Source organism: Coregonus clupeaformis, unplaced genomic scaffold, assembly GCF_020615455.1.
Source record: "Coregonus clupeaformis isolate EN_2021a unplaced genomic scaffold, ASM2061545v1 scaf0028, whole genome shotgun sequence".
In the NCBI taxonomy this organism is placed as follows: Eukaryota; Metazoa; Chordata; class Actinopteri; order Salmoniformes; family Salmonidae; genus Coregonus; species Coregonus clupeaformis.
In genome coordinates, this window is record NW_025533483.1 from 414 (window position 1) to 130,963 (window position 130,550).

A 130,550-nucleotide genomic window follows, 5' to 3' on the forward strand; every position below is an offset into this window, starting at 1 on the left:
TTATGGTGGAAAATAAGTATTTGGTCACCTACAAACAAGCAAGATTTCTGGCTCTCACAGACCTGTAACTTCTTCTTTAAGAGGCTCCTCTGTCTCCACTCGTTACCTGTATTAATGGCACCCTGTTTGAACTTGTTATCAGTATAAAAGACACCTGTCCACAACCTCAAACAATCACCTCCAAACTCCACTATGGCCAAGACCAAAGAGCTGTCAAAGGGACACCAGAAACAAAATTGTAGACCTGCACCAGGCTGGGAAGACTGAATCTGCAATAGGTAAGCAGCTTGGTTTGAAGAAATCAACTGTGGGAGCAATTATTAGGAAATGGAAGACATAGGCAAGACCACTGATAATCTCCCTCGATCTGGGGCTCCACGGAAGATCTCACCCTGTGGGGTCAAAATGATCACAAGAACAGTGAGCAAAAATCCCAGAACCACTACGGGGACCTAGTGACATGACCTGCAGAGAGCTGGGACCAGAAGTAACAAAGCCTACCATCAGTAACACCACGCTGCCAGGGACTCAAATCCTGCAGTACAGACGTGTCACCCTGCTTAAGCCAGTACATGTCCAGGCCCGTCTGAAGTTTGCTAGAGTGCATTGGATGATCAGAAGAGGATTGGGAGAATGTCAGATGAAACCAAAATATAACTTTTTGGTAAAAACTCAACCTTCGCGTGTTTGGAGGACAAAGAATGCTGAATTGCATCCAAAGAACACCATACCTACTATGAAGCATGGGGTGGAAACATCATGCTTTGGGGCTGTTTTTCTGCAAAGGACCAGGATGACTGATCCGTGTAGGAAAGAATGAATGGACCATGTATCATGAGATTTTGAGTGAAAACCTCCTTCCATCAGCGAGGGCATTGAAGATGAAACGTGGCTGGGTCTTTCAGCATGACAATGATCCCAAACACACCGCCCGGGCAACGAAGGAGTGGCTTGTAAGAAAGCATTTCCAAGGTCCTGGAGTGGCCTAGCCAGTCTCCAGATCTCAATCCCATAGAAAATCTTTGGGGGAGTTGAAAGTCAGTATTGCCCAGCTACAGCCCCAAAACATCACTGCTCTAGAGGAGATCTGCATGGAGGAATGGGCCAAAAAATACTAGCAACAGTGTGTGAAAACCTTGTGAAGACTTACAGAAAACGTTTGACCTGTGCCATTGCCAACAAAGGGTATATAACAAAGTATTAAGAAACTTTTGTTTTGACCAAATACTTATTTTCCACCATAATTTGCAAATAAATTCATTAAAATCCTACAATGTGATTTTCTGGATTTTTTTTTCCTCATTTTCTCTGTCATAGTTGACGTGTACCTATGATGAAAATTACAGGCCTCTCTCATATTTTTAAGTGGGAGAACTTGCACAATTGGTGGCTGACTAAATACTTTTTTTCCCCACTGTAGTTCTTACAGTTTTATGCTGTGAAGCAGAGATGTAGTTCTTACAGTTTTATGCTGTGAAGCAGAGATGTAGTTCTTACAGTTTTATGCTGTGAAGCAGAGATGTAGTTCTTACAGTTTTATGCTGTGAAGCAGAGATGTAGTTCTTACAGTTTTATGCTGTGAAGCAGAGATGTAGTTCTTACAGTTTTATGCTGTGAAGCAGAGATGTAGTTCTTACAGTTTTATGCTGTGAAGCAGAGATGTAGTTCTTACAGTTTTATGCTGTGAAGCAGAGATGTAGTTCTTACAGTTTTATGCTGTGAAGCAGAGATGTAGTTCTTACAGTTTTATGCTGTGAAGCAGAGATGTAGTTCTTACAGTTTTATGCTGTGAAGCAGAGATGTAGTTCTTACAGTTTTATGCTGTGAAGCAGAGATGTAGTTCTTACAGTTTTATGCTGTGAAGCAGAGATGTAGTTCTTACAGTTTTATGCTGTGAAGTAGAGATGTAGTTCTTACAGTTTTATGCTGTGAAGCAGAGATGTAGTTCTTACAGTTTTATGCTGTGAAGCAGAGATGTAGTTCTTACAGTTTTATGCTGTGAAGCAGAGATGTAGTTCTTACAGTTTTATGCTGTGAAGCAGAGATGTAGTTCTTACAGTTTTATGCTGTGAAGCAGAGATGTGGTTCTTACAGTTTTATGCTGTGAAGCAGAGATGTAGTTCTTACAGTTTTATGCTGTGAAGCAGAGATGTAGTTCTTACAGTTTTATGCTGTGAAGCAGAGATGTAGTTCTTACAGTTTTATGCTGTGAAGCAGAGATGTAGTTCTTACAGTTTTATGCTGTGAAGCAGAGATGTAGTTCTTACAGTTTTATGCTGTGAAGCAGAGATGTAGTTCTTACAGTTTTATGCTGTGAAGCAGAGATGTAGTTCTTACAGTTTTATGCTGTGAAGCAGAGATGTAGTTCTTACAGTTTTATGCTGTGAAGCAGAGATGTAGTTCTTACAGTTTTATGCTGTGAAGCAGAGATGTAGTTCTTACAGTTTTATGCTGTCGAAGCAGAGATGTAGTTCTTACAGTTTTATGCTGTGAAGCAGAGATGTAGTTCTTACAGTTTTATGCTGTGAAGCAGAGATGTAGTTCTTACAGTTTTATGCTGTGAAGCAGAGATGTAGTTCTTACAGTTTTATGCTGTGAAGCAGAGATGTAGTTCTTACAGTGTTATGCTGTGAAGCAGAGATGTAGTTCTTACAGTGTTATGCTGTGAAGCAGAGATGTAGTTCTTACAGTGTTATGCTGTGAAGCAGAGATGTAGTTCTTACAGTGTTATGCTGTGAAGCAGAGATGTAGTTCTTACAGTTTTATGCTGTGAAGCAGAGATGTAGTTCTTACAGTTTTATGCTGTGAAGCAGATGTAGGTCTTACAGTTTTATGCTGTGAAGCAGAGATGTAGTTCTTACAGTGTTATGCTGTGAAGCAGAGATGTAGTTCTTACAGTGTTATGCTGTGAAGCAGAGATGTAGTTCTTACAGTGTTATGCTGTGAAGCAGAGATGTAGTTCTTACAGTTTTATGCTGTGAAGCAGAGATGTAGTTCTTACAGTTTTATGCTGTGAAGCAGAGATGTAGTTCTTACAGTTTTATGCTGTGAAGCAGAGATGTAGTTCTTACAGTTTTATGCTGTGAAGCAGAGATGTTGTGTAGTTCTCTGCTGCGGCCCAGAGCTGCTGTCCTGTTCCCTCTCGCTGTCCGCAGCAGCTCCATGGACAGACTGTCCCCTGTCACCAGCCATGACTTGATCTCAAACTGGAGGGAAGGGGTACACAGGTCAGAGGTTACAGAGAGGTCACAGAGGTCAGGAGATGGGATGCACCGAAAAACTCAAGTTACCGTAAAACAAGTAATAGACCGGATGTTTATTTGCTTAAATCACTCAATACAACAGGCGCATAATAGAGCCAGGCTTCTATTAGAGACAGGCTTCTATTAGAGCCAGGCTTCTATTAGAGCCAGGCTTCTATTTGAGCCAGGAGTATATTTCCTTAACGCATACAGCTTTTGCTCATTTTCATAATTACAGTGGCTTGCGAAAGTATTCACCCCCCTTGGCATTTTTCCTATTTTGTTGCCTTACAACCTGGAATTAAAATGGATTATTTGGGGGTTTGTATCATTTGATTTACACAACTTCGAAGATGCAAAATATTTTTTCTTGTGAAACAAACAAGAAAAAAAAACTGAAAACTTGAGCGTGCATAACTATTCACCCCCCAAAGTCAATACTTTGTAGTGCCACCTTTTGCAGCAATTACAGCTGCAAGTCTCTTGGGGTATGTCTCTATAAGCTTGGCACATCTAGCCACTGGGATTTTTGCCTTTTCTAACACTCGAGTGTTGCTTTAGCAGTATGCTTAGGGTCATTGTCCTGCTGGAAGGTGAACCTCATTCCCAGTCTCAAATCTCTGGAAGACTGAAACAGGTTTCCCTCAAGAATGTCCCTGTATTTAGCGCCATCCATCATTCCTTCAATTCTGACCAGTTTCCCAGTCCCTGCCGATGAAAAACATCCCCACAGCATGATGCTGCCACCACCATGCTTCACTGTAGGGATGGTGTTCTCGGGGTGATGAGAAATGCCACTAGAGGGCGATTCTGAAGATTTCTAGGTTTCTGTACTCCCAAAGTTGTTGACTGTTTTTGTGCTAGCCAGTTAGATAGCAGTTCTCAGCTGTTAGCAGCCAATGGCTAACGATTTCTTACTGGCAATAAAAATGGATGACTGCCATCATTTTTTCGAGACATTAAGGAATTATTTAAATCAATAAACCTCAAATGGTAACCTCGTAAACAATTCATTTAGACCTGGCATTTATTTGAAACAGACGTTTATTTTCTGAAATGTGTGCCGTTGTCCGGCTATTAACACTAAAACCGCTGGGCCTTTAAGGACCCCCATTCATACTAATGAGCAGTCATTTTGACTGCAACATTCGAACAGTGTAATTAATACATTTCATAAAAGCTATTGCAAAAATAATCATTTGGTTGTGCTTATGAAGGTCTAAGGTAACAAAACAAGTGTTTATTTCAAATAACACAATAACATTTATTAGTTTATGTTACTGTAGGCTACATACAATTACATTAAAAAAAATAAAAAAATTCAAGTGTTCAATCAATATTATTTGTTCCATTGTTATAACTATGAAACAGAAAGCATATATTGGAACACAGTGACAGCTTCTTTTACAATGAAAAAACAAACAAATAATACCCCAAAATACCCCAACCACCACAGTGCTAACTGTGCCACTAGAGATCCTGGTTCGAATCCAGACTCTGTCGTAGCCGGCCGCGACCGGGAGACCCATGGGGCGGGGCGCACAATTGGCCCAGCGTCGTCCAGGGTAGGGGAGGGAATGGCCGGCAGGGATGTAGCTCAGTTGGTAGAGCATGGCGTTTGCAACGCCAGGGTTGTGGGTTCGATTCCCACGGGGGGCCAGTATGAAAAATAAAAAAATTATGTATGCACTCTAACTAAGTCGCTCTGGATAAGAGCGTCTGCTAAATGACTAAAATGTAAATGTAAAAGACGCATTGGTCAGCAAATGATGAAAACATCAGTAGCCTAAACATCAGTAGCCTAAACATCAGTAGCCTAAACATCAGTAGCCTAAACATCAGTAGCCTACACATCAGTAGCCTAAACATCAGTAGCCTAAACATCAGTAGCCTACACATCAGTAGCCTAAACATCAGTAGCCTACACATCAGTAGCCTAAACATCAGTAGCCTAAACATCAGTAGCCTAAACATCAGTAGCCTAAACATCATTCTAAGCGCCAAGTGTACTTGTGAATAGTGAAAAAAATCTGCACAAAACCAATGATGGTATTACAATGAATAGAAGGGTCGCTATGACAGCAGTCAAAACTAGTCCGTTATTTATAGGTCGGATACCATGGCAAATTTGTCTGTTTCTTTGTCATCAAAAAAGAGTTAACACATGATCTCTCTGAAGTGGTGATCCCGTGACATGGTTTCTCCAAAGAAAGGGAACCCATACGTCTGATCAGATGCTCTCAATATACATGCTCTTTCCACCGAATGCTCCACGGACATACAGGATTGAAATGAACGCTTCCAGCTCAGATCCCAGGCAGTGGCTCCTTCCTCCCTGTGAGTCTCGGCCATAGTACAGTCCCTGATCCCAGGCAGTGACTCCTTCCTCCCTGTGAGTCTCGGCCATAGTACAGTCCCTGATCCCAGGCAGTGACTCCTTCCTCCCTGTGAGTCTCGGCCATAGTACAGTCCCTGATCCCAGGCAGTGCCTCCTTCCTCCCTGTGAGTCTCGGCCATAGTACAGTCCCTGATCCCAGGCAGTGACTCCTTCCTCCCTGTGAGTCTCGGCCATAGTACAGTCCCTGATCCCAGGCAGTGACTCCTTCCTCCCTGTGAGTCTCGGCCATAGTACAGTCCCTGATCCCAGGCAGTGGCTCTTTCCTCCCTGTGAGTCTCGGCCATAGTACAGTCCCTGATCCCAGGCAGTGACTCCTTCCTCCCTGTGAGTCTCGGCCACAGTACAGTCCCTGATCCCAGGCAGTGACTCCTTCCTCCCTGTGAGTCTCGGCCATAGTACAGTCCCTGATCCCAGGCAGTGACTCCTTCCTCCCTGTGAGTCTCAGCCATAGTACAGTCCCTGATCCCAGGCAGTGACTCCTTCCTCCCTGTGAGTCTCGGCCACAGTACAGTCCCTGATCCCAGGCAGTGTCTCCTTGTGCACCTTAGCCACAGTCCCTGAATGCTGTAGAATGTCCATGTCACATAAACAAATGAAAGCTGGGGAGTGCATTGCTGACGTTTATTGCTTGAGATGTAGGGCCTGCTCTCTCAGTGATGACATTTTGTGCTGATAATCGGCCCGTAGCTGATGATGTCACCGGCTTGTTCTCTCTAAACGGTGCCTCTCTCCTGTCTCACTGTTTCATTTGGTAGTGGCGGGGGCACCTGCTCAGTGCGCACCGTTCTGGATTTTTTTGCGCTTATGCTTCGGAGGTATCGGTTCAGGCTGAGGCTCAGAATCAGAATCATCATCAGAGATGTCATCATTCATTTCTTCCATCTGAGTCGTTTCCATTCAGATCTTGTAGCAGCGCTAACGTAGCATGTGCATTCATTCGTCTTGGTCTTCTTGCCATTGTAAATAACCCACGCTCTCACTGTGTACTTCAAGTAGGCCAGAGTAGACTGACGAGACTGCTTTGATTTGGTGGACTGATAGGGTACATACCATTTAGAGATTATAATTAGAATGGAACCATACAATAGAATGGCCTTGATCATCATTCACGGTTGGTGATTACATAATGATGTATTGTTCACTTCCCCCTCACTCATCAACTCACCCATTCTCCCCCTTTCTCCCCCATCATACTTTATTTATTTCATCTGTTGTTATACGTGTGAAATTAGTTTCGGTATAGTTTAGGTTCAGTTGAGGCAATTATCGGGATGATTATCAACTGGGCACGGCACATTCCACTGTCGGGAGAAGGAGGGGCAAAAAATGACATGCCCTCCTAAAACTGGTTCTAACTCCAGTTCTGTTTGTCATTTTAAGATTCGAACAACGACGGTGTGTTATATGGAACTATTTAGGAAAAGTCAAGGACGGAGCGGGGCATGAGTATTTAACAAAAACATTAGGAGCAGTCAAAATGAGTGCTTTAGCGGTTCTAATGTTAAAAGAGACAGGCGGCTATTTGGAGACTGCCTTTAATTGAAGTTGTACGGTAAAGCATGTGGATCTCAAGTCATAATAGAGTGAATGTGAATGAATAATAGAGTTCTCACCTCTAAGGGGTCAGTGTGTGTCTCACCTCTAAGGGGTCAGTGTGTGTCTCACCTCTAAGGGGTCAGTGTGTGTCTCACCTCTATGGGGTCAGTGTGTGTCTCACCTCTATGGGGTCAGTGTGTCTCCCCTCTAATGGGGTCAGTGTGTGTCTCTAAGGGGTCAGTGTGTGTCTCACCTCTATGGGGTCAGTGTGTGTCTCACCTCTAAGGGGTCAGTGTGTGTCTCACCTCTAAGGGGTCAGTGTGTGTCTCACCTCTAAGGGGTCAGTGTGTGTCTCACCTCTAAGGGGTCAGTGTGTGTCTCACCTCTAAGGGGTCAGTGTGTGTCTCACCTCTAAGGGGTCAGTGTGTGTCTCACCTCTAAGGGGTCAGTGTGTGTCTCTAAGGGGTCAGTGTGTGTCTCTAAGGGGTCAGTGTGTGTCTCACCTCTAAGGGGTCAGTGTGTGTCTCACCTCTAAGGGGTCAGTGTGTGTCTCTAAGGGGTCAGTGTGTGTCTCACCTCTAAGGGGTCAGTGTGTGTCTCTAAGGGGTCAGTGTGTGTCTCACCTCTAAGGGGTCAGTGTGTGTCTCTAAGGGGTCAGTGTGTGTCTCACCTCTAAGGGGTCAGTGTGTGTCTCACCTCTAAGGGGTCAGTGTGTGTCTCACCTCTAAGGGGTCAGTGTGTGTCTCACCTCTAAGGGGTCAGTGTGTCTCACCTCTATAGGGGTCAGTGTGTGTCTCACCTCTATGGGGTCAGTGTGTGTCTCACCTCTAAGGGGTCAGTGTGTGTCTCACCTCTATGGGGTCAGTGTGTGTCTCACCTCTATGGGGTCAGTGTGTGTCTCACCTCTATGGGGTCAGTGTGTGTCTCACCTCTAAGGGGTCAGTGTGTGTCTCACCTCTAAGGGGTCAGTGTGTGTCTCACCTCTATGGGGTCAGTGTGTGTCTCACCTCTATGGGGTCAGTGTGTGTCTCACCTCTAAGGGGTCAGTGTGTGTCTCACCTCTATGGGGTCAGTGTGTGTCTCACCCTAAGGGGTCAGTGTGTGTCTCACCTCTATGGGGTCAGTGTGTGTCTCACCTCTATGGGGTCAGTGTGTGTCTCACCTCTATGGGGTCAGTGTGTGTCTCACCTCTATGGGGTTGCTGTTGAACACTATGAAAGCGATGCTGCTGATGTCTGTTGAACTGCAGACCCCAAAGTCCAAGAGGTGCTCCTTTAGACTGGGGGACAGGACCAGGGGCTGGACAGAACAGAGGACAAACTGACTGTTATTAACAGGGGCTGGACAGAACAGGGGACAAACTGACTGTTATTAACAGGGGCTGGACAGAACAGGGGACAAACTGACTGTTATTAACAGGGGCTGGGCAGAACAGGGGACAAACTGACTGTTATTAACAGGGGCTGGACAGAACAGGGGACAAACTGACTGTTATTAACAGGGGCTGGACAGAACAGAGGGCAAACTGACTGTTATTAACAGGGGCTGGACAGAACAGGGGACAAACTGACTGTTATTAACAGGGGCTGGACAGAACAGAGGGCAAACTGACTGTTATTAACAGGGGCTGGGCAGAACAGAGGGCATGTTAGAAAAACAATGAGTGTGAGAAACTCAATTGCATTTACTTAATTCCTCACATCCTCTCTGCTCTCCTCCTTCTCAAAACCCAGGTCTGACCTTCTCATCCAATGGGTTGTGAGGAGAGAGGACCAGAGGAATCAAGGAAATGCAACTGAGATCCTCCCAGAGACAAGAGTCTAGTAAGATTGTGCAAGGAGGATGTATTTATATGAGCCAAAGGAGTAGCCTGCATGCTTGTCCAAGGTACATCCAGGAAACCTAGCAGTACATTTTAGCAGCATGTTTCAGTGAAGCCATAAACACCATGTAACCCCTAACTCTCCCAATGAGTATGTGTGTGTGTAGGTGAATGTGTGTGTATGTACAGTGAGGGGGAAAAAAGTATTTGATCCCCTGCTGATTTTGTACGTTTGCCCACTGACAAAGACATGATCAGTCTATAATTTTAATGGTAGGTTTATTTGAACAGTGTGAGACAGAATAACAACAAAAAAATCCAGAAAAACGTATTTCAAAAAATGTTATAAATTGATTTACATTTTAATGAGGGAAATAAGTATTTGACCCCTCTGCAAAACATGACTTAGTACTTGGTGGCAAAACCCTTGTTGGCAATCACAGAGGTCAGACGTTTCTTGTAGTTGGCCACCAGGTTTGCACACATCTCAGGAGGGATTTTGTCCCACTCCTCTTTGCAGATCTTCTCCAAGTCATTAAGGTTTCGAGCCTGACGTTTGGCAACTCGAACCTTCAGCTCCCTCCACATATTTTCTCTGGGATTAAGGTCTGGAGACTGGCTAGGCCACTCCAGGACCTTAATGTGCTTCTTCTTGAGTCACTCCTTTGTTGCCTTGGCCGTGTGTTTTGGGTCATTGTCATGCTGGAATACCCATCCACGACCCATTTTCAATGCCCTGGCTGAGGGAAGGAGGTTCTCACCCAAGATTTGACGGTACATGGCCCCGTCCATCGTCCCTTTGATGCGGTGAACTTGTCCTGTCCCCTTAGCAGAAAAACACCCCCAAAGCATAATGTTTCACCTCCATGTTTGACGGTGGGGATGGTGTTCTTGGGGTCATAGGCAGCATTCCTCCTCCTCCAAACACGGCAGAAGTTGAGTTGATGCCAAAGAGCTCGATTTTGGTATGATCTGACCACAACACTTTCACCCAGTTCTCCTCTGAATCATTCAAATGTTCATTGGCAAACTTCAGACGGGCCTGTATATGCTTTCTTGAGCAGGGGGGACCTTGCGGGCGCTGCAGGATTTCAGTCCTTCACGGCGTAGTGTGTTACCAATTGTTTTCTTGGTGACTATGGTCCCAGCTGCCTTGAGATCATTGACAAGATCCTCCCGTGTAGTTCTGGGCTGATTCCTCACCGTTCTCATGATCATTGCAACTCCACGAGGTGAGATCTTGCATGTAGCCCCCAGGCCGCGGAGATTGACAGTTCTTTTGTGTTTCTTCCATTTGCGAATAATCGCACCAACTGTTGTCACCTTCTCACCAAGCTGCTTGGCGATGGTCTTGTAGCCCATTCCAGCCTTGTGTAGGTCTACAATCTTGTCCCTGACATCCTTGGAGAGCTCTTTGGTCTTGGCCATGGTGGAGAGTTTGGAATCTGATTGATTGATTGCTTCTGTGGACAGGTGTCTTTTATACAGGTAACAAGCTGAGATTAGGAGCACTCCCTTTAAGAGTGTGCTCCTAATCTCAGCTTGTTACCTATATAGAAGACACCTGGGAGCCAGAAATCTTCCTGATTGAGAAGGGGTCAAATACTTATTTCCCTCATTAAAATGCAAATCAATTTCTAAAAATTTTTACATGCGCTTTTCTGGATTTTTTTGTTGTTATTCTGTCTCTCACTGTTCAAATAAACCTACAATTAAAATTATAGACTGATCATTTCTTTGTCAGTGGGCAAACGTACAAAATCAGCAGGGGATCAAATACTTTTTTCCCTCACTGTATGTGTGTGTAGGTGTGTGTATGTGTGTGTAGGTGAATGTGTGTTTCTGTATGTGTGTGTAGGTGTGTGTAAGTGTGTGTAAGTGTGTGTAAGTGTGTGTAAGTGTGTGTATGTGTGTGTAAGTGTGTGTATGTGTGTGTAGGTTTTTATATGTGTGTGTAGGTGTGTAGGTGTTTGTAGGTGTGTGTAGGTGTGTGTAGGTGTGTAGGTGTGTGTGTAGGTGTGTGTGTAGGTGTGTGTGTAGGTGTGTGTGTAGGTGTGTGGGTGTGTAGGTGTGTGTAGGTGTGTGTATGTGTGTGTAGGTGTGTGTAGGTGTGTGTGTAGGTGTGTAGGTGTGTGTGTAGGTGGGTAGGTGTGTGTGTGTGTGTGTGTAGGTGTGTGTATGTGTGTGCAGGTGTGTGTGTACCTCTAGGTAGCCTGTGTAGGCCCTGATGGGCAGGTGGAACTTGGATGCGTTGGTGATGAGGAGGATGTTGCTGTCGATGTGGATGGCAGGACGAACGGGGCGGAACAGGAGAGAGAAGACGTAGCGAGACTCGTGAGGAGGGATTAGAACGGGGGCGCTGAGGTTCTGAACCTGACAGAGATGGGAAAACAGCAGGCTTAGAACGGGGGCGCTGAGGTTCTGAACCTGACAGAGATGGGAAAACAGCAGGCTTAGAACGGGGGCGCTGAGGTTCTGAACCTGACAGAGATGGGAAAACAGCAGGCTTAGAACGGGGGCGCTGAGGTTCTGAACCTGACAGAGATGGGAAAACAGCAGGCTCTTCACAGCAGGCCACACCGTAGCAAAATGTTTTACAACAGAAAAGGAACATATTTTCAGGTAGGACCTCCCTGTTTCATTCTGGTTTGAAACATTTCTCAGAATTCACAAAAACATCTCAGAATACGAGTGCTAGATAGGATCAGTTTAGCCTTTTAGATCAGAATTAATACGATTCCATAGACAAGGGGGGGGGGCCTGATCCTAGATCAGCCCTGCCCCCTGAACTCACGCTGAACATGGTCTTGGCCTCATCTGGCAGGGTGACGTTGTGTATGCGGACAGCAAAGCTGAAGGTGTTGGTTAGGAAGATGGGTCTGTTCACAGGGACCTCTGGGCTGTCTCTGATGTGGAACAACGTGGCTGTGTGGTCAAAGGCCAGATAGCTGGAGGGCCAGGTGAAAAGGGACAAGTAGAGAGATCACATCAGACCCGATGGGACGAACATACAGGGCCAGTTTAGTCTGACCCCAGTACAAAACTAATCCTGGACTAAAAAGCATCCCCATTGAAAGTCCAGGGCATAATCTGGGTCCACTGTGTATTTAAATTAAACTGGATTCTACAGGAACATAATTGAACTATGAACTAACCAAGACCTGTTAAATCATGAATGAACCAACACACATGCATCCTACCATCTAAGACATCATGAATGTTTCAAATCCTGAAACTGTAAAAAACAAAATGAGCAAATACACTCTTACCCTTGTAGCACATCTGCTTGGTACGGGACTTCAAGCTTAGGGGAGTTTCTCTCTTTAACCTTCACTGTTATTTTACCAGAAAACTGAACTGGTCTTTGTGCTTTTGATGCTGTTAACAAAAAACATTGGGAAAATAAAATAACATATTCAATCCATAGATAAGAGAATGTCACAAGAACAGGTCATATTAAATATATTTTAAAGCAGTGGTATTCAAAGTCGAGGTCGTGGGGGAACTGCAGTGGGGTTGCCAAAATGTTAAAAACAATATATACTGAACAAAAATAAACACAACATGCAACAATTTCAAAGATTTTACTGAGTTACAGTTCATATGAGGAAATCCGCCAATTGAAATAAATTCATTGGGCCCTAATCTATGGATTTCACATGACTGGGAATACAGATATGCATCTGTTGGTCACAGATACCTTAAAAAAAAAAAGTATGGGCGTGGATCAGAAAACCAGTCAGTTTTGGTGGACGACCATTTGCCTCATGCAGCGCGACACATCTCCTTCACATAGAGTTGATCAGGCTGTTGATTGTGGCCGGATGTTGTCCCACTCCTCTTCAATGGCTGTGCGAAGTTGCTGGATATTGGCGGGAACTGGAACACGCTGTCGTACACGTTGATCCAGAGCATCCCAAACATGCTCAATGGGTGACATGTCTGGTGAGTATGCAGGCCATGGAAGAACAGGGACATTTTCAGCTTCCAGGAATTGTGTACAGATCCTTGCGACATGAGGCCGTGCATTATCATGCTGAAACATGAGGTGATGGCGGCGGATGAATGGCACGACAATGGGCCTCAGGATCTCGTCACGGTATTTCTGTGCATTCAAATTGCCATCGATAAAATGCAATTGTGTTCATACCATAACCCCACCGCCACCATGGGGCACTCTGTTCACAACATTGACATCAGCAAACCACTCGCCCACACAACGCCATACACGTGGTCTGCGGTTGTGAGGCCGGTTGGACGTACTGCCAAATTCTCTAAAATGACGCGTATGGTAGAGAAATGAACATTCAATTCTCTGGCAACAGCTCTGGTGGACATTCCTGCAGTCAGCAAGTCAATTGCACGCTCCCTCAAAACTTGAGACATCTGTAGTATTGTGTTGTGTGACAAAAATGCACATTTTAGAGTGGCCTTTTATTGTCCCCAGCACAAGGTGCACCTGTGTAATGATCATGCTGTTTAATCAGCTTCTTGATATGCCACACCTGTCAGGTGGATGGATTATCTTGGCAAAGGAGAAATGCTCACTAACAGGGATGTAAACAAATTTGTGCACAATATTTTAGAGAAATAAGCTTTTTGTACGTACAGGATCTTTTATTTCAGCTCATGAAACATGCGACCAACACTTTACATGTGGCGTTTATATTTTTGTTCAGTATAGCTTTAAAAGCAGCATCATTTTCTTTACACCCCATGGCAAAATGTGCAGAATTGCACAAAATTAACTGCAGCCCCTCTTGAGTTTTTTTGCCCCCCCCCCTATCAATGTAGCCCATCCCTGGTCTCTGGCATGGAAAGAGCAAGTGTTCCTAATGCTTTCTACACTCAGTAAACCCGCTGAGAAAAAATGTGAATACCACTGATTTAAAAGCATGGTATTTATAAATAGCTTTTCCAAATAGCTTTTCTTCTTTTCTAAGACACCAACTGAAAGGTTAAATATCTAAAAATGTAATGTTATTTCTATTCATTGAGTTTTATAAGGTTAGCAATAAAATGTAATGGTTTTGGTTTCCATGGTTAATATGTCAGGTTTCTCAATTCAGTGATTTAACGTTTCAAAATATCACATCACTTACCATCAAAACGAATACTTGCAACTTTGGTAAAACTACTCTCTCCTGCTTTTAGCGTGATCGCTTTGAAATGTATCGCAACCGCTTCGTTTGATGGCGTCGTCCGTATACTCTGTAAAGCAAAGAATACAGCATTAACTGTCCGTCAGAACAGGGGTCAACAGGGGTCAACAGAAGACAAGAGGAGGAAGTACCAAGCTACTTACTGTGATTGCAACATCTTTTGTTCCCGAATTTAGAAGATGTAAATTCAATTGTTTCGGGCGATCTTGTGACCGTAGCGTACCAAAGTCTAGCATCTCTGTGGAGGAGTATATCCCAGGGGATAGAGGGAAGAGACCATACAGACAGACAGTATCAGCCTCATGTGGACCAGTCAACAGACCGAGACTAAACCATTAGTTAAATGATGGTTCATTAAAAGATCCTTTAAAAAGTTATTTAAGCCTCGTCCCTAACCAGACAACCGAAATAGGAGCTTAAACTGACATAGCTCAATTAATTATGTTCTTACAAATTCAAATTGGTCCTTGTAGCCAGATAGACCTGTGGCAATTTAATGCCAACCCCGCCTTAGCTATCAAGAACACAGGTTATACCGGTCCTATGTTCCAATGTTGAGGTCACATGAGCACAAGGTTACAGGTGACAGACATGTCTTATAATGAATGAATGAATGAATGAATAATACCTGAGGTGACCTCCACCTCCACTGGCAGTATGATAAACTGGTCTCCGTTGGGAGCGTTGGTTTTGATCCTGATGAAGGCTGTGTGGTTGTCTGCATCTCTCGATGAGAAGCTAGCCCTCATCACCCCCTTCGTCTCAAACGGGGGGATCTCCTACAAGATCAATAAAACAAGGACACAGTCAGGATGCATCCCAAATGGCTATTACGTTTAATAGTGCACTACTTTTGACCACAATCTCTAGTGCACTATAAAGGGAATAGTGTTCCATTTGGGAAACTGCATCCGAGTGAGTGACCCTAGAGCAGGAACAGGTGGAGATCACTGACAGGGTTCTGACTAGAGGGAGTACAGCTACGACCGGAAGTGACTTTTTAAAAAGGACATTCTACTCCAAAAGGAAGATAAATAAATTGATGTTGACCACATCCAAAATAGAATTTCCACTTCCAGAAATGAGCCCAATAACATTTTGGTAAATCCTTTTTTAAATTATAGCCTATGCATGGGTTCTGACTAGAGGGAGTACAGCTACGACCGGAAGTGGCAGGTTAGGATAATTAATGTGGCAGGTTAGGAAAGTGGTTCCCAAACTGTGGGGCGAGGGGTCGGCAGGGTACGGCACGGGGTCCCCCGCCCCAAAAAATAAAATAAAATGTCTGTTAAATTTAAATTACATTTGTATAAACTATTAAATAACTTTCACATAATTTCTAAGATATGGTAATCCTCGGGTGAGGAAAATTATTTAAAAAATTTAAACGTTTGTTTTCACGTAGTATACACACTCGGAATCACTCGGCATATTACACTGAACAAAAATATAAACGTAACATCCAAATATTTCAACGATTTTACTGAGTTACAGTTCATAAGGAAATCAGTAAACTGAAATAAATTCATTAGACCCTAATCTATGGATTTCACATGTCTGGGAATACAGATATGCATCTGTTGGTCACAGATACCTTAAGAAAAGGTAGGGCGTGGATCAGAAAACCAATCAGTATCTGGTGTGACCACCATTTGCCTGTCACGCGACATCTCCTTCACATAGAGTTGATCAGGCTGTTGATTGTGGCCTGTGGAATGTTGTCCCACTCCTCTTCAATGACTGTGTGAAGTTGAACTGGAACACGCTGTCGTACACGTCGATCCAGAGCATCCCAAACATGCACAAATTATGACATGTCTGGTGAGTACACAGGCCATGGAAGAACTGGGACGTTTTCAGCTTCCCGGGAATTGTGTCCAGATCCTTGCGTCATGGGGGTGTTATGATGTCAGGGCATAGAATCGTGAGGACCGAGATTACGAGATAAGTGGTTTGGGGCCATGAAGTCTACATTCCTTATGTCAAAGGAGATTAGTGGGATTAGTTTCATGTTTCTGTCTCCATATCAAATCGAATGTAAAATAGTTGTCTCCTCATCTTGGCCATTTTATAATGCCAAGTCCAATGGGTTGTGACTAGAGGGAGCACAGCTACGACCGGAAGTGACTTTTCATAGCAGATTAGACATGGTTTCCCAAACTCGGTCCTGGGGCCCCCCGCCCCTAGGTGCATGTTTTGGTTTTTGCCGTAGCTCTACACAGCTGATTGAAATCATCAAAGCTTGATGAGTTGGTTATTTGAATCAGCTGTGTAGTGCTTGGGCAAAAAACTAAATGTGCACCCAGGGAGGGGGGGAGGGGGGGAGGACTGAGTTTGGGAAACTCTGGGTTAGCATTTTAGCTAAACCTTAGGCTTTTTTCTAACCACATCCTCTCCCATCCATTTACAGCATTTACCTCAATCAGACAACAAATGTGCAGAAAGTAGCCCAGGGAGGGATGGGGCATCTTCTTGTGCTCAAATTTGTATAACGGCTGTCAGTCAAAACCAACACAGAGCTGTGTACCGGAGAACCTGAGCTCTGATGTCATGTATAGCATGTCACTGTCCAGCCACTGGGTTGACAGGGAATGACAGGGGCTGTGAGTGGAAAGGGTTTATGAGAAGTTACGGCCAGATATCCCCTCCCCTTCTGAAAATCAAAAGATGCTAACACCTGTGAAATCGTGACTTGTCCAAATAACCAGTGAGGAAAAACCCGAGCTAATGCTGCTGATGTCACGCTTCCCTTTGACAGATCTGCAGTCCCTTTCCGCCGTTGTATCATGACAGATCTGCAGTCCCTTTCCGCCGTTGTATCATGACAGATCTGCAGTCCCTTTCTGTGTCTGTGTCTGTCCACCAGAGATCACATTATAACTAACCAGAATCCAGAATACACTAAGTGACCTAAACTATTTCAAACCCTAACAATCAATGACTCAAGTCTCAAACCTAATCAACTGGACACATTGATTAGATAAACTGTTAAGGGAAGGTTTCCCCCGACGTGTTCAATTACCACTGAAAGGGTTTCTTTGTCCGGGCTTAATCTGTGTCTGGGAAACTGGCCCGTAGTGGTTTGTGGATGTTATGTGCACATTGATAGATTGTTAGTGGATGGTGGTTCATGATACCCTAACTAAGACAGCTTGCTGTCAAAACGTTGGTAAATTAATTATTGCCTCGGAGCAACTTTAGTGTAGCTTATCCTTTTACATTTACGTCATTTAGCAGACGCTCTTATCCAGAGCCACTTACAAATTGGTACATTCACCTTATGATAGCCAGTGGGACAACCACTTTACAATATTATTATTTTTGGGGGGTGGGGTAGAAGGATTACTTTATCCTATCTCAGGTATTCCTTAAAGTGGATGGTGGTTACCATAGAGACGCATAATAGACATGTTTACCTGCAGTGGTTCACCGTGAGGGTTGTGGATGTTAATGAGTGGAGAGAAGCTGCCGTTAACAGGGACTCTGGCCCCGATGAAGGGCCGTAGTCTGGAGGGGATGGGGTTGGGGATGCCCACCCCAAACACCTGAAAACACAAGAGGACAGACCACAAGGTTATCAATCAATCAACCTACTGTTTACATCTTTCGCTTTTCATTTTAAGGAATAGCCCATTAACTGGATATTGTGTTTATGGTGGCGTCCCAAAAGGCACCCTATTCCCTACATAGTGCACTACTTTAGACCAGAGCCCTATGGAACCTAGTCAAAGGGTAGTGCACTATATAGGGAATAGGGTGCCGTTTGGAACACGCATCTACAGTACCTGGTATGTAAACACTCCATGATGCGACGTATTAATAAATAAAGTATTTTCTATGTTCCCTACTCCCCTGGCGAGAAACATGACGTCAAATGACGTGTTCCCCCCTGGTGGGATTATCTGGAACAGAAAGAGAAAAATCATCAGTTAGCTACATTATCAGAGGAGGCTGATCACATTGGATGGAACATTATCAGGTGGTCACATTGGATGGAACATTATCAGGTGGTCACATTGGATGGAACATTATCAGGTGGTCACATTGGATGGAACATTATCAGGTGGTCACATTGGATGGAACATTATCAGGTGGTCACATTGGATGGAACATTATCAGCTGGTCACATTGGATGGAACATTATCAGCTGGTCACATTGGATGGAACATTATCAGGTGGTCACATTGGATGGAACATTATCAGCTGGTCACATTGGATGGAACATTATCAGCTGGTCACATTGGATGGAACATTATCAGGTGGTCACATTGGATGGAACATAATCAGGTGGTCACATTGGATGGAACATAATCAGGTGGTCACATTGGATGGAACATAATCAGGTGGTCACATTGGATGGAACATTATCAGGTGGTCACATTGGATGGAACATTATCAGGTGGTCACATTGGATGGAACATTATCAGGTGGTCACATTGGATGGAACATAATCAGGTGGTTACATCATCAGAGGATACATTCTATGGTTCTATCCCAAATGGCACCCTTTTCCCTTTATAGTGCACTACCTTTGACCAGGGCCCATACATTTACATTTACATTTTTGTCATTTAGCAGACGCTCTTATCCAGAGCGACTTACAAATTGGTGCATTCACCTTATAGCCAGTGGGATAACCACTTTACAATGTTTGTTAGTTTTTTTTTTTTTTTTGGGGGGGTGGGGTAGAAGGATTACTTTATACTATCCCAGGTATTCCTTAAAGAGGTGGGGTTTCATAGATAGGGCTCTGGACCCATAGATAGGGCTCTGGACCCATAGATAGGGCTCTGGACCCATAATAGGGCTCTGGACCCATAGATAGGGCTCTGGACCCATAGATAGGGCTCTGGACCCATAGATAGGGCTCTGGACCCATAGGGCTCTGAACCCATAGATAGGGCTCTGGACCCATAAGGCTATAGACCCATAGATAGGGCTCTGGACCCATAAAGCTCTGGACCCATAAGGCTCTGGACCCATAGGGCTCTGGACCCATAGATAGGGCTCTGGACCCATAAGGCTCTGGACCCATAAGGCTCTGGACCCATAGGGCTCTGGACCCATAGATAGGGCTCTGAACCCATAGATGGGGCTCTGGACCCATAAGGCTCTGGACCCATAAGGCTCTGGACCCATAGATAGGGCTCTGGACCCATAGATAGGGCTCTGGACCCATAGATAGGGCTCTGGACCCATAGATAGGGCTCTGGACCCATAGATAGGGCTCTGGACCCATAGATAGGGCTCTGGACCCATAAAGCTCTGGAACCATAGGGCTCTGGACAAAGGTAGCGTACTATTAGGGAATAGGGTGCCATTTTGGACGTAGTCATTACCATTTGGTTACATTATCCAATGAAACATTAGCAGTTGGCTAAGCTTGAACAAATGTAAAACAATGCCATTGTGCAACATTTAGCTACTGTCCAGTCTCCAACAACACATTTGACCTAGGATGACCAAGTACAGAACAGTAACTGAGCAGGACCTTTGTCTATAGGAATAGGGTAGTGACTCAGACTGGGTTAGTGTAAAGCTGTTTTACACAGCATGTTACTCAAGGCTTCTTCCTCTGGCTTCATTTCTGCCTATACACCACAGTACCACCAGGACCCTGTTCTTCACCACGGTGTGATCACTGTGGTGAAGACACACAAATCATGTCATTTTATTTAACCTTTATTTAACCAGGGGACGCTGGGAACAATAAAACAACACGATCAGTCTCAATACAACACTATAAAATGCACAATTAAACATTACAAATCAAATTCAAACGCGACATTTAAAATACCAAAATCAAAACAAGTGCAGTTCTCCTTCACCACATTCCATAGTCCCCGAACTGCCATCTGCCTGATACAAATGAAACTGGGATTCATCCGTGAAGAGCACACTTCGCCATCTTGCCAGTGGCCAAGTCGGTTACGACGCCGAACTGAAGTCAGGTCAAGACCCTGGTGAGGACGACGAGCACGCAGATGAGCTTCCCTGAGACGGTTTGTGCAGAAATTCTTTGGTTGTGCAAACCCACAGTTTCATCAGCTGTCAGGGCGGCTGGTCTCAGATGATCCCGCAGGTGAAGAAGCAGGATGTGGAGGTCCTGAGCTGGCGTGGTTACACGTGGTCTGTGGTTGTGAGGCCGGTTGGACATACTGCCAAATTCTCTAAAACAATATTGGAGGCTTATGGTAAAAAAACTTACAAATTCTCTGGCAACCGCTCTGGTGGACATTCCTGCAGTCAGCATGCCAATTAAACGCTCCCTCAAAACTTGAGACATCTACGGCATTGTGTTGTGTGACAAAACTGCACATTTTAGAGTGGCCTTTTATTGTCCCCAGCACAAGGTGCACCTGTGTAATGATCATGCTGTTTAATCAGCTTCTTGATATGCCACACCTGTCAGGTGGATGGATTATCTTGGCAAAGGAGAAATGGTCACTAACAGGGATGTAAACAAATTTGTGCACAGAATCTGAGATAAATAAGCTTTTTTGTGTGTATGGAACATTTCTGGGACCTTTTATTTCAGCTCATGAAACATGGAACTCTTTACATGTTGCGTTTATATTTTTGTTTGGTATAAAAGCAATCTTCCCAGACTCTGTGGAGACCTGAAGAACCAACCAGTCTTGAGAGCGAGTCTTGTGGTGGCTGGATTTCCCATTGAGTGAAGTGAGTTAGTATGGGAGTTTCTGGAGAACTGCTTTATATACAAATAGCAGCCACCGTTGGACCCTTCTGGTAGTCAGAGGCTCTCAGCCAACAGAACTATATCAACGGAAATTATGTGTACAGAAATTGTCTCCAGTGATAAAATGCAGGGCTGAGTGACTGAATGTAAAGGTTGCTGCTTGCATGTAGATTATATCACCATAGTCAAGTACTGGGAGGAGCGATGCCAGAACAATACTACTCCTGTTTTCAAAAGTAAGGTAGGATTTATTTCTCCATAAAAAAAAAAAACGATCTTAATTCTCAGCCTCTTTGTTAGTTTTTCAATGTGTATTTTAAAAAGACAGCTTATCATCAATCCAAATACCTAAATACTTATGAGGGACTAGCTCAATTTGGGCTCACTTCATGGTGCAGATACGCAGGTCTTTTGGGTCAATTCTACGACACCTGGGGAACACAGACATGGTTTTTATCAACATTTAGCACTCATTTATGATCGGTGAGTGATTCTTGAATTGAATCAAAGCCAAGCTGAAGGTCGTTAATGGAATAAATATCCACCCCAGTTCTTATTAGCCAGGGACAAACCAACATTATTAATGTAAACAGTGAACAGTTAAGGGCCTAGTATTGAGACTTGTGACACTCCTTTGGTTATGTTTAGAAAATCAGACTGAACTCCATCAGCAGATATTCGCTGACTTCTATCGTATCATTTATTTCCATGACAGAATTAAAAAGTCATTTTGGACTGACCAGTGTAGATGGTTACATATCACGGAATGTTGATTTGCAATCTTTTGGACGTCAGAGCAACCTTGAAGGAATCTTATTTGAGTCAGAAAAGGATGTTCATATGACAGGGAAGACATACAAAACCTTACAGAGAGCCGATCCAACTGACAACCTCTTAGAAAAAAAATATAAACTATTGGAACCGAGACTTAAAAATAACTGGTGTTGGCACAAGATGGGAGGAATGTTGGAGCAAAACTGACGAAATTACAGTTAACGAAAATGAATGCTTAATCCGGTATAAACTAATGTATAGGAAGTATTATACAAGACCCTAACCCTAACCCAAAATTCACACATTTTACAGCACAACGGCAGAGTCATGTCTCAAGTGTAAAACGAACAATGACTTAATAATCCATGCTTTCTGGGAAGGCTGTAAAGTCCAGAGGCTGTGGGCGGAGCTAAAAGGTTTGCTGTCAGAAGTATTACAATGTAAATGTACTTTTAATCCGTCTGTCTGCATATTTCAAGATATGGCATATGGGGGTGTAGTGAGATACCCGATTGATTGGACGATCGCTTCTCATCTCTCAAATTGAACAAAACGTATACTAAAAACGTGGAAATCAATCAATCCTCCATCTTTAACACAATGGAAAAATTATATGATTTATTATTTAAAATATTGAAAGTGCATGGGCTAAGGAGAGAAACAAAATGGTGCAGTTTGAGGCCATGTGGCGGAGAGTGATGCGGGCGCTGGAGATGGGGGAGCTAGTGGGTCTGGGCAGGGGGATGTAGTTGATGGAGATGGGGGAGCTAGTGGGTCTGGGCAGGGTGATGTAGTTGATCTGGAGATGGGGGGAGCTAGTGGGTCTGGGCAGGGTGATGTAGTTGATCTAGAGATGGGGGAGCTAGTGGGTCTGGGCAGGGTGATGTAGTTGATGGAGATGGGGGGAGCTAGTGGGTCTGGGCAGGGTGATGTAGTTGATGGAGATGGGGGAGCTAGTGGGTCTGGGCAGGGTGATGTAGTTGATGGAGATGGGGAGCTAGTGGGTCTGGGCAGGGTGATGTAGTTGATGGAGATGGGGGAGCTAGTGGGTCTGGGCAGGGTGATGTAGTTGATGGAGATGGGGGAGCTAGTGGGTCTGGGCAGGGTGATGTAGTTGATCTAGAGATGGGGGGAGCTAGTGGGTCTGGGCAGGGTGATGTAGTTGATGGAGATGGGGGAGCTAGTGGGTCTGGGCAGGGTGATGTAGTTGATGGAGATGGGGGAGCTAGTGGGTCTGGGCAGGGTGATGTAGTTGATCTAGAGATGGGGGGAGCTAGTGGGTCTGGGCAGGGTGATGTAGTTGATGGAGATGGGGGGAGCTAGTGGGTCTGGGCAGGGTGATGTAGTTGATGGAGATGGGGGGAGCTAGTGGGTCTGGGCAGGGTGATGTAGTTGATGGAGATGGGGGAGCTAGTGGGTCTGGGCAGGGTGATGTAGTTGATCTAGAGATGGGGGGAGCTAGTGGGTCTGGGCAGGGTGATGTAGTTGATCTAGAGATGGGGGGAGCTAGTGGGTCTGGGCAGGGTGATGTAGTTGATCTAGAGATGGGGGGAGCTAGTGGGTCTGGGCAGGGGGATGTAGTTGATGGAGATGGGGGAGCTAGTGGGTCTGGGCAGGGTGATGTAGTTGATGGAGATGGGGGAGCTAGTGGGTCTGGGCAGGGTGATGTAGTTGATGGAGATGGGGGAGCTAGTGGGTCTGGGCAGGGTGATGTAGTTGATGGAGATGGGGAGCTAGTGGGTCTGGGCAGGGTGATGTAGTTGATGGAGATGGGGGAGCTAGTGGGTCTGGGCAGGGTGATGTAGTTGATCTGGAGATGGGGAGCTAGTGGGTCTGGGCAGGGTGATGTAGTTGATCTGGAGATGGGGAGCTAGTGGGTCTGGGCAGGGTGATGTAGTTGATCTGGAGATGGGGGAGCTAGTGGGTCTGGGCAGGGGGATGTAGTTGATGGAGATGGGGGAGCTAGTGGGTCTGGGCAGGGTGATGTAGTTGATGGAGATGGGGGAGCTAGTGGGTCTGGGCAGGGTGATGTAGTTGATCTGGAGACGGGGGAGCTAGTGGGTCTGGGCAGGGTGATGTAGTTGATAGAGATGGGGATCTAGTGGGTCTGGGCAGGGGGATGTAGTTGATGGAGATGGGGGAGCTAGTGGGTCTGGGCAGGGTGATGTAGTTGATCTGGAGACGGGGGAGCTAGTGGGTCTGGGCAGGGGGATGTAGTTGATGGAGATGGGGGAGCTAGTGGGTCTGGGCAGGGTGATGTAGTTGATGGAGATGGGGGGAGCTGGTGGGTCTGGGCAGGGTGATGTAGTTGATGGAGATGGGGAGCTAGTGGGTCTGGGCAGGGTGATGTAGTTGATCTGGAGACGGGGGAGCTAGTGGGTCTGGGCAGGGTGATGTAGTTGATCTGGAGATGGGGGAGCTAGTGGGTCTGGGCAGGGTGATGTAGTTGATGGAGATGGGGGAGCTAGTGGGTCTGGGCAGGGTGATGTAGTTGATGGAGACGGGGGAGCTAGTGGGTCTGGGCAGGGTGATGTAGTTGATCTGGAGATGGGGGGAGCTAGTGGGTCTGGGCAGGGTGATGTAGTTGATGGAGATGGGGGGAGCTAGTGGGTCTGGGCAGGGGGATGTAGTTGATCTGGAGATGGGGGGAGCTAGTGGGTCTGGGCAGGGTGATGTAGTTGATGGAGATGGGGGAGCTAGTGGGTCTGGGCAGGGGATGTAGTTGATGGAGATGGGGAGCTAGTGGGTCTGGGCAGGGTGATGTAGTTGATGGAGATGGGGGAGCTAGTGGGTCTGGGCAGGGTGATGTAGTTGATCTAGAGATGGGGGAACTAGTGGGTCTGGGCAGGGGGATGTAGTTGATGGAGATGGGGAGCTAGTGGGTCTGGGCAGGGTGATGTAGTTGATCTAGAGATGGGGGGAACTAGTGGGTCTGGGCAGGGGGATGTAGTTGATGGAGACGGGGGAGCTAGTGGGTCTGGGCAGAGTGATGTAGTTGATGGAGATGGGGGAGCTAGTGGGTCTGGGCAGGGTGATGTAGTTGATGGAGACGGGGGAGCTAGTGGGTCTGGGCAGGGTGATGTAGTTGATCTAGAGATGGGGGAGCTAGTGGGTCTGGGCAGGGTGATGTAGTTGATGGAGATGGGGGAGCTAGTGGGTCTGGGCAGGGTGATGTAGTTGATGGAGATGGGGAGCTAGTGGGTCTGGGCAGGGTGATGTAGTTGATATTTGTATAATGTTGTCATTTGTATGTGTATGTTTTGTATTTTTTATAAAAGACCAAATAAAATATTAAATACAAAAAATGTAAATTAGACTGAATTCCATTAGCAGATATACACCGACTTCTGTTGTGCAGGTAATTTTTTTACCAGCCGCAGGCCGCTTTGGTCTAGACCGATTTTGAATAATATCAAAGAGAACGGATAGATCTAAAATATGTGTCAAGGGCTCCACAATCAGAGGTGCAGCAAGCCGTAGGAGACACCCTTCTTTGGCCTGTCACATGTCAAAGTAAAAGCTGGTTATAAGCAGCACAACCTGTTACTACTCACCCCGAGCGAGACCAGATGTGTCAAGTCTCTCACAAGAGCAAGCTCAGCAGTTCTACGCTTCGATTTTAAGCGTTTTTTACAGGAAGTCTGACATCACCATTTGTCTCCATGGCCACAGGCTCAGTGTCCTCACATTACACACAATTTGTCAATATTATATTTATCATGTGATTCTTATAGGCCTAATAACTTACCCTATTCTGGAAAAAGGATGCATGGAAATGTGCTGTTGTCGCTGATATTGAAACAAAACTAATTTCTTCTGAGCTGGGATTATTCAAGTAAACATTTTCCATTTTTGGCATCCCAACAGGCCTAGAGAAAAAGCGGAAAGAACAAATGTGTAAGGAAGGACAAATAACATGATAAAATCTTCATGACTCATCAATAAAGTTTTATATACAGTACCAGTCAAAAGTTTGGACACAACTACTCATTCAAGGGTTTTTCTTTATTTTTACATTGTAGAATAATAGTGAAGACATCAAAACTATAAAATAACAATTATGGAATCATGTAGTAACCAAAAAAGTGTTAAACAAATCAAAATATATATGTTATATTTGAGATTCTTCAAATAGCCACCCTTTGCCTTGATGATAGCTTTGCACACTCTTGGCATTCTCTCAACCAGCTTCATGAGGTAGTCACCTGGAATGCATTTCAATTAACAGGTGTACCTTCTTAAAAGTTAATGCGTTTGAGCCAATCAGTTGTGTTGTGACAAGGTAGGGTTGGTATACAGAAGATAGCCCTATTTGGTAAAAGACCAAGTCCATATTATGGCAAGAACAGCTCAAATAAGCAAAGAGAAACGACAGTCCATCATTACTTTAAGACATGAAGGTCAGTCAATACGGAACATTTCAAGAACTTTTGAAGTTTCTTCAAGTGCAGTCGCAAAAACCATCAAGCGCTATGATGAAACTGGCTCTCATGAGGACCGCCACAGGAATGGAAGACCCAGAGTTACCTCCGCTGCAGAGGATAAGTTCATTAGAGTTACCAGCCTCAGAAATTGCAGCCCAAATAAATGTTCACAGAGCTCAAGTCACAGACACATCAACATCAACTGTTCAGAGGGGACTGTGTGAATCAGGCCTTCATGGTCGAATTGCTGCAAAGAAACCACTACTAAAGGACATCAATAATAAGAAGAGACCTGCTTGGGCCAAGAAACACAAGCAATGGACATTAGACCAGTGTAAATGTGTCTTTGGTCTTGAGTCCAATTTGGAGATTTTGGTTCCAACCGCCGTGTCTTTGTGAGACACGGTGTGGGTGAACAGATGATCTCCGCATGTGTATTTCCCACCGTAAAGCATGGAGGAGGAGGTGTTATGGTGTGGGGGTGCTTTGCTGGTGATACTGTCTGTGATTTATTTAGAATTCAAGGCACACTTAACCAGCATGGCTACCACAGCATTCTGCAGCGATACGCCATCCCATCTGGTTTGGGCTTAGTGGGACTATCATTTTGTTTTTCAACAGGACAATGACCCAACACACCTCCAGGCTGTGTAAGGGCTATTTTACCAAGAAGGAGAGTGATGGAGTGCTGCATCAGATGACCTGGCCTCCACAATCCCCCGACCTCAACCAAATTGAGATGGTTTGGGATGAGTCGGACGGCAGAGTGAAGGAAAAGCAGCCAACATGTGCTCAGCATATATGGGAACTCCTTCAAGACTATTGGAAAGCATTCCAGGTGAAGCTGTAGGTCTCCATTATCATCAATACAACAGCTTACTGACATAATGGAGAATACCAACGGCATACTGACATAACTGAGAATACCAACGGCATACTGACATAACTGAGAATACCAACGGCATACTGACATAACTGAGAATATCAACGGCATACTGACATAACTGAGAATATCAATGGCATACTGACATAACTGAGAATATCAACGGCATACTGACATAACTGAGAATACCAACAGCATACTGACATAATGGAGAATACCAACGGCATACTGACATAATGGAGAATACCAACGGCATACTGACATAATGGAGAATACCAACGGCATACTGACATAATGGAGAATACCAACGGCATACTGACATAATGGAGAATACCAACGGCCTGGGGGTGTGTCCCCCTTCCTTTCTTTGTGACAGTGATTCATTATATGACAGGTTTCCCTGTCCTCCTCTGTAATGACAAGGTAAGTAAGGTATGTTTTGAGGAGGGTAGTAAGGCATGTTTTGAGGAGGTTAGTAAGGCATGTTTTGAGGAGGTTAGTAAGGCATGTTTTGAGGAGGTTATTAAGGCATGTTTTGAGGAGGGTAGTAAGGCATGTTTTGAGGAGGGTAGTAAGGCATGTTTTGAGGAGGTTAGTAAGGCATGTTTTGAGGAGGGTAGTAAGGCATGTTTTGAGGAGATTATTAAGGCATGTTTTGAGGAGATTATTAAGGCATGTTTTGATGAGGTTAGTAAGGCATGTTTTGATGAGGTTAGTAAGGTATGTTTTGAGGAGGTTAGTAAGGCATGTTTTGAGGACGTTATTAAGGCATGTTTTAAGGAGATTATTAAGGTATGTTTTGATGAGGTTAGTAAGGCATGTTTTGAGGAGGTTAGTAAGGCATGTTTTGAGGAGGTTAGTAAGGTATGTTTTGAGGAGGTTAGTAAGGCATGTTTTGAGGAGATTATTAAGGCATGTTTTGAGGAGGGTAGTAAGGCATGGTTTGAGGAGGTTATTAAGGCATGTTTTGAGGAGGTTAGTAAGGTATGTTTTGAGGAGGTTAGTAAGGCATGTTTTGAGGAGATTATTAAGGCATGTTTTGAGGAGGGTAGTAAGGCATGGTTTGAGGAGGGTAGTAAGGCATGGTTTGAGGAGGTTATTAAGGCATGTTTTGAGGAGGTTAGTAAGGTATGTTTTGAGGAGGTTATTAAGGCATGTTTTGAGGACGTTATTAAGGCATGTTTTGAGGAGGTTAGTAAGGTATGTTTTGAGGAGGTTAGTAAGGCATGTTTTGAGGACGTTATTAAGGCATGTTTTGAGGAGGGTAGTAAGGCATGTTTTGAGGAGATTATTAAGGCATGTTTTGAGGAGGGTAGTAAGGCATGGTTTGAGGAGGTTATTAAGGCATGTTTTGAGGACGTTATTAAGGCATGTTTTGAGGACGTTATTAAGGCATGTTTTAAGGAGATTATTAAGGTATGTTTTGATGAGGTTAGTAAGGTATGTTTTGAGGAGGGTAGTAAGGCATGTTTTGAGGAGGTTAGTAAGGCATGTTTTGAGGAGGTTAGTAAGGCATGTTTTGAGGAGGTTATTAAGGCATGTTTTGAGGAGGGTAGTAAGGCATGTTTTGAGGAGGGTAGTAAGGCATGTTTTGAGGAGGGTAGTAAGGCATGTTTTGAGGAGATTATTAAGGCATGTTTTGAGGAGATTATTAAGGCATGTTTTGATGAGGTTAGTAAGGCATGTTTTGATGAGGTTAGTAAGGTATGTTTTGAGGAGGTTAGTAAGGCATGTTTTGAGGACGTTATTAAGGCATTTTTTAAGGAGATTATTAAGGTATGTTTTGATGAGGTTAGTAAGGCATGTTTTGAGGAGGTTAGTAAGGCATGTTTTGAGGAGGTTAGTAAGGTATGTTTTGAGGAGGTTAGTAAGGCATGTTTTGAGGAGATTATTAAGGCATGTTTTGAGGAGGGTAGTAAGGCATGGTTTGAGGAGGTTATTAAGGCATGTTTTGAGGAGGTTAGTAAGGTATGTTTGAGGAGGTTAGTAAGGCATGTTTTGAGGAGATTATTAAGGCATGTTTTGAGGAGGGTAGTAAGGCATGGTTTGAGGAGGGTAGTAAGGCATGGTTTGAGGAGGTTATTAAGGCATGTTTTGAGGAGGTTAGTAAGGTATGTTTTGAGGAGGTTATTAAGGCATGTTTTGAGGACGTTATTAAGGCATGTTTTGAGGAGGTTAGTAAGGTATGTTTTGAGGAGGTTAGTAAGGCATGTTTTGAGGACGTTATTAAGGCATGTTTTGAGGAGGGTAGTAAGGCATGTTTTGAGGAGATTATTAAGGCATGTTTTGAGGAGGGTAGTAAGGCATGGTTTGAGGAGGTTATTAAGGCATGTTTTGAGGAGGTTAGTAAGGTATGTTTTGAGGAGGGTAGTAAGGCATGTTTTGAGGAGGTTATTAAGGCATGTTTTGAGGAGGTTAGTAAGGTATGTTTTGAGGAGGTTATTAAGGCATGTTTTGAGGACGTTATTAAGGCATGTTTTGAGGAGGTTAGTAAGGTATGTTTTGAGGAGGGTAGTAAGGCATGGTTTGAGGAGGTTATTAAGGCATGTTTTGAGGAGGTTAGTAAGGCATGTTTTGAGGAGGTTATTAAGGCATGTTTTGAGGAGGTTAGTAAGGCATGTTTTGAGGAGGTTATTAAGGCATGTTTTGAGGAGGTTAGTAAGGCATGTTTTGATGAGGTTATTAAGGCATGTTTTGAGGAGGTTAGTAAGGCATGTTTTGAGGAGGTTAGTAAGGCATGTTTTGATGAGGTTATTAAGGCATGGTTTGAGGAGGTTATTAAGGCATGTTTTGAGGAGGTTAGTAAGGCATGTTTTGAGGAGGTTATTAAGGCATGTTTTGAGGAGGTTAGTAAGGCATGTTTTGATGAGGTTAGTAAGGCATGTTTTGAGGAGGTTAGTAAGGCATGTTTTGATGAGGTTATTAAGGCATGTTTTGAGGAGGTTAGTAAGGCATGTTTTGAGGAGATTATTAAGGCATGTTTTGATGAGGTTATTAAGGCATGTTTTGAGGAGGTTATTAAGGCATGTTTTGAGGAGGTTAGTAAGGCATGTTTTGAGGAGGTTATTAAGGCATGTTTTGAGGAGGTTAGTAAGGCATGTTTTGAGGAGGTTATTAAGGCATGTTTTGAGGAGGTTATTAAGGCATGTTTTGAGGAGGTTAGTAAGGTATGTTTTGAGGAGGTTATTAAGGCATGTTTTGAGGAGGTTATTAAGGCATGTTTTGAGGAGGGTAGTAAGGCATGTTTTGAGGAGGGTAGTAAGGCATGTTTTGAGGAGATTAGTAAGGCATGTTTTGAGGAGATTATTAAGGCATGTTTTGAGGAGGGTAGTAAGGCATGTTTTGAGGAGATTATTAAGGCATGTTTTGAGGAGGGTAGTAAGGCATGTTTTGAGGAGGTTAGTAAGGCATGTTTTGAGGAGGTTAGTAAGGCATGTTTTGAGGAGGGTAGTAAGGCATGTTTTGAGGAGATTATTAAGGCATGTTTTGAGGAGGTTAGTAAGGTATGTTTTGAGGAGGTTAGTAAGGCATGTTTTGAGGACGTTATTAAGGCATGTTTTGAGGAGGGTAGTAAGGCATGTTTTGAGGAGATTATTAAGGCATTTTTTGAGGAGGGTAGTAAGGCATGGTTTGAGGAGGTTATTAAGGCATGTTTTGAGGAGGGTAGTAATGCATGTTTTGAGGAGATTATTAAGGCATGTTTTGAGGAGGGTAGTAAGGCATGTTTTAAGGAGATTATTAAGGTATGTTTGAGGAGGTTAGTAAGGCATGTTTTGAGGAGGTTAGTAAGGCATGTTTTGAGGAGGTTAGTAAGGCATGTTTTGAGGAGATTATTAAGGCATGTTTTGAGGAGGGTAGTAAGGCATGGTTTGAGGAAGTTATTAAGGCATGTTTTGAGGAGATTAGTAAGGTATGTTTTGAGGAGGTTAGTAAGGCATGTTTTGAGGAGATTATTAAGGCATGTTTTGAGGAGGATAGTAAGGCATGTTTTGAGGAGATTATTAAGGCATGTTTTGAGGAGGGTAGTAAGGCATGTTTTGAGGAGATTATTAAGGCATGTTTTGAGGAGGGTAGTAAGGTATGTTTTGAGGAGGTTAGTAAGGCATGTTTTGAGGACGTTATTAAGGTATGTTTTGAGGAGGTTAGTAAGGCATGTTTTGAGGAGGTTAGTAAGGTATGTTTTGAGGAGGTTAGTAAGGCATGTTTTGAGGACGTTATTAAGGCATGTTTTGAGGAGGGTAGTAAGGCATGTTTTGAGGAGATTATTAAGGCATGTTTTGAGGAGGGTAGTAAGGCATTTTTTGAGGAGGGTAGTAAGGCATGGTTTGAGGAGGTTATTAAGGCATGTTTTGAGGAGGGTAGTAAGGCATGTTTTGAGGAGATTATTAAGGCATGTTTTGAGGAGGGTAGTAAGGCATGTTTTAAGGAGATTATTAAGGTATGTTTTGAGGAGGGTAGTAAGGCATGGTTTGAGGAAGTTATTAAGGCATGTTTTGAGGAGATTATTAAGGCATGTTTTGAGGAGGTTAGTAAGGCATGTTTTGAGGAGGGTAGTAAGGTATGTTTTGAGGAGGTTATTAAGGCATGTTTTGAGGAGGTTAGTAAGGCATGTTTTGAGGAGGGTAGTAAGGCATGGTTTGAGGAAGTTATTAAGGCATGTTTTGAGGAGATTAGTAAGGTATGTTTTGAGGAGGTTATTAAGGCATGTTTTGAGGAGGGTAGTAAGGCATGTTTTGAGGAGATTATTAAGGCATGTTTTGAGGAGGATAGTAAGGCATGTTTTGAGGAGATTATTAAGGCATGTTTTGAGGAGGGTAGTAAGGCATGTTTTGAGGAGATTATTAAGGCATGTTTTGAGGAGGGTAGTAAGGTATGTTTTGAGGAGGTTAGTAAGGCATGTTTTGAGGACGTTATTAAGGCATGTTTTGAGGAGGGTAGTAAGGTATGTTTTGAGGAGGTTAGTAAGGCATGTTTTGAGGACGTTATTAAGGTATGTTTTGAGGAGGTTAGTAAGGCATGTTTTGAGGAGGTTAGTAAGGCATGTTTTGAGGAGATTATTAAGGCATGTTTTGAGGAGGGTAGTAAGGCATGTTTTGAGGAGGGTAGTAAGGTATGTTTTGATGAGTTTAGTAAGGCATGTTTTGAGGAGGTTAGTAAGGCATGTTTTGAGGAGGGTAGTATGGCATGTTTGATGAGGTTAGTAAGGCATGTTTTGAGGAGGGTAGTAAGGCATGTTTTGAGGAGGGTAGTAAGGCATGTTTTGAGGAGGGTAGTAAGGCATGTTTTGATGAGGTTAGTAAGGTATGTTTGATGAGGTTAGTAAGGTATGTTTGATGAGGTTAGTAAGGCATGTTTTGAGGAGGGTAGGACAACATAACATGAGATCAGTGAGTCTACTTCCATTGTCAGTGTGGATCTAATAAATCTGACCACACCAATGTTACCACTGTCTGTATATCTGACTGGTAATCCGTCAGTCTAACGCATTAATATGGATCCCAAACATAGCTGTAGAAGGCTGTTCCCTGTTCAACAGAGACTAGGTTTTAGTCCTATTGTTTGGCTTCAATCACAGACTCAGTTATTATGAAACTGTGAAGACTAGCTAAATAGAGAGAAAAACACCAACACTACTAGTGGAGGGAGGGAGGGAGGGAGGACAAGGGAACACACTACTAGTGAAGGGAGGGAGGGAGGGAGGGAGGGAGGGAGGGAGGGAGGGAGGGAGGGAGGGGGAACACACTACTAGTGGAGGGAGGGAGGGAACACACTACTAGTGGAGGGAGGGAGGGAGGGTGAGGGAACACACTACTAGTGGAGGGAGGGAGGAGGTTGAGGGAACACACTACCAGTGGAGGGAGGGAGGGAGGGTGAGGGAACACACTACTAGTGGAGGGAGGGAGGGAGGGAGGGAGGGAGGGAGGGAGGGAGGGAGGGAGGGAGGGAGGGAGGGAGGGAGGGAGGGAGAGGAGGGAGTAGGGAGGGAGGGAGGGAGGGAGGGTGAGGGAACACACTACTAGTGGAGGGAGGGAGGGAGGGAGGGTGAGGGAACACACTACTAGTGGAGGGAGGGAGGGAGGGTGAGGGAAACTATAGGGAGGGAGGGAGGGAGGGAGGGAGGGAGGGAGGGAGGAGGGAGGGAGGGAGGGAGGGAGGGAGGGAGGGAGGGAGGGGATGAAAGAAGGGAAGGTGGACTAGTCAGGTACTTACTGTTCATGGAAGTCCAGCATTGGAGGCTGGAAGAGTATAGGTTTGCAGTTCTCTGGATGTGGGGATGCACTGGAGGAGACAGGAAGAGGACAGTGAGACAGGAAGAGGACAGTACCAGGTAGAGAGTTGGGGCTCCATGTTGATCTGGATCTGCAATTTAACGTACACTACAGTGGCGTCCAGGTTAAATTAATGTGCAATGCATCTCAAACTAAACAGTACACACACACACACACACACACACACACACACAGACATCATGTCCTGTTTCTCCCAAAGACAAACATCTTTGTTTCTACCGGTTGTGGATCCTTGTGTCCACATAGAAACGCACTGCACAGATGCATAGAGTTTGTTGTCACACAGACTGGCAGAGAGAAGCCCTGATTGGTTGAGAGAGTAGGCACGCAGGTTCACAGGTGTGTGGAGCTCCAGGCAGAGAGGGGAGGAAGCCACCAAGCAAGCCTGAGAACAGGTCTGTGGAGCTCCAGGCAGAGAGGGGAGGAAGCCACCAAGCAAGCCTGAGAACAGGTCTGTGGAGCTCCAGGCAGAGAGGGGAGGAAGCCACCAAGCAAGCCTGAGAACAGGTGTGTGGAGCTCCAGGCAGAGAGGGGAGGAAGCCACCAAGCAAGCCTGAGAACAGGTGTATGGAGCTCCAGGCAGAGAGGGGAGGAAGCCACCAAGCAAGCCTGAGAACAGGTGTGATCCAGTAGGCAGGAGGGTCAGGGCATCCTCTTCCTCACTGAATCCTCCCTGCAGGTAGAATCATACAGCTCTGTTGTGGGCCATTACTGGATGGACATCACATGCAAATCAAACTTGTAGACAGGATTTAGATCTCATACCCATTCCCTCCCAGCTGTAGACAGGATTTAGATCTCATACCCATTCCCTCCCAGCTGTAGACAGATTTAGTTACCATTCCTCCCAGCTGTAGACAGGATTTAGATCTCATACCCATTCCCTCCCAGCTGTAGACAGGATTTAGATCTCATACCCATTCCCTCCCAGCTGTAGACAGGATTTAGATCTCATACCCATTCCCTCCCAGCTGTAGACAGGATTTAGATCTCATACCCATTCCCTCCCAGCTGTAGACAGGGGTTGTCAGAGCAGCTTACCGATCACTGCACCTGTACACAGCCATCTGAAATTAGCCCACCCAACTACCTCATCCCCATATTGTTATTTATTTTGCTCATTTGCACCCCAGTATCTCTATTTGCACATCATCTTTTGCACATCTATCATTCCAGTGTTAATACAAAATGTTAACTATTTTGCACTATAGCCTATTTATTGCCTTACCTCAATAACTTACTACATTGGCACACACTGTATATATATTTTCTGTTGTATTTTTGACTTTATGTTTTGTTTTACCCCATATGTAACTCTGTGTTGTTGTTTTTATCACACTGCTTTGCTTTATCTTGGCCAGGTCGCAGTTGTAAATGAGAACTTGTTCTCAACTGGCTTCCTGGTTAAATAAAGGTGAAATAAAAAATTAATAAAAATAGATCTCATATCCATTCCCTCCCAGCTGTACAGGGCTGATAGAGAGCATACAAAGACCGCTCCCACCATGGCAGCTGGGCTCAACATCAGTTAGCTTCTTAGTTCTCTAACCCGTCTGCTGCACCGTCCCGTCCCGTCTCTACATGGCATCCCCGGAGGTGGGAAGTAACGAATTACAAATACTATCATTACTGTAATTGAGTAGCTTTTCAGAGTACTTGTACTTTTGAGAGTATTTTTCAAAGTCAGTTATTTTACTTGTACTTATGTTTTGAATGAAGTATTGTACTTCGTTACCTTTTTAAAAACCATCTGTTACAGATTCACATTTTGTAAGCTATCCATAATGGTAGATCATGTTGACACAGAAAGGTCGCGGGAGGAGCCCCTCGCAGCCACAACAAAAGAGTTGTTTAGTCAGAGTGACCAATCAAGTCAGATTTCACGCATCAAAACAGATATTTTACATTTACGTCATTTAGCAGACGCTCTTATCCAGAGCCACTTACAGTTAGTGAATACATATATATATATATATTATTATTTTTTATACTGGCCCCCTGTGGGAAACGAACCCACAACCCTGGCGTTGCAAACGCCATGCTCTATCAATTGAGCTACATCCCTGCCGGCCATTCCCTCCCCTACCCTGGACGACGCTGGGCCAATTGTGCGCCGCCCATGAGTCTCCCGGTCGCGGCCGGCTGCGAAAGAGCCTGGATTCGAACCAGGATCTCTAGTGGCACAGTTAGCACTGCGATGCAGTGCCTTAGACCACTGCGCCACTCAGGAGTACAGACCAATCAAATCAAGCTGTGCGGACATACTGAATGATGAACAGGCCAAAAGAAAATAGCTAGTTCAAGACGTGGTGAAAAACAATGGAGATGGAGGAGAGTCAGGAGAAAACCCAGACACAGAATCTTCTGAAGAAGATGAGGAGAATGCATTTCAGTGACCAGTTCTTCTTCAAGCACAGGAGAGGCGATAGTGTAATCAATGCAATGCAAGCTTTGCTTACCCATGATAGCAGAAGGTGGCTGCCTACAAAAACTCTGCCTTGAACTTGAGGAAACATGTAGAGATAAGATAACTAGCTATGAATGATAAAACATTTCGCTATGGATGGCTTTGGCAGCTAGTAGGCTAACTTGCGCACGTTAGCCTACTTGTCTAGCATGCTAATGTTAGTGAGCTATCCTAGCAGCTAAGTTAGCTAGCTAGCTACATGGCTAACCACCACCCGATGATGATAGCCGTTATTTTTTATTTAACTAGGCAAGTCAGTTAAGAATCGTATTTACAATGACGGCCTACCAAAAGGCAAAAGGCCTCCTGCGGGGAACAGGGGGCTGGGATAAAAAATAAATTTAAAAAAATATAGGACAAAATACACATCACGATGAGAGCGACACCACACCACAACACTACATAAAGAGAGACCTAAGACAACAACATAGCATGGTAGCGCCATAGAGCTCGCCAGCTTGTACCCTTACAAAAATGTACCATTGTAGTACAATGAAAAAAATACCAGGGTAATATCATGTTTTTTTTTTTATTTGCACCAGTACCATGGTATTTTCCTGCCATGGTAGTGACCAAAAAAACATTATATTTGTTTCATTGTACTAGCTACCATGGTACAAAAATGAACCATGGTAGTACAAATGAAACAAATACCATGGTTTTGTACTAGCAGCCATGTAGTGAAACATGAAAGCATGGTACAATGTATGTTACGGTGTTTGGGTGCTATGCTGGTAACACTATCTGTGATTTATTTAGATTTCAAGGCACACTTAACCAGCATGGCTACCACAGCATTCTGCAGCGATACGCCATCCCATCTGGTTTGGGCTTAGTGGGACTATCATTTGTTTTTCAACAGGACAATGACCCAACACACCTCCAGGCTGTGTAAGGGCTATTTTACCAAGAAGGAGAGTGATGGAGTGCTGCATCAGATGACCTGGCCTCCACAATCCCCGACCTCAACCCAATTGAGATGGTTTGGGATGAGTCGGACCGCAGAGTGAAGGAAAAGCAGCCAACAAGTGCTCAGCATATGTGGGAACTCCTTCAAGACTGTTGGAAAAGCATTCCAGGTGAAGCTGGTTGAGAGAATGCCAAGAGTGTGCAAAGCTGTCATCAAGGCAATGGGTGGCTATAAAACACATTTTGATTTGTTGAACACTTTTTTGGTTACTACATGATTCCATATGTGTTATTTCATAGTTTTGGATGAGTAAGTGTGTCCAAACTTTTGACTGGTACTGTGTGTACAGTTGAAGTCGGAAGTTTACATACACCTTAGCCAAATACATTTAAACTCAGTTTTTCACAATTCCTGACATTTAATCCTAGTAAAAATTATCTGTTTTAGGTCAGTTAGGATGACGCAGATGCTAAGCTACATGTTCCGGGATTCTTCAGATAGCATTGAGGAGTACACCACATCAGTCACTGGCTTCATCAAAAAGTGCATCGATGACGTCATCCCCACAGTGACCGTACGTACATACCCCAACCAGAAGCCATGGATTACAGGCAACATCTGCACTGAGCTAAAGGGTAGAGCTGCCGCTTTCAAGGAGCGTCACTCTAACCCGGACGCTTATAAGAAATCCTGCTATGCCCTCCGACGAACCATCAAACAGGCAAAGAGTCAATACAGACCTAAGATTGAATCGTACTACACCGGCTCTGACGCTCGTCGGATGTGGCAGGGCTTGAAAACTATTACAGACTACAAAGGGAAGCACAGCCGCGAGCTGCCCAGTGACACAATACTTCCAGACGAGCTAAACCACTTCTACACTCGCTTCGAGGCAAGCAACACTGAAACATGCATGAGAGCACCAGCTGTTCCGGATGACTATGTGATCACGCTCTCCGTAGCCAATGTGAGTAAGACTTTTAAGCAGGTCAACATTCACAAGGCTGCAGTGCCAGACGGATTACCAGGACGTGTACTCCGAGCATATGCTAACCAACTGGCAAGTGTCTTCACTGACATTTTCAACATGTCCCTGACTGAGTCTGTAATACCAACATGTTTCAAGCAGACCACCATAGTCCCCGTGCCCAAGGACACTAAGATAACCTGCCTAAATGACTACCGACCCGTAACACTCACGTCTGTAGCCATGAAGTGCTTTGAAAGGCTGGTCATGGCTCACATCAACACCATTATCCCAGAAACCCTTGACCCATTCCAATTTGCATACCGCCCCAACAGATCCACAGATGATACAATCTCTATTGCACTCCACACTGCCCTTTCCCACCTGGACAAGAGGAACACCTAAGTGAGAATGCTATTCATTGACTACAGCTCAGCATTCAACACCATAGTCCCCTCAAAGCTCATCACTAAGCTAAGGACCCTGGGACTGAACACCTCCCTCTGCAACTGGATCCTGGACTTCCTGACGGGCCGCCCCCAGGTGGTAAGGGTAGGTAACAACACATCTGCCACACTGATCCTCAACACGGGGGCCCCTCAGGGGTGCGTGCTCAGTCCCCTCCTGTACCCCTTGTTCACCCATGACTGCATGGCCAGGCACGACTCCAACACCATCATTAAGTTTGCCGATGAGACAACAGTGGTAGGCCTGATCACCGACAACGATGAGACAGCCTATAGGGAGGAGGTCAGAGACCTGGCCGTGTGGTGCCAGGATAACAACCTCTCCCTCAACGTGACCAAGACAAAGGAGTTGATTGTGGACTACAGGAAAAAAAAAGAGGACTGAGCACGCCTCCATTCTCATCGACGGGGCTGTAGTGGAACAGGTTGAGAGCTTAAAGTTCCTTGAACTATCATGGTCCGAACACACCAAGACAGTCGTGAAGAGGGCACGAGAAAGCCTATTCCCCCTCAGGAGACTGAAAAGATTTGGCATGGGTCCTCAGATCCTCAAAGAATTCTACAGCTGCACCATCGAAAGCATCCTGACTGGTTGCATCACTGCCTGGTATGGCATCTGCTCGGCCTCCGACCGCAAGGCACTACAGAGGGTAGTGCGTACGGCCCAGTACATCACTGGGGCAAAGCTTCCTGCCATCCAGGACCTCTATACCAGGCGGTGTCAGAGGAAGGCCCTCAAAATTGTCAAAGACTCCAGCCACCCTAGTCATAGACTGTTCTCTCTGCTACCGCACGGCAAGCGGTACCGGAGTGCCAAGTCTAGGTCCAAAAGACTTCTCAACAGCTTCTACCCCCAAGCCATAAGACTCCTAAACAGCTAATCATGGCTACCCGGACTATTTGCACTGCCCCCCCACCCCCACCCCATCTTTTTACGCTGCTGCTACTCTGTTAATTATTTATGCATAGTCACTTTAACTCTACCCACATGTACATATTACTTCAACTACCTCAACTAGCCGGTGCCCCCGCACATTGACTCTGCACCGGTACCCCCCTGTATATATAGCCTCCCTACTGTTATTTTATTTTACTTCTGCTCTTTTTTTTCTCAACACTTTTTTGTTGTTGTTTTATTTTACTTTTTAATTAAAAAATAAATGCATTGTTGGTTAAGGGCTGTCAGTAAGCATTTCACTGTAATGTCTGCACCTGTTGTATTCAGCACATACAGAGGGACAGAGATGACTCAAGGAGCAAACAGAGTAAACTATAAAAACTGACATGATACGCGGCGGAGTTGCGCATTACATTTAACAAACCAAACATTAAAATACTGTTATAGAAGGTAAAGTAAAAACTCAAACCGCCCTTATGAAAAAAGATTGCAGATAGAGTGCAGTATAACTGATGCTGCAAATACTGTATCCAAAATACCACAAGCGACTGCAGTTACTGCAGTTTCAAAACTGCAATCTTTCTTTTGTGAAGGCGGTCCATGCATCAGGTAATCTATCTAATTGCAGATCCACAAGTCCAGTAACAAGCACGGTAACAAGCCAGGTCATTTATCTAAATGGCAGATTCACGTCCCACAACAAGCATCGCATGGCCTTTCTAATGTGAAACACATGCTGGGATCTGTCTCTGTAGTCCAACTGGATAATTGGGGGCAGCACATTGGATTGAAGAGAGACAAAAAATAGACAACTTACCTTTTTCTGTTAAATAAACTAAGATCAATGTCAGACTCTGTCTGCAAAGAGAAGAAAACAATCACGATATGTTTTAGTAAAGCTTCTGAAAGGCAACACAAGTTTATGTTCAAAATACAAAACTTGTTAAAATCAGGAGAATGTAGTATGATATGTGTGAGGGTGTGAAACAGTACTGTATGTGAGTGACTGGATATAGACTGTATGAACCTAAAAATATCTTTACAGTCTTTACATTAGCAGTATTCCCACTGGCAGGGCATCTCTCTGAGTCAGTGGAAGTGAGTGTCCTTCTGTATGAATGAGTGGGAGTGTTTGTGATGCTGCCAAGTGAGCTAAATCCAGTGTAGGCCAGTTGTACTCCCGAGTGGCGCAGTGGTCTAAGGCACTGCATCGCAGTGCTAGCTGTGTCACTAGAGATCCTGGTTCGAATCCAGGCTCTGTCGTAGCCGGCCGCGACCGGGAGACCCATGGGGCGGCACACAATTGGCCCAGCGTCGTCCAGGGTAGGGGAGGGAATGGCCGGCTGGGATGTAGCTCAGTTGGTAGAGCATGGCATTTGCAACGCCAGGGTTGTGGGTTCAATTCCCACGGGGGGCTAGTATAAAAAATAAAAATAATGTATGCACTCACTAACTGTAAGTCGCTCTGGATAAGAGCGTCTGCTAAATGACTAAAATGTTAATGTTAAATCTACTATCTAGCGGTGCTTCTTTCTGCTGGTCTGTTAAGCCATGCCTGCGTCCCAAAAGGCACCCTATTCCCTATGTAGTGCCCAGAGGGCTCTGGTCCAAAGTAATGCTCTAGAACGGCCCCCTATAGCTGATATACAGACTGTAAAGGTTCTGGTCCAAAGTAATGCTCTCGAACAGCACCCTATAGCTGATATACAGACTGTAAAGGCTCTGGTCCAAAGTAATGCTCTAGAACAGCACCCTATAGCTGATATACAGACTAAAGGTTCTGGTCCAAAGTAATGCTCTAGAACAGCACCCTATAGCTGATATACAGACTGTAAAGGTTCTGGTCCAAAGTAATGCTCTAGAACAGCACCCTATAACTGATACACAGACAGTAAAGGTTCTGGTCCAAAGTAATGCTCTAGAACGGCACCCTATAGCTGATATACAGACTGTAAAGGTTCTGGTCCAAAGTAATGCTCTAGAACGGCACCCTATAGCTGATATACAGACTGTAAAGGTTCTGGTCCAAAGTAATGCTCTAGAACAGCACCCTATAGCCGATATACAGACTGTAAAGGTTCTGGTCCAAAGTAATGCTCTAGAATAGGGTAGCCTGACTACTCACACTAAATAGTTCTGCTGCTCTGTGGTTCTGCTCTACATACTTCAGTCTGAGACTGCCATCATTGAAGTCGTTGGTGGTGACGAGTACAAAACAAAGTCATCGGCGATTGGATCGTCTCTGACCTATCAGAGTATCAAAGCCAATGACACATTTTCAAAACCACCTCTTTACCACCTGCTCTACCCAAACCATCGGTTTCTGGACCAGTCAGACCAGTCCTGAACGTGTTGGCATTCGGTGAAGGATACTCAGATCCAGACTCCTTGAGGAGAAGGAACGAATGCGGGCGTGGCCTAGCGTTTGGCAGGAGCAAGGAGTCTGGGTAGCCAGGTAAAGAACAGGGTGGTATTTGGTTCTGTCATTTTACACCACTAGTATAGGAGAGTCCTACTACACAATAACAGACAGCTTTACTGAGCCGGAACAAACACAGAGGAACCTCCAGTCATAAAAGTAACAAGTGTTTCAACAAAAAGGTTAACTGGCTGCTTAAAGAGATGAACTGTGGCTTACCTGTAAGAGGCTTCCTCCTTCTCCAAAGTGTAGCACCTCGAGGATCGTGTCTGACCGTATGAACGCTGTGAAGACAGAGACAGGAGTTACATGCCAGTTCAAGGGTCATTTGGACAATAACTAGTAGCTCCCTGGAAGCAACCTGGTCTCAAAGCATTTCGTATTATTCTGTATGTAAATCCGGGACAGTCCATTTAGTATGATATGTTACGTTTCGTATGTATTAAAATTGTGGATGTCCATCACCCATTTCGTATTACATTATGGATTTGCAAAACGTATGATAAAAGGGTTAAGGTTAGGGAAAGGGTTAAGGTCAGGGGAAGGGGAAGGGTTAGCTAAAAGGGTTAAGGTTAGGGGAAGGGTTAGCTGAAAGGGTTAAGGTTAGGGGAAGGGTTGGCTAAAAGGGTTAAGGTTAGGGGAAGGGTTAGCTAAAAGGGTTACGGTTAGGGGAAGGGTTAGCTAAAAGGGTTAAGGTTAGGGGAAGGGTTAGCTAAAAGGGTTAAGGTTAGGGGAAGGGTTAGCTAAAAGGGTTAAGGTTAGGGGAAGGGTTGGCTAAAAGGGTTAAGGTTAGGGGAAGGGTTAGCTAAAAGGGTTAAGGTTAGGGGAAGGGTTAGCTAAAAGGGTTAAGGTTAGGGGAAGGGTTAGCTAAAAGGGTTAAGGTTAGGGAAAGGGTTAAGGTTAGGGGAAGGGTTAGCTAAAAGGGTTAAGGTTAGGGGAAGGGTTAGCTAAAAGGGTTAAGGTTAGGGGAAGGGTTGGCTAAAAGGGTTAAGGTTAGGGGAAGGGTTAGCTAAAAGGGTTAAGGTTAGGGGAAGGGTTAGCTGAAAGGGTTAAGGTTAGGAGAAGGGTTAAGGTTAGGGGAAGGGTTAGCTAAAAGGGTTAAGGTTAGGGGAAGGGTTAAGGTTAGGGGAAGGGTTAGCTAAAATGGTTAGGGGAAGGGTTAGCTAAAAGGGTTAAGGTTAGGGGAAGGGTTAAGGTTAGGGGAAGGGTTAGCTAAAAGGGTTAAGGTTAGGGGAAGGGTTAGCTAAAAGGGTTAGGGGAAGGGTTAGCTAAAAGGGTTAAGGTTAGGGGAAGGGTTAAGGTTAGGGGAAGGGTTAGCTAAAAGGGTTAAGGTTAGGGGAAGGGTTAGCTAAAAGGGTTAAGGTTAGGGGAAGGGTTGGCTAAAAGGGTTAAGGTTAGGGGAAGGGTTAGCTAAAGGGGTTAAGGTTAGGGGAAGGGTTAGCTGAAAGGGTTAAGGTTAGGGGAAGGGTTAAGGTTAGGGGAAGGGTTAGCTAAAAGGGTTAAGGTTAGGGGAAGGGTTAGCTAAAAGGGTTAAGGTTAGGGGAAGGGTTAGCTAAAAGGGTTAGGGGAAGGGTTAGCTAAAAGGGTTAAGGTTAGGGGAAGGGTTAAGGTTAGGGGAAGGGTTAGCTAAAAGGGTTAAGGTTAGGGGAAGGGGCTAAAAGGGTTGGAGGTTAGCTAAAAGGGTTAAGGTTGGGGAAGGGTTGGCTAAAAGGGTTAAGGTTAGGGGAAGGGTTAGCTAAAAGGGTTAAGGTTAGGGGAAGGGTTAGCTAAAAGGGTTAAGGTTAGGGGAAGGGTTAGCTAAAAGGGTTAAGGTTAGGGGAAGGGTTAGCTAAAAGGGTTAAGGTTAGGGGAAGGGTTAGCTAAAAGGGTTAGGGGAAGTGGAAGGGTTGGCTAACATGCTAAGTAGTTGCAAAGTGGGCAAAAAAATTGTAAGTAGTTGAAAAGTTGCTAATTAACTAAAATGCTAAAGTTGTCCGTGATGAGATTCGAACTCGCAACGTTTGGGTTGCTAGAGTCTTAAGTCTTATGTAACCAGACCAAATGTAACATATCATACTGTTTGGACCCATTTACCTTTACTATGTTACGTCTGGTCTATGAGACCAGGCTGCTGGATGTGGATCCGAATCAGACATGCAGGCGGTGTCCCAAATGGCACCCTGTTCCCTTTATGGTACACTACTTTAGACCAGGGGACCAGAGCCTCTGTTCCCTTTATGGTACACTACTTTAGACCAGGAGACCAGAGCCTCTGTTCCCCTTTATGGTACACAACTTTAGACCAGGGGACCAGAGCCTCTGTTCCCTTTATGGTACACTACTTTAGACCAGGGGACCAGAGCCTCTGTTCCCTTTTATGGTACACTACTTTAGACCAGGGGACCAGAGCCTCTGTTCCCTTTATGGTACACTACTTTAGACCAGGGGACCAGAGCCTCTGTTCCCTTTATGGTACACTACTTTAGACCAGGGGACCAGAGCCTCTGTTCCCTTTATGGTACACTACTTTAGACCAGGGGACCAGAGCCTCTGTTCCCTTTATGGTACACTACTTTAGACCAGGGGACCAGAGCCTCTGTTCCCTTTATGGTCCACTACTTTAGACCAGGGGACCAGAGCCTCTGTTCCCTTTATGGTCCACTACTTTAGACCAGGGGACCAGAGCCTCTGTTCCCTTTATGGTACACTACTTTAGACCAGGGGACCAGAGCCTCTGTTCCCTTTATGGTCCACTACTTTAGACCAGGGGACCAGAGCCTCTGTTCCCTTTATGGTACACTACTTTAGACCAGGGGACCAGAGCCTCTGTTCCCTTTATGGTACACTACTTTAGACCAGGGGACCAGAGTCTCTGTTCCCTTTATGGTACACTACTTTAGACCAGGGGACCAGAGCCTCTGTTCCCTTTATGGTGCACTACTTTAGACCAGGGGACCAGAGTCTCTGTTCCCTTTATGGTACACTACTTTAGACCAGGGGACCAGAGCCTCTGTTCCCTTTATGGTACACTACTTTAGACCAGGGGACCAGAGCCTCTGTTCCCTTTATGGTACACTACTTTAGACCAGGGGACCAGAGCCTCTGTTCCCTTTATGGTACACTACTTTAGACCAGGGGACCAGAGCCTCTGTTCCCTTTTATGGTACACTACTTTAGACCAGGGGACCAGAGCCTCTGTTCCCTTTTATGGTACACTACTTTAGACCAGGGGACCAGAGCCTCTGTTCCCTTTATGGTACACTACTTTAGACCAGGGGACCAGAGCCTCTGTTCCCTTTATGGTACACTACTTTAGACCAGGGGACCAGAGCCTCTGTTCCCTTTATGGTACACTACTTTAGACCAGGGGACCAGAGCCTCTGTTCCCTTTATGGTACACTACTTTAGACCAGGGGACCAGAGCCTCTGTTCCCTTTATGGTACACTACTTTAGACCAGGGGCCCAGAGCCTCTGTTCCCCTTTATGGTACACTACTTTAGACCAGGGGACCAGAGCCTCTGTTCCCTTTATGGTCCACTACTTTAGACCAGGGGACCAGAGTCTCTGTTCCCTTTATGGTACACTACTTTAGACCAGGGGACCAGAGCCTCTGTTCCCTTTATGGTACACTACTTTAGACCAGGGGACCAGAGTCTCTGTTCCCTTTATGGTACACTACTTTAGACCAGGGGACCAGAGCCTCTGTTCCCTTTTGTAAATTACTTTAGACCAGGGGACCAGAGCCTCTGTTCCCTTTATGGTACTACTTTAGACCAGGGGACCAGAGCCTCTGTTCCCTTTATGGTACACTACTTTAGACCAGGGGACCAGAGCCTCTGTTCCCTTTTATGGTACACTACTTTAGACCAGGGGACCAGAGCCTCTGTTCCCTTTTATGGTACACTACTTTAGACCAGGGGACCAGAGCCTCTGTTCCCTTTATGGTACACTACTTTAGACCAGGGGACCAGAGCCTCTGTTCCCTTTATGGTACACTACTTTAGACCAGGGGACCAGAGCCTCTGTTCCCTTTATGGTACACTACTTTAGACCAGGGGACCAGAGCCTCTGGGCCCTTTATGGTACACTACTTTAGACCAGGGGACCAGAGCCTATGGGCCCTAGTCAAAAGTAGTGTACCATTAGGGATTAAATAGGGTGCCACTGCCAACTGGGAGGCACTAGCCTGAGTTCCAGGGTAAATTGGACAGTAATTAGTAGCTCCTTGGAATTGGATCCGATTCAGAAATTCAGACATGATTAACCCCCACAGTCCCAAAGAGCGATAAGGAGAGAATGATGAAAGCCTATTGACGGATCCTTTCCTCTTCACATCAACATAACCTGCTCATAATTACAGACCGACATTCAGCATGGTTTGCATGTCATCATTCAGCATGGTTTGCATGTCATCATTCAGCATGGTTTGCATGTCATCATTCAGCATGGTTTGCATGTCATCATTCAGCATGGTTTGCATGTCATCATTCAGCATGGTTTGCATGTCATCATTCAGCATGGTTTGCATGTCATCATTCAGCATGGTTTGCATGTCATCATTCAGCATGGTTTGCATGTCATCATTCAGCATGGTTTGCATGTCATCATTCAGCATGGTTTGCATGTCATCATTCAGCATGGTTTGCATGTCATCATTCAGCATGGTTTGCATGTCATCATTCAGCATGGTTTGCATGTCATCATTCAGCATGGTTTGCATGTCATCATTCAGCATGGTTTGCATGTCATCATTCAGCATGGTTTGCATGTCATCATTCAGCATGGTTTGCATGTCATCATTCAGCATGGTTTGCATGTCATCATTCAGCATGGTTTGCATGTCATCATTCAGCATGGTTTGCATGTCATCATTCAGCATGGTTTGCATGTCATCATTCAGCATGGTTTGCATGTCATCATTCAGCATGGTTTGCATGTCATCATTCAGCATGGTTTGCATGTCATCATTCAGCATGGTTTGCATGTCATCATTCAGCATGGTTTGCATGTCATCATTCAGCATGGTTTGCATGTCATCATTCAGCATGGTTTGCATGTCATCATTCAGCATGGTTTGCATGTCATCATGGGTAAAGTATGCCTCCCTGATGAAGGCCAAGAGCCAAACCATGGTTTTACTTTTAACAATAAAGCTTTTTAATGAACTTCCACTGTACTCTTGACTTCAGTTTGCTCCTCTATTCAGGAAGCGCCAGTGTTTCCAGCCCTACTATTATTAATGTCCCTTGGTTGAAGGGAGAGGTAGCGCCAGTGTTTCCAGCCCTACTATTATTAATGTCCCTTGGTTGAAGGGAGAGGAAGCGCCAGTGTTTCCAGCCCTACTATTATTAATGTCCCTTGGTTGAAGGGAGAGGTAGCGCCAGTGTTTCCAGCCCTACTATTATTAATGTCCCTTGGTTGAAGGGAGAGGAAGCGCCAGTGTTTCCAGCCCTACTATTATTAATGTCCCTTGGTTGAAGGGAGAGGAAGCGCCAGTGTTTCCAGCCCTACTATTATTAATGTCCCTTGGTTGAAGGGAGAGGAAGCGCCAGTGTTTCCAGCCCTACTATTATTAATGTCCCTTGGTTGAAGGGAGAGGTAGCGCCAGTGTTTCCAGCCCTACTATTATTAATGTCCCTTGGTTGAAGGGAGAGGAAGCGGCAGTGTTTCCAGCCCTACTATTATTAATGTCCCTTGGTTGAAGGGAGAGGTAAGCGGCAGTGTTTCCAGCCCTACTATTATTAATGTCCCTTGGTTGAAGGGAGAGGAAGCGGCAGTGTTTCCAGCCCTACTATTATTAATGTCCCTTGGTTGAAGGGAGAGGTAGCGGCAGTGTTTCCAGCCCTACTATTATTAATGTCCCTTGGTTGAAGGGAGAGGTAGCGCCAGTGTTTCCAGCCCTACTATTATTAATGTCCCTTGGTTGAAGGGAGAGGAAGCGCCAGTGTTTCCAGCCCTACTATTATTAATGTCCCTTGGTTGAAGGGAGAGGTAGCGCGCAGTGTTTCCAGCCCTACTATTATTAATGTCCCTTGGTTGAAGGGAGAGGTAGCGCCAGTGTTTCCAGCCCTACTATTATTAATGTCCCTTGGTTGAAGGGAGAGGAAGCGGCAGTGTTTCCAGCCCTACTATTATTAATGTCCCTTGGTTGAAGGGAGAGGAAGCGCCAGTGTTTCCAGCCCTACTATTATTAATGTCCCTTGGTTGAAGGGAGAGGAAGCGCCAGTGTTTCCAGCCCTACTATTATTAATGTCCCTTGGTTGAAGGGGAGAGGTAGCGCCAGTGTTTCCAGCCCTACTATTATTAATGTCCCTTGGTTGAAGGGGAGAGGAAGCGGCAGTGTTTCCAGCCCTACTATTATTAATGTCCCTTGGTTGAAGGGAGAGGTAGCGCCAGTGTTTCCAGCCCTACTATTATTAATGTCCCTTGGTTGAAGGGAGAGGAAGCGCCAGTGTTTCCAGCCCTACTATTATTAATGTCCCTTGGTTGAAGGGAGAGGAAGCGCCAGTGTTTCCAGCCCTACTATTATTAATGTCCCTTGGTTGAAGGGAGAGGTAGCGCCAGTGTTTCCAGCCCTACTATTATTAATGTCCCTTGGTTGAAGGGAGAGGAAGCGCCAGTGTTTCCAGCCCTACTATTATTAATGTCCCTTGGTTGAAGGGAGAGGTAGCGCCAGTGTTTCCAGCCCTACTATTATTAATGTCCCTTGGTTGAAGGGAGAGGTAGCGCCAGTGTTTCCAGCCCTACTATTATTAATGTCCCTTGGTTGAAGGGAGAGGTAGCGGCAGTGTTTCCAGCCCTACTATTATTAATGTCCCTTGGTTGAAGGGAGAGGTAGCGCCAGTGTTTCCAGCCCTACTATTATTAATGTCCCTTGGTTGAAGGGAGAGGAAGCGCCAGTGTTTCCAGCCCTACTATTATTAATGTCCCTTGGTTGAAGGGAGAGGTAGCGGCAGTGTTTCCAGCCCTACTATTATTAATGTCCCTTGGTTGAAGGGAGAGGAAGCGCCAGTGTTTCCAGCCCTACTATTATTAATGTCCCTTGGTTGAAGGGAGAGGTAGCGGCAGTGTTTCCAGCCCTACTATTATTAATGTCCCTTGGTTGAAGGGAGAGGTAGCGGCCAGTGTTTCCAGCCCTACTATTATTAATGTCCCTTGGTTGAAGGGAGAGGAAGCGCCAGTGTTTCCAGCCCTACTATTATTAATGTCCCTTGGTTGAAGGGAGAGGAAGCGCCAGTGTTTCCAGCCCTACTATTATTAATGTCCCTTGGTTGAAGGGAGAGGTAGCGCCAGTGTTTCCAGCCCTACTATTATTAATGTCCCTTGGTTGAAGGGAGAGGTAGCGGCAGTGTTTCCAGCCCTACTATTATTAATGTCCCTTGGTTGAAGGGAGAGGTAGCGGCAGTGTTTCCAGCCCTACTATTATTAATGTCCCTTGGTTGAAGGGAGAGGTAGCGCCAGTGTTTCCAGCCCTACTATTATTAATGTCCCTTGGTTGAAGGGAGAGGTAGCGGCAGTGTTTCCAGCCCTACTATTATTAATGTCCCTTGGTTGAAGGGAGAGGTAGCGGCAGTGTTTCCAGCCCTACTATTATTAATGTCCCTTGGTTGAAGGGAGAGGTAGCGGCAGTGTTTCCAGCCCTACTATTATTAATGTCCCTTGGTTGAAGGGAGAGGAAGCGCCAGTGTTTCCAGCCCTACTATTATTAATGTCCCTTGGTTGAAGGGAGAGGAAGCGCCAGTGTTTCCAGCCCTACTATTATTAATGTCCCTTGGTTGAAGGGAGAGGAAGCGCCAGTGTTTCCAGCCCTACTATTATTAATGTCCCTTGGTTGAAGGGAGAGGTAGCGCCAGTGTTTCCAGCCCTACTATTATTAATGTCCCTTGGTTGAAGGGAGAGGAAGCGCCAGTGTTTCCAGCCCTACTATTATTAATGTCCCTTGGTTGAAGGGAGAGGTAGCGGCAGTGTTTCCAGCCCTACTATTATTAATGTCCCTTGGTTGAAGGGAGAGGTAGCGGCAGTGTTTCCAGCCCTACTATTATTAATGTCCCTTGGTTGAAGGGAGAGGTAGCGCCAGTGTTTCCAGCCCTACTATTATTAATGTCCCTTGGTTGAAGGGAGAGGTAGCGCCAGTGTTTCCAGCCCTACTATTATTAATGTCCCTTGGTTGAAGGGAGAGGAAGCGCCAGTGTTTCCAGCCCTACTATTATTAATGTCCCTTGGTTGAAGGGAGAGGAAGCGCCAGTGTTTCCAGCCCTACTATTATTAATGTCCCTTGGTTGAAGGGGAGAGGAAGCGGCAGTGTTTCCAGCCCTACTATTATTAATGTCCCTTGGTTGAAGGGAGAGGAAGCGCCAGTGTTTCCAGCCCTACTATTATTAATGTCCCTTGGTTGAAGGGAGAGGAAGCGCCAGTGTTTCCAGCCCTACTATTATTAATGTCCCTTGGTTGAAGGGAGAGGTAAGCGGCAGTGTTTCCAGCCCTACTATTATTAATGTCCCTTGGTTGAAGGGAGAGGAAGCGCCAGTGTTTCCAGCCCTACTATTATTAATGTCCCTTGGTTGAAGGGAGAGGAAGCGCCAGTGTTTCCAGCCCTACTATTATTAATGTCCCTTGGTTGAAGGGAGAGGAAGCGCCAGTGTTTCCAGCCCTACTATTATTAATGTCCCTTGGTTGAAGGGAGAGGTAGCGGCAGTGTTTCCAGCCCTACTATTATTAATGTCCCTTGGTTGAAGGGAGAGGAAGCGCCAGTGTTTCCAGCCCTACTATTATTAATGTCCCTTGGTTGAAGGGGAGAGGAAGCGGCAGTGTTTCCAGCCCTACTATTATTAATGTCCCTTGGTTGAAGGGAGAGGTAGCGGCAGTGTTTCCAGCCCTACTATTATTAATGTCCCTTGGTTGAAGGGAGAGGAAGCGCCAGTGTTTCCAGCCCTACTATTATTAATGTCCCTTGGTTGAAGGGAGAGGTAGCGGCAGTGTTTCCAGCCCTACTATTATTAATGTCCCTTGGTTGAAGGGAGAGGTAGCGGCAGTGTTTCAGCCCTACTATTATTAATGTCCCTTGGTTGAAGGGAGAGGAAGCGCCAGTGTTTCCAGCCCTACTATTATTAATGTCCCTTGGTTGAAGGGAGAGGTAGCGGCAGTGTTTCCAGCCCTACTATTATTAATGTCCCTTGGTTGAAGGGAGAGGAAGCGCCAGTGTTTCCAGCCCTACTATTATTAATGTCCCTTGGTTGAAGGGAGAGGAAGCGGCAGTGTTTCCAGCCCTACTATTATTAATGTCCCTTGGTTGAAGGGAGAGGAAGCGGCAGTGTTTCCAGCCCTACTATTATTAATGTCCCTTGGTTGAAGGGAGAGGAAGCGGCAGTGTTTCCAGCCCTACTATTATTAATGTCCCTTGGTTGAAGGGAGAGGAAGCGCCAGTGTTTCCAGCCCTACTATTATTAATGTCCCTTGGTTGAAGGGAGAGGTAGCGGCAGTGTTTCCAGCCCTACTATTATTAATGTCCCTTGGTTGAAGGGAGAGGAAGCGCCAGTGTTTCCAGCCCTACTATTATTAATGTCCCTTGGTTGAAGGGAGAGGAAGCGCCAGTGTTTCCAGCCCTACTATTATTAATGTCCCTTGGTTGAAGGGAGAGGAAGCGGCAGTGTTTCCAGCCCTACTATTATTAATGTCCCTTGGTTGAAGGGAGAGGTAGCGCCAGTGTTTCCAGCCCTACTATTATTAATGTCCCTTGGTTGAAGGGAGAGGTAGCGCCAGTGTTTCCAGCCCTACTATTATTAATGTCCCTTGGTTGAAGGGAGAGGAAGCGCCAGTGTTTCCAGCCCTACTATTATTAATGTCCCTTGGTTGAAGGGGAGAGGTAGCGGCAGTGTTTCCAGCCCTACTATTATTAATGTCCCTTGGTTGAAGGGAGAGGAAGCGCCAGTGTTTCCAGCCCTACTATTATTAATGTCCCTTGGTTGAAGGGAGAGGAAGCGGCAGTGTTTCCAGCCCTACTATTATTAATGTCCCTTGGTTGAAGGGAGAGGAAGCGCCAGTGTCTCCAGCCCTACTATTATTAATGTCCCTTGGTTGAAGGGGAGAGGAAGCGCCAGTGTTTCCAGCCCTACTATTATTAATGTCCCTTGGTTGAAGGGAGAGGTAGCGGCAGTGTTTCCAGCCCTACTATTATTAATGTCCCTTGGTTGAAGGGAGAGGTAGCGCCAGTGTTTCCAGCCCTACTATTATTAATGTCCCTTGGTTGAAGGGAGAGGTAGCGGCAGTGTTTCCAGCCCTACTATTATTAATGTCCCTTGGTTGAAGGGAGAGGTAGCGGCAGTGTTTCCAGCCCTACTATTATTAATGTCCCTTGGTTGAAGGGAGAGGAAGCGCCAGTGTTTCCAGCCCTACTATTATTAATGTCCCTTGGTTGAAGGGAGAGGTAGCGCCAGTGTTTCCAGCCCTACTATTATTAATGTCCCTTGGTTGAAGGGAGAGGTAGCGCCAGTGTTTCCAGCCCTACTATTATTAATGTCCCTTGGTTGAAGGGGAGAGGTAGCGGCAGTGTTTCCAGCCCTACTATTATTAATGTCCCTTGGTTGAAGGGAGAGGAAGCGCCAGTGTTTCCAGCCCTACTATTATTAATGTCCCTTGGTTGAAGGGGAGAGGTAGCGGCAGTGTTTCCAGCCCTACTATTATTAATGTCCCTTGGTTGAAGGGAGAGGAAGCGCCAGTGTTTCCAGCCCTACTATTATTAATGTCCCTTGGTTGAAGGGAGAGGTAGCGCCAGTGTTTCCAGCCCTACTATTATTAATGTCCCTTGGTTGAAGGGAGAGGTAGCGCCAGTGTTTCCAGCCCTACTATTATTAATGTCCCTTGGTTGAAGGGAGAGGTAGCGCCAGTGTTTCCAGCCCTACTATTATTAATGTCCCTTGGTTGAAGGGAGAGGTAGCGCCAGTGTTCCCAGCCCTTTGCACAGTAGGCCTCTAGGTTGAAATAGATAGGCCTAGTTTAGAGACTGGGGGGATCTGAGGGTCATTCCATATCCAACATGCACTACTAAAGGCCATGCAGCACAGTTCTCAAAGTTGTGGTTGTTGTTGTAGATAAAACACAACTGACTTCATAAATCAGGAGACAAATAGCAACTTATTCTCAATCACAATTCCCCCTTCACAGAGGAGGGACCCTGTTAAATTCATAGCCATGATGATCTGTGGCTTCCTTGATAGATGTGAAAGTTTTTCCCTAACCTAGACAGCTAAGCTGATGTGTCAGTGTCTTATGGTAGGTGTGGTCTCTTTAGAGAAAGCTCATGGATGAAGCCTAGGTCTGGTGATGACAAGCGGATTTTAGATCGGATACACTGTATACAGTGAGGGGAAAAAAGTATTTGATCCCCTGCTGATTATGTACGTTTGCCCACTGACAAAGAAATGATCAGTCTATAATTTTAATGGTAGGTTTATTTGAACAGTGAGAGACAGAATAACAACAACAAAATCCAGAAAAACACATGTTATAAATTGATTTGCATTTTAATGAGGGAAATAAGTATTTGACCCCCTCTCAATCAGAAAGATTTCTGGCTCCCAGGTGTCTTTTATACAAGTAACGAGCTGAGATTAGGAGCACACTCTTAAAGGGAATGCTCCTAATCTCAGCTTGTTACCTGTATAAAAGACACCTGTCCACAGAAGCAATCAATCAATCAGATTCCAAACTCTCCACCATGGCCAAGACCAAAGAGCTCTCCAAGGATGTCAGGGACAAGATTGTAGACCTACACAAGGCTGGAATGGGCTACAAGACCATCGCCAAGCAGCTTGGTGAGAAGGTGACAAAAGTTGGTGCGATTATTCGCAAATGGAAGAAACACAAAAGAACTGTCAATTTCCCTCGGCCTGGGGCTCCATGCAAGATCTCACCTCGTGGAGTTGCAATGATCATGAGAACGGTGAGGAATCAGCCCAGAACTACACGGGAGGATCTTGTCAATGATCTCAAGGCAGCTGGGACCATAGTCACCCAGAATACAATTGGTAACACACTACGCTGTGAAGGACTGAAATCCTGCAGCATCCGCAAGGTCCCCCTGCTCAAGAAAGCACATATACAGGGCCGTCTGAAGTTTGCCAACGAACATCTGAATGATTCAGAGGAGAACTGGGTGAAAGTGTTGTGGTCAGATGAGACCAAAACCGAGCTCTTTGGCATCAACTCAACTCGCCGTGTTTGGAGGAGGAGGAATGATGCCTATGACCCCAAGAACACCATCCCCACCGTCAAACATGGAGGTGGAAACATGCCTTGGGGGTGTTTTTCTGCTAAGGGGACAGGACAAGTTCACCGCATCAAAGGGACGATGGACGGGGCCATGTACCGTCAAATCTTGGGTGAGAACCTCCTTCCCTCAGCCAGGGCATTGAAAATGGGTTGTGGATGGGTATTCCAGCATGACAATGACCCAAAACACACGGCCAAGGCAACAAAGGAGTGGCTCAAGAAGAAGCACATTAAGGTCCTGGAGTGGCCTATCTGTGGAGGGAGCTGAAGGTTCGAGTTGCCAAACGTCAGCCTCGAAACCTTAATGACTTGGAGAAGATCTGCAAAGAGGAGTGGGACAAAATCCCTCCTGAGATGTGTGCAAACCTGGTGGCCAACTACAAGAAACGTTTGACTTCTGTGATTGCCAACAAGGGTTTTGCCACCAAGTACTAAGTCATGTTTTGCAGAGGGGTCAAATACTTATTTCCCTCATTAAAAGGCAAATCAATTTATAACATTTTTGACATGCGTTTTCTGGATTTTGTTGTTGTTATTCTGTCTCTCACTGTTCAAATAAACCTACCATTAAAATTATAGACTGATCATGTCTTTGTCAGTGGGCAAACGTACAAAATCAGCAGGGGATCAAATACTTTTTTCCCTCAATGTAACTACAGTGCGATATGAACACAACAAGACAAAGAGACAGTCTCTCAGACCTAGTCTAGCTAATGGTTTGCATTATCCAAATCAAGAACAGAAACGGTGCAGCATTCACAGTGACGTCAGAGACCTCTCAGAAGGCACAACAACAAATCATCAGGTCTGTGTCTGGGAAGGAACATATGATCTACAGGCCAGGACATTATGTCCTGTTCTGTTATAGTGTGCAGATTGCAGAGGGACAACCCAGGCTACTATGACCAGGCATCTCAGACAGGGCTATGACAGCCTACTTATTGATACTCACGAGTTATTAACCACATATTAGGCCTACATTGACAATAGTGTAAAGGCTATTCCTATTAAAATGACAACTCAATGACAAATTCAACAATGAGGAAATGAATTGTCACACCACTCCTTACATGAATCCAGTTAGGGCTGAGAGGCACTGCCCTCTGCAGCTTCTTCTAGGTGCTTCCCTAACCCAACATGACTCACTGATGGTGTAATCTAGAGAGGATTATGACACACAAAGTAACAGTGATGAGTGCAAGGATCACGCCCCTTAACCAGTGGCATGATACACCTGTGTGGATCACACCATACTGTGAATCACGCCATACGCCTAAACAGATTTACAAAGCCTTACTTTTAAATGAATGGAGACTAACTGGTATTCAGTAGATACAATACTTTCTCTCTTCCCATTAGAGGCATCATGTCCATTACATTTAGTTGTTGTTTATATGTAATACAACTAGCCACCTACCAATTTTATTAAAGTTAACTTTAACTAGCCCAGATAGGTTCCCAATCTCCCAACCTCATAACAAGCTACGAAGAAGCCATTTCTGGCTATCAATGAGCACGGTTACATACACACAATAACGCGATTATTGTGGATAGTCATGTTAATATAATAGTTTGTTTAAAAACGTTTACATGCTTTACAAGAATAATTATTTCCCTAATAATCCTGTTTACATGGACACATCTGAAATCAGGCTACCGATGGGACTTTTGATAAATGCAGAAAATCGCCAATGAAAATAAACTTTGTACTGTACTTTGATTCAACTCATGTATTATATTGAATGTAGGCTACCTATTCTGTGTGTGTGTTCGTGTGTTTAAAATAGCCTTGGCTGAAAGGGTAGACTACCGTCAGTGTAGGCCTACTGGTGGGTAAACCCACCTTTTTCAGAAAAATGAATTAAAAGTATAATGGAGCGTTAGAGAGTGATCAGAGTTTACCACAACACACTGGCTAACGGTAGACCGGTTTGAAGTTCATGGTAATACACACTGTTGCCTAGTGGAGTAAATTGACCGTGTGTGTTTTCGGGTGACCATCCCGTTTTTCCCAGGACACTTTCAGCCCCATTTCAGGTGTCTTGACTTTTCAGGCTACAAAAAGGTGAATTTGTCATCAAGACATTAATTAATGTAGGTCTAATCAACGGCAATCGTTTTGGTGTTTTGTAACGGATGCCTATTTCCATTACATGCAGTTTTGATGCTGGAATTATTTTTGGAGTGGACGAACATGCACAGGTAGCCTACTTTTTAAAAGTTTTTTATTTGGACAATCAGATGAAAATATCATGACTGGTTGTGCTCATGCCACATTAAAAAAAGATAATACATTTTTACTGTTTAAATTACTATTACAATCTTGTGCACTCAATACAGAGACCCCTCCCCTCTCTTCGGAGGTCGTGGTGTAAATCGCACTCTGTTGTGGTTAAATATACGGGCTGGACATGCAGATAAATGTAAATCAGATCAATGTAAGTCAGATAAATGAAAAGCCGGTTTTTGCTGGGATCTCAGGACTGATATGGTTAAACGTTTCAACGTGTCGTTGTAGCTTGCTTGCTAGCGTTTGAGAACTGAGTTAGCTCAAGGTTAGCTGCTAGCTAGTTAAGTAGCCAGAAGATAACTTCTAGAATATTGATATGACACGTTGTTTCCAATGTGTGGTCATTCTCTACAAAAACTTTTTTTTTTTTTTTGTCATTTAGCAGACGCTCTTATCCAGAGCGACTTACAGTTAGTGAGTGCATACATTATTTTTTGTATTTTTCATACTGGCCCCCCGTGGGAATCAAACCCACAACCCTGGCGTTGCAAACACCATGCTCTATCAACTGAGCTACATCCCTAACTAACTAGCTTGATAATTTGTTTGACTTGATAACTTGAGTTTGATGTCAGCTAAGGAGAAATATCTACTGTAGCTACGTTAACTAGCTAGCTAACAATCGTCGTTAAGCTATAGCATTATACTAGAAAATTGTCTGTTCATTGTCACCCAACTGGCAATATTGCTATTTGAAAATATACATTTGTTAGCAGTGGCGGCTCCTGAAAAAATTCTCAGGAGGGGCAATTTTTCTGATGATTTAGGTGACCTACACACATTTAAAAAAAGATATGTCCAGCAACAACATGAAGACAGGGGCAGCATATAAGTCAATACCAGAAGCATTTATTGACTGATCTCAAAAGTGTTGGCTTACCAGGGTTGGTGGAGCCCTCAGTTTCATCTTTGCCTCGCAAAGCTAACTCAAACACTCCGCAAAACTTCACACACTGGATTAGCCGGCTGAGGATGTGGCGGTTCTTGCTAATGTCGTAGTAAATATATTTGTTATAGTGAATATGGAATATGATATGTTGAGTAAAATGTTGTGCTAAGATCTATTTAGGTCAGGAGCTGGTTATAAGTTATGTTCCTATCCAATAACAATGGACAAAAGGGTCCTATCTTGTCAGCCTTGTCAGCAGGTGGCCAAGGACAACACCCACGCCATAGGCCTCTCAGTTCTTCCAACTCACGAGTTCTTGCTCTGAGGACACACACACACACAAACACACACACACACACATCATCACTGTTAAACACACACACACACACACATCATCACTGTTAAACACACACACACACACACACACACACACACACAAAAATCCCCTCTCTTAGGCTGAACATTTGAAGACAGAGAACCCGACTCAGAGCCAATGCAACAGTGACAGTAGCCTGGAGGTGACCTCGCCCAACTCATCAGGACCAATCAGAAGATCAGAACTACTAGATTGAACCTACTTCATTTATTGCATAAAATGTCTGCACACAATGTTTCGGGGCTCTCTTCAGATAATAATAATAATAATAATAATAATAATATGCCATTTAGCAGACGCTTTTATCCAAAGCGACTTACAGTCATGCGTGCATACATTTTTGTGTATGGGTGGTCCCGGGGATCGAACCCACTACCTTGGCGTTACAAGCACCATGCTCTACCAGCTGAGCTACAGAAAGTGGATACTCATGGATGCGCATTGCAATTGTAAAATGTCAACACAATTGGAGACACCACGTCATTTTGGAGACATGTTATTGACAGTAAACTATTGTAGATGCGACTGCTAACTAAATAAAACATTTTAGCTGGCTAGCTAATCATCTTAGCTAAATGTGGGGCAAACAATTCAGTTATTTACCGTTAATTTGAGGGATTGGGGTGAAAGAAATCGAGTTACATAGTGATACTTTTACGATATACTGTATTGACAATATCGCAATATTTTAGCGCCTAGTTGGCTGTACCTGCACCAAAACACCATTATTGTTCCTTCATAGCTTGTTCTCAATCTTTTCACATTGGGAGCCAATTTGTTTTCAGCACTTTTATTTCCATGACTGATCAAAACTCGTTCTCATGGCTTTCTGATCCCTCTGCAACAGACATATGGTGCGCAATAAAAATCACAGTATCGAATCGCAATACGTATAGAATCATGAGACTCGCAATGCTGATGCATATATCTTATCGTGAGGTTCCTGGCAATTCCCAGCCCAAGTTCATTTGCCACAACAAATCTCTTCGCTAGCAAACGCAATGTGTCTCCAGCAATGTTTACTTTTTTTGACGTTCTATGGCATCTCCACTTTCCAAGCATATATGACCACATGTAATATTTTGGTAAGTGATGCAAATAGTGAACTATGTAGAGCCAGGATGTAAAATATATGTAGCTGCAGCAATTTCTCTTATCTGATATGGTAAGTAATGGGGCTTGATTTATAGCTCCTAAGAGTTTGACGAACGGGTCCGTGAACTGCGATTGCAGATATCTTTACCTCTGAATAAACTGCCTTATATTATACAATTATCCACCTTGTCCAAAAGTCTCTACTTTTTCTCCGTTTCTCCAGTAAACTTGTTTTATCAACAATAGTAAGGTTCAATGACACAGAAAGCAGTTCAATGTCGGGGTACAGAGTCGCTCTCTTACCAGGATCGCGGTCCGCTCTGACCAGGGTGAAGGTGGCCGGCTCCACCTCTCTGCCAGCAGCGTTTTCATTATTTAGTCCGTTCAGTAGCGGGTATGTCACGATCAACAAGATCAGTCCAAAACCGAAGATCAGTCCAAAGCAGAATGTTTGCAGAATGTTTGTAAACTAAGTCTACAAATTAAAAACATAAAATAACGCCACACTGCAGGTCGCAACATAGACGCTGATAGCCGCCATTGTCTTGAAGTTCGTTCAACGTTACGTCACGTATGACGAAAGCGCGTAAGTGCAAGCCCACAGACACCCATAGAGAATGTATTGAAAGCTTTGAAATGTGAAAAAAATAGATTTTACATGACAGGCTATGAGAGACTTCTGGGCGATTTTCAACCTGACTGAAATCGCCCAAAAAACGGCGGGGCCATTTGAAGCACGACTTTAGCCTGATTTGACATTTAGTGGCTGGCAGATCAGACGTGAACACTGATAACTGCTGTTGCCGTGATATAATTTTTTTATAAATTTATAAAAAAAAAATATATTTTTTTTTATTTTTTATTTTTTATAATTGATTAGAAAAAAAATCCCTTCCTTTTCCCGTTTGGCAGTGCGTCGCCCATATCGCCCTATTGAACAAGCCGTCCCTGTTTGTTAGCCACCTAGCTAGTTAAATTGGGTAACTTCTCAAGTTATCTGGCATCACGTCCGAACAGGGTGTCCTTTCTGACATTACCGGCTGGCTAAATTACGTGAAGCCAAGACCAGGGTCTAATTTGACTTGTTCAGTCGTCGGTCATCTCTAACGTTAACTAGCTAACCGTTTACATAGTTAGTGAAGTTATCAAGCTAGCGTAGTTAGTTAGCTACTGTGTAGCTTACCTAACTAGCTGTGTCTAACCCATAACGTTAGAGGTAGCAAAACAGAACTGAGTCCATAATATTAGCTAACTAGAAAGATGGCTTTAACTAAGTAAGCAAGCTTGTAAGACAGCAAATGTTTGTTTTCTGTGTTGGGTTGGCAAGTTCACTGTAGCCAACTAGCTACTGTAGTTAGCAACTACCCATAAAGCAATAAACCACCAGAAACGATGGAAATAATTTATCGGACCACCGCCAACTAGCTAACCAAATAAGTTGGCTAGCTAGCGACACAGAAGTAAATAGTAGCTCCCTTGCTCGCAGCCAAGCAAGAGTGAAATCCATACGATATTTTTTCACGCCAGGAATAAAAATGTTTGTTCACCTTGTTTGTTCGCTTGCGCCGTGTGTATGAAAGTAATAAATAAAACCCGCAGGAATCCTACTGATGACAAGTTTGTTTTTGTTGATGAGTGAAGAAAACTCTGTGGTCTTTCCCGGCTCGCCATGCTGCTGTGTGTCTCGGTGTCAATGTGAAGGAGATGGAGATATACACCCCGCTATAGGACACGGAAACATCTCTCTACTAGCTAGACAAAGCCCCTGCTGGAAATCTGTCAGAGTGCAGTGCATATAATAATTATAATACTTTCTTTAACTTCTATAGCGCTTTTCATAATCTACATCTCAAAATGCTTCATAAGCAAAGAACAAACAAACCAAATATAGCTGCAAGCAGCAATGAATGGGGTTCACAGGATGATAACAATAACACAAGATCAGCTGGATAACAAAGCAAGCACTCTATCTTGTAGGAACTGTCTTCCTTTATGTGTAATCATGAGTCTGAATACAAAATCTGGAGTGAATCTGACGTATGGTTCATGAGGAAAATATGATTTTGAGCGTAAGCGTTACATATGCAAATAATTTGTTTCAATAGTTTCCTTGTTTTTTGGAGATATCAATACCAAATTCATTGAAGTTCATCTTAGGCACGTCCATGATAGCGATGACAAGTTTCAAATTGAAAGGCCACTGTGGAGTGGATTTACAGTGGTTCAAATACACACGTAAAATCAGATTTTTTATTTGTCAATAACTTAGCCATCTTTTGACCAATCTCTCAGCTTTTCTCAAACTAAGTAAGATATGTACCGTGGACCGACATTCCATTAGTGTCATTTGGTTTTATGGTTCATGAGAAGAAGATTTTTTGTATTTTTAGCATATTAGCACATGTGCTAATATGCATCTACTGGTATAGTGTGGCCATCTTTGAATGCATCAACGTTATTTTCTCAAACTCTTTAGGGACTATAGGGATTGTGATGAGTCCAAAGACCAAATATGGAGTGAATCTGACTTTTAGTCCATGAGAAGACTTTTTTATGATTATTTTAAGCATTAGCGTTACGTAGTCAAAAAAGTGAATTGTTAATAGTTTATTAAGATATCAGTGCCAAACTTAACATGGTTCATCAGTTTCAAGTTGATGTACCATAGGTCTGTCATGGGTGTTATTTGGACTTGTGTTTTTTGGTTGTTTTTTTTTGGTTCATGACATGGTTCATGACAGGAAGGTTTTCGAAAATTCCCAAGATGGCGAAAATCTATCCTGATGGACGTTATGGGTCCTTGAGGCAAATGTGTTCAACATGAGGAAAGTGAACTACATACAAAGTTTAAAGTCTCTAGTCTAGGTTAAATGGGGCGGCAGATATGAGGGTTTAAGTGAGACTGCTTATAACAGCACCACCTATAGGCCAATCGATGCCATTCTTTTTGACCAAGTTACTCATGGCCTCTAGTTTGTGTGCCAAATAAGAAAATAAGTTACCAATCTATGCTGGAGTTGTTTGACCGTGTCAAGAAAAAAAAAGAAAAAAAGAATACAAGCAATATATTATGACAGGTCAGGCGAACCAATAGAGGCCAAGTCGTTGAATGTTGCATCCTCTGCAGATGGACTGGGTCAGTAAATTTCTTGAGCGGAAGGAGCTGGTCAGAGGATGGTAAATGATGGTGAGAGAGTCTGCTGATGATCTTGTAGAGGGCAAAGCTGGAAACCAGCCTGAGTCATATAACCACTGGACCTCTCCTCTTCCACTCTGAAGCACCCACTTGGCCAGCTAGCTAGCCAAGCCTAAAAGAGTTGACCTGTCAGTCAATCTGCAAATCCGTGGCTCAAAACCACCAGATATATGCAATAAAATCTCAATGTTATCAAAACCAAAAATGTTGGTTCCAAAAACAATGGAAAAACACTTTAAAATAACTAAATAAGCACACATTTACTGGAGCACTCTTTCTAGGCTGCTACCAGGGCACCATAGCAACCGGTTCTGGGATAACTATACTTTATTATGCTTAGGGTGTGTTCGTAAATTCAATCTGGAGTGCCAGAGTGCGCTCTGGGCGTTCGTAAACTCAGAGCGTTGTCAGATTGTCCGTTCGTAAATTCAGACCGTTTCGCTCTCGGAGCGTTCAGAGCGCACACTGGACGCACTGGCGGAGGAGTAGGGTTGATCCGAGCGTCCTGTCCTAACAGCAGTCAAGCACCCAAGCTAACTGGCTAACGTTGGCTAGCTACTTCCAGACACAAATGAGAGAACATCTCACTCTGACCATTTTACTCGCCCTAGCAGAGCTGGTTAGGCTGTTTTCATGTTATCCAGAGCGTTGGTGACTGCAACTGTGCTGCTGGCAACAATTTAATAACGGTTTTTTTTGCCGACGTTTACTGACACCGGCCATATTCAAGGGGTGTTGAGCGTTTGTAAATTCATCAGTTATTCTGTGCTCTGGCACACTCAGACGAGAGTGCTCTGAAATCGGAGGAGATAGCCAGGATGAATTTACGACCGTGCCCTTAATTGTGGAAAGTAACTATTTTTCCGGTGGAACAAAGTTACTTTCGAGGTGGTGACTACAACTATTGGAATATAGGTCCCAGAAAATGACAACTTTTAAAAACTATTTGAATACAGATCTCAGAAAGTATCTACCTGTGTAAACTATTTGAATACAGACTTGAGGAAGTGACTATTTTTCTGAATGTATTGGATTGGCTGCCTTCAACTAATGGCAGGGCTGTATCTGGAACTGCATGTTGAATATAGAAATAGAATGACTAGAGCATACACAATCTCATACACTATTCCATATTGGATCTACACAATACATTTCTATCAAAACACTTTGTAAATGTCCAGTCTCCTTAACATCTATTGCCCCAGGTGTACATAATCAAGTCAAACCAATTAACCAATGATATTTTGTACAGCACAGGAGGCTGGTGGCACTTTAATTGGGGAGGACGGGCTCGTGGTAATGGGGAGGACGGGCTCGTGGTAATGGGGAGGACGGGCTCGTGGTAATGGGGAGGACGGGCTCGTGGTAATGGGGAGGACGGGCTCGTGGTAATGGGGAGGACGGGCTCGTGGTAATGGGGAGGACGGGCTTGTGGTAATGGGGAGGACGGGCTCGTGGTAATAGCTGGAGAAAAATAGGTGGAACGGTACCAAATGCATCAAACACATGGTTTCCATGGTTTCCATGTGTTACATGCCATTCCATTCACTCCGTTCCAGCCATTATTATGAGCCGTCCTCCCCTCAGCAGCCCTCCACTGCTGTGCAGATTAATATAAATAAGTTGTGATGCTCAACTACTGTATGACTCTTCTAACGTGCCTCTGAAAAGGTCGAAAGCTGCAATTCATTTTATGAAACCTGATAATACTGCGTAGAGTAATTCAAAGCCATTTGCCAACAGCAAGTTGGATGCTTAGCAAAAACAACTTCGAACCCATCTGAGGTACACGTTCTTGTTTCAAACACACACTATACCCTATTTAAAGGGATAGTGTACTCAGAATACACACTAACTTGATTTTCAACCTGCCTCGGCTGTAGCTGATTCAAGGAGGCAGTTTTGGGATATTTATACTGAACAAAAATATAAATGCAACATGCAACAATTTAAAAGATTTTACTGTGTTACAGTTCATATAAGAACATCAGAAATAAATTCATTAAGCCCTAACCTATGGATTTCGAGGTACGTGGACTGGTTTAATGTTTGGTGTTCAAGGTACTTGGACTGGTTTAATGTTTGCGGTACCTGGACTGGTTAAATGTTTGCGGTACCTGGACTGGTTTAATGTTTGGCGTTCGAGGTACCTGGACTGGTTTAATGGTTGGTGTTTGATTTACCTGGACTGGTTTAATGTTTGCGGTACCTGGACTGGTTTAATGTTTGGCGTTCGAGGTACCTGGAATGGTTTAATGGTTGGTGTTTGAGGTACCTGGACTGGTTTGGTGTTTGATGTACCTGGACTGGTTTAATGCTTGGTGTTTGCGGTACCTGGACTGGTTTAATCAAATCAAATGTTATTTGCCACATGTGCCAAATACAACAGGTGTAGACCTTACAGTGAAATGCTTACTTACAAGCCCTTAACCAACAATGCAGTTTTTAAGAAAGAAAAAAAAAAAGCGTTAAGTAAAAAAAAACATAAAAATAATTAAAGAGCAGCAGCAAAATAAAATAACAGTAGGGAGGCTATATACAGGGGGTACCGGTACCGAGTCAATGTGCAGGGGCACCGGTTAGTCCAGGTAATTGAGGTAATATGTACATATGGGTAGAGTTAAAGTGACTATGCATAGATAATAAACAGAGTAGCAGCAGCGTAAAAATAGTGGGTTGGGGGGGGTGGTTAGAAGCTGTTAAGAAGCCTTTTGGATCTAGACTTGGCGCTCCGGCACCGCTTTCCATGCAGTAGCAGAGAGAACAGTCTATGACTAGGGTGGCTGGAGTCTTTGACAATTTTTAGGACTTTCCTCTGACACCGCCTGGTATAGAGGTCCTGGATGGCAGGAAGCTTTGCCCCAGTGATGTACTGGGCCGTACGCACTACCCTCTGTAGTGCCTTGCGGTCGAGGCCGCAGCAGTTGCCATACCAGGTGGTGATGCAACCAGTTAGGATGCTTTCTCGATGGCGCAGCTGTATAACTTTTTTGAGGATCTGAGGACCCATGCCAAATCTTTTTCAGTCTCCTGAGGGGAATAGGCTTTGTCGTGCCTCTCTTCACGACTGTCTTGGTGTGTTTGGACCATGATAGTTTGTTGGCGATGTGGACACCAAGGAACTTGAAGCTCTCTCAACCTGTTCCACTACAGCCCCGTCGATGAGAATGGGGCGGTGCTCAGTCCTCTTTTTTTTTCCTATAGTCCACAATCATCTCCTTTGTCTTGATCACGTTGAGGGAGAGGTTGTTGTCCTGTCACCACACGGCCAGGTCTCGGACCTCCTCCATAGGCTGTCTCATCGTTGTCGGTGATCAGGCTATCACTGTTGTGTCGTCTGCAAAATTAATGATGGTGTTGAGTCGTGCTTCTGGCCACGCAGTCATGGGTGAACAGGGGCAGGAGGGGACTGAGCACGACCTGAGAGGCCCCCGTGTTGAGATCAGCGTGGCAGATGTGTTGTTACCTACCGCTTACCACCTGGGGGCGGCCGTCAGGAAGTCCAGGATCCAGTTGCAGAGGGAGGTGTTTAGTCCCAGGGTGCTTAGCTTAGTGATGAGCTTTGAGGGCACTATGGTGTTGAACGCTGAGCTGTAGCCAATGAATAGCATTTTCACGTAGGCGTTCCTCTTGTCCAGGTGGGAAAGGGCAGTGTGGAATGCAATAGAGATTTAAGTACCTGGACTGGTTTAATGGTTGGTGTTTGGAGGTACGTGGACTGGTTTAATGCTTGGTGTTTGAGGTACGTGGACTGGTTTAATGTTTGTATCTTGTAACAAGGATCACTGGATCCCATTTTGCCTGTATTTCTGCTCCAGGTTCTCTGGTCCATGACTCTCACAACAGTAAAACCTGGACTCTTTCAGTCCTTAATCTATTACTGCTTTTGACACTAAGCAAGTTGCCGTGCAGTTCCTCCAACTTCCTCTAGGGAGCAGTGATGTAAAGCATTATTTTCTCAGTCACCATCAACTGTACAAACAGTATAGGACATACTACCTGTAGATTTTAATTTCATTACATTTTTGTGTGATTAATAATAGTTTTTATCCATGTGATGACATTTAAATATGAACTTGATTCTGTAGAATATAATCACAGGAATGAACCTCCCTCTACTTCCTCTGAATATTGCATTTTGCAGAGATGGTCAGAGTTTCATTTACTGTAGGAAAACGCTATGCTGGTTTGTTGAGGTGTAATTCATAGTATGCACTGAGCTATTCAATTGCCAGCTGTTCCCACTTCATCATTCTTCTTCCTTTGTCATACAGCTCATTTCTGAAAGGGTAAGAGCAGCTGCAATATTGCTTTTCCACTTTGAATGGGTCGATTTCCACCTCCCCGTGGAAATCGAATAAGTATAATTTTAAATAAAAAGCCAATTAAAATCTGTCAGTTTCAGCTAGAGATACAGTGGCTGTTTTTTTTTTTCATGGGCTGCATCTCAATCCACCACATCCACTGATGTGGCGGCAGGTAGCTTAGTGGTTAAGAGCGTTGTGCCAGTAACCGAAAGGTCGCTGGTTCTAATCCCAGAGCCGACTAGGTGAAAAATCTGTCGATGTGCCCTTGAGCAAGGCACTTAACCCTAATTGCTCCTGTAAGTCGCTCTGGATAAGAGCGTCTGCTAAATGACTAAAATGTAAAATGTCGGCCATCTGCTGTGGACGGTGGCAGAGCTACAGCGGTGTTTGTCAGGCCAGGAGAACATGGTGTCCTCATGGGACAACACATCCAGTCACTACAAAGATACAGAGTGGTACTCAGTAATATGTTTGTTTGTAAGTGGTTTCCTTCCTCTCCTAACTCAGTTGACGGAGAGGAAGGAAACCACTCAGGGATTTCACCACGAGGCCAATGGTGACTTTAAAACAGTTACACAGTTTAATGGCTGTGATAGGAGGAAACTGAGGATGGATCAACAACATTGTAGTTACCCCACAATACTAACCTAATTGACAGAGTGAAAAGAAGGAAGCCTGTACAGAATACAAATATTCCAAAACATGCATCCTGTTTGCAACAAGGCACTAAAGTAATACTGCAAAAAATGTGGCAAAGCAAATATGAAGAGTGGTACTCAGTAATATGTTTGGGGCAAATCCAATACAACACAACACTTTGTATGTCCTGAATACAAAGTGTTGTGTTGTATTGGATTTGCCCCAAACATATTACTGAGTACCACTCTTCATATTTTCAAGCATAGTGGTGGCTGCATAATGTTATGGGTATACTTGTAATCGTTAAGGACTGGGGAGTCTTTCAGGATAAATAAGAAACGGAATGGAGCCAAGCTCAGGCAAAAACCTGCTTCAGTCTGCTCTTCACCAGATACTGGAAGATGAATTCACCTTTCAGCAGGACAATAACCTAAAACACAAGGCCAAATCTGCATTGGAGTTGCTTCCCAAGAAGACAGTGAATGTTCCTGAGTGGCCGAGTTACAGTTTTGACTTAAATCTACTTGAAAATCTATGGCAAGACCTGAAAAAGGTTGTCTAGAAATGATCAACAACCACTTTGACAGAGCTTGAAGAATTTTGAAAAGAATAATGGGCAAATGTTGCAGAATCCAGGTGTGGAAAGCTCTTAGAGACTCACCCAGAAAGACTCACAGCTGTAATCACTGCCAAAGCTACTTCTACAAAGTATTGACTTAGGGGTGTGAATACTTATATAAATGAGATATTTCTGTATTTGATTTTCAATACATTTGCTACAATTTCTAAAAACATGTTTTCTCACTTTGTCATTATGGGGTATTGTGTGTAGATGGGTGAGAACAAAAATATATTTAATCGATTTTGAATTCAGGCTGTAACAAAATGTTGTTGCCACTGCTTAAAAAAACACAAGTATTGTTAATGATGTAATTGTTGTCTTTAGTGTTAATAAGCCCATGGATGTAAAACCAAAAACAGGACCTACAGGGAACCCCTGTGTAGTTACTCTTTAATTCAAGTGCTCACCTAGCAAGAGGCTGTTGTTTAGCAGAGTTTTGTTGGTAGAGTTTGCAAAACAAATACCCACTGGATTGATGAAAGTAATCATGATATCATTCTGTCAGGTAAACACATGCAGGTGTCAGGCCAGGTCCAAGAGCCTCAGGCCACACCTGTTTGACCTCTCTGTGATACTGAGTCAATTCAGGTACCATTAAATGTCCTGCGTTTTCTTTTTATTTTTTTAAACACTATTTATTTAAATCTATAATAATTCAGGTAAAGAGCCCCACAGTCAGGCAGACAAATTTGAATGTTCTATCATAAAGTGAGAGCAATTAGTTTCACTGGCTGATATGGCTTCTACTTTTAAATACTGTAAGAGTAAATTAATAGATGACATTCACTGCTATAAACCTGTCTTCAATATAATCGCATAATTTACACAGACCCACCGCGGACCTTCGTGTGAAAAGGTGTTCCATGGTCTATTTTGTCAACGAGCACAATGTATCCCAAAGACTTGTGGTAACCAGATTATCCCAATAATGTAGGTAGTAAACGATGCCCCTTCTGGTCCGTTCTATTGAGAACTGTCTGGGACTCGTTGTTTTTGTGTTTACTACTCAAAAATATTTTACTTTTTAAGTCAAAGACTAAATTAACTGCAATACATTGGTCTCAAATATATTAGCATGACTAGGCTACACAGAACCATGGCGGACCCACTGTAAAATGCTAGGATTTTAATGGTATTAAAACGTTCCCCAGTCCAACATGCCTAGCTCTGCCGAGCTCCTCTCTCTGAAAGAAGCGCTCGTAACTCGATCCGGTGGAAAACGACGATATCTCATCACACCTGTGCTAATGGCAAACACTGTTAAGAAACAGTCCAATAGGATGGCTGTAGGAGCTCTTAAGCCATTATTATTAACGATATGGTCTAAACGACATTTTTACATTTTAGTCATTTAGCAGACGCTCTTATCCAGAGCGACTTACAGTTAGTGAGTGCATACATTTTTCCATACTGGCCCCCCGTGGGAATCGAACCCACAACCCTGGCGTTGCAAACGCCATGCTCTACCAACTGAGCTACAGGGGACTTAAATGACCTTAAACATATTGTACCCTCAATTTTGTATTAAGCAAGTAGGTGTTCTATGTTATGTACAAAAAACAAGAGGGTATGCACAAGGAATGCAGTCTATAATCTAGATCTTCACATTAACCATGAAGTCCTCCCTGGGAGATCAATCCCCCAAAAAAAAATAGTAGGGGAACAGCTTCCTATTTATATTTAGTCTCTATATGGATGCAATGTGCTGTATATTCCCACTAGGAAGCAGCAGGGACGTCACCAGGACCTGGCTTTCGGGGTTAGCCCCGAATGATTTTGGGTCAACCCCGAATATTTTGCGCTGCTGCAATGGTGTAAAAAAATGTAGACACCTGAATGCGCAGTTTAGTTCATAGAGCTGTGGTTATGTGAAACTCCCGAAGTCATCCAACCATTGTAATCAGGGGTGTAGTGCTGCGATGCTCCACCACTTCTCAGAATGGTGCTGTTTCGCAAGATCACTTAATGATTCATTAGTATTCTACATAACAAACCGAACACAATGGATGTGTCATAATACCCATAAAACCTAGCGGTAAAACCCGGTAATGGTTCCAATAGTTTTCACCATTCATTTTTGCATCTGGGATTTTAGAACTAAATGATATACTAAATATAAGGTCTGTGTTTCATGTAGACTTACCCTGGCATGCCATCTTTATAACCGTCTAATTCTCTCTCGGGCAAGGTGAGTTTTATCAATATATTTGCCTCAATTTACTCTAAAAAAAATCGAAATACTAATTAGCGACAGAGAAGACTTCAGCAAGACTACAAGTTCCTGCAGGAAGTTACTGCACATCATCTCTAGCCGACACTTTCAGCTACCGTTCACCAGCGCCACCAGAGACTGTCAAATCCATGTGCTGTATTGAAATGAATTGAATAAAGTGTTGAACTTCTTCTGTCCCCTTTCTCTGTCTTAGCTAGCCACTGACTACACTTTAGCTAGCTAGTTAACAGAGCAGTAGATCGAAATCATTGTTTTACTTAGCCTAAATAATAGTTTGTACAGAATGTCGACTTTGATGTCTATTTCAGACCTTATGGCATTGGTCATGTGGAGACGTGCAGCTATAGTGAGAGGCAATTTACTGGTTTTGTTCAGGGCCAGAATGAGGGATAAAGTTTATCCTGTGTCGGTGAGTGTAGCTATTACATTTGAGCATCTTAGCAATACAATGTGTTCTACTCAGCTGTCAACATTCTACAAGGAAAGAGACGCTTAATCAATTCTATAATCATTAACCAGATTACCCCGGATACCAGACTTAGATGAGTGATAACTCAGTTCTAGAATGTTGTCATTGATGAGAATGAATCTGAAAATCTATTGACATTCAGAATTGACTTTGTGCAGACATCCAGCCTGTATTGTAGTTGACCAGAGACAAATCTTCAAAGGCACAGTATTTATTTATTCTGCGTGGTACATGCATTCACACAATCTTGATTTATAGGATCCTTCCCACTATATAATTTGATATGTCAAGTGATAAAATCCAAAGTTATCATTTTAAAAAAAGTTATGGAAAAACGGTACTACAGTTTATTAAATATTCTACAGCTGTAACGTCATCAATCAAATCAAACTTTATAGAGCACATTTCTTACAACAAATGCATTTCAAAGTCATGCATTGAAAGTGTTGATGATCACAAGTTTACTGGAGAACTGAGACCAAGTAGAGACTTTGGACAGGGTGGATATGGTATAATAAAGGCAGTTTATTCAGAGGTAAAGATATCTGGAATCGCGTGCACGGACTCGTTCGTCAAACTCTTAGGGAGCTATCTGAAGAGAGCCCCGAAACATTGTGTGCAGACATTTTATGCAATAAATGAAGTAGGTTGAATCTAGTAGTTCTGATCTTCTGATTGGTCCTGATGAGTTGGGCGAGGTCCCCTCCAGGCTAGTGTCACTGTTGCATTGGCTCTGAGTCGGGTTCTCTGTCTTCAAATGTTCAGCCTAAAGGAGGGGATTTTGTGTGTGTGTGTGTGTGTGTGTGTTTAACAGTGATGATGTGTGTGTGTGTGTGTGTGTGTTATCAGTGATGATGTGTGTGTGTGTGTGTGTGTGTGTGTGTTTAACAGTGATGATGTGTGTGTGTGTGTGTGTGTGTGTGTGTGATCAGTGATGATGTGTGTGTGTGTGTGTGTGTCCTCAGAGCAAGAACTCGTGAGTTGGAAGAACTGAGAGGCCTATGGCGTGGGTGTTGTCCTTGGCCACCTGCTGACAAGGCTGACAAGATAGGACCCTTTTGTCCATTGTTATTGGATAGGAACAGAACTTATAACCAGCTCCTGACCTAAATAGATCTTAGCACAACATTTTACTCAACATATCATATTCCATATTGACTATAACAAATATATTTACTACGATCAAATCCCCTCTTCACGTCTCCCCAGAGACGTGACCAAGTAACAGTAAAGAAGGAAAACTTGAGACGTGACACAAGCTAACAGTGTAATTGGCAAAATAGGGAAAACTTTATCAGAAGATAAAGTTTTGATTCCCCCCTCTTCACGTCTCACAAGAGACGTGACCAGTGGCGGCTGGCCGATAGAGGGCGCTAGGGCGCCGCCTTAAATAAAATTATTATTTTTTAAAAAATAAAAAAAATAATAATAATAATAAAAACATCAGTATGTCAATATTTGTGTGTTTGAAATATGGAATGCACATAGTAATATGTGTAAGATATGATAGAAAATCATATTCGCAACCTTCTCCTCTGCCTGTCAAACGCCGTCAGCTCTGGGCGATACAGAAAGTGCCCCGAGGAGGCGGGTCTACGAGCAGTTAAGCCAATTGTAATTTAAGATATGAATGTATGACATAAAATGTAGCTAATCAGCGATTTTAATTGAATCCAAGGAGGGCGATTATTTTATCGCCAAGTCAGCCCTGATAAAATAAGGACCGGCTCCAGTGGGTCATTTTTACTAGAGCGACAATGGCGAACGCAAACGTTATCTCCAAGACCCAACCCTAACTCGGTGAAATCTCTCCTCCAAGATCCGTTTGAGAGGAGAACTTTGTCAGAGAAAGTGGGTGAAAGAGCTGGGCCCAGATCAACCTGACCTCTCAATCAGAGCAGCAGGCTAGCGAGAAAGGGAAGCAGTATATGCGAGTTCTCCCGTAGCTGGTACACCAGGAAGGCTTGGCTAGCTGGGTGCACTGATGCTAATGCTTTATTTTGCTTTCCGTGCTTGCTTTTTAAAACGACGGGGTCAGATTCAGCATGGACAGGACCGAGTGAGGGAAGAAGACTGTCAGAGAAGGTAAAGAAACATGAGAACACCAGGGACACATGGACAACTCTGTAAAGCTAGCTGTATTAGGAAGGGTGAACATTGCTACGCAGCTGGATGACGGCCACAGGATTGCGGTGAGGAAACACAATGAGGAGGTGGATAAAAACAGGCACATTCTATCCAAAATTACCGATTGTGTGAAGTTCTGTGGGCTTTTGAGTTGGCGCTATGTGGGCACGAGGAGACGACTCTCGAAACCCCGCATTTTCCGGGGCTTAGTGGATTTTGTTGCCTCCCTCGACAGTGTGCTGGAGGAGCACCTGAAGACAGCTACCGTTACACAACACTGTGTACGAGTACAGGGATGACCTCCTAACGTGTTTCCAGACCATCAGAGACTCTGGGAACTTTGATGCCCCGACTGTCAGAAGAGGCGGGGGGCTTTTGAGGATGCTCAAGACGAGGCTTTCGTTTTTTCCTGGCACTGTTCCACAAGATCATGCCAAATGTGGTACATGCTTTTCAGCCAGCTGCAGAAGAGGAACATCGACCCTGTCTTCATTAAAGCACTTGTCCAGAGGTTCACAGAAAGCATGCTAACAATCAGGTAAATAACTATATTTACTATTGGCCGATAAAGATGCTGTTAGAAAGATGAATAGTTCACTTACAACAGTTTAAAAGCCTAAATGTGTCTGGGTCATCAAAGTGAGTGATTATCATAGAGCCGTCACAATTATATTTGTTTTAGTATTTTAAAAGGAAAGAGAAGACATTTACATTACATTTTAGTCATTTAGCAGACGCTCTTATCCAGAGCGATTACAGTTAAGAGTGCATACATTTTTTCATACTGGCCCCCGTGGGAAACGAACCCACAACCCTGGCGTTGCAAGCGCCATGCTCTACCAACTGAGCTACACGGGACCACATTAGTTTTGGCAAGATCTGAAAAAAGAAGTTGGTGGAGTGCAACCTCAAACATTGAAGAATTACAGCAGTTTGCTGCTGAAGAATGGGCCAAATTGCCAGCAGAAAAGGTGCAGAAGCTCATTGATGTCTACAATAGGCATATGTTGGCAGCTATCTTGGCCAAAAGCTGTTGCAACCAAGTACTAGCTCCAGGGTGCCAATAATTTAGTCCATGACATTTGTCTATATTTTCTAAATTACAATTGTAAACTTAAGTTTACAGAAATATAATTAAAGGTGTGGAGACCCATTTTTTCCTCTCATATTTCAACTGATTTTAGAAGAAATAGGGAATTATTTAAGAAAAAGCCCAAGGGTGCCAATATATTTGGACACAACTGTATGCCTTCAGTCTAATTGGAATGTATGGCAGTAGAGTTGTTTGTATTTCTCCCTAACCAAAATGGCTGATTAGGATACCATTCAGGATTTTTTTTTCACCTGTGTTACACACGACAATCACGCCCAAATGAGCATTGCATTTGTGTGCTCCTTCAGTGTGAATGCGTAAATTTGATATGGGTCACATGTAAAACTGATACATAATTGATAGATTTACGGTATGTTGCCTATATATTACTATATACCGGTATTGATGCACAGACCAGTTTGGGTTTTTACTTTACCTTCTATAACGGTATTTCAATGTTTGGTTTGTTAAATGTGGTAATGCCACTCCGCATGTGTAACGTCCGTTTTCTAGTTTACTTCGTAATTTGGGTCGCTCTCCTCTCTCTCACCAAGTACCACCCCGTCACTCAAGGAGCGCAGTTGTTGTTACTCGACCACGAGAACAAGTGTTTGTCCAAAAAGACACAATCAGACGTTGATAATAATGCAGGAAAGTACTACACAGTTTGTAATAATTATTCAGGTGTCCACCAGGTCAATTTCTAGAAGAGGCCAGTTGTTATTGAAGATTAACTTTATTGCTAATGCACAGCAGAACAAAATTATGTTGCATCCCTCTCACAAATGTAATAGAAAAAGGCTTTAAAACGTAATAACATCAGTTAATTGTGTACATCACAGGTTAAAAGCAGTTACTAGACATAGTTTTGTGTATATACACACTATCTGTCTGTCTGTCTGTCTGTCATATATATATATATATATATATATATATATATATATAAGTCACTGGTTGTGTGTTGAGGGGGAATTACAGTGAGCTAAAAGTCTGATTGCAAGTTATCAAATTAAACTTTATTTTTGGACCCAGGGCCTCACTTCCTCTTGTGTGGGGACAGCGCATCTGACGAAAGAGCAACCAGCCCATCGAAGCGAATGGAGGATGCTGGGACCAGGAGAACAACAGAGGTTGGCTATAGAGGTAAGTTGTGATGTAATTGTCAGTGTTTCCCCATAGAACTTTTTTCAGGCCTGGTAGTATGTAGCCAAATGAACAATCAGCACCTTGGTAATCATATACTTGAGTTGGACATAGGCATACGTGTCAGTCAGGATCACTTGCATCAAAATAGCTTAATTGCAAATTAAAGCTGATGATGTATCTTTTACAGGTATGTGATACCATCCTGAGTATGCCAAAGAGAGGTTCTCCTTCACCCAGCACCTCATCAGCGCAACACTATTGCACGGAGAGTTTTCCCACAACACAGTGTGAAGTTCCCGATACAGCGCTTGAAACAACCGTGGAGGCGACCCATGTTGAACAAGGCCAAGCTCAAAACCGAACTGTCCCTCATCTATGAGAACAGTGAGTTCAAGGCTTGTAGTGGTGCAGTGCCCTGTACCAGTTCTTCATGGAGAACAACCTTCAGAGCACTTTCACAGAGACTGCCAGCCTCCTCAAGATCCTCATCACCACACCCATGACAACTGCTGAGTCAGAAAGGTGCTTCTCTACACTGAAAAGGATCAAGACCTTCCTGAGAAACAGCATGACACAGGATCGCCTGAACGCTCTGGCCATGCTCTCCATGGAGAAGAAACTTGTCAGGGACATTCCCTGACTTTAATCAAAGGGTCATTGAGAGGTTTGCCACTCAGGAAGGACAGACGGGCAAAATTCCTGCACAAATAAGATGACAGATACACACACAGAGCAGCTCTGGCCGCATGTTTCTTTGTATATAGTTGACCTTAGCATAAAAAATCCAGTTATATATGGTACTCTAGAAAGTCTTAATAGTGTCTTTGCTAATATTACTGTAATATGTTGTTTTGTATCAATTAATTGTTGCAGTTCTGGAGCACATTAACAATTAGTCACATTTAGTATGATCATAAAATACTGTATGCTATTCTTCCAGTCAAAGGTTTGAGTTCATCCACTTGATATCCATTTCTATATTATACATCCTTTTATACAGTGTAAGATTTCCTATAAACTTTATAATAATTTCATGTTATTGTCCACTTTCCACTCTGTTCTTGACAGCATGCCTGTTGGTTGCCTGTTTACTACCAATGGTAAAAAGTTCACTTTAAATGCAAATGAAAGGCTTGGGTTTGTGTAATATGTTTTTTGTGTAAGAATGCCTCAACTTTTTAATATTGGCATTAAATAATTACTGAATGTTTCACTGAGCACTGCTGTCCGCAGTTTGTGTTAAAATATATCGCGATGGTTACAGGAAAAAAAAGTATGGCACAGCCCCACCGAGAATATTTTTCACCAGCCGCCACTGGACGTGACACAAGCTAATAGTGCAATTGGCAAAATAGGGAAAACTTTATCAGAAGATAAAGTTTTGATTCCCTCTCTTCACGTCTTACAAGAGACGTGACACAAGCTAATAGTGCAATTTGCAAAATAGGGAAAACTTTATCAGAAGATAAAGTTTTACATTCCCCCCTCTTCACGTCTCACAAGAGACGTGACAAAAGCTTAAATGCTATTCATCATCCAGATATCCTTGGTCAGCATCGCCAATAGCAAGCAAAGGAAACATCTGACCGTTATCTGCAGGATTTGGATCAATAGCGGTGGTTATAATCCTGGTTGTCAGCGTCCCGTATGCATGGAATGCAACAGCATCCACAAAGCACTAGAATTGCAGCAAAAACAGAGATGGATACAAGTATAGAAGAAACAAGCGTTTATATTTACCAAACGCATCCATCCAAGAGTCCCACATTGAAGTATCCACCCCTGAGTGGCTCTTCATTTTGCCATTAAGAGTTCGTAACCCTTCCAGGGCGACAGTCAAGCTGCCATCTGTGGCTGTATTGTTGGGAATAAAGGTACAACATTGTTCACCAAACATAGCACATACTCTCCTTTTTCAGCCAGGAGCATGTCGACAGCAATACGATTTTGGAAAGCCATGAGAGAGGTCGCAGCCAACTGGCCATGCACCGCCTCAAAACCTTGTTGTGTCCAATTGCCTAATTTTTTGAACATTAAAATGGACATAATTGATTCTGTCAACATTTTTATTAATCGTGCACCACCAGCAAAATGAAGATTCAAAACCTGCGGCTACTTGGTCAATCAATTTATACTCATCTGGTACCCCCTAGGGACCCCAATTGCATCAATGTAGGTTGGGTCCCCAGGAGTAGGGCCCACAGCGCGCCTGGTCCTGGTAGGAATTAAGTTAGACACATGGGTCACCAGCTCCTGAACGCCTGTTGGATACACAGAAATTGGTAGCAAAAGAGAGACTAGTGCACAGGTGCCTGTGGCATTTCCAGGCAGTCCATCAAACAGACGAACGCCTCCACACCACCACCAGACATCAGCCCTGGAAACAGGTTTAAACTCAGCATTAGGCGTATAGGTAAACCGACACCATCCAACAGGTACCATACCCAACAATGGTAGACCTTTCGTGAGATTAACACAGGTAAAGTTAGCTCTAGCCACCTGATAGGAAAAAATTGGTTTCTTAGTTACTTTAGTAACCAAGGGATGAACTACGTCCCATAGTGTACAATTGGCGGAAGGGTTGTCATGTTTCATGACAGACAGGAAGCATTCTGGCGTAATGGCGGCAGGGATAATGCGAAGCAATGGCCGTGCCCCCATACAAACCACACAACTCTGATGAGTCACCCTTGCCGCTTCCTCAGTCAACAAGAGCCAATTGTTAGAAAGGCCGGAGACACCTGTAGCAGTCAGGATTGCATCATCCAAAGTAGGTGGAGTGGTAACCATGGTAATTGGTCCCCATCTACCTCTACCTGTGGGTTTCACAATGTTTTTTCTATCGTCCTTAATTGTAGAAGTGGAAGGGTCGGGTGTTGATACAAAACAAACAATCAAGTTCCATTTAAAATAGTAAATATAAAGTGGAGCCCTATATGGACTATATGGACCGGTGTCCATATATGGAGCCAATATGAAATATTGGCAGCCCTCCCCTCTGGCCTGGTGGGATAATTAACTTCAGGCCATTTTGTTCTTTGGCCAATGTAAGTCCATTTCGCCATAATAAGACGTTCCGTCCTGTTGAATAACTTGACCAATCAGGACCCGTCTCGGCGACTAGGTTTTTCCAGGACCATTTATCCAAACCCCCCAATGTCATGTACCAATGATATTGGACTTGCCATAACTTCCTGTTTTCATTCTGCCCAGTACTTTCCAACATTCCCCAAGGGACGGTGACAGTGGTGGTAGTATTTATAGGGATACATAGGGTGGTACTTCTAATTTGGTTGGTAGTACAGTTTTGGTCGCTATTTAAAACATGTCGTTTTCGTAAGGTATGGGTGTTTGTTCTGACGATGGCGTGAGATGTGATATTATTAGGACTAGTGATATTAGTAGGTGGATGTGCTAGTTGCTGTTTTAGCCATGTGAAAGTTCCCATGGAAACTCCAGTGACTATAATGAAAATAACAAACAAGGGACCAGAGATACCCAGTCTCTCCCAGGGAGGTCTATGTCTCCTCCCAGGGCGAAGCCCTCCAGTCTCTGTTAATGAGAGTCTCCTCCACATTCTCACAGACTAGGAGCCTCTGTATTTGGTGCCGAATTTAGGGCGCTCAAGTCAGCCCTGACCTCAGTCAAAGTTCTGGAAGGAGTTGGTGCTGGTGTGCAATGTAAGGTGGTGCCAAGGTGCGCCCAATTTGCCCTTGACCTGGACTGAGTGTGAAGTAACCTCCTTCACTTCGTACGGTCCAGTCCACCTGGGTTCTTGCCACTTTCTCTTGTGGACCTTAACCCTCACCCAGTCACCAACCTTTACCTTCAGCGGCGCCGGATCTCCCGTCAGCCCCCCTCTTGGACCTTGTGAATCTGTTTGGAGAGAGCTGCAGAGAGTTCCGTTAGTTTTCTCACATAATCAGACATTACAATTTGTTGTACATCAAGGGGCGGGCATATGACCTCCCTCCCTTGGTGGACCAGGCATGACTCTACCAGTCATAATCTCATGTGAGAGAGATGGGTGCCTGCTCCTGGAGAGGCTCTCATGGCCATCAACGCCAGGGGCAGAGCTTCAACCCACGTCAACTTTGAACCTGCACATACCTTGGCTATCTTAGCCTTCAAAGTTTGATTGGCACGTTCCACGAGGCCCTGAGATTGCGGCCGGTACACAGACCCAAACTTGTGCACAATGCCGAACCTCTCCTCCACCTGTCTCAGGTGTTGGTTACTGAAATGGGACCCGTTGTCGGATCGGATTTGTCTTGGAACCCCATACCTTGGTATGAGTTCAGTCTGCAGCCACTTAATGACCGACCTGGCATCCTCACGTGCTGTTGGCATTGCCTCAACCCATTTGGAGAATCGATCTACCATTACCAATAAGTACCTTTTCCCATTAGTTACATTATCAGCCCCCATGTCAGTGTAATCTATGCTAATGTCCTGAAAACATGCATTAGGTACTGGGTATGAACCCATGGGTGTTTGGAAAGGTTTCTTTGGGTTGTGGCTGCCACAAATGCTGCACTCATCACAAAACAAGTCTGTCATGTCCTTAATGTGTGGGTGCCACCAAATATGGGAAACTTTCTGTAAAGTTTTGAGTTTCCCCTTCATGGGTGGGGCCCATGAGCCTCACGTATCAGCTCGGGACAGAGATTAGCTGGGGCCACCAACCTGCCGTCATGGCATCTCCAAAGTTCATCAGGTCCTTTGGTGGCTCCCTTCTGTCCCCATACCGAGTGCTCATACGGGCCCGCTGTGAATTGTAGTTCCTTTATGTGTTGGTCTGTGAGTTCTGTTCTAGCTGGTTGAGTCTGCAGCACCATCTGTCTTGGAGTGTAGCCCCCAGCTTTCTTGGCTGCTTTGTCAGCTGCGTCATTTCCCTCGCTGACTTTGTTCTTGAGTTGCTGATGTCCTTTGCACTTAATGATGGCCACCTGCTCAGGTAGTGAGACTGCTTTTATCAGTCTCTCCATTTGTGCCTTGTGTTTGATCGGAAGGTTTCCTGTTGTGGTGAAGTTACGTCTGACCCATTGTGGTCCATCTGTATGGACTGCTCCATGAGCATATGCTGAGTCAGTGTAGATGTTCACAGTCTTTCCTTCAGCCTTTTCCAGGGCTTGAGTCAAACCAATGATCTCGGCTAGTTGGGCTGAGGCAGGTTGTGGGATGATGTCTGATTCCAGGGTCACGTGTGACCCGTCTGGAAGCTGCTGTACCACTGCATATGCTGCTATGTTCCCTTCTTCTCCTCTAGGTGTCCTCCTTGCACCACGAACACAGGCGCTTGTACCACTGCAGGACTTAGGAATGGGTTATAAGGGTTAGTTGGAGGAGTGGGTGTGTATGCGGGTGGTGTGCTCTTCACTTCCTGTGGCAGGGTCGGATACAGTGGTGTTGAGGGCGCTGGTGTGTCACTCATGGACTGTGTCCCCACTATGGGTGTTGTCTCAGTTGTGGGTTCAATCACCACACCCATCATGTCTGGTTTCTTGTATGGGTGTGCTCGTCGTGTTTCCTCAATTGCCCACGTACCTATCCTTAGCTCAGCCTCTGCTCTCTCTCTGTGTTTAGTTCCTTCCTTCTTAAATAAGTGAGACTTATTCCTTTCCACTTCACTTTCTGTTCCTTCCTTCACTGCCTCCTCTAGCTCTTTCTCCATAGAGGTGAGTTGCCCTTTTGACGGGGCACCCCCGCTAAAGTAACCTGCCTGTGTCCATTTCAGCTTAACTCCCTCCCATACTTTCTTTATTGTTTTATACTGTTCCTCACTCCCTGCCCAGTCCTGTATTTTTTGATCTAGGTATACATTGAATTTGAGTTCTGGGATAGTAGTGACGGCCATGGCTATTTCAGTATATATATATATATATATATGTATATAGAATTTCGGGTAAGGTCCGACTATCTTGGTGTACTTAGCCCGTCACTGGCCGAGGCCAGCAATGTATTCTTGGCGCCAACACCGACTTATCTCAGGTGCCCCACCCTCGTACACAAAGAATTATTTTGCAAAAGTTATTATTGTTTTTCAGTTATTCGAGTTATTATATATTTTCCCAAAAGGTATCAGAATCGCCCTTTTGGAACAATATATTAACAAACTCGAGCGCTCCTAAAATAATTATCAATTTAATTTTAGAATTTAGGGAAATACCAACACCACAAGAGGGAAAAAGTACAAGTCAGCTTTCAGCGTAGCGGCTGCACAACAGGCCGAATAGGACTCGGTGGTCCTCTTAAAAGTTATCAACTAGTTAGTCTCATGAAACGGCCAATCTTACACAACATTCAGGTTAACATTTCAACATTTACATTTTGCATTACATATCAACATCAACACATGAATTCAGTTTCAGTTCTTCACAGTACATCTAGTTGAGTGCCAAGTCAACCATTGCCCGACTATCTGAACTTGTATTTTTATTTTATTTTATTGATTCTCCTCAACCAAGACTCCCAGTCGTTTTAACCATTCAACTGGCGTCTAGTCGGGAGAACCTTTTCTGGACTTGGATTCTCACGGAATTAACTCAACCCGACTATCTGAATCTTTTTATCAAGCCACCAGATCCTTCTCTTGTGGATCAAATAAAAGGGTCCATCTCTTGTGAACCAAAACCTCTGTAAATAGACTCTCACTAGAGAGTCACAATTCAACAGAAAATAAAAGTCGGTCCTTCTCTTGTGAACCACTGTAACTAGACTCCTCTCTAGAGAGTCACATTTCAACAGTAAAAAATAAAAGGGTCCTTCTCTTGTGAACCACAACCTCTGTAACTAGACTCCTCACCTAGAGAGTCACAATTCAACAGTAAAAATAAAAGGGTCCTTCTCTTGTGAACCACAACCTCTGTAACTAGACTCCTCACCTAGAGAGTCACAATTCAACAGAAAATAAAAGTCGGTCCTTCTCTTGTGAACCACTGTAACTAGACTCCTCTCTAGAGAGTCACATTTCAACAGTAAAAACCTTAAGATTTCAGTTATCTTTACATATGTGCCTTTTGAGTCATAATAGATATGTTATAAATTTAACAGTAATCCATACTCACGCTCAGTACTACTGATCTTAATTTTGGTTTATCCTATAATACAATATGCAGATTTTGTTTTAACAGGTTCTGCTTACCTTTGTATTGTCGGCCGTTTAGATCAGTTTCCTGAGGCGAGCTGGATTCCCGGCTGCTCCTGCGGACAGGTCACCCGTCCTTTCTGATCCGTCTCTTACTTGTCTCCTTTCTCTATCAACTTTCTATGGACCGAATTTCAGAGTTAGAAAACCATCCTCTGCTACCAATTTTGTTGATGATCACAAGTTTACTGGAGAACTGAGACCAAGTAGAGACTTTGGACAGGGTGGATATGGTATAATAAAGGCAGTTTATTCAGAGGTAAAGATATCTGGAATCGCGTGCACGGACTCGTTCGTCAAACTCTTAGGGAGCTATCTGAAGAGAGCCCCGAAACATTGTGTGCAGACATTTTATGCAATAAATGAAGTAGGTTGAATCTAGTAGTTCTGATCTTCTGATTGGTCCTGATGAGTTGGGCGAGGTCCCCTCCAGGCTAGTGTCACTGTTGCATTGGCTCTGAGTCGGGTTCTCTGTCTTCAAATGTTCAGCCTAAAGGAGGGGATTTTGTGTGTGTGTGTGTGTGTGTGTTTAACAGTGATGATGTGTGTGTGTGTGTGTGTGTGTGTTATCAGTGATGATGTGTGTGTGTGTGTGTGTGTGTGTGTGTGTGTGTCCTCAGAGCAAGAACTCGTGAGTTGGAAGAACTGAGAGGCCTATGGCGTGGATGTTGTCCTTGGCCACCTGCTGACAAGGCTGACAAGATAGGACCCTTTTGTCCATTGTTATTGGATAGGAACAGAACTTATAACCAGCTCCTGACCTAAATAGATCTTAGCACAACATTTTACTCAACGTATCATATTCCATATTGACTATAACAAATATATTTACTACGACAAATGGCATGTGGCACTTAACATCCTTCCTCTTGACAGGTCTCTGACCAGGGGATTCTCTCTACCACACGCGAATGCCCCCGTGGAGCTCTTAAGTCTAGCCGGCTGCATTGGCTATTTTTGCGGTCCACAATATCGGCCGTACGGATGTGGAATGCGAGTGGAGGAAGCCAGCCGTGCCCAACCAGGTGCAGTCAGTGGAGGACCTGTACTCGGACGAAGACTACAACCCTCTGTCCCGAGAGCCCACAGAGGATCTTCAGTGGCTAAGGAACATTTCTACCGTTTCCATTTAGCTAATTTTACTGTTATACCAGGTCATTTACACATGTAACAGCACTGCCATAATAATATAATATGCCATTTTAGCAGACGCTTTTATCCAAAGCGACTTACAGTCATGTGTGCATACATTTTTACGTATGGGTGGTCCCCGGGGATCGAACCCACTACCCTGGCGTTACAAGCGCCGTGCTCTACCAATTGAGCTACAGAGGACCACATCATGTCACTCTTCCTCAAATGATCAATTAGCCAAGTTAATGTGTAGATGCATCTGCACAGTATGTTTGTTAGCCAACTAGCCAGACAGTTTAAGTGGAATGATTAACTGACAATATTTAAATTAACTGCCATCAAAGCAAAGCAACATCTAAGCAAAAGGCTACCTGTCATCCCGGCATCATCCCTCCTGCCGGGAACTTCAACGTTACCATTGATCTCCAAATAAGAAGTAAGTAGAGTTGGATGGGTCACACCCTACGGAAATCATATGGACTGCATAACTAGAGAGAGAGAGAGTCCGTCTAAGGATGGGCGAGACATCACCTCCAGCAGATCTCCTTGCAGAGGGTGGAGTTGATCATGCACTGGTGAGCCTCATGTCTAAAACATGGTGAAAAGGGCACAAAAAGTCAACATTTCAATGCATCTACAAATGCAATGTTTTACAGTATTGTATCATATTTGATGAGTTACTGACCTGTCCGTCCACAGACTCGATCTGCTGTAGTCTCCACAACTGGACCACGCTGGCACAGGATGTCCATGCACCGGATGGTCTGAGGGATGCATTCATGTTGGACTGGAAAACAGAGACATGTGGTCAGTGGTGGGTCTTTTTCAATGCTGTATCAACATCTTTATCTGGACAGAAAACAGAGACATGTGGTGGGTCTTTTACAATGCTGTATCAACATATAACTAATAGTGTGCTGAAAATCTGTTGTGAATTTGTTTACTGTGAAATAGCAGTGTATCTGGTCAAGTACATTTTTTCCCAAAAGTTTACTAAGGGTTGGTAACAGGCTGATTGGTCGGCTATTTGAGCCAGTAAAGGGGGCTTTACTATTCTTAGGTAGGGGAATGACTTTTGCTTCCCTCCAGGCCTGAGGGGGCACACTTTCCTGTAGGCTTAGATTGAAGATATGGGAAATAGGAGTGGCAATATCGACCGGTATCATCCTCAGTAATATTCCATCCAATTTGTCAGACCCCGGTGGCTTGTCATTGTTGATGGACAACAATCATTTTTTGACCTCTTCCACACTCACATTATGTGGTCAGTTATGCATGGATGTGTATGTTCAGAATTTGTTTTTGGCATGTCATGCCTACGTTTGCTAACATTGCCAATGAAAAAATAATTGAAGTAGTTGGCAATATCAGTGGGTTTTGTGATGAATGAGTACAGTATGTCCAGTATGAAAAATGTATGCACTCACTAACTGCAAGTCGCTCTGGATAAGAGCGTCTGCTAAATGACTTAAATGTAAATGTACAGTTTCTTCTTGTTTTTGTTAAGTTTAGTCATATGATTTCTCAATTTTCAGTGTTTGCCAATCGGCTGTGCAGTCAAGACTTATTTGCCATTCCTTTTGCCTCATCCCTCTCAACCATACACTTTTCAATTCCTCATCAATCCACTGGGATTTAACAGCTTTTACAGTCATTTTCTTAAAGGGTGCATGATTACTACTAACTGGAATAAATGTGTAATGTGCAGCGTCTGGTTGCTCCTCAGTACACACCACAGACCAGCAAATATTCTTTACATCAACAACATAGGAATCACTACAAAACGTATTGTATGACCTCTTTTACACTATATTAGGCCCAGCCTTTGGAACTCTGGTTTTCCTAGATATGGCTACTATATTGTGATCACTACATCCGATGGATCTGGATACTGCTTTAAAGCAGATTTCTGCAGCATTAGTAAAGATATGATCAATACATGTGGATGATTTCATTCCTGTGCTGTTTGTAAATACCCTGGTAGGTTGACTGATAACCTGAACCAGGTTGCAGGCACAGGTTACAGTTTGAAGGTTTTTCTTGAGTGGGCAGCTTGATGAAAGCCAGTCAATATTTAGGTCACCCAGAAAATATACCGCTCTGTTGATCACATACATTATTAAGCATTTCACACGTTATCAAGATACTGACTGTTAGCACTTGGTGGTCTATAGTAGCTTCCCACCAGAATGGGCTTTAGGTGAGGCAGATGAACCTGTAGCCATATTACTTCTACAGTATTTAACATGAGATCCTCTCTAAGCTTTACAGGAATATGACTGAACATACACGTCAACAACTCTACCATTGGCATTTCTGTCTTTTCTGTAAATGTTATAACCATGTATTGCTACCACTATATCATCAAAGGTATTATTAAGTTAGTTTCAGAGATGGTCAGAATATGAATGTCATCTGTTACTAGCAAATTATCGATTTCATGAACCTTGTTTCTTAAGCTACATATGTTAATGTGGCCTATTTTTTAGCAATTTTCTGGGATGCTTGATTGCTTTTATTGCTTTACTGGGAGGCTTATCAGAAGTAGACATGACAGGGATATTTATGTTTGAGCTGATAGTGCAGGGTGAGCTGCACACAGTGGACGTCTTACTAGGGAAAACCGCCTTAGTGCTAACAGTATAACTCAGGTTCATAGGTGCATGATTACTGCATACAATAGCTGTAGGAGTCAATATGGGGAGATAACCAGGTCTAATCTACTAGAGAGTACCAGAGCCTGACCTGTATGGGTAGAACCTCCCTGGCCAGCAAGGGAAGAGAGATCTGGGCTGCATTCCAATCACAATTACCACTTTCCCTTCCTTCCTTCACTTGGCGTCGGACCTCCAGTGATGTATTTATGATGTTTCCCTAAGGGAGCTTTTCCCGAACGAGGACACAAGAGGAGGGAAGAGGTCACAAGTAAAGTGGATTGGGCTAGAGAGGAGTGCAGATTGGGCTAAAGAGGAGTGCAGATTGGGCTAGAGAGGAGTGCAGACTCCGGTGTGTTTTTTTTGTGGTTTCCTTTGTACCGTGCTCAGACCTCCCGTCCTGGTCCAGTGCCATACCGTCCTGTGCCATACCTTCCAGTGCCATACCTTCCAGTGCCATACCTTCCAGTGCCATACCGTCCAGTGCCATACCTTCCAGTGCCATACCGTCCTGTGCCATACCGTCCTGTGCCATACCTTCCAGTGCCATACCGTCCTGTGCCATACCGTCCTGTGCCATACCTTCCTGTGCCATACCGTCCTGTGCCATACCGTCCTGTGCCATACCGTCCTGTGCCATACCGTCCTGTGCCATACCGTCCTGTGCCATACCTTCCAGTGCCATACCGTCCAGTGCCATACCTTCCAGTGCCATACCGTCCAGTGCCATACCTTCCAGTGCCATACCGTCCAGTGCCATACCTTCCAGTGCCATACCGTCCTGTGCCATACCTTCCAGTGCCATACCTTCCAGTGCCATACCGTCCTGTGCCATACCTTCCAGTGCCATACCTTCCAGTGCCATACCGTCCAGTGCCATATCTTCCAGTGCCATACCTTCCAGTGCCATACCGTCCTGTGCCATACCTTCCGGTGCCATACCGTCCTGTGCCATACCTTCCTGTGCCATACCTTCCTGTGCCATACCTTCCTGTGCCATACCGTCCTGTGCCATACCTTTCAGTGCCATACTGTCCTGTGCCATACCTTCCAGTGCCATACCGTCCTGTGCCATACCTTCCAGTGCCATACCGTCCTGTGCCATACCTTCCAGTGCCATACCGTCCAGTGCCATACCTTCCAGTGCCATACCGTCCTATGCCATACCGTCCAGTGCCATACCTTCCAGTGCCATACCTTCCAGTGCCATACCGTCCTGTGCCATACCTTCCAGTGCCATACCGCCCTGTGCCATACCTATTTAGCCTGACTTCAGATTAACATTTAATTGCTGCCTGATGCTTATCTTATCCCCCCAGATAAGGGAAGCAATGCATTCTGGGATTAAGTGTCACCACTCTCTCTGAACATAGGGACAAGGAGATGTGAGAAAAAAAGACCAGTCTACTGACAGATGGTTAAAAGACAAGTCTACTGACAGATGGTTAAAAGACAAGTCTACTGACAGATGGTCAGGGGTTAAAAGATAAGTCTACTGACAGATGGTCAGGGGTTAAAAGACCAGTCTACTGACAGATGGTCAGGGGTTAAAAGACAAGTCTACTGACAGATGGTCAGGGGTTAAAAGACAAGTCTACTGACAGATGGTCAGGGGTTAAAAGACAAGTCTACTGACAGATGGTTAAAAGACAAGTCTACTGACAGATGGTCAGGGGTTAAAAGACAAGTCTACTGACAGATGGTCAGGGGTTAAAAGATAAGTCTACTGACAGATGGTCAGGGGTTAAAAGACCAGTCTACTGACAGATGGTTAAAAGACAAGTCTACTGACAGATGGTTAAAAGACAAGTCTACTGACAGATGGTTAAAAGACAAGTCTACTGACAGATGGTCAGGGGTTAAAAGACAAGTCTACTGACAGATGGTCAGGGGTTAAAAGACAAGTCTACTGACAGATGGTCAGGGGTTAAAAGACAAGTCTACTGACAGATGGTCAGGGGTTAAAAGACAAGTCTACTGACAGATGGTCAGGGGTTAAAAGACAAGTCTACTGACAGTTGGTCAGGGGTTAAGGGGCTTAACAGCTTTGGGGTAGAATATATATTCAATTCAGAATATTGAGAGAACCAAAGTTGATGTAAATATACTTAATGCTGTGATGCCCTGTTTTTGCTTCAAATGAGAACCTTAATTAATGTCATGTTATTGCTTACTAAGTAATGTACATGTATTAGCAGTATGATTGAGACTAGGAAGTGTAATGACCTAACAGGGTGGAATCCCTGTCCTTTATTTTTTTTTTTATTTAACCTTTATTTAACCAGGTAAGCCAGTTGAGAACAGGTTCTCATTTACAACTGCGACCTGGCCAAGATAAAGCAAAGCAGTACGATAAAAACAACAGAGTTACATATGGGGTAAAACAAAACATAAAGTCAAAAATACAACAGAAAATATATATACAGTGTGTGCACATGTAGCAAGTTATGGAGGTAAGGCAATAAATAGGCTATAGTGCAAAATAATTACAATAGTATTAACACTGGAATGCTAGATGTGCAAGAGATTATGTGCAAATAGAGATACTGGGGTGCAAAAGAGCAAAATAAATAACAAATATAAAAAATAAATATAACGTTCTCCACACTTCGACGTCTTCTACAACCAGGCAACCCCCTCTACACTCACTACAGTAGACCTGTTGAAACCACTCCGTCTGGAAACCCAGGGCTCTATTCTGGTCTAGCTTTATTTCTGTCTCTGTTTGCTCTTCTGTTAAGTCTACGCATGACAGACAGCTATGATAGCCTACCTGAGGTTACTCATAGAGATAAAGGACTCACTTGGCCCAAAACCTGTTATAGCATGGGCAGGGCTAATCGTGATTGAGGGCTTTCACCATTTCTAAGTAGTCAACTGGGTGGGACTTGCTATAGGTTAGGAAAGGACACAGAGATCCTATAAAATTAGTAATATATTCTAATAGTCATAATATGTAAATCTATGTCGAAGGGTCACAGAAGCGGTCATTTTGAAGATAGGAGAAGAGCTCTCTAGTCCATCTCTATCATTTTACATTTACATTGTAGTCATTTAGCAGATGCTCTTATCCAGAGCAACTTACAGTTAGTGAATGGATACATGGAATTTTATTTATTTATTTATTTTTCATACTGGCCCCCTGCGTGAAACGAACCCACATCCCTGCTGGCCAAACCCTCCCCTACCTTGGACGACGCTGGACCAATTGTGCGCCGCCCCATGGGTCTCCCGGTCGCGACAGAGCCTGGACTCGAACCAGGATCTCTAGTGGCACCGCGCCACTCGGGAGTCTCTCTGAGGTTAGCTCCATAAAGGGTATGCTCCTCTAAGGGCCTGTGTCCAAGCAGCAGCATTAGGAGGCTCGGATGGTGCTCAGGTCTAATCTGGGATTAACGGGGTCGCTCTATCTACAGATTGCCTCGGGATTTCTCAGGTTTCTCTCAGCTGACTGCAGGTGCTGGGCTTATGTCAGGTCAGGTGTCAGGGCCGTGTGTCCTGTGTCCTAATCACCTGGCTCATCAAATATCAGGCTGCCAAATATCAGGCTGCCAAATATCAGGCTGCCAAATATCAGGCTGCCAAATATCAGGCTGCCAACCCAGAATTCAGAATCAAACAATGACTGTGAGATTAAAGTGCAGACTGTCAGTTTTAATTTGAGGGTATTTTAATCCATATCGACCTATTTAGAATTTACAGCACTTTTTGTACATAGTGCCCCCATTTTAGGGAACCAAAAGTATTGGGACAAATTCACATATACAGTGCATTCGGAAAGTATTCAGACCCCTTGACTTTTTCCACATTTTTCCCTTTACTCAGTACTTTGTTGAAGCACCTTTGGCAGCGATTACAGCCTCGAGACTTCTTGGGTATGACGCTACAAGCTTGGCACATCTGTATTTGGGGATTATCTCCCATTCTTCTCTGCAGATCCTCTCAAGCTCTGTCAGGTTGGATGGGGAGCGTCGCTGCACAGCTATTTTCAGGTCTCTCCAGAGATGTTAGATTGCGTTCAAGTCCAGGCTCTGGATGGGCAACTAAAGGACATTCAGAGACTTGTCCCGAAGCCACTCCTGCATTGTCTTGGCTGTGTGCTCAGGGTCGTTGTCCTGTTGGAAGATGAACCTTCGCCCCAGTCTGAGGTCCTGAGTGCTCTGGAGGAGGTTTTCATCAAAGATCTCTCTGTACTTTGCTCCGTTCATTTTTCCCTCGATCCTGACTAGTCTCCCTGTCCCTGCCGCTGAAAAACATCCCCACAGCATGATGCTATCACCACCATGCTTCACTGTAGGGATGGTGCCAGGTTTCCTCCAGACAAGACGCTTGGGATTCAGGCCAAAGAGTTCGATCTTGGTTTCATCAGACCAGAGAATCTTGTTTCTCATGGTCTGAGAGTCTTTAGGTGCCTTTTGGCAAACTCCAAGTGGGCTGTCATGTGCCTTTTACTGAGGAGTGGCTTCCGTCTGGCCACTCTACCATAAAGGCCTGATTGGTGGAGTGCTGCAGAGATGGTTGTCCTTCTGGAAGGTTCTCCCATCGCCACAGAGGAACTCTGGAGCTCTGTCAGAGTGACCATCGGGTTCTTGGTCACCGCCCTGACCAAAAGCCCTTCTCCCCCGATTGCTCAGTTTGGCAAAGAGTTGCAAAGAAAAAGCCATATCTCAGACTGGCCAATAAAAATTTAAGATTAAGATGGGCAGTCTGAGATATGGCTTTTTCTTTGCAATTCTGCCTAGAAGGTCAGCATCCCGGAGTCGCCTCTTCACTGTTGACGTTGAGACTGGTGTTTTGCGGGTACTATTTAATGAAGCTGCCAGTTGAGGACCTGTGAGGCGTCTGTTTCTCAAACTAGACACTCTAATGTATTTGTCCTCTTGCTCAGTTGTGCACCGGGGCCTCCCACTCCTCTTTCTGTTCTGGTTAGAGCCAGTTTGCGCTGTTCTGTGAAGGGAGTAGTACACAGCGTTGTATGAGATCATCAGTTTCTTGGCAATTTCTCGCATGGAATAGCCTTAGTTTCTCAGAACAAGAATAGACTGACGAGTTTCAGAACCCACAATTGCTGATGCTCCAGATACTCAACTAGTCTCAAGAAGGCCAGTTTTATTGCTTCTTTAATCAGCACAACAGTTTTCAGCTGTGCTAACATAATTAAAAAAGGGTTTTCTAATGATCAATTAGCCTTTTTAAAATGATACATTTGGATTAGCAAACACAACGTGCCATTGGAACACAGGACTGATGGTTGCCGATAATGGGCCTCTGTATGCCTATGTAGACAAAATCAGCCGTTTCCAGCTACAATGGCCATTTCCAACATTAACAATGTCTACACTGTATTTCTGATCAATTTGATGTTATTTTAATGGACAAAAAAATTGCTTTTCTTTCGAAAACAAGGAAATGTCTAAGTGACCCCAAACTTTTGAACAGTAGTGTGTGTGTGTTTCTCTGGTTTTACTATTTATAGGTATGTGTTTGGGTGAAATTACATTTTTTTGGTTTATTCTATAAACTACTGACAACATTTCTCCCAAATTCAAAATAAAATATTGTCATTTAGGGCATTTATTTGCAGAAAATGACAACTGGTCAAAATAACAAAAAAGATGCAGTGTTGTCAGTCCTCGAATAATGCAAAGAAAATAAGTTCATGGTCATTTTTAAACAACACAATACTAATGTTTTAACTTAGGAAGAGTTCAGAAATCTATTTTGGTGGAATAACCCTGATTTTCAATCACAGCTTTCATGCGTCTTGGCATGCTCTCCACCAGTCTTTCACATTGATGTTGGGTGACTTTATGCCACTCCTGGCGCAAAAATTCAAGCAGCTCAGCTTTGTTTGATGGCTTGTGACCATCCATCTTCCTCTTAATCACATTCCAGAAGTTTTCAATGGGGTTCAGGTCTGGAGATTGGGCTGGCAATGACAGGGTCTTGATCTGGTGGTCCTCCATCCACACCTTGATTGACCTGGCTGTGTGGCATGGCGCATTGTCCTGCTGGAAAAACCAATCCTCAGAGTTGGGGAACAATGTCAGAGCAAAAGGAAGCAAGTTTTCTTCCAGGACAACCTTGTACGTGGCTTGATTCATGCGTCCTTCACAAAGACAAATCTGCCCGATTCCAGCCTTGCTGAAGCACCCCCAGATCATCACCGATCCTCCACCAAATTTCACAGTGGGTGCGAGACACTGTGGCTTGTAGGCCTCTCCAGGTCTCTGTCTAACCATTAGACGACCAGGTGTTGGGCAAAGCTGAAAATTGGACTCATCAGAGAAGATGACCTTACTCCAGTCCTCTACGGTCCAATCCTTATGGTCTTTTGCAAACCTCAGCCTGGCTTTTCTTTGCTTCTCATTGATGAAGGGCTTTTTTTCTAGCTTTGCAAGACTCTTAGCCCTGCCCCTAGGAGCCTGTTTCGAACCGTCCTCGCCGTGCATTTCACCCCAGTTGCCGTTTGCCATTCTTTTTGTAGGTCACTTGATGTCATCCTACGGTTGTTGAGTGACATTTGAATGAGTTGGAGGTCATCCCGGTCAGTAGAGAGTCGTTTTCACCCTCTGCCGGTCTGTAGCTTTGTTGTCTCCAATGTCTGCTGCTTGACCTTGTTCTTATGAACCACCGTCTTTGAAATTTTAAGGATGGAAGCAACACTGTATCCCTCTGCCAGTAAAGCCAGAATTGAACCCTTCTTTTCCTCACTCAAAACTTTCCTTTTCAACTCATTTGGCATGGTCAATAGTTATTTTTTTATTATTACTTTTGAGGTAATTATGTCATGGATTTAGAAGCTTCTGATAGGCTAATTGACATCATTTGAGTCAATTGGAGATGTGGATGTATTTCAAGGCCTACCTTCAAACTCAGTGCCTCATTGCTTGACACCATGGGAAAATCAAAATAAATCAGCCAAGACCTCAGAAACAAAAATGTAGACCTCCACAAGTCTAGTTCATCCTTGGGAGCAATTTACAAACGCCTGAAGGTACCACGTTCATCTGTACAAACAATAGTACGCAAGTATAAACACCATGGGACCACGCAGCCGTCATACCGCTCAGGAAGGAGACGCGTTCTGTCTCCTAGAGATGAATGTACTTTGGTGCGAAAAGTGCAAATGAATCCCAGAACAACAGCAAAGGACCTTGTGAAGATGCTGGAGGAAACAGGTACAAAAGTATCTATATCCACAGTAAAACGAGTCCTATATCGACATAACCTGAAAGGCCGCTCAGCAAGGAAGAAGCCACTGCTCCAAAACCGCCATAAAAAAGCCAGACTGTACATGGGGATAAAGATCATACTTTTTTGAGAAATGTCCTCTGGTCTGATGAAACAAAAATAGAACTGTTTGGCCATAATGACCATCGTTATGTTTGGAGGAAAAAGGGGATGCTTGCAAGCCGAAGAACACCATCCCAACCGTGAAGCACGGGGGTGGCAGCATCATGCTGTGGGGGTGCTTTGCTGCAGGAGGGACTGGTGCACTTCACAAAATAGATGGCATCATGAGGAAGGAAAATTATGTGGATATATTGAACCAACATCTCAAGACATCAGTCAGGAAGTTAAAGCTTGGTCGCAAATGGGTCTTCCAAATGGACAATGACCCCAAGCATACTTCCAAAGTTGTGGCAAAATGGCTTAAGGACAACAAAGTCAAGGTATTGGAGTGGCCATCACAAAGCCCTGACCTCAATCCTATAGAACATTTGTGGGCAGAACTGAAAAAGCGTGTGCGAGCAAGGAGGCCTACAAACCTGACTCAGTTACACCAGCTCTGTCAGGAGGAATGGGCCTAAATTCACCCAACGTATTGTGGGAAGCTTATGGAAGGCTACCCGAAACGTTTGACCCAAGTTAAACAATTTAAAAGGCAATGCTACCAAATACTAATTGAGTGTATGTAAACTTCTGACCCACTGGGAATGTGATGAAATAAATAAAAGCTGAAATAAATCATTCTCTCTACTATTATTCTGACATTTCACATTCTTAAAATAAAGTTGTGATCCTAACTGACCTAAGACAGGGAATTTTGGAAGACATCACAGTACAGTTCAAATATATATGGCAAATAGAAATCCTATATGGATGGTGTTAAAAGATAGATGGGAGGTGTTGAATGGAATTGAAGGATGGGACTAATAACAACTAACAACAAACAATAACAAGATAACTAATAATGTAGGCACGCTGTGTCCATAATAAGTGTATAGGTTGTAGGTTGGGAGCTTTTGTGAAGGAGCACAGTTAGAAAGATATGGCATATAGAAGCAAACCAGATGGACATCTTGAAAATGATCGGAGATGTTGAGAGTAGAAGAAGTTCAGGAGAAAGAACAAACAAAATGTAATTACTGTAAAATTGACTGTGTCCATAAAATGTAGATAGTGGGTATGGGCTGGAAGTAGAGGCCTAGGCGTTGTTGTTCACTAGTTTACTCCAAGTGGGGAAAGGGTGGCGGGGTTGGAAAGTAATAAAGGGGAATATATATATATATTTTTTTTTTAAAGGGTATGTATGTGTATATGTATGTGTATATATATGTATGTATGTATGTATGTATGTATGTATGTGTATGTGTGTATATATATATATATAACATGGGGGATTGGAAGTGATTCAGACAATTACATTGATGGAAGTTACAATCTATCTGCAATATTAAGCTGATCTACCCCAAACCCCACCCCCAAAAAAGACAGGGAATTTTTACTAGGATTAAATGTCAGGAATTGTGAAAAACTGAGTTTAAATGTATTTGGCTAAGGTGTATGTAAACTTCCGACTTCAACTGTATATTTAAAAACTGACATATTTCAAGAGATTGAAAGCCATTCCAACTGTGCTGTTAGTCTGTCATGTTCAGATGTCCTGTCTGTTCTCTCTGATGTTGTGTTGATGTCTACCTCTGGTACACTGCTACCTGTAGAGGGCCATAGGCCACACCTCCTGGCTTCTGTCTGGCGTAACCTGGTAACCATAGGCCACACCTCCTGGCTTCTGTCTGGCGTAACCTGGTAACCATAGGCCACACCTCCTGGCTTCTGTCTGGCGTAACCTGGTAACCATAGGCCACACCTCCTGGCTTCTGTCTGGCGTAACCTGGTAACCATAGGCCACACCTCCTGGCTTCTGTCTGGCGTAACCTGGTAACCATAGGCCACACCTCCTGGCTTCTGTCTGGCGTAACCTGGTAACCATAGGCCACACCTCCTGGCTTCTGTCTGGCGTAACCTGGTAACCATAGGCCACACCTCCTGGCTTCTGTCTGGCGTAACCTGGTAACCATAGGCCACACCTCCTGGCTTCTGTCTGGCGTAACCTGGTAACCATAGGCCACACCTCCTGGCTTCTGTCTGGCGTAACCTGGTAACCATAGGCCACACCTCCTGGCTTCTGTCTGGCGTAACCTGGTAACCATAGGCCACACCTCCTGGCTTCTGTCTGGCGTAACCTGGCAACCATAGGCCACACCTCCTGGCTTCTGTCTGGCGTAACCTGGTAACCATAGGCCACACCTCCTGGCTTCTGTCTGGCGTAACCTGGTAACCATAGGCCACACCTCCTGGCTTCTGTCTGGCGTAACCTGGTAACCATAGGCCACACCTCCTGGCTTCTGTCTGGCGTAACCTGGTAACCATAGGCCACACCTCCTGGCTTCTGTCTGGCGTAACCTGGTAACCATAGGCCACACCTCCTGGCTTCTGTCTGGCGTAACCTGGTAACCATAGGCCACACCTCCTGGCTTCTGTCTGGCGTAACCTGGTAACCATAGGCCACACCTCCTGGCTTCTGTCTGGCGTAACCTGGTAACCATAGGCCACACCTCCTGGCTTCTGTCTGGCGTAACCTGGTAACCATAGGCCACACCTCCTGGCTTCTGTCTGGCGTAACCTGGTAACCATAGGCCACACCTCCTGGCTTCTGTCTGGCGTAACCTGGTAACCATAGGCCACACCTCCTGGCTTCTGTCTGGCGTAACCTGGTAACCATAGGCCACACCTCCTGGCTTCTGTCTGGCGTAACCTGGTAACCATAGGCCACACCTCCTGGCTTCTGTCTGGCGTAACCTGGTAACCATAGGCCACACCTCCTGGCTTCTGTCTGGCGTAACCTGGTAACCATAGGCCACACCTCCTGGCTTCTGTCTGGCGTAACCTGGTAACCATAGGCCACACCTCCTGGCTTCTGTCTGGCGTAACCTGGTAACCATAGGCCACACCTCCTGGCTTCTGTCTGGCGTAACCTGGTAACCATAGGCCACACCTCCTGGCTTCTGTCTGGCGTAACCTGGTAACCATAGGCCACACCTCCTGGCTTCTGTCTGGCGTAACCTGGCAACCATAGGCCACACCTCCTGGCTTCTGTCTGGCGTAACCTGGTAACCATAGGCCACACCTCCTGGCTTCTGTCTGGCGTAACCTGGTAACCATAGGCCACACCTCCTGGCTTCTGTATGGCGTAACCTGGTAACCATAGGCCACACCTCCTGGCTTCTGTCTGGCGTAACCTGGTAACCATAGGCCACACCTCCTGGCTTCTGTATGGCGTAACCTGGTAACCATAGGCCACACCTCCTGGCTTCTGTCTGGCGTAACCTGGTAACCATAGGCCACACCTCCTGGCTTCTGTCTGGCGTAACCCGGTAACCATAGGCCACACCTCCTGGCTTCTGTCTGGCGTAACCTGGTAACCATAGGCCACACCTCCTGGCTTCTGTCTGGCGTAACCTGGTAATCATAGGCCACACCTCCTGGCTTCTGTCTGGCGTAACCTGGTAAACATAGGCCACACCTCCTGGCTTCTGTCTGGCGTAACCTGGTAACCATAGGCCACACCTCCTGGCTTCTGTCTGGCGTAACCTGGTAACCATAGGCCACACCTCCTGGCTTCTGTCTGGCGTAACCTGGTAACCATAGGCCACACCTCCTGGCTTCTGTCTGGCGTAACCTGGTAACCATAGGCCACACCTCCTGGCTTCTGTCTGGTGTAACCTGGTAACCATAGGCCACACCTCCTGGCTTCTGTCTGGTGTAACCTGGTAACCATAGGCCACACCTCCTGGCTTCTGTCTGGCGTAACCTGGTAACCATAGGCCACACCTCCTGGCTTCTGTCTGGTGTAACCTGGTAACCATAGGCCACACCTCCTGGCTTCTGTCTGGTGTAACCTGGTAACCATAGGCCACAGCTGCTGTACATGTGACTTCTCAAGGATGATCAATGGAAACATAATGCACCTGAGCTCAATTTCGAGTCTCATAGCAAAGGGCCTGAATAATTTCTGTTTTTTATTTTTAATACATTTGCACAAATGTCTAAAAACCTTTTTTCGCTTTGTGATTATGGGGTATTGTGTGTGTGTGTGTGTGTGTGTGTGGATTGATGAGGGGAAAAAAGGCTGGAACGTAACAAATTGTGGAAAAAGTGAAGGGGTCTGAATACTTTCCGAATGCACTGTATGTACACCATCAAAATTGTAATTGTACCCATGTACAATTTGTTTTCCCTTGATATACATTGAGGGAAAAAAGTATTTGATCCCCTGCTGATTTTGTACGTTTGCCCACTGACAAAGACATGATCAGTCTATAATTTTAATGGTAGGTTTATTTGAACAGTGAGAGACAGAATAACAACAACAAAATCCAGAAAAACGCATGTCAAAAATGTTATAAATTGATTTGCATTTTAATGAGGGAAATAAGTATTTGACCCCCTCTCAATCAGAAAGATTTCTGGCTCCCAGGTGTCTTTTATACAGGTAACGAGCTGAGATTAGGAGCACACTCTTAAAGGGAGTGTCAGTTTGTTACCTGTATAAAAGACACCTGTCCACAGAAGCAATCAATCAATCAGATTCCAAACTCTCCACCATGGCCAAGACCAAAGAGCTCTCCAAGGATGTCAGGGACAAGATTGTAGACCTACACAACGCTTTAGGCACAATAATGCTCAGTATGAAATTATGTAATGATTTGGAAATTTAAAATAAGTATTCTGTTGATCTGGGTGCATTGTTTTTGTTGACTATTACTACTGATTACACAAGAGGAAAATAAAATCTGAATAACCCCCCCCTTTTTTTTTTATGACCTTAAAACTACACATTAATAGCGGAGCATCCATAGATATAGAGATCCTAATTAAATGACGTTCACGTCCCCGTTCTAGAAGATGCCAGATCTTTGCCTGTTCTGTGTTTTTATTGGAGCACCAAGAGGCTCCGCCCCCCTAAGCAGAAAGCCCGCTCTTTGATCTCCTATTAGCGCGCGCTGTCCATGGCGCTGAATTACCACAGAAAGGCTTCACGAAAAGTCACTCACTAAATTCTCGACTATTTGGATTACAATTTGGGATTATGATTTTTTTTTCCTCCCGGAAGAAAAACTAACGACCAAAACGACGTAGGATTACAATTTATTTCTGAAAAATGGAATTATCCAATATCAATTTGAGAGGAATTATGTGCAACACAGCGTGAGGAGAGGACTAGGCTACATTCAGGTGAGCTACTGTAGAAGACGACACAGGATAGTCCAGATGCTGTTGAACGTTTTAACTGTATACTTATTAGTGTTTTGATAAATTACTACCAGGTTATTGTATAAAGAGAGGCACCACATCATAGGCTACATGTTTTGTCAGTGTAGGTTAAACAAACAATGTTAATTGGCTATCATAGAGCGACTTTATGGACTATAATTATATTACAGGCTATTTGAAGATGCTGAAATGTTTAAGACCGATAGGATTGCTATATTTGTATGTATGCCATAACTTACCTAACTGAGATCTGCTTGAGCAGAGGTTAAAGCCATGGCATTATCTGTCACTAATCTGTAGGTACACGTGTCAACAGCAGTGGTCTTCACACCACAGATCAGATCACTCCATCAGTAAATAAATAAACATCAGAGTTGAGGTCAATTATATTTCAATTCCAGTCAATTCAGGAAGTACACAGAAATTCCAATTGTCTCCAATGGTTTTCAATGAGGAAAATGTGGAGTTGGAAATGGGTTTACTCTCTGAATTGAAATTGGATTGACCCCAACCCTGATAAACATGTAAAGACAGTGTCACTTGAGGTCAACAGAAATGTTGAACTCAATAAATGAATTATGACCTACCAATACTATAGCCTATATACATACATAACAATGTAGGCCTAGATGGTTTTTGTCATAGCATTGATTTTCTGACTTTTTTTACTTTGACTTTAAAACAGGAAATTATTTTGGTGATGTTTACATTCACAAGTTGAATGACTTCTTTTAAAGCAGTTTTGAAATAAGAAAGACAATCAAAAAGTAAGCTTTCTTAGTCACTGTATAGTTTATAGTAAATAAATAAACATGGGATCAAATATTAGCCACTTGAGGTCAAAACCAACCTATTCATAACCATGCTATTATTTCTGGAATAGCATAGGCTACCATTGATTGCTCTCAATAAGTGGGAATATTTTCAATTTTACACCGCTTTGATTTGAATGAACAGTTGATAACTTTCTGGAGATTTACTTGAAAGTAGGACATTATTTATGTGAAATTTAAATTCACAGGGAAATAAACACAATGGTCTCTTCTTTTACGTGTTTTACTATCCATACCACAAGTCAGTGGTTTCTGACTCTCTATCCACACCACTGGTCAGTGGTCGTTGACTCTCTATTCACACCACAGGTCAGTGGTCTCTGACTCTCTATTCACACCACAGGTCAGTGGTCTCTGACTCTCTATCCACACCACAGGTCAGTGGTCTCTGACTCTCTATCCACACCACAGGTCAGTGGTCTCTGACTCTCTATCCACACCACAGGTCAGTGGTCTCTGACTCTCTATCCACACCACAGGTCAGTGGTCTCTGACTCTCTATCCACACCACAGGTCAGTGGTCTCTGACTCTCTATCCACACCACAGGTCAGTGGTCTCTGACTCTCTATCCACACCACAGGTCAGTGGTCTCTGACTCTCTATCCACACCACAGGTCAGTGGTCTCTGACTCTCTATCCACACCACAGGTCATAAAATAAAATTGATTATACTTTCAGCATTAAACCACTATCCCTTATAAAATTAACAGTTTATCACTTTCTATTCAGGGACTTGGATATTGACAAGTTGACTGATTAATGTAAATCAGTGTTCAAGTATTGTTCCCTTTTCTTTTAATTTTATTTTACTTTATAAGACCTGTCACTTTATTTTATTCCAAGGTTCTCCATTTAATTACCTGTGATCCAAGGTTCTCCATTTAATTACCTGTGATCCATGGTTCTCCATTCAATTACCTTTTGATCCATGGTTCTCCATTCAGTTACCTTTGATCCATGGTTCTCCATTCAGTAACCTTTGAGCCATGGTTTTCCATTCAGTTACCTTTGAGCCATGGTTCTCCATTCAATTACCTTTGATTCATGGTTCTCCATTCAGTTACCTTAATGCTTTTAATAAGAGCAGAATTATGCAGTTATGCAGTTCAATGACGGTATCATGAAACCATAAGTGTGGTGTATTGTCAATATTTAACGACACCAGTAGCACCAGTCGGAATGTCCTGTATTTAGATCAGGCTGGGCAAGCTCAGTCAGTGGCATTTTGGATACATTACAAAGTGTCCTTGGCAAGGATAGACTAAGTACACTAATCTCTTCCCAGAAGCCAATGGCTAATGAACCGTCCCTCAATCTCCATTGACAAAAATGTCTTAAAATATCTTATTCACCCACACTACATGTCTTTTAGGGTGCTTCTGTAAAATGTCTAGATTATAATACCTACTTATTCACCCACACTACATGTCCTTTAAAATGAGGTCCCTCACATAGACTATACCAGAATGGTTCTATTGTTATGGACATGACCTGTAGACCTGATGAAACACAGGGCAGAGCCACAGGGCAGAGCCACAGGGCAGAGCCACAGGGCCTAGCCACAGGGCCTAGCCACAGGACAGAGCCACAGGGCCTAGCCACAGGGCAGAGCCACAGGGCAGAGCCACAGGGCCTAGCCACAGGGCCTAGCCACAGGGCAGAGCCACAGGGCCTAGCCACAGGGCCTAGCCACAGGGCAGAGCCACAGGGCCTAGCCACAGGGCCTAGCCACAGGGCCTAGCCACAGGGCAGAGCCACAGGGCAGAGCCACAGGGCCTAGCCACAGGGCCTAGCCACAGGGCAGAGCCACAGGGCCTAGCCACAGGGCCTAGCCACAGGACAGAGCCACAGGGCAGAGCCACAGGGCCTAGCCACAGGGCAGAGCCACAGGGCAGAGCCACAGGGCCTAGCCACAGGGCCTATCCACAGGGCAGAGCCACAGGGCAGAGCCACAGGGCCTAGCCACAGGGCAGAGCCACAGGGCAGAGCCACAGGGCCTAGCCACAGGGCCTAGCCACAGGGCAGAGCCACAGGGCCTAGCCACAGGGCCTAGCCACAGGACAGAGCCACAGGGCAGAGCCACAGGGCCTAGCCACAGGGCCTAGCCACAGGGCAGAGCCACAGGGCAGAGCCACAGGGCCTAGCCACAGGGCCTAGCCACAGGGCAGAGCCACAGGGCCTAGCCACAGGGCCTAGCCACAGGGCCTAGCCACAGGACAGAGCCACAGGGCCTAGCCACAGGACAGAGCCACAGGACAGAGCCACAGGGCAGAGCCACAGGACAGAGCCACAGGACAGAGCCACAGGGCCTAGCCACAGGACAGAGCCACAGGGCCTAGCCACAGGGCCTAGCCACAGGGCCTAGCCACAGGGACTAGCCACAGGACAGAGCCACAGGGCCTAGCCACAGGGCCTAGCCACAGGGACTAGCCACAGGACAGAGCCACAGGGCCTAGCCACAGGGCCTAGCCACAGGGCCTAGCCACAGGGCAGAGCCACAAGGCCTAGCCACAGGACAGAGCCACAGGGCAGAGCCACAGGGCAGAGCCACAGGACAGAGCCACAGGACAGAGCCACAGGACAGAGCCACAGGGCCTAGCCACAGGGCCTAGCCACAGGACAGAGCCACAGGGCCTAGCCACAGGGCCTAGCCACAGGGCCTAGCCACAGGGACTAGCCACAGGACAGAGCCACAGGGCCTAGCCACAGGGCCTAGCCACAGGGACTAGCCACAGGACAGAGCCACAGGGCCTAACCACAGGGCCTAGCCACAGGGCCTAGCCACAGGGCCTAGCCACAGGGCCTAGCCACAGGGACTAGCCACAGGGCCTAGCCACAGGGACTAGCCACAGGGACTAGCCACAGGGCCTAGCCACAGGGACTAGCCACAGGGCCTAGCCACAGGACAGAGCCACAGGGCCTAGCCACAGTCTATAGAGCGTGGTTATTTTAAAGCTGCGGCAGGTGATCTTTCAGAGGGCCAGGGCACTGATCCTGTTTAGTGTTTAAGACTTAATCGGGATGTATTTTTAGGATCCTCCCGGAGTAGAGCTCCACTTTCAGATAGCGCGCCTGCCTGGGTTGTCACTGTAAAGGAAATAGGTTTTCAGTCATTCAGAATAACCCTTGTCATGTCAACAACAGGCATGCGTCCCAAATGGCATCCTATTCCTTTTAAAGTGCCCTATGGCTCCGGTCAAAAGTAGTGCACTATAACTATATAGTGCACTACCATATGGCTCTGGTCAAAAGTAGTGCACTAGGTAGGGAATAGGGTGCCATTTGGGACAGATGACAAGTCTCCTTTAATCTTTAATCTCCAATCTCACTGCTGCCCATCACATCTTATTGTCTACAGCCTAGCGTCTGATTGAATCTCATGATGGAGAATCTTAATCTAATGGGATTGGATGTACCCTGTAGTGACTACACAACTTCCACAACCGTACAGGCCTTTTTCATTACAACTAGCAGTTATAGTCAGACATACTGTAGTCTTACTTTTCTAAATGTTTCATGGGATTTACTGGCTCCAGGTCATCTATAATTCACTGCTAGGCAATTCCCCGCCTTATCTTAGCTCATTGGTCACCATAACAACACCCACCCGTAGTATGCGCTCCAGCAGGTATATCTCACTGGTCATCCCCAAAGCCAACACCTCCTTTGGCCGCCATTCCTTCCAGTTCTCTGCTGCCAATGACTGGAACGAATTGCAAAAATCTCTGAAGCTGGAGACTCTTATCTCCCTCACTAACTTTAAGCATCAGTTGTCAGAGCAGCTTACCGATCACTGCACCTGTACACAGCCCATCTGTAATTAGCCCACCCAACTACCTCATCCCCATATTGTTATTTACATTTATTTTGCTAATTTGCACCCCAGTATCTCTATTTGCACATAATCTTCTGCACATCTATCACTCCAGTGTTAATACGAAATTGTAATTATTTTGCACTATGGCCTATTTATTGCCTTACCTCCATACCTTACTACATTTGCACACACTGTATATAGATTTTCTATTGTGTTATTGACTGTACATTTTGTTTATCCCATATGTAACTCTGTGTTGTTGTTTTTATCGCACTGCTTTGCTTTATCTTGGCCAGGTCGCAGTTGTAAATGAGAACTTGTTCTCAACTGGCTTATCTGGTTAAATAAATAAATAAATTTACCAAAAAAACGATTAAAATGTATGCACTCACTAAGTCTCTCTAGATAAAAGGGTCTGCTAAATGACTCACTACTGTAAGTCTCTCTGGATAAGAGCGTCTGCTAAATGACTCACTACTGTAAGTCTCTCTAGATAAGAGGGTCTGCTAAATGACTCACTACTGTAAGTCTCTCTAGATAAGAGGGTCTGCTAAATGACTCACTAAAGGTAAGTCTCTCTAGATAAGAGCATCCGCTAAATGACTCACTAAAGGTAAGTCTCTCGATAAGAGGGTCTGCTAAATGACTCACTAAAGGTAAGTCTCTAGATAAGAGGGTCTGCTAAATGACTCACTACTGTAAGTCTCTCTAGATAAGAGCATCCGCTAAATGACTCACTAAAGGTAAGTATCTCTAGATAAGAGGGTCTGCTAAATGACTCACTACTGTAAGTCTCTCTAGATAAGAGGGTCTGCTAAATGACTCACTAAAGGTAAGTCTCTCTAGATAAGAGCATCCGCTAAATGACTCACTAAAGGTAAGTCTCTCGATAAGAGGGTCTGCTAAATGACTCACTAAAGGTAAGTATCTCTAGATAAGAGGGTCTGCTAAATGACTCACTACTGTAAGTCTCTCTGGATAAGAGCGTCCGCTAAATGACTCACTACTGTAAGTCTCTAGATAAGAGGGTCTGCTAAATGACTCACTAAAGGTAAGTCTCTCGATAAGAGGGTCTGCTAAATGACTCACTAAAGGTAAGTCTCTAGATAAGAGGGTCTGCTAAATGACTCACTACTGTAAGTCTCTCTAGATAAGAGGGTCTGCTAAATGACTCACTAAAGGTAAGTCTCTCTAGATAAGAGGGTCTGCTAAATGACTCACCAATGTAAGTCTCTCTGGATAAGAGCGTCTGCTAAATGACTCACTACTGTAAGTCGCTGTAGATAAGAGGGTCTGCTAAATGACTCACTAATGGTAAGTCTCTCTGGATAAGAGAGTCTGCTAAATGACTCATTAATGGTAAGTCTCTCTGGATAAGAGGGTCTGCTAAATGACTAATGTAATGTAAAATATATAGAAAAGACCATTGAAAGACTGAGAATGAATGGAACCATACACAGATATAAGATGACGGCCTAATTTCTAGCTGTCCACACACCCAGTTACATTTATAAAGATGCAGGGTACACATTTTATGATGTTCGAGCAGGTTTTACCTGTAAACTGATCGTTGATTGGCTGACCTCTTAAATCTCCACTCAGCACAGCCAGAAAAGGACTGGCCACCCCTCGGAACCTGGTTCCTCTCTAGGTCTCTTCCTAGGTTCCTGCCTTCTAGGGAGTTTTCCCACTGTGCTTCTGCATCGCTTGCTCTTTGGGGTTTTAGGCTGGGTATCTGCTGATATAAAAAGGGCTTTATAAAATAAATGTAATTGATTGATTGTGGCCTATGACCCCTTGACCTCTACAGTGTTTTGTTGGAAGGCTGGAGGCCCCTGGCCAGCAGAACCTTAGGAGTCAGCATGGCAAAGATCTGCACAGACCGGTCCTACCCGTCAACGTCCCTGCAACGGCCGTCTCTCTGCACGCCAGATGACAATCTGGACTCCATCGAGAACGGAACCTCCAGGTCAGAGGTCGCCACAGAACGTTTGAGAGCCAATGAGCTTCTGCCTCCCAAATGGCACACTAGTCCCTACTATAGTTCTCTACTTCTGATCAAGGCCCATAGGACTCTGGGAATAGGGTGCCATTTTGGATGGACCCAATCAAAATGTTTAGGTTGAGCTCCATGAATTCAGAATGTGGTGCATGAAACATTTAGGCTGTGTCTCAAACCAAAAACAGCTGCCTGCTGTCTACCTTGTGGATTGAGACACATCGACAAGTGTATGGGAGAGTGGGGTAAGTTGAGCAATCTTTTACATTCAGCATCACTCCATAAAGGGAAAATATACTATTATTTCTAACAAAGATATCTAAGTATATTTCAGGATAATGTGCATCCCTGGAAATAATCATCAGAATGCATGTAAACGTTACAGTTTTGAAAACCTAGCTTGTCCAAAAAAATTGTTTTTTGAACAACTTACCCCGGGTGTGGGGTAAAGCCTTCACATTTCTGTACTGAATGAAATATTACCACTACCTTTTTAAAGTCTATGTCTATCTTTATTTCCCAAACACCATTTTTAAACACTTTGAACTTAGGCCAGGCCCTGTTGTTACCACATATCCCAGAGACGATGCCTTGCATTACACCTGGGAAGAAAACGCTTATATTTGCTCAACTTACCCCAAAGCAAACATTTTAGACTATATTAGCCCACAGAGCTACAAGGATGCTAGGTTTAAGACCTCATATTGAAGCTTATAGCGACTCCAACTGATGCAGAGAACAATCTTAAAAGCATCTACTTTGGTTTAGTTACAAGCACCATGAAACCTCAAAAGCAATAAATACATTTGACTTGGTGAAAATCTGTTTTCTTCCATGTGGTTTCTTCTTTCACAGACTCCATGAAATGATGACCTCTTCCTACATATTTGGTCAAATTATTCATTTTGTGTATGGTTTCTTAGAAACAAGGGTGGCTCAATTTACCACTTTGGTTCAACTTACCCCACTCTCCCCTACAGTAGCAATCCCAAATGGCACCCTATTCCCTATATAGTGCACTACAGTTGAGACCTCTGGGCCCCGGTCAACAGTACACATACTGTATGTCACTGCAACCCTGTTCTCTCTCTAACAACCAGCTCGTAGTGCGAGGACACCTCGTCAGAGATTCAGGGTTCTGTCTCTGTGTTAACCAGCAGACACCCAGAGTCTCACAGAGATTCCTTTACAGGATCAGGAGCCCTGGCCAGGTATCCCCACCTTCGCAGCGTCGCACCATCTCACTAGTCCCCCAGTGTCTGGTCTGGAGCGTGAAGTCACGAGCTCTGCTGGTCTGCTACTGCATAGCAACCTAGCGTTGCCAAAAGCCCTGGTCTGCCCTGGAAAGCCGACGTAAATTACAATCGCCAGAACGGCCAAACCAAAAAAATGCAGACACCCGTTTTGGGCTCAAATTTGGTTTATTACGATCAAGTTCGATCCCCACGGTCGGTGAATTCTTTACAAATCGAGATATTTTAAATAAATAGTGATCCATTCTGACAACTACATTTGTCATCACACAGGACCATGTGCTGACACAGACCAATCACAGGCCTGTCAGGCTACAAGGAGGCTCCTGGTTGACTCACTCAGGCAGGATGAAAACGACTACATTCACCATGATCCTTTGCTATTTACAGTCACATTCACCATGATCCTTTGCTATTTACAGTCACATTCACCATGATCCTTTGCTATTTACAGTCACATTCACCATGATCCTTAGGGATTTTTTAATGCAATTCAGCCCCATTCAGCAATATGCGCCATCGGGAGTTTTCCATAGGAACACGTGGGTGACGTCAGCGCTATCACTATCTACTGGTTTTAATGTCTATGCATCTCACCCATATCATTCAGTCATTCATGTTCATGCAGTGTTTCATAGGGTGCCATTTGGGACGTAGCCAGTGGTAGTGCAGACACAGAGTGTTATGTTGTTTTACCTGATCGTCTAGGCTCTCTCACTTCCTGTTCATGCTGCGGACCTGGGCCTCTCACAGGATGCACCACGAGGTGGAGAGACCGAACTCCTTCCTGGAGCGCTTCAGGGGCCCTGAGCTCAAAGAGGCCTCCAGCAGAGAGAGCATTGCACAGTCACTGCGATACCCCGACAGAGTCCGTAAGAGGAAGTAAGTCTGGACTAGAGATGGTGATGGTCAACTAGGATTGCAAAATTCTGCTAATTTTTTAGTGGAGGATTCACAGATTTTTCTGTCCTCATTCTGGGAATCTTCCAACCCAACCTGGGATTTCTAGAAAACCTGGGAATTTGGGGAAAGTTACCAGAATTGTGGAACTCTATGCTCAACTAAAAAACTGGCATTAAATGATGCACAATTTGAATTAAATGATGCTCAATTTGGATTAAATGATGCTCAATTTGAGTCATCATTTAACTAACCCTAACGCTGCCAACCTGTCCCCGTCTTTCCTCTAGCCAAGTCAGTCAATGGCCGCTGGCTACGTACAATATGAACAACTGCAACAACACAGATGAGTAAGTGGAACTAGAAGTACCTCTTTAGAGAGAAAGTAGAAAGTAGCCCTCCACACTAGCTTATAGAGGAGACTGGAACACTTGGAGGTCTTAACCTGTCGGTAGACTGGAACTGTTGGAGGTCTTAACCTGTTGGTAGACTGGAACTCATGGAGGTCTTAACCTGTTGGTAGACTGGAACTCATGGAGGTCTTAACCTGTTGGTAGACTGGAACTCTTGGAGGTCTTAACCTGTTGGTAGACTGGAACTCTTGGAGGTCTTAACCTGTCGGTAGACTGGAACTCTTGGAGGTCTTAACCTGTCGGTAGACTGGAACTCTTGGAGGTCTTAACCTGTCGGTAGACTGGAACTCTTGGAGGTCTTAACCTGTCGGTAGACTGGAACTCTTGGAGGTCTTAACCTGTCGGTAGACTGGAACTCTTGGAGGTCTTAACCTGTTGGTAGACTGGAACTCTTGGAGGTCTTAACCTGTCGGTAGACTGGAACTCTTGGAGGTCTTAACCTGTCGGTAGACTGGAACTCTTGGAGGTCTTAACCTGTTGGTAGACTGGAACTCTTGGAGGTCTTAACCTGTTGATAGACTGGAACTCTTGGAGGTCTTAACCTGTTGGTAGACTGGAACTCTTGGAGGTCTTAACCTGTTGGTAGACTGGAACTCTTGGAGGTCTTAACCTGTCGGTAGACTGGAACTCTTGGAGGTCTTAACCTGTTGGTAGACTGGAACACTTGGAGGTCTTAACCTGTTGGTAGACTGGAACTGTTGGAGGTCTTAACCTGTCGGTAGACTGTAAATCCTGGTACGTATATAGTAATTGTAGAGACATATAAGCATGTTTGACCATAGACAGTAAGATCCTCTGTCAACAGTGTCGTCCCGTGGTAGACATTTGCCTGTAGTTAGGTATGATCAGTGTGTAGTCGTAGAGATACTGTAGATGCACCTATTACTCTCTGGTAGTATAATAGTTCTATAGACATTACATAAGCATGTATGACTGTGGATAGAAATACCTGCTATGTCAATAGCAGCCTTGGTATGTATTTGCTCTAGTTGGATTTTAGTATCAGTGCAGCTATCGAATGATAAGACACCTTATTTTTGTTTGAGAGGTCCCGTTTAGGATCATTATTAAATAGCTTTTATGATCACGTATGGTAGTTCTACTCTTCTTTAGAATGCATTGTTGAAAGTTCTGGATCTACTCTTCTTTAGAATGCATTGTTGAAAGTTCTGGTTCTACTCTTCTTTAGAATGCATTGTTGAAAGTTCTGGTTCTACTCTTCTTTAGAATGCATTGTTGAAAGTTCTGGTTCTACTCTTCTTTAGAATGCATTGTTGAAAGTTCTGATGTTGATGATGCGGGTTAGGCCACTGGTTATATTGTATCTTAAAAATATACATCTAAACATAAAAATAAGGATTCCATTAAGAATAAACTTCTACTCCTTATTCAACATTCAGTGGAATGGTTGAACTATACCATTTTATATTAATATCAATATAAAGTTGAAGTTAGTCTCATGAGGAGTGAACTGTATGGTGAACATAAACAGGAGTGGTGCTGCTGCCTACAGGGCTGTCATATAACTTGCACTTTCACATCCAGTAATGCCCTCAAACACTCTGGGACAAGACTGTTTCAACCTGGATATGATTGAACTGTTACTGTTTCTGTAGAGCAGGGGTCCCCATTACATTCAGCCATGGGCCGATTATTCCTTGAGCAGATGGTCGGAGGGGGGCCGGAACATAGTTATAAATAGATACATATTTAGTACACTGCAAATGCAAATTGACAGCAAGAATCCCAAACAGATTTAGTATTTGACAAAAACAGAATAATCTCATACCTTGATTACATTCGGATATGATCACATATGGCTCTCTATTTATGTGTGGGAATACTTGGGAACAGATTTCCTGAATACAAAATAACTTTGAGCTGATTTTCTAGTGATTTTACAGTCTTTTATGTCCAACAACAAAAATGATAAAATAGAAATGATCAGAAAACTTGGGGGACCAAATAAAATCCCATTCGGCCTGCAGGCCGTCTATAGGGGGACCCTGCCCCCTAGGCAAGTAAGTGCCTTCCCTCTGGCTTTGGCTCATATTGTAGTATGATAGTCCACTGATAGTCCACCAATAGTCCACCGATATTCACCGATAGTCTGCCGGTTAGTCCGTCAATAGTCCACCAATAGTCCGCCAATAGTCTACAGATAGTCCGCCAATAGTCTACCGATAGTCCACCAATAGTCTACCGGTTAGTCTGTCAATAGTCCGCCAATAGTCTACTGATAGTCCACCAATAGTCTACCAGTAGTCTACCAATAGACCCTCGAATGTCCCCTATAGATCACCTTAGTCCTTAACATGAAAAATAAACATCCACTATCCAATAGCAAAAAAGATGACAAGAAGGACGAAATAAAGAAAGACGAGAAAAAACAGGAAGAGCAAAAAGATGAGAAGAAAGATGAGAAGGAGGAGGAGCCTAAGAAGGAGGAGCCGAAGGAGGAGCCTAAGAAGGAGGAGCCTAAGAAGGAGGAGCCTAAGAAAGAGGAGAAGAAGAAGGAGGAGCCTCCGTAAGTATGACTGTAGTCTGATAGGTAGTCTGCCCCAAGATGTGAAGGATACCTGGCATCATGCTGCACTAACATGAGAAATAGCTCTACTCTGGTTGGAAGGGTGGGAGAGTAAGGAGAGAAGGGTAGCCTTTGTTTGACCAATTCCCGGGTTTCATCACAGGAGAGAAGGGTAGCCTTTGTTTGACCAATTCCCGGGTTTCATCACAGGAGAGAAGGGTAGCCTTTGTTTGACCAATTCCCGGGTTTCATCACAGGAGAGAAGGGTAGCCTTTGTTTGACCAATTCCCGGGTTTCATCACAGGAGAGAAGGGTAGCCTTTGTTTGACCAATTCCCGGGTTTCATCACAGGAGAGAAGGGGTAGCCTTTGTTTGACCAATTCCCGGGTTTCATCACAGGAGAGAAGGGTAGCCTTTGTTTGACCAATTCCCGGGTTTCATCACAGGAGAGAAGGGTAGCCTTTGTTTGACCAATTCCCGGGTTTCATCACAGGAGAGAAGGGTAGCCTTTGTTTGACCAATTCCCGGGTTTCATCACCAAGAACATTGAACATGGTGGCCATTGATTGTACAATGTCAGAACACACATTAACAAATGTTGTTCAATTGTAATGTACAGTATATGCAAGATGGTGGTCATCTTGTCACTTTATTATAATGAAATACTAACCCCTTTGTGATGACTGAACGCTGTGATGACTGAACGCTGTGATGACTGAACGCTGTGATGACTGAACACTGTGATGACTGAACACTGTGATGACTGAACACTGTGCGGACATGAAGAAAAAAATGAAGAAAAAAGATCATGCTTAAAAATTAATCCAAAATTCTGTTTCAGGAAAGAGATTTGGATCATGGACCCATCAGCAGACAAATACTACAAATGGCTCACCATCATCGCAGCACCATGTTTCTACAACCTGATGATGCTAGTGACCAGGTCTGTTCTCATACAGTACAGCTCAGTTCTTCATTTTATCTTACAAAGGGAATATATGTTATATTTTTGTTGTTGAATGTTTGTTGTATTTTTTAAAAAAATGTGGTATATTGGTTGTTGACTATTTGTTGTTTGTCGTCCCACAGGGCATGTTTTAACGAACTCCAGAACACGTACACGATTCTCTGGATTGTCCTAGACTACACCTCAGACATAATCTACTATGCAGACACATTCGTCAGGTCTAGAACAGGTGAGGTTCTGCTTCTAAAATACATAGAGGTATTTTTCCAGTTTGATGAGCAGGGAGACTGATAGAGGGAACATAGTGTGAAGACCGATGGGGCTGGGATTTGAAGACCGGTGGGGCTGGGATTTGAAGACCGGTGGGGCTGGGATTTGAAGACCGGTGGGGCTGCGATTTGAAGACCGGTGGGGCTGGGATTTGAAGACCGCTGGGGCTGGGATTTGAAGACCGCTGGGGCTGGGATTTGAAGACCGCTGGGGCTGGGATTTGAAGACCGGTGAGGAAGGGATTTGAAGACCGCTGGGGCTGGGATTTGAAGACCAGTGGGCTGGGATTTGAAGACCAGTGGGGCTGGGATTTGAAGACCGGTGGGGCTGGGATTTGAAGACCGGTGGGGCTGGGATTTGAAGACCGGTGGGGCTGGGATTTGAAGACCGGTGAGGATGGGATTTGAAGACCGCTGGGGTTGGGATTTGAAGACCGTTGGAGTTGGGATTTGAAGACCGCTGGGGTTGAGATTTGAAGACGGCTAGGGATGGGATTTGAAGACCAGTGAGGCTGGGATTTGAAGACGGCTGGGGCTGGGATTTGAAGACGGCTGGGGCTGGGATTTGAAGACCGCTGGGGCTGGGATTTGAAGACCGCTGGGGCTGGGATTTGAAGACCGCTGGGGCTGGGATTTGAAGACCGCTGGGGCTGGGATTTGAAGACTGGTGGGGCTGGAATTTGAAGACCGGTAGGGATTTAAACCAACGCAAGTAGGGGTTTCTTTGATCATTTGTGATTTGTCAAGCAAAAGACCATGCAGTCAAAATGAACTTTTATTTGTGTTTATTTGATTTATTTTGGATTATCACATTTTCTCTTCATTATCTTAACAGGTTATTTGGAACAGGGGCTGCTTGTGAAAGACGACAAGAAGCTTAGAGACAAATATAAATCAACGGCACAGTTCAAATGGGACATGATTTCAATGATACCCACAGACCTGCTTTTTCTGAAAGTGGGCTTCAACAACCCCGAGCTCCGACTGAACCGGCTCGCAAAGATGAACCGCCTCTTCGAGTTCTTTGACCGCACAGAAACCAGGACCAGCTTCCCCAACGTTTTCCGAATCAGCAACCTGGTACTTTACATCCTGATCATCATCCACTGGAACGCCTGCATCTTCTTCGCCCTCTCCAAGACCATCGGGTTCGGCTCAGACACCTGGGTGTACCCCAACATCAGTCACCCTGAGCATGGCCGCCTTGCCAGGAAGTACATCTACTGTCTCTATTGGTCGACCCTGACCCTGACCACCATCGGAGAAACCCCGCCCCCCGTCAGGGACTTTGAGTACATCTTCGTGGTCGCTGACTTCCTCATCGGCGTGCTGATTTTCGCCACCATTGTCGGTAACGTTGGTGCCATGATCTCCAACATGAACAAAAACCGTGCAGACTTCCAGGCTAAGATTGACTCCATCAAACAATACATGCAGTTCCGTAAGGTCTCCAAGGATCTGGAGGCCAGGGTCATCAAGTGGTTTGACTACCTCTGGACGGAGAAGAAGACCTGCGATGAGAAGGAGGTGCTGAAGAACCTGCCAGACAAGCTGAAGGCCGAGATTGCCATCGACGTCCATCTGGATACCCTGAAGAAGGTGAAAATCTTCCAGGAATGCGAGGCCGGGCTGCTTATTGAGTTGGTGATGAAGCTGCAGCCTCAGGTGTTCTCCCCAGGAGATTACATCTGTAAGAAGGGAGATATCGGCAGAGAGATGTACATCATCAAGGAGGGGAAGCTGGCCGTGGTGGCGGAAGACGGGGTCACACAGTGGTGTGTGCTCAGCGATGGAGCGTACTTCGGAGATATCAGTATCCTGGGCATCAAGGGTTCCAAAGCTGGCAACAGGAGAACGGCCAACATCAGGAGCGTGGGTTACTCGGACCTCTTCGCCCTGTCGAAAGACGACCTCATGGAGGCTCTCACTGAGTACCCTGAAGCCAAGAAGATCCTGGAAGAGAAGGGAAAGGCTACGCTGATGAAGGATAACATGATTGATGAGGAAATCGCTAATGCAGGTGCCGACCCCAAGGACATGGAGGAGAAGATCATAAGGCTGGAGAGCAATATGGAAACCATGATGAGCAAGTTCGCCAAGATCATGGCTGAGTTTACCTCCAGCCAGAGCAAGATCAAACAGAGGATCACCAACATGGAGTCAACAGTCAAGTCAGTCCGGCCCGATGATATATCTGAGGTGGTGGCCGACAAGTAGACCCAGAACACAACGTATTTACCCAGAGACTTCAGGAACCTTTCACACTGAGCAATGCAGAGTAAAAGGACAAAGCCAACTCAATGTGTTTGAATAGGGAAGGTGCGTCTGAGTGGTAGAGGTGAGCCACTCCACCCATTGGCTCTGTGTGGGATGTGTTGCCAGTGTGTGTGAGCCCTTGCAGTTAACACAGAGATGGTTTAAATACATAGAACGGTAGATAGTTTGATACTTTTTGACTGTTCATATTTATACTTCATGTGTACATTATCAACCACGTATTTATGTACTTCTTCTTGTGTAAAAATGCACCTCTAAATATGTGTCAAATGTCAATATGTTCATATCCAGTGTATGCAGGTGGATACACCTTTCCATATCCAGTGTATGCAGGTGGATACACCTTTCCATATGCAGTGACTCTGAAGTTGTGCAGTGACTCTGTCTCCTGAGTGGCGCAGTGGTCTAAGGCACTGCATCGCAGTGCTAACTGTGCCACTAGAGATCCTGGTTCGAATCCAGGCTCTGTCGCAGCCGGCCGCGACCGGGAGACTCATGGGCGGCGCACAATTGGCCCAGCGTTGTCCAGGGTAGGGGAGGGAATGGCCGGCAGGGATGTAGCTCAGTTGATAGAGCATGGCGTTTGCAACGCCAGGGTTGTGGGTTCGATTCCCACGGGGGGCCAGTATAAAAAAAAAATATATATATAGGTATTCACTAACTGTAAGTCGCTCTGGATAAGAGCGTCTGCTAAATGACGTAAATGTAAATGTAAATGTAAGTTACAGACTTGTGCATCTCCAAAATCATAATAATCGCATGGAACTGGTTCAGAGACACTTGTTGGGGCAGTAGAGACCAGGGTTGATTCAATTCCAGTCAATTCAGAGAGTGCACAGACATTTCCATTCTAATTCCAATAGTCTTCAATGCTTTCCAATGAGCAACATTTCCATTCTAATTCCAATAGTCTTCAATGCTTTCCAATGAGCAACATTTCCATTCTAATTCCAATAGTCTTCAATGCTTTCCAATGAGCAACATTTCCATTCTAATTCCAATAGTCTTCAATGCTTTCCAATGAGCAACATTTCCATTCTAATTCCAATAGTCTTCAATGCTTTCCAATGAGCAACATTTCCATTCTAATTCCAATAGTCTTCAATGCTTTCCAATGAGCAACATTTCCATTCTAATTCCAATAGTCTTCAATGCTTTCCAATGAGCAACATTTTGAATTGTAATTTGGTTTACTTTCTGAATTGACTGGAATTGAAATGGAATTGACCCCAACCCTGGTAGAGACAAACTCTTTGTACAGGGCATTTTCATAATATAGCCTTCAGTGGTTTTGGAAATGTATTGTTTATTTTTCAAATGTTATGAGTCTAGTTGAATGAAGTGCTTCACAGAGAATAATATAATTTAGTATTATTGATAATCTGTCAATGCATTATCATGTGTATGGATGTGGCATGTATGAAAAAATATGCTCATTGATTCTATTTCTATGGCGACTACAGCACGTACTGTAGATTTTACAACTGAGGTTATCTCAATTGATAAATTCAGATTTAAAAAATGTAAGTTATGTCAACTTCACCAAAACATTAGTGAACCTCAAATATGCACAAATCACAAGACCAGACCAGACTGTCATCAAAGCGTGTATTTGATCTGCCGTGATCTACAATATAAACATGAAATGTGCAATGGTATGTTTTAGCAAGTGTTCAATTTCAACCAAAAGATTAAATAAATAATAAAAACAAAATGTTTTTGTGTCTGTTCTATGTTATATTTATAGTGACCGGCAAATGTTCCTGTACATTGTAGTTCATCACTTATATTATATAACATCTAGCCTCATATTGTAGTCTGTCCACCAATAGCCCATCAATAGTCTATTAATAGTCTGCTGATAGTCGATCGTCAATCTATCAATAGTCTATAACTAGTTCACCAATAGTCTATTCATATCCCACCAATAGTCTATAAATGGGCTGCCAACAGTCCGCTGATAGTCTCTTGATAGTCCACCAACAGTCTATAAATAGTCCACTAATAGCATATCAATAGCCCATCAATAGTCTAGTAATAGTCCGCTGATAGTCTATTTATAGTCCACCAATAGTCGATCGTCAATATATCAATAGTCTATAACTAGTTCACCAATAGTCTATTCATATCCCACCAATAGTCTATAAATGGGCCACCAACAGTCCGCTATTAGTCTCTCGATAGTCCACCAAGTCTATAAATAGTCCACTAATGGTATATCAATAGTCCACCGACAGTATAGCAATAGTCCGCTAATAGTACACCTACGGGTGAGATGTTTAAACAATTAAACGAATTTGGGATCATTAACTTTTTTTTTTTTTTACAAAATTAAAATCCCAGTGGAGGTATCACAAAAATACCACTAAAGGTCCCGACCATCATCATGAAGGCAAAAATACAAATTAAACAAACACCTAAAGCAAGTAGGAGATATACATCTTTCAAATTATTTGCCAGGGATTTAAAGAGCTCCGAACGTCATAGTCGTTAAGAGTTGGAAAAATGGCAGCGAGTGAGACAGGGAAGCGACAGCAGCGAAGTCTTGTATGGCAATGCTTTGAGAAGTTAAATGAGAACGTGGACTACAGTGGCAGTACAGGTGCAATGCTGAAAGGGAGGCACCGTGAGACCCAACCCGTTGCCGGCAGGGGACAGAGTGAAAAAAATCACAGAGCTGATTACATTATTGCAGTTGATATGTAGCCATTGTCAATGGTAGAGGATTCGGCTTCAATACCCTGATGGCATATCTAGAACCAGACTACAAGATGCCATGTCAAAAAACTGTGACGGCCCGGATGGAGAAATTGTACAATGATTGCTCTGCAAGTACAAAGCGCTAGCTCTCAAACACACCATACGTGGCGTTAACAACAGATTGTTGGACGTCTATGAACACGTTGTCATACATCACTGCAACGAGCCATCACATTGATGAGAAGTGGGACAGGAAGTCCCATGCACAGACAACTGAGAACATGGAGGAGACGCACACAACAGAGAACCTAAAACGGCATGAATACCATCGTTGCTGAGTGGGTGGGGGACAGCAGTAAGGAGACCGCCGTCTAGCTGGTAGGTAGTCAGGACTGCGGTCCATTGAACTGCATCGCCCCCTAGTGGTCATAGGCGATCATATGTGAATTTAGAATTCACATCATTCTATGATTTTTTTTAAAACCTTTAAATGAGATTTAAAAAAAAGCATGTTTAAACCTTAAGGACATTAAGGTCATTTTTACATTTGTCATAACCCCTAAAGTAATCGCAAGAGCAGGGGCTTAACCCTCGTGTTGTCCTCCCAAATGCCTTACGCCTTTTGTCCTCTGGGGTCAAAAATGACCCCGCCTGGTTTGACTGTTTATAAAGCATACAGTATACATTTTCAATCAATTCTGTGTTACATCTTTAGTCTTACTTCTGTTCAACCCATTACTAGAATTTTTTTCATTTGTTTTGGAATTTAGAGCCAATAGACCTTGTTTACATAAAAGTATACCCTGTTTTTAAGTAAAAAATACAATGAAACTATGAATTATTTTGACCTATTATTATTTGACTATTTGACTTATCACTGAGTGGTATTTGTAAAAGTTTAGTGAGGATGCTGTTTTTGAATCATTTTATTTTTATTAATGACAGCCCATAATCACACCTTTTTGTCCTCTGGGGTCAAAAATGACCCCGCCTGGTTTGACTGTTTATAAAGCATACAGTATACATTTTCAATCAATTCTGTGTTACATCTTTAGTCTTACTTCTGTTCAACCCATTACTATAATTTTTTTCATTTGTTTTGGAATTTAGAGCCAATAGACCTTGTTTATATAAAAGTATACCCTGTTTTTAAGTAAAAATACAATGAAACTATGAATTATTTTGACCTATTATTATTTTGACTATTTGACTTATCACTGAGTGGTATTTGTAAAAGTTTAGTGAGGATGCTGTTTTTGAATCATTTTATTTTTATTAATGACAGCCCATAATCACACCTTTTGTCCTCTGGGGTCAAAAATGACCCCGCCTGGTTTGACTGTTTATAAAGCATACAGTATACATTTTCAATCAATTCTGTGTTACATCTTTAGTCTTACTTCTGTTCAACCCATTACTATAATTTTTTTCATTTGTTTTGGAATTTAGAGCCAATAGACCTTGTTTACATAAAAGTATACCCTGTTTTTAAGTAAAAATACAATGAAACTATGAATTATTTTGACCTATTATTATTTTGACTATTTGACTTATCACTGAGTGGTATTTGTAAAAGTTTAGTGAGGATGCTGTTTTTGAATCATTTTATTTTTATTAATGACAGCCCATAATCACACCTTTTGTCCTCTGGGGTCAAAAATGACCCCGCCTGGTTTGACTGTTTATAAAGCATACAGTATACATTTACAATCACTTCTCTGTTTCAACTTTTCAGTCAACTTTATTCCAACCTATTACCTGACATATAACACATGTTATAATTCATTTCCAAAACATTTTCAACTTCAAAACCTAACTTTTTAGTCTGAATGAGCCCTCAGTTGCATGCGAGGCAGGTAGTAATGGCGTGATCTTTGCAGATGTATGCATTGCATTTTTGGCACATTTTGGATGTTTTGAAATCACTTCGGCGAGGGCAGAATTTGCACCTACTCCTTTTGGGTAATGGGCGAGGAAGGGCTGGTCGGCATGAGGGAACTGGGAGAGGGGGGAGCTGCTGCAGAGGTAGAGCTGGAGGAGACCTGCTGGATCTTCTTAACCAATTTGACAGCGGCTGACGTGCGGGGAATAACCTTGCGTCGCTTGATGTGAGGTATCACCAGTTGTCGCCCAAGCTCCTCCATGAAGAGCCTTCTCTTGTTGTACTTTCCCTGATTCCAGGCTGGCTTGATTTCAGACCATAGGACAAAATAGTTGTATGCAGACACGTCGAGAATGTTGTAGAAGACAACGAGTGGCCAACGGGCTGTCATTCTTTTGCACGTGTACACACTGGTAACTTTGTCAAGGATATCAACACCACCTTTGTTGTGATTGTAATCTTCAATGATTTTGGGCCTTTTGTCATCCCTGTTGCTCACAGCAGCATCCCGATGCAGAGTGCTCATCAGAAGAACATTTTTCTGTTTTTTGGGGTGATATGACACTAGAGCATGGGTCTCGGTGAAGGCAAACTTCGGTGAGAACCGTGCCCGGTCCTTTTTTGACACCAGAGCAGGGGGAAGCTCAGGCTTATTCCTCCGTACTGTTCCCACCATGTACAGCTTTCTTTTCAGCAGCTGCAAGCCAAGAGCATGTGAAGTAAAAAAGTTGTCACAGGTGATTGTTTTCCCCCGGAGACCTTCTGTCATGTCAAGGACAACTCTCATGCCCTGATTTTTTTCTGACTGCGCACCAGCCGGTTTGCCAGTGTATACCTGCATGTTCCATGCATAGCTAGACCTGGCATCGCATGCTACCCATATTTTTATCCCATATTTCCCTGGTTTACTCGGGATGTACTGTTTGAATGGACAGCGACCTCTGAAGGGGACCAGGCGCTCATCCACAGTCACATCAGTACCTGGATCGTACATCAACGGCAGGAGAGACACCCACTTGTCCCATACATCTCGAATGGGAGCAAGTTTGTCTCGTGCACGGCGATTTTCTCTTGTGGCTTTATCATCAAATCTAATCACTCTTGAGATTTTATGAAACATCTTGAGTGTCATGGTAGCACGGAAAATTGTCCTACCAGACTCGGCATGCCATAAACTAGATGTAGCTTCCTTACTAGATCGGTACACGCCAGCAAGAATCAACACACCCACATATGCCTGCAAATCCATTTGATCCATCTTTCTCCACTTGTTGCCATAAACGCGTTGCCCCTCCTTGTTTGTCATGCTCAGCACTGCGTCTTCAATAGGCTTTGGCAGAAACAGGTCAAAAGTGGACTTTATGTCATCAATCCGAGACCTTGCATATGCAGTTGGACCATGGTGGCTTGTATCTCTCTCTGCTGTCAACATGCGTCGTCGGTCACTGGGAGGGATGGAAGACCAGATCAATGTTTCATCCTTTGACTGGAAATATTCTTCCATCTCAGCTGGGTCCTCTTCCTCAGATTCTACCTCATCTGTTGATTCTTCGTCTTCATCATAATAGATGATGTCCTCCACTTCTGACACTTCTTCCATTTCAACTTCAGATTCTACCTCATCTGTTGATTCTTCATCATAATAGGTGCAGTGCTCCACTTCTGACACTTCTTCCATACCAGCTTCAGATTCTACGTCATCATCACGTTCATCCATTTCCTTATATTCATAATCATCTTCCATTTCTGCAGCAGGAGATGTGGGGGAATCTTCGGAGGAAGAAGTAGCATGCTGTCTGTATGTTGGATCTATCACCTCATCATTATGTTCCTTCTCTTCTGACCCTGAACCCTCTTCATCAGTTGATTCATCCTCATTATGTGCAGCATTGTCCTCCTGGTCATTATTTTCTTTTATTTCAAAAATTATCTTGCAAGCCTCCTGTGCATTATAAAACTTCTGCCTCCTCATTGTGCTGCCTGTCTCTCTCAGACTAAAATGTGAAATGCCCAAACACCTGTGAGAAAATACTTTTTTTGTTGTTGTTGTTGTCATAACCATTGCTTGACCCCACACATCAAAGAAACATGATCAAAGATGTTTTGACCCCACACATCAAAGAAACATTATCAAAGAACTTTTGACCCCACACATCAAAGAAACATGATCAAAGATGTTTTGCCAAGCAGTATGTAAACTTTGTGCTGCGGGGTCTTTTTGACCCCAGAGGACAACAGAAGTTATTACATTTAGTAAAACACCCATAATTCAATCAAATTACTTCAAATTTGTTTGAATCATAAAGAGCATAGTATTAAACAACTACCGTTATTTTCAGACCAATTGATGAATAAAAAACATATTTTGTCGGCAAAAGATTTAATTTGGGGTCAGAATGACCCCAGGACAACAGGAGGGTTAATATATACAATCCAGAGAGGAACCTTTGACTGGAAAAACGTGACTTTTTCAGTGTCAGCCCACTTGCCTTAGAGCCGATTACAAAAGCCACAACATAAAAAATTTTTTTTTTACTGTATGCATTTTTGTCAGGCAGCGCTGAATGAGCGCACATTTTACATGGAAAGTTGTCTATTGAACAGCTACCAAAAAGTGAAGTTTACATTCATCATAAATATTCATAGTTGATATTTCCGACTATTGTATCTGTGTATACAGGTTCATATTTCTAAGATGCATTAAGATATCCTAATCTTTGTGTAGGTAGGGCAGACAACTGACTCCTTGTATTCCACATTTTTGTAACTTTCAGAGCAGTTTTGGATTACATGACTTTAGGTGGACCACCCCCTCCACCCAGATATTACTTTTTTAGTTTAGGAGGTGTTTTCCTTAGAGCTGAATACAATAGCCATAACATCAGAAACATGTAACTGTGGGTATTTTTATCAGGCAGGACCATACAGCACTGAATGAGAGCAAAAATGACTTGGAAAGTTGTCTACTGAGCTGTTACCAAAAAGTGAAGTTTACATTAATCATAAACTACATTTACATTTTTACATTTACATTTTTACATTTAGCAGACGCTCTTATCCAGAGCGACTTACAGTTAGTGAATGCATACGTTTTCTTTTTTTTTTTCATACTGGCCCCCCGTGGGAAACGAACCCACATCTCTGCCGGCCAAACCCTCCCCTACCTTGGACGACGCTGGACCAATTGTGCGCCGCCCATGGGTCTCCCGGTCGCGGCTGGCTGCGACAGAGCCTGGACTCGAACCAGGATCTCTAGTGGCACAGCTAGCACTGCGATGCAGTGCCTTAGACCACTGCGCCACAATAAATATTCATAGCTTATATTTCTCTCCCCAGCTCCTCTGGAGAAAGGCATAATGATGGAGGAGAATTTCTCTGCATGGCTTAATAGGTCACCGTGAACTCATTACCTTTGACTAAGCGAGTTCTGAGCCTTAAGCAGCAAACTCTCTGACACCATGTAATGCTGCTGCTGAGATCAGCCACCGGGGTTGAAAAGGTTATCTGGGGCCAGAAGAGGAGCATCTTGGGATTTGAACTCTGACCTTGAACAGCTTCTTCTCTGGTGGCTTACATTCCTCCCAGTCACACAGTATTTATTAAGGATCCCCATTAGCTGCTACTCTTCCTGGGGTCCAGACAAGATCAAGGCAGTTACAGTATATCACAAAAAAATGCTAATAAAACAATACATCATACGGCACATTATTACACCACTACTCTACCACTACATATCTACAATACAACACATTATTACACCACTACATATCTACAATACAACACTTATTACACCACTACATATCTACAATACAACACATTATTACACCACTACTCTACCATATCTACAATACAACACATTATTACACCACTACATATCTACAATACAACACATTATTACACAACTACTCTACCACTACATATCTACAATATAACACATTATTACACCACAACATATCTACAATACAACACATTATTACACCACTGCTCTACCACTATATATCTACAATACAACACATTATTACACCACTACATATCTACAATACAACACATTATTACACAACATATCTACAATACAACACATTATTACACCACTACATATCTACAATACAACACTTATTACACCACTACATATCTACAATACAACACATTATTACACCACTACTCTACCATATCTACAATACAACACATTATTACACCACTACATATCTACAATACAACACATTATTACACAACTACTCTACCACTACATATCTACAATATAACACATTATTACACCACAACATATCTACAATACAACACATTATTACACCACTACTCTACCACTATATATCTACAATACAACACATTATTACACCACTACATATCTACAATACAACACATTATTACACAACATATCTACAATACAACACATTATTACACCACTACATATCTACAATACAACACATTATCACACCACTACATATCTACAATACAACACATTATTACACCACTACATATCTACAATATAACACATTATTACACCACTACTCTACCACTACATATCTACAATATAACACAGTATTATACCACTACATATCTACAATACAACACATTACACACTACTCTACCACTACATATCTACAATACAACACATTATTACACCACTACATATCTACAATATAACACATTATTACACCACTACTCTACCACTACATATCTACAATACAACACATTATCACACCACTACATATCCACAATACAACACATTATTACACACTACTCTACCACTACATATCTACAATATAACACATTATTACACCACAACATATCTACAATACAACACATTATTACACCACTACTCTACCATATCTACAATACAACACATTATTACACCACTACTCTACCACTACATATCTACAATACAACACATTATTACACCACTACTCTACCACTACATATCTACAATACAACACATTATTACACCACAACATATCTACAATACAACACATTATTACACCACTACTCTACCACTACATATCTACAATATAACACATTATTACACCACTACATATCTACAATACAACACATTATTACACCACTACTCTACCACTACATATATACAATACAACACATTATTACACCACTACTCTACCACTACATATCTACAATACAACACATTATTACACCACAACATATCTACAATACAAACACATTATTACACCACTACTCTACCACTACATATCTACAATATAACACATTATTACACCACTACTCTACCACTACATATCTACAATACAACACATTATTACACCACAACATATCTACAATACAACACATTATTACACCACTACTCTACCACTACATATCTACAATATAACACATTATTACACCACAACATATCTACAATACAACACATTATTACACCACTACTCTACCATATCTACAATACAACACATTATTACACCACTACTCTACCACTACATATCTACAATACAACACATTATTACACCACAACATATCTACAATACAACACATTATTACACCACTACTCTACCACTACATATCTACAATATAACACATTATTACACCACTACATATCTACAATACAACACATTATTACACACTACTCTACCACTACATATCTACAATACAACACATTATTACACCACTACTCTACCACTACATATCTACAATACAACACATTATTACACCACTACACTACCACTACATATCTACAATACAACACATTATTACACCACTACATATCTACAATACAACACATTATTACACCACTACTCTACCACTACATATCTACAATACAACACATTATTACACCACTACATATCTACAATACAACACATTATTACACCACTACATATCTACAATACAACACATTATTACACCACTACTCTACCACTACATATCTACAATACAACACATTATTACAACACATTATTACACCACTACATATCTACAATACAACACATTATTACACCACTACATATCTACAATACAACACATTATTACACCACTACATATCTACAATACAACACATTACACCACAACATATCTACAATACAACACATTATTACACCACTACTCTACCACTACATATCTACAATACAACACATTACACCACTACATATCTACAATACAACACATTATTACACCACAACATATCTACAATACAACACATTATTACACCACTACTCTACCACTACATATCTACAATACAACACATTATTACACCACTACATATCTACAATATAACACATTATTACAACACATTATTACACCACTACATATCTACAATACAACACATTATTACACCACTACATATCTACAATACAACACATTATTACACCACTACTCTACCACTACATATCTACAATACAACACATTATTACACCACTACATATCAACAATACAACACATTACACCACAACATATCTACAATACAACACATTATTACACCACTACTCTACCACTACATATCTACAATATAACACATTATTACACCACTACTCTACCACTACATATCTACAATACAACACATTATTACACCACAACATATCTACAATACAACACATTATTACACCACTACATATCTACAATACAACACATTATTACACCACTACTCTACCACTACATATCTACAATATAACACATTATTACACCACTACTCTACCACTACATATCTACAATATAACACATTATTACACCACTACTCTACCACTACATATCTACAATACAAAACATTATTACACCACTACATATCTACAATACAACACATTATTACACCACTACATATCTACAATACAACACATTATTACACCACTACTCTACCATATCTACAATACAACACATTATTACACCACTACTCTACCACTACATATCTACAATACAACACATTATTACACCACTACATATCTACAATACAACACATTATTACACCACTACTCTACCACTACATATCTACAATATAACACATTATTACACCACTACTCTACCACTACATATCTACAATATAACACATTATTACATCACTACTCTACCACTACATATCTACAATACAACACATTATTACACCACAACATATCTACAATACAACACATTATTACACCACTACTCTACCACTACATATCTACAATACAACACATTATTACACCACTACTCTACCACTACATATCTACAATACAACACATTATTACACCACAACATATCTACAATACAACACATTATTACACCACTACTCTACCACTACATATCTACAATACAACACATTATTACACCACAACATATCTACAATACAACACATTATTACACCACTACATATCTACAATACAACACATTATTACACCACAACATATCTACAATACAACACATTATTACACCACTACTCTACCACTACATATCTACAATACAACACATTATTACACCACTACTCTACCACTACATATCTACAATACAACACATTATTACACCACAACATATCTACAATACAACACATTATTACACCACTACTCTACCACTACATATCTACAATACAACACATTATTACACCACTACATATCTACAATACAACACATTACACCACAACATATCTACAATACAACACATTATTACACCACTACATATCTACAATACAACACATTATTACACCACTACATATCTACAATACAACACATTATTACACCACTACATATCTACAATACAACACATTATTACACCACTACTCTACCACTACATATATACAATACAACACATTATTACACCACTACTCTACCACAACATATCTACAATACAACACATTATTACACACTACTCTACCACTACATACCTACAATACAACACATTATTACACCACTACATATCTACAATACAACACATTATTACACCACTACTCTACCATATCTACAATACAACACATTATTACACCACTACTCTACCACTACATATCTACAATACAACACATTATTACATCACTACTCTACCACTACATATCTACAATACAACACATTATTACACCACTACATATCTACAATACAACACATTATTACACCACTACATATCTACAATACAACACTTATTACACCACTACATATCTACAATACAACACATTATTACACCACTACTCTACCACTACATATATACAATACAACACATTATTACACCACTACATATCTACAATACAACACATTATTACACCACTACATATCTACAATACAACACATTATTACACCACTACTCTACCACTACATATCTACAATACAACACATTATTACACCACTACATATCTACAATACAACACATTATTACACCACTACTCTACCATATCTACAATACAACACATTATTACACCACTACTCTACCACTACATATCTACAATACAACACATTATTACACCACTACATATCTACAATACAACACATTATTACACCACTACTCTACCACTACATATCTACAATACAACACATTATTACACCACTACATATCTACAATACAACACATTATTACACCACTACATATCTACAATACAACACATTATTACACCACTACATATCTACAATACAACACATTATTACACCACTACATATCTACAATATAACACATTATTACACCACTACTCTACCACTACATATCTACAATACAACACATTAACTTGTTTTTCAATCACTCCCCAAATATCTTGTTAACAAACTATAGTTTTTCCAAGTCGGTTAGGACATCTACTTTGTGCATGACACAAGTAATTTTTCCAACAATTGTTTACAGACAGATTATTTCACTTATAATTCACTTTATCACAATTCCAGTGGGTCAGAAGTTTACAAACACTAAGTTGACCGTGCCTTTAAACAGCTTGGAAAATTCCAGAAAATGATGTCATGGCTTTAGAAGCTTCTGACAGAAAAATAATTGTAGACCTCCACAAGTCTGGTTCATCGTTGGGAGCAATTTCCAAACACCTGAAGGTACCACGTTCATCTGTACAAACAATAGTACGCAAGTATAAACACCATGGGACCACGCAGCCGTCATACCGCTCAGGAAAAAAAAACTGTTTGGCCATAATGACCATTGTTATGTTTGGAGGAAAAAGGGGGTACTTGCAAGCCGAAGAACACCATCCCAACCGTGAAGCACGGGGGTGGCAGCATCATGCTGTGGGGGTGCTTTGCTGGAGGAGGGACTGGTGCACTTCACAAAATAGATGGCATCATGAGGAAGGAAAATTATGTGGATATATTGAACCAACATCTCAAGACATCAGTCAGGAAGTTAAAGCTTGTTCGCAAATGGGTCTTCCAAATGGACAATGACCCCAAACATACTTCCAAAGTTGTGGCAAAATGGCTTAAGGACAACAAAATCAAGGTATTGGAGTGGCCATCACAAAGCCCTGACCTCAATCCTATAGAACATTTGTGGGCAGAACTGAAAAAGCGTGTGCGAGCAAGGAAGCCTACAAACCTGACTCAGTTACACCAGCTCTGTCAGGAGGAATGGGCCAAAATTCACCCAACTTATTGTGGGAAGCTTGTGGAAGGCTACCCGAAACGTTTGACCCAAGTTAAACAATTTAAAGGCAATGCTACCAAATACTAATTGAGTGTATGTAAACTTCTGACCCACTGGGAATGTGATGAAAGAAATAAAAGCTGAAATAAATCACTCTAGTATTATTCTGACATTTCACATTCTTAAAATAAAGTGGTGATCCTAACTTACCTAAGACACGCCTACTCCTGCTCCCTCCCTCCACCCGCCGATCTATGATACTCGAAATTGAGCTCAGGTGCATCTTGTTTCCATTGATCATCCTTGAGATGTTTCTACAACTTGATTGGAGTGCACCTGTGGTAAATTCAATTGATTGGACATGATTTGGAAAGGCATACACCTGTCTATATAAGGTCCCACAGTTGACAGTGCATGTCAGAGCAAAAACCAAGCCATGAGGTCGAAGGAATTGTCCGTAGAGCTCCGAGACAGGATTGTGTCGAGGCACAGATCTGGGGAAGGGTTCCAAAAAATGTCTGCATCATTGAAGGTCCACAAGAACACAGTGGCCTCCATCATTCTTAAATGGAAGATGTTTGGAACCACCAAGACTCTTCCTAGAGCTGGCCTTCCAACCAAACTGAGTAATCGGGGGAGAAGGGCCTTGGTCAGGGAGGTGACCAAGAACCCAATGGTCACTGACAGAGCTCCAGAGTTCCTCTGTGGAGATGGGAGAACCTTCCAGAAGGACAACCATCTCTGCAGCACTCCACCAATCAGGACTTTATGGTAGAGTGGCCAGATGGAAGCCACTCCACAGTAAAAGGCACCTAAAGGACTCTCAGACCATGAGAAACAAGATTCTCTGGTCTAATGAAACCAAGATTAAACTCTTTGGCCTGAATGCCAAGCGTCACGTCTGGAGGAAACCTGGCACCATCCCTACGGTGAAGCATGGTGGTGGCAGCATCATGCTGTGGGGATGTTTTTCAGCGGCAGGGACTGGGAGACTAGTCAGGATCGAGGGAAAGATGAACAGAGCAAAGTACAGAGATCCTTGATGAAAACCTGCTCCAGAGCGCTCAGGACCTCAGACTGGGGCGAAGGTTCACCTTCCAACAGGACAACGACCCAAAGCACACAGCCAAGACAACCCAGGAGTGGCTTCCGGACAAGTCTCTGAAAGTCCTTTAGTTGCCCAGGCAGAGCCCGGACTTGAACCCGATCGAACATCTCTGGAGAGACCTGAAAATAGCTGTGCAGCGACGCTCCCCATCCAACCTGACAGAGCTTGAGAGGATCTGCAGAGAAGAACGGGAGAAACTCCCCAAATACAGGTGTGCCAAGCTTGTAGCATCATACTCAAGAAGACTGGAGGCTGTAATCACTGTCAACGGTGCTTCAACAAAGTACTGAGTAAAGGGTCTGAATACTTATGTAAGGGTCTCCAACCCCAGCATCCTGTCATTATGGGTATTGTGTGTAGATGTATCAATTTTAGAATAAGTTTGTGAAGTGTGTGAAAAAAGTCAAGGGGTCTGAAAACTTTCCCAATGCACTGTAGACACACAGGCTTCACTCAAGAGCCAGTGGCAGGTCTTTAGTAAAACAATTAAAAAGTACGGGGCCTAGACAGCTGGCCTGGGGTATGCCCGACTCTACTTGGCTTATGTTGGAGAGGCTTCCATTAAAGAACACCCTCTTTGTTCTGTTAGACAGGTAACTCTCAATCCACAATATAGCAGGGGGTGTAAATCCATAACACATACGTTTCTTCAGCAGCAGACTATGATCGATAATGTCAAAAGCTGCACTGAAGTCTAACAAAACAGCTCCCACAATCTTTTCTTCTGAATTTCTTTCAGCCAATCATCAGTCATTTGTGTAAGTGCCGTAGATGTTGATGGCTGACGGCTCTCAGTGTCTTTAAGTTGTACAGGGGAAAGGTGATGCTGTGAAGGAGACCTCGGATGGTGCCGAAGTAGAGGCTCTCCTTCTGGTCCTCCGCATGTCTTTCTGCTCTGACAGGACGCTGGGGTTGGAGACTCCCTTCTCATGAGGACTCTGGCTCTGGCCCAGTCCCAGTCTGCTATGCTGGGGTTGGAGACCCTTCGCACGAGGACCCTGGCTCTGGCTCTGGTCCAGTCCCGGACCCTGGCTCTGGCTCTGGTCCAGTCCCAGTCTGCTATGCTGGGGTTGGAGACTCCCTTCTCATGAGGACCCTGGCTCTGGCTCTGGTCCAGTCCCGGACCCTGGCTCTGGTCCAGTCCCGGACCCTGGCTCTGGTCCAGTCCCGGACCCTGGCTCTGGCTCTGGCTCTGGCCCAGTCTGCTAAGACTAAACTATGTCCTCTATCTCTGACCTGTGTCGCCTGAGCAGGAAGCGTTGGTAGTGAGCTCTCTGTTCCATGCAGAAGGTCAGCTCAACTCGTCTCCTCAGACACTACAGAGAGATTATCCATCTCTGCAGAATGTAGTCCTCCCTAGGCTGATCTGCAGCATAGAGTCCTCCCTCCAGTTAAACAGGCTGATCTGTCTGCAGCATGTAGTCCTCCCTCCAGTTAAACAGGCTGATCTGCAGCATAGAGTCCTCTCTCCAGTTAAACAGGCTGATTCTCTGAGACACCTGTCTCCTGTCTCCTGTCCCCCTTTACCTCAAACGCTCCGGCATGGCTCGCTCTTACTTCATCTGAATACTCAACCAGATTACTGCGCTGTCTGGTGTTCCCAACCTGAATACTCAACCAGATTACTGCGCCGTCTGGTGTTCCCAACCTGAATACTCAACCAGATTACTGCGCTGTCTGGTGTTCCCAACCTGAATACTCAACCAGATTACTGCGCTGTCTGGTGTTCCCAACCTGTCTCTGTATGTTGACACCCTGGTCCTGAAACCAAGACATTGATGTTCTGTTTTCAAGGAGGTAACTTTGTAGCAACCAGGTTAAAATAGGTTCCTTTTCCTTTACCTCTTCTGATGCAGTGATCACTGAACAATCAGTCAGGTGACCAGGCATAGAAGCTGAGAGCAGACATGCACATTTTGTGTTATTTGTAGTTGTCACTTATAACCAACTGTCCAGGTGAAAATAGAACTCGTTGAGGGGGGAATTCAGGAGGTATGTCATGATAAGAACGTAAATTCTAGAAGTTTTTAGATTGCTTGAGTGAATTCAATGTTAATATTATGAGAATAGATAGTTGATCTCCCCATATACTCCCACGTGGAGACAGGGTAACTTTTATTTAGCATTATGTTGACACATCAAGTGTTTAATTATATTGTTTGCACATTCCTTTATCTCATGAGATAACATTTTGATCAAATAAACCAGGCAGCAAACAACTAAATACTTCCTTTCCTTCCTGTTGCACACGTTCTAGGCTATTAAACCAAAACATTCTGCAGGGCTTGGGAGGCTTTCAGGTCTACGGCAATGGAGGCTGCTGAGGGGAGGACGGCTCACAACAATGGCTGAAACGGAGCGAATGGAACGGCTTCAGACCACGTGTTTGATACCATTCCGCTCCAGCCATTACCACGAGGCCCGTCCTCCCCAATTAAGGTACCACCAACCCCCTGTGCTCTACAGCATAATAACAATTCACAGTCCCACCAAATCAAATCAAAAACATGACCCAA

At 43.8% G+C, this 130,550-nt stretch overlaps 3 protein-coding genes across 6 annotated transcripts; 1 reads left to right on the top strand and 2 right to left on the bottom strand.

Annotated features, from left to right (window-relative positions):
• Window positions 1-3,071: 3,071 nt before the first annotated feature.
• On the bottom strand, window positions 3,072-59,938 carry LOC123483105 (transmembrane protein 131-like; the record flags this gene model as incomplete). Its single annotated transcript, XM_045212594.1, is given in 15 exon segments — window positions 3,072-3,206; window positions 8,365-8,475; window positions 11,201-11,371; window positions 11,793-11,946; window positions 12,268-12,376; window positions 14,101-14,209; window positions 14,304-14,398; window positions 14,789-14,939; window positions 17,577-17,705; window positions 17,946-18,062; window positions 25,383-25,503; window positions 33,152-33,220; window positions 39,758-39,798; window positions 41,579-41,643; window positions 59,804-59,938. Coding segments are annotated over 15 exon segments (1,701 nt in total), but the record flags the coding sequence as incomplete, so codon positions are not given.
• Window positions 59,939-97,324: 37,386 nt separating this feature from the next.
• On the top strand, window positions 97,325-113,299 carry cnga3a (cyclic nucleotide gated channel subunit alpha 3a). Of its 4 annotated transcripts, none has more exons than XM_041889530.2 (8): window positions 97,325-97,548; window positions 104,049-104,207; window positions 106,199-106,372; window positions 106,681-106,740; window positions 109,148-109,330; window positions 110,172-110,273; window positions 110,420-110,526; window positions 111,402-113,299. In XM_041889530.2, the coding sequence occupies exons 2-8, from the start codon at window positions 104,101-104,103 to the stop codon at window positions 112,781-112,783; spliced, it is 2,115 nt and encodes a 704-aa protein (XP_041745464.1). In that variant the 5' UTR covers window positions 97,325-97,548; window positions 104,049-104,100; the 3' UTR covers window positions 112,784-113,299. The 4 variants fall into 4 exon arrangements, with proteins under 4 accessions (XP_041745464.1, XP_041745467.1, XP_041745465.1 ...); XM_041889533.2 differs by having other exon boundaries at window positions 106,244-106,372; XM_041889531.2 differs by having other exon boundaries at window positions 104,063-104,207.
• Window positions 113,300-117,173: 3,874 nt separating this feature from the next.
• LOC121564689 (piggyBac transposable element-derived protein 4-like) lies at window positions 117,174-119,025 on the bottom strand. The gene has a single exon (XM_045212599.1). It carries the CDS (start codon window positions 119,023-119,025, stop codon window positions 117,493-117,495), a length of 1,533 nt encoding a protein of 510 aa, XP_045068534.1. The 3' UTR covers window positions 117,174-117,492.
• Window positions 119,026-130,550: the final 11,525 nt, after the last annotated feature.

Coding starts and splice junctions, on each gene's coding strand:
- cnga3a (XM_041889530.2), top strand. CDS start 104,101: ATGGCAAAGATCTGCACAGACCGGTCCTACCCGTCAACGTCCCTGCAA. Junction 106,373..106,680: donor GACAGAGTCCGTAAGAGGAA/GTAAGTCTGGAC, acceptor TCTTTCCTCTAG/CCAAGTCAGTCAATGGCCGC. Junction 106,741..109,147: donor AACTGCAACAACACAGATGA/GTAAGTGGAACT, acceptor ACTATCCAATAG/CAAAAAAGATGACAAGAAGG.
- LOC121564689 (XM_045212599.1), bottom strand. CDS start 119,025: ATGGAAGAAGTGTCAGAAGTGGAGGACATCATCTATTATGATGAAGAC.